At 38.2% G+C, this 142527-nt stretch overlaps 11 protein-coding genes and 1 long non-coding RNA gene across 29 annotated transcripts in view; 11 read left to right on the forward strand and 1 right to left on the reverse strand.

Moving 5' to 3' along the window:
- The first annotated feature begins 2124 nt into the window (after positions 1-2124).
- On the forward strand, positions 2125-13316 carry ptdss1a (phosphatidylserine synthase 1a). Of its 2 annotated transcripts, none has more exons than XM_028471379.1 (13): positions 2125-2688; positions 4321-4412; positions 5129-5173; positions 5261-5385; positions 5470-5628; positions 5807-5958; positions 6897-7038; positions 9136-9248; positions 9351-9416; positions 9730-9829; positions 9939-10007; positions 11615-11681; positions 11820-13316. In XM_028471379.1, exons 1-13 carry the CDS (start codon positions 2507-2509, stop codon positions 11909-11911), a joined length of 1404 nt encoding a protein of 467 aa, XP_028327180.1. In that variant the 5' UTR covers positions 2125-2506; the 3' UTR covers positions 11912-13316. The 2 variants fall into 2 exon arrangements, with proteins under 2 accessions (XP_028327180.1, XP_028327181.1); XM_028471380.1 differs by having other exon boundaries at positions 2507-2688; positions 11823-11952.
- A 751-nt stretch (positions 13317-14067) lies between these two features.
- Positions 14068-15897, forward strand: LOC114478333 (E3 ubiquitin-protein ligase NHLRC1-like). Its single transcript, XM_028471332.1, has one exon. The coding sequence runs from the start codon at positions 14068-14070 to the stop codon at positions 15268-15270; it is 1203 nt and encodes a 400-aa protein (XP_028327133.1). The 3' UTR covers positions 15271-15897.
- A 2349-nt stretch (positions 15898-18246) lies between these two features.
- kif13a (kinesin family member 13A) lies at positions 18247-63389 on the forward strand. 10 transcript variants are annotated; one of them, XM_028470229.1, is made up of 40 exons: positions 18247-18598; positions 18761-18851; positions 29867-29879; positions 32780-32840; positions 34484-34576; positions 35401-35581; positions 37678-37765; positions 38254-38388; positions 39842-39954; positions 40048-40159; positions 40315-40527; positions 40639-40749; positions 40823-40957; positions 42187-42317; positions 42497-42583; positions 42657-42832; positions 45016-45232; positions 45372-45534; positions 45643-45786; positions 45870-46019; positions 46967-47131; positions 47226-47399; positions 48152-48303; positions 48374-48506; positions 48596-48742; positions 50436-50468; positions 51111-51210; positions 52218-52344; positions 52413-52468; positions 52549-52673; positions 54168-54344; positions 54984-55076; positions 55195-55347; positions 55701-55778; positions 55853-55903; positions 56855-56942; positions 57055-57206; positions 58617-58775; positions 59657-60827; positions 61945-63389. In XM_028470229.1, exons 1-40 carry the CDS (start codon positions 18544-18546, stop codon positions 62076-62078), a joined length of 5937 nt encoding a protein of 1978 aa, XP_028326030.1. In that variant the 5' UTR covers positions 18247-18543; the 3' UTR covers positions 62079-63389. The 10 variants fall into 10 exon arrangements, with proteins under 10 accessions (XP_028326030.1, XP_028326033.1, XP_028326034.1 ...); XM_028470232.1 differs by having other exon boundaries at positions 55701-55769; XM_028470231.1 differs by having other exon boundaries at positions 18248-18598; positions 59660-60827.
- A 1130-nt stretch (positions 63390-64519) lies between these two features.
- On the forward strand, positions 64520-72411 carry rbm24b (RNA binding motif protein 24b). 2 transcript variants are annotated; one of them, XM_028470718.1, is made up of 4 exons: positions 64520-64929; positions 65801-65924; positions 66124-66178; positions 71232-72411. In XM_028470718.1, the coding sequence occupies exons 1-4, from the start codon at positions 64759-64761 to the stop codon at positions 71629-71631; spliced, it is 750 nt and encodes a 249-aa protein (XP_028326519.1). In that variant the 5' UTR covers positions 64520-64758; the 3' UTR covers positions 71632-72411. The 2 variants fall into 2 exon arrangements, with proteins under 2 accessions (XP_028326519.1, XP_028326517.1); XM_028470716.1 differs by having other exon boundaries at positions 64526-64929; positions 71271-72411.
- A 2232-nt stretch (positions 72412-74643) lies between these two features.
- On the forward strand, positions 74644-82196 carry grinab (glutamate receptor, ionotropic, N-methyl D-aspartate-associated protein 1b (glutamate binding)). Its single transcript, XM_028471654.1, has 7 exons — positions 74644-74753; positions 76921-77265; positions 77360-77463; positions 79270-79470; positions 80006-80134; positions 80219-80362; positions 81460-82196. Exons 2-7 carry the CDS (start codon positions 76977-76979, stop codon positions 81610-81612), a joined length of 1020 nt encoding a protein of 339 aa, XP_028327455.1. The 5' UTR covers positions 74644-74753; positions 76921-76976; the 3' UTR covers positions 81613-82196.
- Positions 82197-84326: 2130 nt separating this feature from the next.
- LOC114478443 (speriolin-like protein) lies at positions 84327-88691 on the forward strand. Of its 2 annotated transcripts, none has more exons than XM_028471537.1 (5): positions 84327-84449; positions 85960-86136; positions 87760-87963; positions 88065-88189; positions 88332-88691. In XM_028471537.1, the coding sequence occupies exons 2-5, from the start codon at positions 85977-85979 to the stop codon at positions 88659-88661; spliced, it is 819 nt and encodes a 272-aa protein (XP_028327338.1). In that variant the 5' UTR covers positions 84327-84449; positions 85960-85976; the 3' UTR covers positions 88662-88691. The 2 variants fall into 2 exon arrangements, with proteins under 2 accessions (XP_028327338.1, XP_028327336.1); XM_028471535.1 differs by having other exon boundaries at positions 84332-84449; positions 85976-86136.
- A 7318-nt stretch (positions 88692-96009) lies between these two features.
- Positions 96010-101117, forward strand: LOC114478216 (uncharacterized). Its single transcript, XR_003675827.1, has 3 exons — positions 96010-100376; positions 100474-100882; positions 100987-101117. It is a non-coding gene; the product is annotated as an uncharacterized LOC114478216 (long non-coding RNA).
- A 5051-nt stretch (positions 101118-106168) lies between these two features.
- Positions 106169-110692, forward strand: smpd5 (sphingomyelin phosphodiesterase 5). The gene is made up of 8 exons (XM_028470691.1): positions 106169-106367; positions 107383-108576; positions 109525-109600; positions 109704-109844; positions 109963-110052; positions 110129-110192; positions 110302-110461; positions 110575-110692. The coding sequence occupies exons 2-8, from the start codon at positions 107476-107478 to the stop codon at positions 110680-110682; spliced, it is 1740 nt and encodes a 579-aa protein (XP_028326492.1). The 5' UTR covers positions 106169-106367; positions 107383-107475; the 3' UTR covers positions 110683-110692.
- A 1646-nt stretch (positions 110693-112338) lies between these two features.
- On the forward strand, positions 112339-115049 carry malsu1 (mitochondrial assembly of ribosomal large subunit 1). The gene is made up of 4 exons (XM_028471179.1): positions 112339-112632; positions 113902-114077; positions 114170-114251; positions 114335-115049. Exons 1-4 carry the CDS (start codon positions 112401-112403, stop codon positions 114487-114489), a joined length of 645 nt encoding a protein of 214 aa, XP_028326980.1. The 5' UTR covers positions 112339-112400; the 3' UTR covers positions 114490-115049.
- A 510-nt stretch (positions 115050-115559) lies between these two features.
- LOC114477846 (peptide YY-like) lies at positions 115560-118732 on the forward strand. The gene is made up of 5 exons (XM_028470483.1): positions 115560-115563; positions 117703-117835; positions 117989-118171; positions 118273-118353; positions 118616-118732. The coding sequence occupies exons 1-5, from the start codon at positions 115560-115562 to the stop codon at positions 118638-118640; spliced, it is 426 nt and encodes a 141-aa protein (XP_028326284.1). The 3' UTR covers positions 118641-118732.
- A 2087-nt stretch (positions 118733-120819) lies between these two features.
- On the forward strand, positions 120820-134591 carry pals2a (protein associated with LIN7 2, MAGUK p55 family member a). 6 transcript variants are annotated; one of them, XM_028470760.1, is made up of 14 exons: positions 120820-121072; positions 123886-123939; positions 124343-124531; positions 124775-124893; positions 126707-126859; positions 127344-127493; positions 127707-127934; positions 129976-130107; positions 130199-130301; positions 130571-130642; positions 130717-130878; positions 130964-131166; positions 132871-132999; positions 133657-134591. In XM_028470760.1, the coding sequence occupies exons 3-14, from the start codon at positions 124501-124503 to the stop codon at positions 133831-133833; spliced, it is 1659 nt and encodes a 552-aa protein (XP_028326561.1). In that variant the 5' UTR covers positions 120820-121072; positions 123886-123939; positions 124343-124500; the 3' UTR covers positions 133834-134591. The 6 variants fall into 6 exon arrangements, with proteins under 6 accessions (XP_028326561.1, XP_028326560.1, XP_028326562.1 ...); XM_028470759.1 differs by having other exon boundaries at positions 124406-124531; XM_028470761.1 differs by lacking the exon at positions 124343-124531.
- Positions 134592-134811: 220 nt separating this feature from the next.
- Positions 134812-142527, reverse strand: part of gsdmeb (gasdermin Eb) — an 11626-nt gene continuing 3910 nt past the window's right edge. Inside the window, exons 3-9 of the mRNA XM_028470792.1 lie at positions 141166-141340; positions 139987-140107; positions 139801-139905; positions 138726-138853; positions 138498-138654; positions 135960-136033; positions 134812-135876 (exon numbers count right to left, since the gene is read on the reverse strand). Of these exons, the coding sequence (XP_028326593.1) occupies positions 135658-135876; positions 135960-136033; positions 138498-138654; positions 138726-138853; positions 139801-139905; positions 139987-140107; positions 141166-141340 (979 nt within the window). The 3' untranslated portion in view covers positions 134812-135657. The remainder of the gene's footprint in view (positions 135877-135959; positions 136034-138497; positions 138655-138725; positions 138854-139800; positions 139906-139986; positions 140108-141165; positions 141341-142527) is intronic.

Genomic DNA, 142527 nt, shown 5'->3' on the forward strand with positions numbered 1-142527 from the left:
CATATTTTCAACATTCATTTCAGTATTTACAAAAATGAACAATTTGATCATTATTTCCAAAGATTACACAGGTTTTTTTTGTGTGTGTGTGTGTATTTTTAGAGTCATTTTGTTGCTGTCTTTTGCATGTATTTATTTATTATTTTTTTTGTCATTAGGGGCCAGGCAGCATAAGTTGCCAGGAAATCATGATCACCCGTTATCCTACGTGTTCTTTCTTTTTTTTCTTTGAAAATTCACAACAAATCAACCATATGTTCTCCAGATTCACAACTTCCAGCTAAATGTAGCCCCGATACTAAAGAAAGTTTTGTACATTTAAACCTATTGCGAATCATGAAGTCCATTACTGTTTTTTTTCCCTCCAAACCTCTAAAACTGGCAGTATCTACTCCCACAATGTTTGCTCAATTGACACCAAAATTGCCACAGCCTCTTCAGACTGTCCTACACAAAACAACCCACACAGATTTTTGATTTATTAAAATTTTGCCTACTCTGCATCAAAATGCTTGGCTAAAACAGTAAGGTAAGCATATATATATATATATATTTTTTTTTTTTTTAATTTATTAAAATACTTTTTGTAGTCACGGTAGAATTTGATCGAAAAACCTAAATTCTTCAACAGCATTTTGAATTTTTCTCTCAGGTAAACAAGGAGTCAATGCAGAAAATCAGTTTTTCATTTATAAAGCCAACAAATAATTGTTATGAACAAATCTCCAACATCCCCATGCTGTCTCGGTAAAATAATGTGCATTTCTATTTTTTTTTGTCTTAATAACTGAATTTTTGACGGCTGAAATCTGCCTTTAAGCGCTAACAGACTTTCCATGATAAAATAGTTCTGGATGAATTAATGTTTGACATTTTTTATTTATTGACTAATCATTGCCGCAGTAGAATTCCTATAATGAGCGAAAAGAAGTCATAATCACATGCACCACAGAGAAATTGTGTCAGAAATTGAGATGTAAAATTAACATTAGAATGCCTTTTTTTTCACATTCCTACACTACAATGTGAACCATGGGCAACCTTAGCTCATTTATTAGAGGGGGTCATCTTCTGATTGAAAGGTTGTGGGTTCAATACTGCCTATGTGTCTTGGCATCTTTTGGCAATACATTTTTGACACTGATAACAAAACAAATGCAAAGTCTATATCCAGAAGTAATGTGCTCTGTCAATGTTTAGCTCAGGGGTCACCATCACCAATGTGAGGAGCACTATATAGTCACCAAAGATAAACACAGATGACAGGTGTAGTCATATGGAGAGAGATTTGTTTCAAAAATATGTCCACAATTTTCACATGTATTTTTCAGATTTTCACATGTTTTTCAAACCCACAAACACATCAACAATTTTCACATGTATTTTTTAGACTTTCACATGTTTATTTATTTTATTTTTTTTTAGATCTTTACAATGTGTGTGTATGTGTTTTTTTTTTTTTAGATCCACAAATACATCAGCGATTTTCACGTGTTTTTCAGATCCACAAATATATCTACATATTCAAGATGTTAAAATAATAATAATTTAAAATGAAATTTTTAAAAAAAAAAAAAAACAGACAATGCAACAAATGTTTTTAAGTGAATCAGATTTGGTGTATGGGTTGTGATTTAAAAAAAAAAGCACACATGGATTTTTGCAAAATATTACATAATTATTAAATTGTACTAATGTTGCATTAGTTAAAAGTCATACAGTATATTATTGGCGAGTAAAATAGGAACATGACTATTTCCAAAAGAGTGAATATGAAACAAATGCATACATTCGGAGAAATAAAGTGTTGCATGTTGAGGCTTAAAACAGTCCTACCTTTTTGAAGTTACTGCTAGTCTTCCTTATTATCTTACCCTCTAATTCAAGTCAAGCCCTGAATATGTAGTATTTAAGAAGTGCTTTTTCAAACTGGATTACTCAGTACCTTTGATATGAAGTACCCCTGTAGTTTCACAAAGGTTAGTGACCCCAGCTTTAAAATGAGAAGTGTATGCGCTCAGATTGAAATCCATGTGAAACCATGTTCAACCACAAGGGGGAGACAAATACTATAAAAGTGAGAAAGAGGAAATCAATCTGAGAAAAAAGACGAATACCGCAGATATTCAGGAAATACTCTTTCATATATTATTAGTGAGTGTGTGCACTACATTTAGTTTAATGAGTACTCCACACAGGGTTTAGATAGATATTTTAGGAGCCTAACTGTCCTTGTTGTGAATAGTCAACAGGACGTGGTGACCGGGGTCCATAAACATGAATTCTTCCGCACTGGGACACTCCTCACACACACACCAACCAATCAGAGGGTGTAGTGGACACCGGACAGGGTGCCTCATACTGTCCCCTGTCTTCATCCTGCTCTGCCTCATCATGGAGCACAATCCATTAGTTTAAAGTGATCCCAGTGCTGTGGGTGGTGTAGGTGGATCACGTTCTCATGCCTCAGTGAGAGCTAGAGCTGCTGCTGCTGCTGCGTCCAGCCATGGCGTCCGTGTATAGCGGATCCCACACCTTAAGCAAGGATGATGTCAACTACAGGATGCATTTCCGAATGATTAACGAGCAGCAGGTGGAGGATATCACCATCGAGTTCTTCTACAGGCCGCACACCATCACTTTGCTGACGTGCACGGTGCTCAGTCTGATGTACTTCGCCTTTACGAGGTAAAGTGAGCCTCGCTAGCTAGCTCAGCTAGCCTAGCAGTGCTAGCAGTGATGCTGTGAGCCAGAGGCAGCTCAGCTAGCATTAGCATCACCACCCTAGTGTTCCTCACACTGTGACTAACCACATAAATAAAGGCTTTTAAACAGAGCTGTGTTGGTATTTGAATAGTTTAGCGCTTCTTGTGTTGACCAAGTGTCAACAACCCCAAACCTGAATTTCACGGTAAAATATCTTCACTCATAGTTTTGTGTAATTTCACAGTAACATAAATTCACATTGGATTTAATCATACATAAGTGCTGCTGTGGAGAACATATAATGATGTACAGTTAAACATGCTTCACAACACCCACTGTTTAAAAAAATGATGCATTTCAACCTCTGTGTGTTAGGGGGCGCTGTGGTTCACAACTTAACCAGGCTCTTATTATTTTTATAATTTACTGTAACTTTTTTTGCAAATTTTATTATTTATATTGCCTTTTCCTTGGATAGCATAACTTTTAAATTACCATCCACAAGTTTGGTTATGCAGAAGTAATGATTTGCTAGTTCTTTGAATTTCAGCGAGTAGTATTCAGCTGCAGCCCATATGTGGAAGCCCCTGAAGAGACACAAGCCTCTGGCTGGACGGAAGTGACGTAGAATACCAGCAACCCTATCCACTGTTCTGGCAAATTTGGAACTTAATTGCAATACTTACCTTTCTGTTTTACCAACCTTAACCCTAGCTGCTACCGCCTCCACTTCCTGGCGAAATTCGAGGTTTGTCGCATTGAAAAATGGCCGTGGCTATGGATACGTTAAACGTATCTATAGCCACAGCCACTTTATGCATATGCAGTGCCCCTCATTGGCCAGTTTAGATCACGTGATAGGTGCACCACGTGACTTAAAGTTGTTGTATTTTAGCTCTATCCCTAACCCTGAAATGTTTATTTTTGCTGGATATGTATGTTTAAAGATGGAATTTGCCGTGTTAAACATGTTAAAATGAAAAAATGTATATGTCAAAAGTGAGATTCGAACACACATTAGCGGAAGGAAGAAACCTTCAGTGCGGCGCCTTAGACCACTCGGCCATCCTGACACGGTGAAAACCCAGGCACATTACACTTATGTAGAAAAGGTCCGGAAACGTACCCATAGGGGGGTTATGGGTACGTTTAACGTATCTATAGAGTTTTTCTTGAAAAATATCTTCTGCTGTCATGCCAGGGGCACATTCGTTCAGCCAGAGGCTTGTGTCTTGTCAGGGGCTTCCGCTCCGGGGCTGCAGCTAGATACTATTGGTAGCAGCAGTTCGCAATCCTGTTCAGAAACACTTTGGTCTTTCAACAGATGCGCGTTCATTCTTGTGTGGGTGTAGCTTTTTTATGGATCCCTGGTGGAATATACTGGAGGGGGTGGAGCTTAGAAGAGGTCTCGCTGGCTCAAATCATGCTAGCTTTTCAAAACTGGAGACTGCATCTTTAAGTAAAATCCAAAGACATAGTCTATAACTTATGTTCAACTATATCAGTCCCAAAAACACACAGTAAGCTAATGGCCTTACATTACAAACGCAGGGTTTTCCTTTCACTGTAATTAGTGTTGCTGTTGACCTTAACTTGAGTCTTTCCTGTCTGTAGGGATGATGGAAATCCTGACAATAATCTCTGGGTGGGGCTTATTCTGGTCATCTCCTTCTTCCTGATCATCAGTGTTTTGGCGTTTCCCAATGGTAAGACAAAACTGGATGACTGCATTCATGAGACTTAAGCTTTTTTTCCTTATCTTCATTCATCCAGAAGATTTTATTCCATCTGGAAGCATATGGTTCCCAGTTTTGCTTTATAGTTTGCAAAACTGTTTGCTTTATAGTATAATTTACAGTTTTCTATCAAAAACAACATTCTAATAAATATTAAGCATGCTAAATTAGGGATGTACCCATATTGAGCGTGAACTTGTGCTCTGTGCCTATTGATTGCATAATTGTTTCCCTTTTTCAGCTGCTAGCATAAGAATTACTTTTCTTTTTCAAACTACAAATTATGGAGATTTTATTTTATGGTTTCTGCAACTGGGTTTGGAGAAACGTTATGTGGTAAAAAGTCCTTATTTCTCACTGCAAATCGACTACAATAAGCATTTTTCCTAGTACTTATATACAGTATTAGTTTAAGATAAAAAAATAAAAAATACTTTAAAACTTTCCTAATAGAGGATTTTAGCTTCATATAAGCTCTAATGAAGGTCTCGATGTCAGAGGAAGTTAAGGAACTGAGCTTTCAGAAGCTGAAAAGTTATGTCATAAAAAGTATTTTAGGCAAGACAACAAAAGACGACAGACCAGAGTTAAGTAGTGTGGTTGTATCGATGTAATGAGAAGATAAACCAATAGCTTTTATGTGATATATCTGACCTGTTAATATTATATTCATGCTTTTTCTTTAGGTCCTTTTACCAGACCTCATCCAGCGATCTGGCGGATAGTGTTTGGTTAGTGTTTTCTCATCATATGTGAAGAGAGAGAGTCTTTGTAAATGATCTGATGTTTGATTAATTTTGTGTCCTTCTGCTTTTTAGGTCTCAGTGTTCTCTACTTCCTGTTCTTAGTTTTCATCATCTTCCTCAACTGGCATCAGGTGAAGCAGCTCATGTACTGGTTGGATCCAAACCTGCGCTACGCTAAAAGAGAAGCAGACATTATGGTACGTAATGCAGGCTTACAGTAAAAAAAAAATGCTCACTGTCAGGAGGTAATCACTCATTGTAACGAGTCTCCTCTGCTGCAGGAGTACGCTGTGAACTGCCACGTCATCACCTGGGAGAGAATCCTCAGTCATTTTGACATATTTGCATTCAGCCACTTCTGGGGCTGGGGCATGAAGGCCCTCCTCATCCGTAGCTATGGCCTGTGCTGGACCATCAGTATTACCTGGGAACTGACTGAGGTAAAGAGGCTGATAGACTTCTGCCAGCATCTTTTTCCCTTTTATTCTTTCCAATAAATACAGTAAGATGTAGACGACTGATTCTTTGATTGTTCTGCCTGAAATGTTCATTGTTTTGATTTAAAAACTTTATTAAGCCAGATCATACAGATGCTGTGTTGTTTACCTTTACCTGCAGCTTTTCTTCATGCATCTGCTTCCTAACTTTGCTGAGTGTTGGTGGGACCAAGTGATTCTTGACATTCTACTGTGTAACGGAGGTGGGATCTGGCTTGGCATGACAGTCTGCCGCTTTTTGGAGATGAGGACCTACCATTGGGCCAGTATTAAGTATGACTATGTATTTATTTATTTATTGTACATCTCTAAGTATCTTTTAGCATGTTTATGTATGTCTTTTTAAGGTTTTTTTTGTCCTTTATGAAAAATGTTAAATGTAAACCCTTAAGGTCCACCTAGATTTCAGAAAAACGCCTGTCTAAGACATTCCCAAATTGGAATAACTGTGTTTGGTGCACATGCATGGTGATGATCTCTTTTGAAAGCTAACATTCTGAAGTTTCTCTCGAAGAATTTTGAACACTATAGGTATTAGTACAACTGAGTTATTGTAGTATCAACATGAGAGTGAAAGTAGTAAGTATGTCTAAGTATTTATTTATTTATTGTATGTTTAAGTATGTCTTTTTTTTGTCCTTTAGAAAAAATGCTAAATGTAATATGCCCACCATTCATAAATTAAATGATCTCAAGTAATAGGTGGAGTGACTTCATGTTTATTAAGCAGATCAGTCCCAATTTAGTCATGTATTGTATCTGTGTTTAGCACTGGCAGTACAATATCAGTCATTTCAAACATTAATTGTAAACTTTTGTTGTGACATCACATGCTAAGAAATGCTCTGTTTTATTATCTAGTTCCTTCAAGGAGCCTTTCATTCTGCAGGTTAAAGCACAATGTTACACAACTTTTATGATGTTGTATTTCTAGAGATACTAAACTAAAAGTAAATGAAATAACTATGGAATATTTAGCATTTCAGGTAATGTTTACTGTAATTGCTGTTTTTGAGAAGTAAGACCCGTTGAATGCCACCTGATCAATGAAGAAAATTCCTCCCAAACTTATCAAGGAGTAGTGGACCTAAATATTTAAGTGGGAGCGATGCGTTCGTCTGTTTAGCTTTGTGCCCTCAACCAACCCACTGGCTGTTGTAAATCTATCTGCAAGGCTTTGTAATCCTCCTTTTTAACACGTCCCAACCCAGAGACATCCACACCACAACGGGGAAGATCAAACGAGCCGCGCTGCAGTTCACGCCTGCAAGCTGGACGTACGTTCGCTGGCTGGACCCGAAGTCTTCCCTGCAGCGGGTGATGGGCGTCTATCTGTTCATGATCATATGGCAGGTGAGTCAGGCAGGAATCCTCTCACCACAGCTCAGGGTGACAAACCACTGACCCGTGGGGATCATCCTATGAGCTAAGTCTCATTTAATCCAATTTAGACCCGTTTTACACAGATCTGTATAATGCGCCTTGCTGTCTTTATATGATCAGTTAATCCTGTATAAGTGAACTTTCATGGATTACTTTAGTAAAGTAGCCTGAGAAGCTCTGGAAGAGTGAATCTGTATCATAAATGTTCAAGAAGCTTTTGTTTGATTCATTTTGTTGAGTGATAAAATTAGGCCCCTCCTCCTTTCTTCTGGTACTTTAGCAGCTTCCCTTCCCGGCCTTTAATGATCATTGCTCATTCATGAGTAATGAGTTGAAGAGTAGGACGAACAGTTCAACCACTCGGACTGATGCAGAAACAAGTTCTCCCTCACAGTGGGCGGCTGTTTGTGTTGCCAAGATGTTTATCCATGTCTGACTAACACTGTAGATAACACAGTTTTACTGGTGTTGAACTCTGCTAGTTTTGAAATAAATCACATTAAACATATTTTTGCCATTTCTTAAATGTCTTAATCCTCCCAAAACAGTTTGACTGTTTCTTTTATAAACCACAATGGACTAAAAAATAGAGCAAATAGGATTTAAATAGCCAGCAAGGATTATCCAGATTTTAGTATATTTGGTGGTAACTAACAACTATATCTATTTCACTGAAATAACTTGACATAAAGTGCTTTGAATAAATGTTCCATCCATCTATTTTCCAACCCGTCTTCAGCTGTCATTGGGCGCTAGGTGAGGGCACACCCTGAACAGGGCGCCGGTCCATCACACTGAATAAATATTATATCTTAATTATGCTGTGATGGATTTTAATCCCGTGAAACAAAGGCAGACCAGTATGAGAAGAGCAATAAAATGTTCTCCTTTTTAAATCCACAAGTACAGTAAATATAGTAGATATTTGAATTTGCGCATCGGTCACAACACTGGATACTACTTACCTGACAATGTTTACACTTCCTTTTCATTGCCAAAGCCAACCCTGACTTGTATGCACAGGGCTCTAAGGGTGTGCCGTGGTATCTGGTCTTAAAAGATCAAAGTACATTATATCAGTACTGTCAATTGTACAGATGGACCTCCATGGATCAAAGGTCTTTGTCCAGCAAATCCCTAAGATGCTTGATCTAAGGCTAAGGAGTGTCAAGGCCATGTTTGCACCAAACAGTGCATCATGAATCATCTTTACCTAATGTAGGAGTCCTGTTTCTATGGAGGGATGTAAGAGCTTTGTACAGTACAATACGTGGCTTATTACACTAACCTACACATGGATGGTGTGGAAAATGTTGTCCAAAGTATCGAACTGCCCCTATATTTTTACCCAAGTAGAGCCGAGCAATATGGGGTTTTTAGGGCCAATACCGATATTGGGGGTTCTACAAAGCAGAGAACCGTTATATCGACCAATAAATGAACTAATTGATATATACTGTAAATGAACACAAATTCTTATAATACCCAAAATACGATGCAAGGCAGATTTATTTGTATAGCGCATTTCATACACAAGGCAATTCAATGTGCTTCACATGATCAAAAAGTGCAACAGAAAACATTCAACAGCCTAAAAAGCAATAATAACATTAAAATCATCAGTAAAAACATTTAAAACCAGCAATAAAAGCATTAAATCAACAATAACATGATTAAAAATCTCCCTCTGTCATACACAGTAGAGAAAAAATGTAAGACAAAGAAGCAAAACACGTAACTGTCACCATGTAAGGACTGTAAAGCTTCTGATAAGATAAGAAAATAAGAAAAGGCAAACATGTGCAAAATGTATTTCTGGAATTCAATGTAAATAAAAAAAAAATACTCAAAAACAAAGTTGCAGTCAGTCAGTCTTTCAGCTGAGCTGTTTTTTGTCATTAAAGACAGACTTTCAATAACTGCCTTATACAGATGCCGTCATTGTTATTTGCTTGAACTGTCAAGTGAACGTTGTGACTCAGAATACAGAGAGCTGATGGTGGACTTTTATGTTCTACTTTACATACATATTCATTGAACATCTTTTGTGTTTTCTTTTTTTCACAGCTAACAGAGTTGAACACCTTCTTCCTCAAACACATCTTTGTGTTTCCTGCGAGCCACGCTCTGAGTTGGTGTCGAATTCTGTTTGTGGGCATCATCACTGCTCCTACAGTGAGGTACACAGTCATCTGCTCTGACTGGCTGGTGCATGTGAGAAACTGGACATGCTGTAGATGTGGGTCGTATAGTGTTGCTAACCTGTGTTGTCTCTGTTGCAGGCAGTATTATGCGTACCTTACGGACACACAGTGCAAAAGAGTTGGGACGCAGTGCTGGGTCTTTGGGTACGTAAAGCTGTATAAATACTCCGATACATGCTCAGGTAGAAGGTTGTGTTTTAGAACTCACTAAAACATGTTGTATGTAAACAACATGAGAGGCACGGGCAGTGTTGTCAGATAAGAGGTGATGTTTACTATAACCACTGTTCACAGATCTTCATGGTGGCTTTGCTGTTTGTTTCAGTTGAGATGTTCCAAATCACAGTTTGCAGATGAAAACTACAATCAGACTTGTGACGGTTATCAGACAGGCTGCAGCGAGTGTTTAAAAAGTTTCAGCTGCGTGCGTCTGTTCTTCTTCTCTCCTCATTGATAGGGCAATAGCATTCCTGGAGGCCTTGGCGTGCATTAAGTTCGGACAGGACTTGTTCTCAAAAACACAGATCCTCTACGTGATTCTCTGGCTGTTGTGTTTGGTAAGGATAAACCCATAACTTTTAACAAATATACATTAACCATTGTGTTGATTTGTGCTCATTTTTAAAATGAAACATTAGGCAGACTAATTCCTTTGTTCTTCTATAGGCCTTCATTACGTTCCTGTGCCTCTATTGGATGGTGTGGTATGCAGAGACATATGGTCCAAGGGGAAAGGTATGTTTATAGCTTTAGCTATTATAAGTGCTTTTCCATGAACCCACTGCAGACTTACGACGACTGTCCTTTCAAACAGTTATTTATCATCATAAACAGCCTCTTTGAAAGGAATGTTCATGATGAATTAAATGTTCACATTTTTCTTTAATTTTATTCTTTACTGTCTATTTGTATTTTTGTTGAGGTATTTTTCTCTGCATTGAAGTGCATATTATTTAATTCCTCTGTGTGGGGGGGAGAACCTCAAGGATGCAGAAAGTTTACCTCCTCTCAGTCTTCTCTTTCACTTCCATCCCATGTTACCCATGGTTCCACTGCTCTGTGGAGCACTGAGTAAAATTCATTCAGATCTCCAGGTTAAATAGAAGGCAGTTGGACTGGCTGCCTGTTTTCTACCCTCAATGAGCTACGATAGGCTTGACCCTTTTAATGCTGAAGAAACAAAAAGTAGTTCCTCTGTAAAGAGTTCAGGCTGATGGGGAAAATATGTCCATTGAGACAAAAACACACTGTTGTCTGTTGTCGTCTATTGATGGAGTTAAAAACTCATTTGGAAAGATGTAAACTGATGCATAAAGAAAAACTGAATTGTTACTAGTTTATTTACAACAAAAGATTTTAAAAAATAAAGTTGTTACCCCCAATAATTTTTTTATTAGATAAAATCATAGTGCACGCCTCGAAGATTAATGAATCAAACATCATTCACTCCAAAAAGAAGGAAAAAGGTTGAAATTCCCACTTTAAAATTTGTTTTTATCTGCACCCTAAACACTTAGCACATTGCATTATGGGATGTGGAGTCGCGGAGACGGGTGCATAGAAGTATTTTTACTTGGTTCTCGTATCACAGGGAATACTGAGAACAAACGACAGACAAAATGGTGTCAAGCTAATCACTGTCCTTGTCTGTTTAAAAACCCAAGAAGTAGAAACATATTGTTGATTACAAGAACCCACATCCCACAATACATTGCGTGGAAAAATGATGAGAAATGGAGTATTTAAGGGGGAAATGAAAACAAACTTTCAAGCAGACATTTTGACCTTTTTTGGGAGTAAATGATAATTGATATATTGATCTATGAGGCGTACGCTACACTGTGATTTCATCTAATAAAGAAATTGTTGGGGGCAGCAGCTTTAAACCTTGGGAATACAAAACCATTAATTGGTAACTGGACAAATTACTAATTATTGTCTAATTATAAGTACATTACTATATTAGTATTGGGGAGAAAGTTAATTTTACTGTCCTGGGGTCAGGAAGTCCTTTAAATACAAAAAAACAGGTTTAAAATCTACTTCATTAAGAGGTGATTTTAAGATATCTATTGTCATATTTAATAATATGAATACATATAACTGACATTTACAAACAGCCAGGTTAGATCTAAATGTAGCGATAATAAAGAAGTGTTTTGTCTGTTTATTTAAGCCACACCTGCAGACCAATGAACCAGGCCGTTACCTGACACTGTGGGTTCTCGCTTATGATTAACTTTCAGGGTTTTCTCCTGTTAAAGACACTTTATCAGTCAGTGGGCTGTAAATGTAGCTCAGGGGTGTGTGCCATGTGCTCTAACCTCTCTCTCCTTCACCAGAGCTATTCCGAATGTGAGGACAATAATTACACAGAGTTTGTTGACCATGTGTCAGAAGGATTTAAAGGTACAGTAACCCTTCTGCTATCCATCAACTGCATGCCTGTAAAGAGATACAGATAAATCTCAGACTACTTCTTGGGAAGGGAATGACCTCTGCTGTAAATATGCAGACAACTCTTATTTTGAAACATTTGATCTCCAGCAGAAAATGACACGGATGGTGACAGCCCGACTATCAGACGAAGAGGAAAAGGCTTGGATATTAAGTCCAGCAATGGTCTTGACAGCCAGTAAGAAGTGGAGCCATTGGCTGCAGCGGGATCCTAAACTCACTCCAAAAAGGAGCGTAAAAACACACAAACCACTTCTCTGTGTGATAGACGCCCTGAAAGCCGTTACCTGCCTGCAGTGGGAGTGAAGCCAGCGGAAACTAAGTGGTTAAACAGGTCCATGCAGTGTTATTGGGAGTGCATGTAAAGCGTGTGTTAAAAACTCCTAAACTACTGAACCAAGGTTTTTGAGAGTGTTTCTCTGTGTGCAGTCGTATATACGCGCATGCATGCAGCAGAGTTTAAGAGATCGCTGTGGCAACAAAAAAAACTGCCTATTCTAGATGTGTGTGCATGACCATAGCCGATGAACTGTTATGTACAAACATTTATTCTGTGATACAGTATCCTTGATGTGCATTTGACTGATAAACTCCAACCTGAACTCCAGTATGTTGGTACAACACATTTCAATGTTAAGTCATTATTTAGAAATCTCACTTTATTTGAAGACTTGATGTATATAGCACAGAAGTGCTGAAGTTCTGTGTTGTTTCTTTAATAGACTAATCTCTTTTATCGTCTCTGAAGACAGATGATGACTGCCTGTCATTGACACGTTTTAACTTGAATGTGGACAGAATCTCAAAGCAAGGAGATTATCTGCCCAGACTGAAGTTTTCCACCTGTATAAAAGCAAAGCACACTGTTTACGCACTTTGCAGAGAAAATACTTTACATTTTTTGTAACCTCTAAATGTTGTTTGGAAAAGTGTGACCTTGAGTGGTTTTATTCTCCCTGTCCATTTCTGGCTGCTATTTTTTTTCTCTTCTTCATTGTTTAAAAACGGTTTGTACTGACTTTAAAGAGGGCCATTGTAAAACCTTCATGTCGTCAGGGTCTGCCTGCCTGTTTAGAACCGGTGGCTTTATTCCACAGCAGACCACTTTGTTGTGGCAGATGTTGTGTTTGCATGGCTGTGTTAAACTAGAAGTGTTTTCGACAAGATGTTACAACAGCTGTATAGCAGTTTTTGTTTGACACCATCCTGCAAGACACCAGTGTTGTTACGGTTATTGTCTTTCACTGTCACTGTAACGCACCTCGTCGCCCACTGTGCCTGTGTGCATGTTTTTTTTTAATGTTTTATTATCATTTGTCAGTTTGTATCAATACTCAGCGTTAAGTGCTTTACTCAAATTTTTTCTTCCCACCTAATCAGCCAGAATCATTGAAGTACAAGTCTTTTACCCTTCAGACATTGTCTTCATCTCTACATTAGCGCCACAGTTCACATAGTAAATGGTACATTGTCATTGGATTTGAATGTCCTTTGCCAAAAAACAATTAAACTGAAAATAACTTTTGCAGTCATTTTGCACCGTGAAATAATCAAACCTATTAAAATGTGTTACTGTTTCTCTCTAAACTGTGTGTTTTTTGTGTTTTTTTTAATTACAAATGCAAAGGTTTGCCTGTTTTGTGATAATTTGATATTAGGCCACCACACTCTTAAAAAAAAATACACTTATAGTAAATGCATTAGAACAACATGCTAAGCTCCAATACATTTTAAATGACCTTCACCTTGTACTCTAGTGCTGGATTGGCTGACAGCAGCACTGCCTATCTCATATCAGATTTCTGTCTGCACTGCATGAGGCTCAGACTGAAATAGATGCCTCATGGTGAACTATGACGAGATTCATTTGAAGGTAGTAGTTGCTCCATTGATAAGTTACAGTAATACAAGCTACAGTGTGACCATGAACAGAGGAAGCTGCAGTCTAAACCCCGTCAACAGTCACCAATAGGTGTGAGTATTGCACATTGACACTTTGTGCTCTTTAATTCATGCAAACAGGAAGGTTTTTTTTTCTTTCTTATAGTTGCGTCAGTTGCCAAACACATTGAGTAAAAGAGCTGCATCTGGACATGAGCAGCTTGTATGTGAGCTGATTTCCAAAGGATGGCAGCAGAGTCTCTTACTGGAGGATGGGGCTGGTCACGTGTTGGATTGAGGCCTAGATGCACAGGATTACTGCAAACACCAAATGCCTCCATGTTTCTCTATGGCTTCTTCTCTCTATAATTTCCTCTCACTTTGGCTTTCTGGACGTTGCATATAGAATTTATTGAAAAGAATATTTTGCTTTCAAAGATATTTAGATATTTCCGTCATGGCTAAGAGTCTTCCACATCCTGGGTGTCTGAGTCCTGATGGAATACTGCAAGAGATCCAGATCAACTTGCTGGAGTGTAAAGTCTGCTTTGAGAGGTTTGGCGCTCAGCAGAGAACACACAGACCGCAGAACCTCTCCTGTGGTCATGTACTCTGCCTGGAATGCATCACAGCTTTGTCCCACCCTCTCCTAAGGAAGCTGGAGTGCCCGTTCTGTCGACAGCTGTGCAGTGTTGACAACATCTCTCAATGTCAGGTCCTGAGTGACCTGCAGGAGCTCCTGTTGTATCGGAATCCCACATCCACTAACCAATCCAAAGGAAAACCTTTAGTCCCTGGAGGTCTCGCATGCAAACCTCTGCATCTCCATTCTGCGTTTGGTGGATGGGGAACTCTCATTAATCCCACTGGACTAGCTGTTTTGGGAACTGCAGGGACAATTGTGGTGGTGCATGATGGAGAGAAGAGGGTGGTGGTGTTCAGTCCTCAAGGAAAGAAGCTGCGTAGTTTTGGAAAGAGAGGGGATGCCGCTGAGGAGATTCGGTACCCGGTTGACGTGGCAGTGACTCCTAGTGGGTACGTTGTGGTGACAGATGCAGGTGATCACGCTGTAAAGATCTTCACCTCCAGAGGAAACCATGTGCTGACCGTCAGAGATACTTTTCAGCTACCCTGGGCTGTGAACGTAGACAGATGTGGACGTATTCTGGTCTCAGATGTCCAGGCTGGCACACTGAGCCAGGTACAGGTGGACTATGGTCATGGTGTCACTCTAGAGAATCGGACAGTCATATCTGACCTTCAGCAGCCTAAAGCCATGGCTGTCTGTGAATCAACTGGGAACATTGCAGTGATAGAGCATTCAACTACAACACAAGGATCCCAGAACAGTCGTCTAACGGTGTTATCCCCAGATTTCCATCCCCTTCATCAGATTGACAGCTTCAGCCTTAGCCTGCAGTTCACTTTGAGACTGAACACATCAGGTGTGGCCTTCGACAAAGATGGAGGTGTGATCGTCTGCGACTCTGATCAGGGAATGATCTGTAGTTTGGGGAAGCTACAGAATGGTCCAGTCCTAACACCTTTAGCGGGAGACCACCTTGTGCGTCCTGTTGGATTGGTCTCACTAAACAACAAACTCATTGTTGTGGATGGTGACCATACAGTGAAGATTTATTCTACTGAACCAGATCTATAGTCTGTGGAAGAACAGACGTATGGTAGCTAGCTGAGGAGAACAGATCAACGTTGAAGGTCAAGTGTATTTGTTTGTCAGGTCTGAAGTGCAACCCAATATTTGTAGAACTTTTCAAGTGAACCTTTGTTGAAAAATGGATTGACCAAAGGCCATTTTTTAGTGTGTCATTTGCACATATACAACACATATATATGGATAGATAGACGGATGGATGACAGACAAATAGATATACTATAATATGTATTCTAAATTAAAAAAAATAATATATATGTTAGAGGTGTGAATCTATCCCCCCCGACCCTGAAAAAAGAGCCAAGTCCATCAGAAGATAGATTGATAGCTGTAAGTGTGAAATTATTAATATTAAAAACATTAAAAACAACTTTAATTGTGATTAAATAAATCTTGTGAATTTGTAAACAACACACTGAATTAGCACGTTATTGCACAGAATTTGTGTTTATCCTGATTAATTATTTTTTTCTTTGTTTTTGCAAAGAAAAACAGTGAAAAATGTCGTATATGGAACAGTTATGCCTTTGTTTACCAAAATGATTAACTTAAAAGGTCCAGTATGATGCTATTTCTCACCCATCTCCATTTGTTCTAAGAACCCCAACAACATAGTATTTAAGGTTTATTTTCCCAAACTCGCCAGTTCTCCAGAGTTTTAGCCCTCTGAAAAGTGACTTTCTGAGCAGTTCTAAAAACAGGCTGTTTTGGGGCCTACTTATGCATATTCATGAGTAGGCGTGTCTGTAGACGCCGACTCCACACAACAGCCGATCACTGGCGATTTTCTTTTGCTATCCACACACTTGTTATTGGTTTTAGCCAAAAAAAACTGCACATTACAGTAAAATACATGGTTATTTAAGTGGCTATTGGGATTGTGAGTCTGACAAACACTGTTTCAGGGTGTGTGTGCGGCAGCAGTTGCAGAGTCAATCATCTGAGTCAGCTGCTTCAAACACTCACCAGAGCTGCTAAGTCACTTTCTTCTCCTCCTCTCCACTACTCATTAGTCCACTGTTTTGTCCAAACGCTGCATTGTACTGGGTCAAAAACACGTCAGATCATCTCAAAGGCGATACGAGTCGGTATAACGGATACTAAAAATGGAACTGATTGTAACTGCTCCCTGGGCCTACACCGTGGCTGCCCACTGCTTCTCAGGGAGAGGTTAAATACAGAGAACACATTTTGTGTATGTAGCTTTACATATCTGATATCTGTTTGTTTTAGCTGTAGGCATTTTGAGAGGGAGGAGCTCACATTCTTCTATAGGGTAGGAGGAGCCATGATTGTCAGGAGGAGGAGTTACTGCTAAGTGGCGTCAAGCAGCGAGAAAAATCCAACTCGCCTGTTTGGAGCTGACTTTTTACAAAATGTGGAATACCAAGGGAGGGGGGAAACAAAAGTGTTTCAACTGTGACCCTCTGAATGAGGCTAAAGGGAAAATTCCAGTGTCAATATGAGATATTCACTGTCATTCAATTGTTCTTTAAAAATTAAAAGAGATCGATAATTTAACACATGCATTTAGGCAAAAAATTAATGCCAAAATATTTACAGGCCGTACAGTTTATTTGTTTGATTTTCAAAAATGTGTTAATCAAAATAAAGTAAAATGTGCTGAATGTCTCACTAGTGTTACGAAATGATTGACATTACACACACACACGCGCACACACACACACACACACACACACACACACACACACACATGCAAACACACACACACACACACACATACACGCACACACACACACACACACACGCAAACACACACACTGCATTTAGTGTTTACTCTCTCGCATAAATACATAGGGATTTGGATGGATGGATGGATGGATAAATTGATGGATGGATGGATAGATTGGTGGATGAATTGATAGATGGATGGATTAACGGATAGATGCATGGGTGGGTGGATGGATGGATAGATAGATGAACTGATAGATGGATGGGTGGATAGATGAATGGTTACATGGATGGATAGCTGAATTGATGTATAGGTGAATGAATAGATAGATAGATGAATGGATGGATATATGGGTGGATGCATTAATGGATAGATGAATGGATGGATAGATGAATGGATGGATAAATAGATGGATGGATGGATAGATGAATGGATGGATAAATAGATGGATGGATGGATAGATGAATGGATGGATAAATAGATGGATGGATAGATGAATGGATGGATAAATAGATGGATGGATGGATAGATGAATGGATGGATAAATAGTTGGATGGATGGATAGATGAATGGATGGATAAATAGATGGATGGATGGATAGATCAATGGATGGATAACTAGATGGATGGATGGATAGATGAATGGATGGATAAATAGATGGATGGATGGATGGATAAATAGATGGATGGATGAATGGATGGATAAATAGATGGATGGATGGATGGATGAATGGATGGATAAATAGATGGATGGATGAATGGATGGATAAATAGATGGATGGATGGATGGATGAATGGATGGATAAATAGATGGATGGATGAATGGATGGATAAATAGATGGATGGATGGATAGATGAATGGATGGATAAATAGATGGATGGATGGATAGATGAATGGATGGTGGATTGGTAAAACTATCACTGACTAATTCTTCTGTTAACAGTTTTCTAGAGTAAAATAATAACTGAACGTAATGTAATTAATTCTACATTTACTGATGACTATTGTCACATTGTATAACAGTATATTATGAATTAACATGAACATTTCCTTTTTTGTGGAACAAAAGAACTTCTTTAATTTGAAAAGTCAACAGTAAACGTATTTCAATGTTGGTTTTAATTGACTGTGTTTAGTAGAAAACACACACAGAGAAAGAGAGATGTATATATAAAGTGGTGTAGGTGTGAGGCTAATGGGTGAACCCTTCCCACGCCTCCTCCACCGTCACAGCCTGGGTTCGAACCCCTGCTCCCTCAGCGCGGTGCTCCAGCCCTGTCCTCCACTGTGGCCCAGCCTCTCCAGCCTGAGGATCGCAGTCGTGCTCCCGGCGGAAGATGGCGGTGGGGATGCTGTCTGGAGCTGGAGCCGTGTGTCGGATTAGGACGGACTGTGTCCTCGGATGGATCTACGGAGCAGAAATGATCGTGTTTCTTCTTCTTCTTCTTGTTTTCGGGCTGTGGACTTTGTAGGGTCTGCTTTGTCCAGACCTGTGGTAGAGATATAGTGAGTTTACACACTGAGCTCCGCACACACGCAGCAGGCTGGGGCACAAAAGTGGACAAAAAATGTCGGATTCAAAGGTAAAAGTTGCGGTGAGAGTCCGGCCCATGAACCGCAGGGGTGAGTAATGTCTTCCCTTTGGCTTCTATTCCCTCATGCTTTGATATGTTGAAGTTTGCTTTCTTCGCCTCAGTCTTGACTAAAGTCGACTCAGGCTTGATGTGGAAGTTTCAGATCAGCTCATATAAAGGTTTTTCTGTCCAAATGATCTGATATCTGCAGAAATTGAACTCAATACAAAATGCGTCGTGGATATGGAGGACAACCAAACAGTCCTGCACCCACCACCCTCAAATGGAAAGGGAGAGAACAGGTAAACAAGGCTGAGAATATGACAGGAGTGTATCTGTGTCCAATAAGATGTTTTCTGTTAAAAAAAATAAGGTCTTAGGGCTGGGCGATATGGACCAAAATACATATCTCTATATTTTTTCTTCTCAAAATGGTATGTACCAGTGTTTCTCAAATGGGGGTACGTGTGACACTACAGGGGTTACTTGAGAGTGTAATAAAACTAATTAATAAATAAAAGCATTAAAAATATGGGGATTTTAAAATGTGTGTTTTTGGTCAAAAATGATGTATCACGAAATGAATCATAATTATGATGATGAAAATGATCTTGATTAGAACGTGAACATATTAAAATACAAGGGTCAGTCTGGGTCACACATCAGGTGAGAGATAATCAGAAATGTTAAAAAAGCACTAAATATTATTTCACTCCACATATTTACAACGTTCAATTCTTTGAAATGACTGTTAACACTCATTCATTCCATCATTACCCTCTATAGTTTTTTTTTTTTTTTTTTTTTTGTAGTATTCTGAGTAAACTGTATCTGGAAAAAGGGGGTACTTGGATTCATAAATAGACAACAGGGGTACTTGAACCAAAAAAGTTCGAGAACCACTGGTATATACCATATAAATCTCAGTATTTTTAATATGAATTAAGTCAGACCAGAAAAAAACTATTTCGAGTTAAATTTGCTGATGCAAAATGCCACACAGGTTCATTTATTAACAAACAGCTGGACAATATTTGCCAATTTTTTCACTATAAGGGACAGCACGTGTGAGTGAGTTCTGTAGTGTGGCTTGTTTAGGGGAAGTTCTGGGTTAGGACGCACTCAGCAATCCATCTAGCTGTGCTTTTCATGCTGTTCTGAGAAATAGTGAAAGTAGCGACTCCTACAATGAGTATTTTAATACAAAATGAGCTATAAATATATGTATATTGATATAGGCGATATTGTAATTTTTTATATCACCAAAGTAGAAAACAAATCTGTGTTGCACAGCAACACAGCAGTAAACATGCTTGAATTTCTGGTGCGATTTCGCGATATGTCGCCATTTTTTGGATGCCAATTTTAAATAATTTTTTTATTTAAAAAAATTATTTTTCTAAATTAAGAAAAAAAACATATATATATATATATATATATATATATATATATATATATATATATATATATATATTTTTTAAAAAAAAAAATTATTTCACTGGTTACAATGCTTTCAATGTGTTGCAATGGTTACTTGATGCACTTGATTTTATGATGGCAGTGTGTAATGCCTGCAATATTTATGTATGCACAGACATTTTATTTTCATAGAATCTGTTCAGATCAGTGTTTAAACTTTTTGTGCATTATCAGTAACTCAGGGTGATTTATCCTTAATGTTCTCACTTACAGTTGTTACAATGCCGTCATTATGTTGTCATGGTTACTTTGAGACTTCTACACTGTAGTTTCAGTGAAAAGAAACTTGTTGCACTTTATTTTATGATGGCAGTGTGTAACACTGCATTTTTTTTTTTTCAGTGAAAATGTGCAAAAACACTAATAATAAATAATAAATAGGATGTTTTGAAGCAAATAGTTTTGACTCAATTTGTCCTCTGAATTATCTTCTTCTTCTGATGCACATACTGTATACAGCAACTTCATTTTTCATCTCTACGTTTAATTTTGATATTAACTGGGTAGAATATCGTGATATCGTAATAATATCGTATTGTGACCCAAGTATCGTGACACGTATCGTATTGCAACATCCTTGCCAATACTCACTCCTATAATTGACCCTGAAAGCTGTAATAATAATAATAATAATAATAATAATAATAATAATAATGCTTCAAGTTCAAAGTTGTATGTCTTGCTGCAGAGGTTCGCACTGCAGCAGCAGCAGCAGCTGTAGAGGACATAGAGTCTGTCACCCACCTGCTTGCAACATGATATTATCTTATGCAATTAGTGTGAACTTTCCAATACCGATCACCAACAACAGCACTGTAATGCTTTGCAGAGCTGATGTTGAATTTCAGGAGCAGGAGAAGAAGGTCAACGCCGTCATTTGACATGAAGATGTATATTAAAGTAGGCAGATTAATGATGGGCCTGAGGCAGTCAGAGCTAATTTGTGTTGTGTTGCTGTCAGTGTGGGGTTAGACCACACTGCTGGCTTTTTATAGGAACCGCAGGTGCTGTGGATGCTGTAGTGTTGAAGTGTAGTGTGCATAAATGTGCTGTTTTGTACTTAAAGAGGCTTCTGTAGTTACACATCATTCAAACCAATGACAAAAGCTTGTTGGCTGGAGAGTTTAAAGCTATTTAAAGCAGTCAAAGATTTTTATTCCATTCTGTGCATAGTTGTGTCTTCTGCATGGAGTGTCACACGTTACCGGAGAACTGACGAGATTTACACGCATATGATGTAGGCCATGTAATCAAATATTTTAGACGAATACACAAGGATGAGTTTCCCATTCTGACCTGTGAATCTGTTACACTTTAATAACAAGGCATTAAAGCTGCTACGCACAACATTTTTTTAAATTAAATAAAACCATAGTTTATGTCAATCAATCGATCAATCAAACAAAAAACTCCAAAAAGAAAGAAAGAAAAGGTTAAAATTGCGGCTTGAAAGTTTGTTTTCATCGCCACTGTAAACAATCAGTTTGATGACATTTTCACACATTGCATTGTGGGATTTGGAGTCCAGTGTTTTTTCTTCTTTCTCACTGTGACTTGCGAGCGACATTTTCAACCAATCTTTTTTCGAGCAAATGATCCTCGATTTATTGATCAATGAGGCCGACACTGCACATCAGTGCAAACTAAATGCAATTCACTCATCCAGTCAATCATCCGTTCACAAGTCAGATGTGTAGTAACTGTGTTGTGTTCATTTGTATTTGTCTACAAGCACTACAAGTTACAAGTTTTATTTTGCCATAAATGATCTTTAAGTGACAAAAACACTTTATTTGTTCATATGTATGCATGGACCTTATGTCATGTTTACTTTTGGTTCATCTCGGGTTGTTTTAACAGCCGAACCAGCTTTCCAACTCTGACCTTTGTGTCTCTTTGGCTGTGTTTCATCTAGAGGTCTAGCCTGCTGCTGTGCAGGACCACGATTTAGAAGTTTCACTTTATATACTGCATGTCTGGCCTTCAGTGCCTCATAGCCTTATGATTATTTGTTAACAATGTGAGTATAATGGCTGTTTGTGTGTGGGTCCTTTGGGTCTCTGTGTTTAGACTGCCATGGTTTACTTGAACCATACAATTTTCTTTTCAAGCTGCACGCGGAGCCACACGGGGAGATACTCTAATCACTAAGACTCTGCTTTGTTGTGCAGACACCTGTCCTTGTGTGCTGTAAATGTGTCCGATTTAGTGGGTATTAACATGCCAAATATGGCTGCAGGCAGGGCCAGGATCTTAGGAAATATTTCTCTCCCATGGGAACTCACAGGCATTAGAAAGAGAGCAGCAATAGTAGAAAACTGCATGGAGACATTACAAAGAGAATTAAACGCATGTTAATCCCTTCAGGATACCATTAGTCTGATACCAAATGTTCCCACTGTGGGACGATTAAAAGGTCTATCGTATCTGATTAAACACAGATAATGAGTCTGTAGTCGTGTGAATCTATTCTGCAAGTTATGTTGGTTCATTAGCAAGAAATTTGAAAGACAGCAGGCAGTTTTAAATCAGCGCTGCACCATTAAACAGGGCCGACATGAAGAATTTTATGGAATTAAAGAGATTTTCTTAAGCCTATTCTTTGCACTTCAGAGCATTATGGCTGCACTGACCGTACCGTACCGTACCCTCCCACCGCTCTCCTGTTTCTCTGAGAAATGTGCAAAAGAATGATACTTGCATTGTGACCCCAGGGGTAGAGGTTAAATTACCTTTGTTTAATCTGTCTTTAAATCTGACACAAATGGGAATATTGGACATAGGAATGTGGGAGAAGTGGTTTTTGTTTCCAAAAGCTAGTCTGCTCGCCTTTGGCGTGCAGGTACAATGGTGATGGGTGGGGGGGGGAGGGGCAGGGAAATACCTGCGGCAGCTGTCTGCACAGGAGATGAGTGGTTGAGCATCGTGACAAGAAAAAGCCCTTGGACTCCCAAAGTAGGGCCATCTTACATCTATCATGTCCCAGCATGTCTGTCAGCACGCAGTAAATGAATTCAGGGGCTGGAAACTTTCTTTTTTTTTTACCATGTATTTACATTTAGATACACAAAGAAGATGGAAAAGACTGATAATGACAACTGCAAACTTTAAAATATTTAAGAGGAAGTCACCAACGTGTTTTATTAACAATTTGATTTCTCATTTGAAATGTTTCTTTGTCTTTCCAGTCTTTGTACTACTGCAGCTTGGCAGTCTTTTAATTCCAGGCCATCAGTGGAAGTGCGTATTTATCTGATATCTGTAGTCAGCCATGTAATTTACCCTCTAATCTCCTCTTATCGCTGATGGTTAGGAGAGCCCAATTGGGTTTATCTCCCCCAGACTGTGTTTTTTTACTGCCTTTTTGGATAGCGTAATCTCCATGGTGTCGAAAGGGATCTGTAATTAGGACTTCCACTTAGGGGATGTTGGTGTTTGGTTTTCTTCTTTTTACACTGTAAAAGAAAAAAAGTGAATTTTTTATGGTTCATATTAAAAAGGTTCATGTCATAACTGTATTAAAACGGATGGTGGATTTGTAACAATATACTGTATCTCTATTCTCTCCTTTTGCCGGTGTAGGTTCAAAAACCACTGCTTCTACAGATAATTTGTTTCTCAGAGTTGTCTTTGTATTTAGTGAATGTTTTTTTATAAAAGGTAGTGTAGCATGTGTTTACATGTTTTATCATTGTCCTTACTATATCCTTGCATTTGTTAGGATTAGGGGTAACTCTCAGTCTGTTTAGATGGAGTCTCTATCTCCTAACTAATCAACACAAGGCAGAAAGCACTTCAGCATTATAACACATCGCCAATATTGAGGGGCTGTGAAATCATCTGTTAGCTGATTATTAGCTAGTTAGCTTAAATAGGAACGCCTTTCACTCCCTCACATTGTAATATCACCATTTTGACTTATTACGACAGTTACCCAGTAACTAGCATTGAACATTACAATGCTACAAACTGTGTTTATTAAACTGTTAAAGATGTAGCCAGACCCACAGTCTCTAGATATTATGTCATGCTAGGCTAGGCTAACTCGCTGCTAGCTCATTAGAGGTTCAAAGGAATCTCTTGACCTGGAATCTTTAATTTTTCCAAAATGCTTTATAGTCTTTTGGAATCAAACAGTGCAGGTAATGTCAATGCGTTTAAGTTTTGCTCACACTATATCTAACTTTGTGGATGTCTACCGAGCTTCATTTTTTCAAAACAAGGCCGTACTAAAAGACGATTCAGGCGTGTTGGCTGACTACGCTCAGGAATGTCCCCTTTGTTCATGTTGACCTTATTTTTATGCTATTAGGAGAAAGTGCTGTGGGTGTGCTGATGAATCAACTTTATTCCCTTGGAAATGGTTTGGTGTTTGTTCAGAGGGCGGGACATTGTTTGTGTCTTCTAGATTTTGGGAGAAGAAGGTGGTGAGCTCCTCCTTAAGTCACTGCTGAACTTCATTATTCTCAGACGCGGCTTTTAACTCTGCAACATTCGTGAAAGCACAAATGCTGATATTTATTAATTTTGATGTTGTGCCTTGGTTTGTTGATCAGAAAAAGTTCTATTCTGGACTGACAATCAGCATAATTCAAATATAAATCGTTCAGCTGAACAAAACCTTTGCTCTTGTATTAGATAAGATTCTATTCTAGTAAAACTGTGAATTAGATTATTCATGACATTTGAGGTTTTCTCTGCATTATCATTCCTACGTGTTTCCTCATGGAGCAGGCAGGCAGGGACACATTGGGTTAGTCCTGGTAGTATGTTTCTTTAAGTCCTAACATATTGAGCCAATTGATGAGCTTGGCTTCTCTCGGGTTGTAAAGCACACAGATTGTAGACTTTGCAGCAGATGTGGTTACAGTCCTTCTCTCTGTGTGTTTGTATATTCACACACTTGACCCACAGCCGGCCAACCCAGCCCAGTCACACTGGTGTCAGAAATACCGGAGAAGATTAAATTAGACCCGGCCTGCCTCATATGTTGTGTAGTGAACATTTGTTATGGAGACTTCTGGGTCACATGCAGAACTTAGTGTGAGCCCCATTAGTGCTGTTGATAACAGTATAGCCTTCATTGCATTGTTGAACTCCATTATGAACCTTCCTTTATGCCCATTAGAAACTTTGCTCATAATTCAGATATTGTGTATTGTAAATGTAACTCAGCTCTACAAACTGCGCTTCTGCCTTTGTCACACCCAGATATCCCGCCCTAAATCACAATACTGCCTCATGATTGGTTTGAACCGCTTCAGTTTGGATTTGAAAGGCAAAGGCGGGAACAGCACAAGATGGATTCTGGTGTTTGTGAACACCAGGAGAATCCATCTTGCAGGCAAGGTTATAGCATTTACTTACTATTGAAGTAATCACATTAAAGTATTTTTATTTTAATTCCACTCATTTTTTGAATTGGTAGATTTGGCCTTAGGAAACCAATGTTGGAGATACAATTAGGGGCTTAGGAGAGCCCGCTGTTCCACAAATGAAAAAGCATATGAAATTATTGAGAGAGTACTAATGATATGAAGACGGGGTACACATGATTTGACAAAAATCCGAAAAGGGTACACAGGACGAAAAAGATTTGGAACCACCACTCTAGAACAGTAATGGGATGAAACCATCAGAATTAACGTTTTAGTTGTATTTTCCTTGTTTTCCATTTAAAAACTACTCAATAATATTTTCATTGGTGACAGATGCCTTTATTCCTCATACAGTATGTCACTTTGAAGAGGAGCTACAAACAAAGACAATTAGTTTCAGCAGGTTTGGCCATTTATTGAACCTCCATTGGATATTATTCATGTAATTAATGTTGGTTGTCTCTTGACTTTAATGTCTGTTTGTGTCATTAGCTGAGGAGCTTCCTCCTGTACCGTCAGGGAGACATTTCTGGAAATTCACAGTGTAAACCCTTTGGCTTTGGCCTCTCGTTTTGCTTACGTTGGGATCACTCGTGCTTATAAAATTGGCAGCCTGGTCTTTTTTCATGGGGCTCTGTGCATTGCTAGGACCCGTCTCCACCAGTGTAGTTGGTTATGTGAAGGATCCACCCCTTCCTCCACTGTAGAAGGATGACCTCTGCTCTGAGTGGGCAGAGGCGGTTCCGTTCTAAACATACTGTAAGAAGGCTATTTGAAATGTTAGCTTGAGGCCACCGTAACCCAATACTGTAGCGCACACACACACACACACACACACACACACACACACACACACACACACACACACACACACACACACACACACACGTGCACATAGAGATGGCTGAACATTGTTTTTTCGTCTGTGTCTCATGGCTAAGCAGGAAAAAGATCATTTATGATTAAGTGAAAGGGGGGAGGAGAAGCAGCTTAAATGACAGATGACGGGGGTGGGCTTCAAAAGTGAAATGAGGACCGAGAACAACAATAATGGATCCATGAGTGTGCACTGTACTGTATGTGTGTTTTACTGACAGATGGACGTGTGGAAGCAGCTACTTCTCCTCTGTGGAAAGATGGGGTCATAAGAATGGCAGAATGTCTTACATATATTTGAAGATACAGATTGTCCATGCAGTGTAATTTGATTTAGTATTTAGATACCCCAGTGGGTGATACAGTGGTTTAATCTGGTGCATTGCCTACTGGGCTAGAAGAGCAGTTTTTGGTGGCATAATAACTCAGTGGCCTTAATCCTTCTTTATAACCTCGGGCTATTCCTCTGTGGATTTTTAAACCTTCATTTATGGTGAAAATAAACAGTGTTGAATTTAGGCGCTGACATTAATGTATTTGAATGACCAGAGCTGTAAAAGTAGTAAAAGTCTAAGATGCACACACTAAATCAAGGCAGTCTAGTGTCTCTAATAATCAGCATACACAGGAGTGTGAGAGGAGACCAGGTTGCAACCTTGACCACGTTGAAGCCAACCATGGCTGTCATGGCCTCAGGTAGCCTATGACACAAAAGCATGAGTTTGCCTTTGATGACACACACGACCAGTCCCCTGTGGGACTTTTCAGCCCATTGACACGCCTCGCTGAGTCTGCTGTGCCCGAGTGCATCTGTCTCATGGGGGGAAGACTCTTATGTTTTCTGGTACTTCTGTGCCATGTGTGCCACACATTTGTAAGTGTGCTTGTATCACAATGCTACAGTAAAACAATTTGAACCATAACTTTCTTTTAAACCATAATGTGGCCTGTAAACTGTGAAGGAATGCTCTTTTGAAACTCCAACAAATACCAGATTAGTTTATCATGCCCATCTCTCATTTTTTCTGGTTCCCTTAGTTCTCTGTATTTCTGGTCTGTCCTAAGCTAAATGTCATTATATTTGAGTATTTGTATTTTATTGTACTGTCAATGCTGTCTGATTTTAGACTGTGGCTAAATTAATACAAAAAAGACACTCTATAAAGAGAGCAATATCATAAACTGAAGCAATCACCAAATGAAAAATAAAAAGAAACATGTGGAGACTAATCCGCGTATCATCCGTTCATTTGTTTTTCATTATGTAACAAAAACATTAAAAACGAAAAAAAAAACACTCATTATTTGATATTTGTTTCCAAAACCAAAATGAAAAAAACAGAAAACACCTTGTTTTTCAAAATCAAGCTTTTTTGCTTCGGTACAGAAAACAAAAAACAGAAAACGAACACCTTTATTCGTTTCCTCAAATAATTTCGTTTTCCATGTTTTTGTTACATATTGAAAAACGAATGAACGAATGATACGCTGATTGAGACTGATGTCTGGAGAGAAGAGTGGTATAACTGACATATTGGTTGATTTTAACTTTGCATCAAGAATTCTTCCAGTAAGACTTTTTCTTTTCTCCATCAAATGAAAGTTATGAGCGTTTACAGGGATGTAATTGCTGTAGGAATTCCTAAAAATAGCCAGGGTGAGACTGTTCCCTCCATTGTCTTGCAGAGCATTCCCAGCATACCAGATCTGGATGCATTAACAGTGTGCAGGCAGGGTGGATGATAGTAAGCAGAATGTTGGACTGTCCTTTCTTTATATCTTCCTTTTACTGTAACTCTTCTTTGTTATGTAGCATAGAGGAGAAACCCAGCAGATACTGACAAGTTACAGTCTTAGTGAGTCTACAAACATGTAAATATAACCCTTAGTTGTGTTTTATGGGTCTTTTTTTATTGTTGCACAGCCTTGTTTGCTTGCTGTGATTGAGCGCAGTGTGGGAACTGCACATTTTTGGTCGTTATGAAGAAATAACATGCACGGTGAAATTGGAACTCTCACCTTTGGCTCTAACATTACACTAGTCTAAGTTCTGATGAGGGACAGGACATAGACACGTGTGAGAGAATCATTGTGACGTGTTCTGTGGCGGTACAATAATCAGTTGCAGCTGTAGCAAATGTTGACAGACTGTTGTTCTTTTATGATGAGCTTCTTTTTTTCTTCTGTGAATTCATATACATTAATATATATATATATATATATATATATATATATATATATATATATACAGCACCCTTTTGTCCCGTGGTTTCGGCAGCTTCCCCAAACTGGCCTCAGTGTTAAGTCCACAGGAATAAGGGGTTATTTGCTCTACAGAGTCAGTGGGACATTGAAGACTAAATCTCTTCCCCTCCTCACGCTCCGCTGGCCCAATTATGAACTAAAACCCAGCAGCACCTACTACTAAGAGAGGTTACCATGTGGGAGTGAACGAATGAGTGACAAAACAAAGGAAGGAGTGAAAAAGGATGTAACAGAAGTAAGCTGACATTCAAGATATATCAATATTTCTATTTTGACGATGTAGAAAATTACAATATCACCTCTAACGCCTCTAATTTCATAGCTAATTTTGTATTAAAATACTAATTTTAGCATTTCTGAGTGCGTCCTAACCCAGTCCTTCCCTGAAACAAGCCAAACTACAGAACTCACTCACACGTACTGTCCCTTAGACCGGTGTTCCCCAACCTTTTTTGTCTCATGTACCCCAGAGGCCTCTCTTCAGATTAGGAGAATCTGAAGAGAGGGTTAGGGTTAGGGTTAGGGTTCCTCACTCCAGTTAATGAACTTTTCTTGTTTTATTTACATGTTGTTAATAGCTTGAAAATGTCAAACTGTACATTTAACACACACTAAATATCAATTTTGTGCATTACAATTATTGTGTAGCAGAGAATATTTTTACTTCAATTTTTAGTAATGTGCAGAAAATGTTAGTAGCAATTAGTAGGATATTAAGGCCACAATTGTGTTTATTTCATTAATGCAGTTTATTGTCAACGGGTGGAAAAGCTGTTGGATGAGCATGTACAGTGTCTGAAATAGGCTTAAAAATGACTCAGCATGTTAGAAATATGTTCATCAATGTTTCCAAGTACCACCTACAAAGTGTTCAAGTGCCCATAGAGGTACATGTACCCCTGGTTGGGAACCACTGCCTTAGAGAAGAAAAAGCCAAATGTGGCACATATTGTGCAACTGTTTGTTCATAAATGTGCCTGCATCAGCAGATTTAACCCAGAATTGTTTTTTTTCTGGTGATACTTTATTAGGTTAAAAATATCTAGATTTATATTGAATATCGCCATTTTGACAAAAAAAGTTTTGGTCCATATCGTCCAGCCCTAAATGGAAAGTTTTAAAGAGTTTCTAGTGTCAAACATAGTGTGCACAAAAGTTATACTCCAAAATATGGCTGAAAAATTGTTCAAGTGCTAACTATTTTCCCTCCTCTGTTTGTGTGTGTGTGTGTGTGTGTGTGTGTCTGTGTGTGTGTGTGTGTGTTTACTCGGTCATCCTTTGGCTTCTTCTGCATTGATGCGTTGTTCCTGATTGAAAAGAAAACAAGCCAAGGTATGTGGATCTAACCGTTCTTCCCTGTTGTGGAGCTAACTACTGTATTTTCCTCATTCGTTTAGTATCACACACACTGAAATCATACAGTTGCAGGACACAGGATGGGAAACAATGTACGGTAACTGTTTCCCCAAGAGACATCATCAACAGTCAATGTACTGTTGCGACATTGTTTCTAGGGACGTGATTGAGAGCGTTTTAGTAGTTTGGTCAGTCAGCAGGAGCCGGATAGATGTCCGTGTGAATGTGTCAGTGCTCTAAGATCTCGTGAACAGCCACAAAGGCTCGACAATGAGAGAGGGATGAGCGCGGACACTGGGGCAGTGTGTGCACACATTGAAAGCTGCATTGTTGGAGCGCACCCCCATCTCCCCCCTTGACAACACGCTGGTGACTAACTCAGATGTTTCACACACCAGGGACACGCTTTATGCTCAGTGTACTCAGCACCGGGCCGGTCCGAGGGAAACACTTAGTCTGGGGCATGTGAACCTGAGCTCTGCTGTAATACCCTTCAGTGAGACGAGCACGTGGCCGTCTGCAGAGAAACCCACGTCCGTTTGTTTTCCACTCAGGGTGAAGGCATGTTATGGTTCAGTCCAGTTTATCCAACATTCTTTCAATAAACCATTCACAATCATCATGTTGAGTTCTGCTGATTAAGCGTAATTGTCTAATCAAGAGCAATTTGTTCATTAGTTACGCCCTCAGACTGGAAACGAACCGAGCACGGGACACTAAAGGCCCAGTAACCAAATCAGCCCTAGTTGAGAATGATGGCACTTTTTCTTCTTTTGAATGGCGTCCACTCACTCATCTAAAGTCACCAGAGAAGATGTTGCTTTCAAAGCATTCAGTGATCTCAGTGCTTCCCATGCTGACTGCACAGTCACTGCTTATCCAGCCATTAGCTTTGATTATGACAAACAGGGACATCTTTCATTTGGGGGAGTTTGTGTTGATAAAAGTGTTTTTGCATTTTGTTCGAGGACTACGACGGCGTATTAGGGCCACATTAAAATAAAATAAAAAATCTAGGCACTACAAGATTAAAGGTGTAATAATTTGAGAATAAAGTTGTAATTTCATGAAAATAGATCTTAAATTTATGAGAATAAGAATAAGGTCATATCTTTATAAAATATATGATATATATACAGTATATATATATATATATATATATATATATATATATATAATACTTCAAGATTAAAGTCTTAATATTTCAAGATTAGTCTCAATATTTTGAGATTAAAGTCTTAATATTTTGAGATTAAAGTCATAATATTTCAAGATTAATGTCCTAATGTTTCGACATTAAGGTCTTAATATTTCAAGATTAAAGTTGTAATGTTTCAAGATTAAAGTCTTAATATTTCAAGATTAAAATCTTAATATTTCAAGATTAAAGTTTTATTATTTCAAGATTAAAATCTTAATATTTCACGATTAAAATTGTAATTTTATGAGAATAAAGTCACATCTTGATAAAATCTTAATTTTATGAGATGGAAATCATAATATTTCAAGATTCATGTTGTAATATTTTGAGAATAAAGTTGTAATATTTTGAGAATAAAGTTGTAATATTTTGAGAATAAAGTTGTAATATTTTGAGAATAAAGTTGTAATATTTTGAGAATGAAGTAGTAATTTTATGAGAATAGAATTGAAATACGAACAGGATCTTGTGGTCGCTCGTGTGTTATGAAGGATGTGGAGCATTTAGTGAGATTATGCTTCTCTTTAGGTTTCACACATGGTGAAATACTGAGCCTTTTGGCCCATCATCACCACACTATTATCAGTTTAAGGACTTTAAAGCCACTTTGCAGATGTTTGTGTTTGTTCCGACAAAAGAACCGGACTGATTTGGTGAAAATAGCCTCTTTTGTGGAGGAGGAACTGGTTGGAGGTGGTCGACTTCAGAGCTATCGGTGTTAAGTTGCGTTCACTTCAGCAGGGAATTCTGAGTGCCGTACCATTACGAGTTTTTCAAGATATGGCTTTATTGTCAAAAAATTATGATTCTATTTTCAAAACGACTTTAATCTCAAAATATAGCGACTTTAACCTAGTAAAATTACAAGTTTACTTGCATAAAATTACAACTTTAACCTCGTAGTGCTTAGATTTATCTTTATTTTAATGTGACATTCATACGCCGTAGTAGACGAGCACTGAAAGCCGTTACTGATGAGATAAGTAGCAGTGCTATGCTTACACATTGCAAAGTGACATGTCAGGAGCAACTAGTGGAGAATCCTGAGTAAACATAGATAGTACAACACATGCTGAAATAAATCTAATGTACGTTTTTGATGTCCAAGTTTAAAAAGAAACCCAGTGACCGTTATGTCTGTGAGGCGTTTCAAACAGCCACTGCTCGTCCCTCGACAGCTTCCTCTCTGCGTGCCGTCATCCCAGAGCTCATGCAGGTGCCGTGGGGGACACAGGGGCTTTCTGCTGTGTCGTGAGACCAAACACTGAGCGCTAAGAGCCAGCCATGGCGCCGTTTCCTTGGAGACAAGGGTCACCAAATGCTGGAATTTCTTCTGAGGAGCACTGACCCTGATTTATGAATTAATTTAGGTCCAGCCACTATGACAAAACAAGAGGCAGCCAACAGTGGATTTGTACAGACAGTGGTGGTGCTGTCTTCTTAACCAGCATTAACTCAGACAAAGCCCAGTTATGCTGCGTATTATCTAGGCCAACAAGCTCACTCCTGCTGATTTACACCAAGGTAGAATGGTTCTGCACAATAACTCTGTTTTTGTACCTTGGATGTGGAGCCCTGGTTAGAAGGAAGACGTTATGTACTGTATAGTGTTGTGCATGCTCAGACAGGTGATGAAAGAAGTTTGAGTTTGATTGTTGTTGTTCTTTTTCTGCAGGTGTTTGCCTTCGACCACTGTTTCTGGTCCATTGACGAGTCGAACGCTCCTAAATACGCAGGTGAGTTAAACGACTGAGGGTTGAAACTGATCTCTCACTCATCTGAAGCAGTGTTTCTCATATGGGGGTACATGTACCCCCTAGGGCAGTGTTTTTCAACCTTGGTGTCGCCTGAAATGTCTAGTAATAGTAAAATATAAAACATTACTGATTAAGATTCCATTTTTTATATTATAAATTTATAAAAATGTGTTTTTTATTATTATTATTATTATTATTATTATTATTATTATTATTATTATTATTATTATTTTGCACAGTTAAAAAACAATACACAATTCTTGGATTTTTCATTGTCATTGTGTGCATGAACAGGTACGTAACGAAATAATGTCCCCAATTTCCCCGTTAAGCCCTTAAAGAATAGAGTAAAAGAATAAAAATAGGAAAAAACAAATATAAATAGAAAAACACCAGTAATATAAATAGAATATTATACAAAACAATACAGATATACAATGATATACAAAGCAATAGTGACACGAATATCACAGAAATAGATATACAGTGAAGGAAGAGGCAGGAAGCTCAAGGAGCTTGTTTTTAGCTAAAAAAAAAGATAATCATAATAGTGATGATGAAATGATCTAAATTAGTGCATTAACTAAAATTACAAGGGTCAGTCTTGGTCCCACGCCAGGTGGGAGATGACAGGAAATGATAAAAATTAATCTAATCAGGAGGCACTAAACAATGTTTAATTCTGCTGATCGTATTTACAAATTAGATTCTTCAAAATGTGCATTAATGCTCATTCATTCGATTGATATGCTCTGTTGTTGTTTTTTTCAGTTTTAATATTTTGAGCAAGATGTAATATTCTGAACAAAGGAGGTACTTGGATTCAGAAATAAGAGAACGGGGGTACTTGAGCCAAACACGGTTGAGAACTGATGATCTAAAGGACTCAAATAATGCAGAGTATAAAGAGCTGCTTGGTGTTGTGTTACCAGTGAACGTGTACGTGCATCATTCGAGTCCCAGCATGGTTAGCGCTTCTGTGTTGATTTGCATGCACACTGGACGAATGTAGATATTTAAATAAGAAGGTAAGTGTGCTGTCGCTCAATAAATGTCCTCACCTGCATTTCTAGATGTGCTCCTGCAATCCAACAACCTACTAGTGTCACCTTTTAATGCCTTTAATGCGACGCTGCTAACACACTTTCTGCAGTTACCTATGAGTACGCAGACGAGGGCTGTACACTGAGGGTTACAGCCACAGTTTTCACTGCAAATCGTGGATGCATTTGCATACACATTGTGGATATTTTGTTTGCATCACTCTCATTTTGTTATGGAAATGTAACGCTTTGTGCTGAAGAGACAAGACAATCTTTTCTGTGAAGGGTTGTCTCAAGAGCTCGAGCGACGGCTTTATTTAGCTCATTAAACAGCTGCTTCACTCAGACGGGCACAGCACTAACACATAAGATTGTCCGAGACTTTTCATTTTCCACATGAACAGACTGAACCCTGCACCGTTCATCTGTCCCTGTTATCATAATGTTGCCAGTTTATTTTACTTTTTAACACTTTACAGAAAACCACATGGCGGTAAAACTCCCTTCTCACCAAGTTGCAGATCTGTGTGCCGTCTGTTTACCGTTGTTACCATAGTGATAGAGTCTCTCTCTCTAAAGGTCAAGAGGTCGTGTTCAAGTGCCTTGGAGAAGGAATACTGGAAAATGCATTCCAGGGTTATAATGCCTGCATATTTGCCTATGGACAAACAGGTAAAGCTACATAAAACTCCTTCATTAAAAGTGTTTTCTTTTTTATCTTATTATCCCCAAATATCTGCAAGACGTGTTCATGATAACTTTCAAAATGTTATATTTCTGATAAACATGTCAGTGTAGAAAATGAATAAATGAAATGGACCTTTGGTTTATCCACTGAAGTGTGCTACGAGTGTGTTTTCAGACTGATTCTATTTATTTCAGAATCAGAATCAGAAATACTTTATTGATCCCAGGAGGAAATTCCTTTCGTACAGATGCTGCAGAAATATTTCGAATGAAAAGAAAAAATGTTAAAACATAGAAAAGAAAGAAAAGAAAACGTACATAATTGAATAAAAGACTGTTAATTGATAATATTTCCTATTAAAATGCTGCAGAAATGAGCTGAGAAAGTTGCTTTCCTATTGTTTTACAGTTTAGTTCACACTGTGTTGTAAGCCTCCCTATCCATATGAAATTATTGTGTGTGCGTGTGAAATCTTTTTTTTTTTTTCAATCAGTTTTCTATACGTCATTACTTTGCCCAAACAAGAAGCCTATTTGTGTGTGTAGAGATTTTTATTATATAATATTAAACACAATCATGTGACTTTGTTTAAATTGGTGAATTACATCTTTTTTTATTGCTTTCACATTTTTGCCCATAGAAGCAGATGTCCCAAAACATTTGGCAAAGTTGGCTTTCCTGACACAAACTTAATTTCCAGCTCTTTTTTTTCCACCATTTCCTATCTTAGATGTTTAGTGTGGGATGCACAATGTTAAAGTGGGCTGAATTATTGATGCTTTCATAACAGAGTCTGTCGTACATCCAGGTTCAGGCAAGTCCTTTTCCATGATGGGGAACGGGGAGCTGCCAGGTTTGATCCCACGGCTCTGCTGCTCGCTGTTTGAGAGAGTCCACATAGAGGCCAATGAGGCTCATTCTTTTAAAGTTGAGGTCTCCTTCATGGAGATCTACAATGAGAAGGTCCGTGACCTACTGGATCCCAAAGGGTGAGTCTGCTGGTTGTGTTTTTTTTTACACGTGACCTTTCAACCTTTATACAAATAGCTTTTTACAGACAATGGTCACAAGTTATTCTTGTAGCTAAAAAAAAACAAGAGCAAAATAAGCTAAACTGTATAATTTTCAATGATCAGCATATGACACATGCCGTTCAATGAGAGGAAACAGAAGCACCTAAGAAATGTCTGCTTGTCATGGTGTGGACTACTAAACTTATTCTGACTATTCACATCTAATCAAACTATCTGGTTAAACAAACTGTTGTGTACTCTTTATATGAAGTTGAAAGTCACTCCTGCTTGGCTCCAGTGGCCTGTCAGTCAGCACTTGGTTGCTTAGCATTTCTGTTTCTGTTGTAGCTGATGTGGTGTGAATGGAAACGCTGACGGAGATGATGTGAATAAGTGTGAAGCCATTTCCTGTTGTAACAAAGCAAGCCTCAGTTATTTAGTGGGAGTGCACCCAATGGCAGATTAGGTTCATTTTCTGTAATGTTATTCTCTATGACGCACCAGAAAACAATAGAAACATATGTTCCTGTAGAGCAGGTGTAACAAATGATGTTGTTAAAACAAGTGAATGTAATTTCTGTCCCGCCTTGGTGACGCTAACACACAAATGCAATGTGTATGCAGTGTGCACACATTCAGTTAAGTGTTTTCACTCATCACCAACCCTACAGGTGCAAATAACCTTCAGTTTATGGCAGTGGTCCATAACCTGTTTTGGTTCGTCATCCCCTTTTAATATCACAAATTTCTGGTGACCCCTGTCACGGCAAATTTACGGTTGACCTCATTTGGAGACATGATTTATTGCTCTGGTTGAGTGATGGAGTCCAGACGAGGCATTGATGATTTTATAAAAAAGGTTTATTATAAAATCAAAAAAAAGTGTACAAAGATGGACAAAATTAGTGACCGCCTGGGCGGACGTCCGATGATCAAGTGACACACAGTTCTAACTCATCACGTATATTCCCCCTCAGTCCCCCTCCCTCCTCCCCCCAGGAGATAAAGAGGACAGGGTGGAGGTGATAGAAGAGGGAGAAAAGAGACAGTTTTTTCTTTGGGTCCAAACAACCAGTTCTCTGGTATCTCCTGATTGTCGTGAGTGTTGGAGGTGTGTGCGTATATGGTGTTTGTGTGTATGAATGGATGTGTATGGGGTGTGTATGTGTGACTATGTGAGTGTGTGTACGCATGTGAGTGTGTGATGCCTCCGTGTCTGAGAGATAAGATGTGTTTTGGGAAGCTGACCTCGAGAAGAGAGCAGAAAACATGGGACAGCAGAAATGAAAAGTCTCAACTTAAAGCCTTAAAAAGAATAAGGTCTATGAGTAAATATGTTAATAAACATAACTAACAATTTCTGCCCCGACACCCCGAAGACTTTTTTTTCTAGAATTAGTTTTGGATCCTTAATGTTGGACGGGATTACGGCACAAAATGACAAAATGCGCCAGCTCAGATATTTTTATACTGTATTTATTTTCCTTTTTTCTCTTTTTATTATTTAAACATCATTATATTTGAACTAAATTTACATTTCAGAAAGTGAAAGTATAGAATACAGTTGTTTAAACAACCCCAAAAACATTTGAGATTTATTTTCTCAAATTCGCCTGTTTTCCAGAGTTTTAGCCCTCGGAAAAGTGACTTGTGGCTGTTTACGAGCCTTCATGCATATTCATGAGTAAGCGTGTCTGTAGACGCTGACTTCATACATCGCTCTTGCGAGGGAGATCAGTGATCACCAAAGTGATTTTCTTTTTGCCATCCACGCACTGTTGTTATTGTTTTCAGCCAAAAAACTGCACATTACAGTAAAACACGTGGCTATTGTGATTGTGAGTCCATCTCAGCGCTTCAGGCTGTGTGTTTATCACAGCAGCAGTAGAGTTATTCAGCTGTTTTAATTTGAAAAAAGAATAATAATTTTAAATTTAGAGGTGAATTTAGAGAACTCTTTTAGAAATCAAATTAAATTCAGATAGATGAGAGAACTAACCTAAAAACAAGTTACACCTTTGGCTTTTATGATTGTGGTATCCATACATATTGTGTTTTTTTCCTTCTTTAAGGAGCCGACAGTCATTAAAAGTTCGGGAACACAAAGTCCTTGGTCCCTACGTGGATGGTCTTTCTCTGCTGGCTGTTACCAGCTTTGAGGTATGTGTTCTACTTTTCACCACTACTGGGATCAGAGACAAAGCTGATCATAATAGGACGTTCACAGTCACACACACACACACACGAGATGACTGTTTTTATCAGATCAGTTGAACTGTTGATTGTGTTTCACCATAATACTCATTTTGAGCAGAGAACCTTCCAAGTGCAGAAACGAATGACACATATTTCAATGTGGTTCATAGTCATGCTGTTTATATGCCAAGTCTTGGCAGGTCTTCCCTAATTATGTTTAAACATCTCCACCCTTTTCCTCTGTATTCAACTCCGCCTGATATTGGTCCAGTGAATTTCCCACAGTCTTGGCTCTCAGCCTGTATTGAACTGGTGGTGGGAAACAAAAACCCACAGTCATATGTGGATGTTATCTACCTTTCATGTAACCGTAAAAAATCAATTTGCAAGTTTTCCCAGAAACATACTGCCATACCAGCATACCATACTGGTGCATTTTTTCTGCTTTGCAGGACATTGAGGTGCTGATGTCAGAGGGGAACAAATCACGCACAGTTGCAGCCACGAATATGAATGAGGAGAGCAGCCGATCACATGCTGTCTTCAGTATTATCGTCACGCAGACACTGTATGATCTGCAGTCTGGAGTAGGTCATCCTTGGAGTTATGTACACATGAAAGGGTACCTGTAGTGGATGCAACAATGTTCGTTGGTTTACAGTGTTTCTGAACAATGGTGGAGTCAATGGTTGCTATAACAACAAGGGAAAAACCAACAGAAACCTGGGTTTCTGCTCTAAGTCAGAGTTAGCCAGACGATTGTTTCATAATATGGGTACGGGATATGCTCTTACAACGTTTCCATTTGGACGAAATTTGGTGACATACGAGGACTGCTCCAAGCCAAACTGCTATGAGGCATCTGTGGGCAGTACGGTGTTTGCACATGTGCAGTGTGAGGTAAGCTAGTCCGTGGCACTGCTTCAATAGTGTGATACCCTGAGGAGGAGTGACCAGGATTTCAAACATGTTTGATTTCCTTACAACCATAATTGCTGATCGGGAGCTGGTCGTCAGGTGTTAATCGCTTCTCGTGACCCCATGTATGCTACACAATGCACGACACATGATTTAGCTGAGACTCGGCTCGATCCTAAAAATAAACACACGATTCAAAAATCAGCTCAAAATGGGCCGAAAATTGCACGGTGTACGCCTGCCTTAAGCTAATGGGCACAAAGCCAAAGTTACATCTGAAATAAGGCTTGGTTGCGACAAAATTCCTTCGCAATGCAGCTTGTAAACGTACTTGTTCAGAGCACCACTAGGTTTCTGCTTGCAGGGGATACTATGCGTGGCTGTCGTCACTAACCACACCCCCAACCAGATTGTTCCCTTATTTCCTTGTGGCTAAATGATGAACTCTGTCAGGAGGACTTACCTGTTCGTACTGGCGCACCATCCCTTCAATGAACAGATATCCTTTCACGCAGTTTTTATCGCAGCTAGCCATATTTCTGCACTTCCAACACCTAACTACTCATCAGCCATGGCTCGTTTCTGCTGGTAATAACAGCTCTGTTCATTAGGCTAATTCTGCATGCTGAGTGGGTGCAGGAAGGCATACAAGAAGCAGGTAGTCACTATTTAATCCTCTCCTAACATACAACCCGGATACTGCACTGTTATCACTTTGCGCCAAGAGCAAACAGTAAAACTACACTTCCCACAATGTAAACAGACCCGTTACGCCTCTCCCACAATGCACCATTTTTTTTAAAGCGACAGGCGAGGCCGATCAACGAAAGTGCGTCATATCCTGTCCAAATTGGCGGCTTCCCATAGTTTATGTTCCAAGGTATAAAATTGTTCTAAAAAATAATTTTAATGTGTTTTTTAAAAAAACAATTTAAAAAAAGCTGTACATATTTTTGTTTATTGGTAATATATTAAACACATTTTTTTTAATATACATTTTCCACTACAGGTACCCTTTAATAACAGATTTTTATACATGAATGTACGACTTTGCTGAGTTTCTAAGTGTATCTATGGAAACTTTTTTTTAATATTGGGAGTGACCATATGGGTTTTTAACAGAACTCAGGAGAGAAAGTGAGTAAGATGAGTCTGGTTGACCTGGCCGGTAGTGAACGAGTGTCCAAGACGGGAGCAGCAGGCGAGAGGCTGAAAGAGGGCAGCAACATAAACAAGTGGGTACATTTATTCAACAAAAAGACCTGTTATATAAATGTTTAGTTTTTATCATTTTGATGCATGATAATTGTATTGTTGTGTGCTTTTAGGTCTCTCACTACATTAGGGTGTGTGATTTCAGCTCTGGCTGATCAGTCAGCAGGAAAGGGGAAGGCAAAGTTTGTGCCTTACAGAGACTCAGTCCTCACCTGGCTGCTAAAGGTTGGACCTATAAAACACCCACAGATGCATCTAACTCCTGTCTGAGTGTCAGAATGATATGTGAGGGTTGGGGATGTGCTGAAATCTCAGCTTTCTTTTTTTAAAATTCCAGCTCAGCGGCATATCTTTCATCTTATTGATTTTCCTGACTTTAGGACAACCTTGGTGGAAACAGCAAAACCGCCATGATAGCCACTGTGAGTCCAGCTGCTGATAACTATGAGGAGACATTATCCACTCTACGTTACGCCGACAGGGCCAAAAGAATCGTCAACCACGCTGTGGTGAATGAGGACCCCAATGCTCGGATCATCAGGGAGCTCCGTGAGGAAGTGGAGAAGCTGAAAGTTCAGCTTTCTCAGGCCGAGGTGAGAAGACAAGAACACCACGAAGGATAGAAATGATATGAATGAAACTATTTCTGACTCATCATCACCAATAATATTAATTCTGTCTACTTCTACTTTGTTTCCCATCAGTCCATGAAGGCTCCAGAGCTGAAGGATAAACTCCAGGAGTCAGAAAAGCTGATTCAAGAGATGACCGTCACCTGGGAGGAGAAGCTAAGAAAAACAGAGGAGATAGCTACTGTACACACGACACTCAAAGAAACTCATTAGTTATACATGGATACAGCTACACTGTTGTCATTTATGTTTACAGGAGCGCCAGAAACAGTTGGAGAGTATGGGCATTTCTTTGGAAACCTCTGGGATTAAAGTGGGAGAAGACAAGTGTTTTCTAGTCAATCTAAATGCTGATCCTGCCTTAAACGAACTGCTCGTCTACTACCTTAAGGTAATATATATACAGTATATATGATTGTCCATTATAGGGATAATACTATATATAGATATATATTTGTTTGTTTTGAGACTCAGTTAACCTAACCGAGATGTTTTGGATCGTTGAAGGCACCTGAGTAGCTAAATTTATTCCAACATAAGTTGTTCCCAGGAGTAGAAAATGAACTAATGATCACCAAAGCTATCACTGGTGTCAAATGCATGCATTCATTCGATGCATAGATATTTCTCAGATTGCTCCCATTTCAGGCTGCACAGTGTTGACGTTATGTGGGATAGGGTACAACACGCTAAATAAGAGCTTAGTGACGTTTTTATGCTGCCATTGTCTTTCAGTGGAGGCGACAAAGGACTACACGTCATAGTGGTCGTCAGATCACTTTATATGTATATTTATATGTAGTTGGACCTGTAAGAGAAGAGGTATTTCAGTAAAACTATGTGTGCTGCTAACAAAACAACATTAACCAGGGGTCTGAAAGCTCCCTGGCATAGCAGTGTGGAATGTCTAAGGTAATGTGAAATAGATTACCGTTAGTCCGCTGCTGGTTCGCTGATCATCATCTTGATGCTGGATTTTTTTTTGTCCAACATCACCTCCGCTGCATATTTTTTGCGCTGCTGCGTTTTCATATTTCAGCGTGGGTTTGCTTTTTTGTTGACTTTTTAATCTGTTTGCAATACAATACAGCAAATGGGCTCAGTTACAATACGCACTATATAACATTAGTGACAGACTGCTTTGCACTGCCGTGCTTTATGAGTCAGACAGAACAGGCTCCATCTTAAGGAATCTGGATCAGGATAAGCAGGTATAGATCTCAGTTGGATCGATGGTTGTATCAGTGAGTTTAGAACGTTGTGTTTTGAAGGTAAGGAAAGATATAAAGAAATGATTTTCAAAAGATACAGTGAGGACAATCTTTAGCAGTACATTTCTATTTCTTTATTTATTGTTTCCTTAATGTTGTTAATTGTTATAATGAGAAGCTAGTTAATGAACAAAAAAGGGATTTATGGATGGGGGTGGGATTATATAAGTATGTACTTCTTCCCACTCCTTTTCAGAAATGTAAACTGAATTGGGAAATTGTGTTGAGAATTTTTATTTTTTTTTGTTTCTTATGATATTCTGTTTAAAAGGTTTGAAATAGATTAAAAAAAATCTAATAAAATCACTCATTTGTGACTAAATACTGTACGTCCACCTCCTGGTCTTAGGAGCACACGCGTGTTGGTGCAGACACGTCCCAGGACATCCAGCTCTTTGGCATCGGGATCCAACCGGAGCATTGTGTCCTGGAACTTTGCCCAGATGGTGATGTCACACTGATGCCCATACAGAATGCCAGGTGATCAAATGAACAACTGCCTTAAACATACACTCTACTTGTATGTCTATCTTCTTTGTATCTCCTGTTATCTGATGTCTGGATGTTAGAGTTTCACATTATCTCACTGTGAAAGAATGTAGGATGATATATGAATCCATAACGTCAAACATCATCAATAAAAGATCATTTCTGTTCAGAACCTGTGTGAATGGCACAACGATTGACTCGTTAGTGCATCTGTGGCATGGAGACCGCATCCTTTGGGGAAACAATCACTTCTTTAGGTATGAGTCCTATGTTGACTTTTAACACATTTAAACTTTCAGGTGACTTATTAAATGTCTGGTAACTTTACAGAATCAATCTTCCTATGAGAAAGCGGCGGGACCGTTTAAAGGAGCTGGAACGGGCGTCTCCCAGAGAGAGCTTTGTAGAGGCAGATGTGGAGACGGCCAGCGAGGCATCCTCAGAGCAGGACTACAGCTACGAGTTTGCCCAGATGGAGGTCATCATGAAAACTCTTGGCAACAATGGTATGAATTTATGTTTCTAAATCGATCACAGTTTATTTAACCTACATTGCCGTACTTAGATTTTGTGCCAAAAGATGTGTCGTGAGTACAAAGGTCATTGCCGATGTTAAAACTGTGAGAAAAAGAGAGACACTTGTTTTAAATGTATTTTAATGCACATTTCCTGAAAAAAGGTTGTCTGAATAAGTAAAACCTTAACATATTATTAAAAAAAGAAGACAAAATGAACTTTCTGGAGTTATTATAAGGAAGTTAAGAAAACATCAAAGCGTTCAGCAGATGCCTTTGAAGAAGACTGGCAGTTGACTGTCGAAACATGTCAGGAGATCAAAGTACATTTCCTGAAAAAAGTGATCTGAATAAATGAAATCTTTAAAATATGATTCAAAAAGAAGACAAAATGAACTTGCTGGAATTATTACGAAGAAGTCAAGTAAATATCAAAGCGATCCGCTGGCGCATCTGAGGAAGACTGGCAGTTGGCCGTCAAACACATGTCAGGAGATCAAAGTAAATTGAAACCTTAATTATTCAAAAACAAGACAAAAATAACTTGCTGGAATTATTTTAATGCTAAAGTTATTGCAGGTTATTGTAAGGCTGAGAGACAACCTGTGAGCCTCTCACTGTGAAAAACAACACATTTGATTTGAAGCCGTGGTAGAAGATCATTGTTAGGTTTAGGCATCTTTTGTCTTAAGACAACAGTTAATTTGCAATTTTAAGCAATGTATTAAGAAGAAGAAAAAAGTGTTTAAAATTGGTGAAACATTTAAGGATTTGTGGTTTTTATTGTTATTTTCCATACTTCGTTTCCCTGAAAAAATGTGGACTTTGATGTTTAAAGGGGACATATCATGCTAAATCCACTTTTTTACCCCTTAAATGCATTTTGTTGTGTATTTAGAGTGTTTAGAAGTACAGAAAAGTTCTAATTAGTCTCTTCAGGTGCTCCGTAGATATCTTTATATTCTGTTTTGGTCATATTTTTCAATCTGTTTCGATTTTTCAATTCTCTATTATGTTTTTTGAACAATAACGTCACAGTATTTGCAGCGGAACTGCCAAATTAGGACATCGACTCCAGGCCCAACACTTCGAGCAATCTGCCATTTTTATTTCTCGCTGCGATTTTGTAGTCCAAGCTCCAGGATGCAGAAGTTACGAGAGGATAAATCAAAATGTTCAGTTGTTGGATGTAGTAACCCACACGCTTCATTACACCGTCTCCCAGCATCAGAACCTTTTTCGAAGTGCCTGGTTGTTTTACTTTTCATGGAAATGTACCCACATCTGTGGGTAAGGTCATTTTTGTGTGTGCGATGCACTTCAAGGATAACTGCTTCAGCAACCTCCACCAGTATAAAGAAGGATTTGCCGAAAGACTTTGTCTGATTGAGGGTTCAATTCCTTCTATCTTTGGAGACAACGAACAGAGCACTTCGGTAAGCTGTAAATAACGCTAAAAAGTGTGATGATAAGACGTCCCTGTCATTGTTTTGTTAGCATTAGCAGTTGCACCGTCTTCATATGTTAGCGCTGTGTGTTCGTTTTAGATCCTTGATGATATGGCCTACGTGATTTAATTTAAGTCTAAAGTTTTCATTCGTCATTTCATTTTGCCATTTTTGTCTCCAAAAAGACTGTATTAAAATGCATTTCGTGACGTTAGCTTGGCGCTAGCGTTAGCTCGGCGCTTGTGTTAGCTCACTTGTTAACATCCATATGAAGACGTTGTTCTGCAGGTTCATCTTCATTTTCATCTCGCTCCGCCGGGTCTGACTCTGGCTCGAACATGTAAGGCTGGATGGACATGTCTTCTGTTGTTGACATTTTGTAAATAACGTGTGAATAAACCTTTTCTGTGCCGTTAGATGATTGTATCTCTTCTATCAAACTACAAAAATGGCCGAACAGGGTGGAGTTGAACCGAGTGTCACCTCTGCAACCTGGAGAGGGGGCTGGGTATGAGGTGTCTCATTTGCATTTAAAGAGACCACACCAAAACGAGTTGCTCTCAGAAGCACATCAGAAAAGGGGTAGAAAAGGGGCCTGTTGAGCTATAATAATGAGGAATTCATACACAAGCATTGCAGTTCTGCTTTATATAGACCACAACTGTATGATTTATATGTAAAAAGGAAGGATTTCAAGGCATGATATGTCTCCTTTAATGGGTGCAGATCCAATGCAGAATGTGGTCCATGTCCTGGAGAAGCAGTATCTGGAGGAAAAGCGGACAGCTTTGGAAGAGCAGAAGATGATGTATGAACGAGAGCTGGAGTCGCTACGACAACAGCTGTCTCCAGAGAAAGCATCGCAGCACCAACGCAGCAGCGACCGCCTTACGTTCCCCACGCACACGCCACACGGCAAGATGCGACTGTGGATGGAAGAGCGGTAAGTGGACTTTTTCAATTTTAAATAAGGAGTTAACATTTTTTTTTATTGCAAAGTTTACCTTTATTCAAACAAATTCAGCACAGGGAATGTGAGCAAATTTTCCCAGTTGAATGGTGTCAATGGTTTGTTTTTACAGCGATGAGCTATTTCGTCAGAGTCTGTCTCGACTCAGGGAGCAGGTCGTCAAAGCAAACACTTTGGTGCGAGAAGCAAACTTTCTGGCCGAGGAGATGAACAAGCTGACAGACTATCAGGTCACTCTTCAGATTCCTGCTGCTAACCTCAGCGCCAACCGCAAGGTCCGACCTCTGATGCCACTGCCGCAACACATTTTTGCTAAACTGTATAAACTGGAAGGGGTAAGATGTTTGGAACTTCATAAATATGAATCATTTTCTCTCATACAGCGTGGAGCTATAGTGAGTGAGCCAGCTATTCAGGTGCGAAGGAAAGGAAAAGGAACCCAAGTGTGGACGATTGAAAAGCTGGAGAACAAACTAGTGGACATGAGAGACTATTACAGAGACTGGAAGGAAGGCAGAGAGGAAACGGTGAGAAAAATAAACAAGCATTAGTAGAAAAGACAGATTAAACATGTGAATATGCTAAGTCTGCTTCATTTTTGCTTCTCCAGTCCAACAAAGCCAACAGTAAACACTGTGATCTGTTCTATGAAGCACAAGAGCACCACAACCTGATTGGAGTCGCCAATATTTTTCTCGAGTGCCTTTTTCATGATGTCAAGCTACAATATGCTGTTCCAATTATCAGCCAGCAGGGGGAGGTAAGAAAACTACGATCGCATGACACCATGTTTAGTGGGACCATACCTGTCCTCTTTTCACATTTTCACGTCTTGTACGGACCGTCCGGCCGGATTTTATAAATAGATGAAAATGTCCGGGTTTCCCAGGGACCCTGAACGCATCTCGGTTAATTAAAAAAACGTACTTCTGCTAATATTTGCTCTATTGCAGAAATTTCCCCAGTTTCTGAAAGCTAAAGAGTTGAGCCATTATGGTTCATTACAGTGATTTTACTCACACGTGATGGAATCATTGAAGATGCTGCTTTGTTTTGAAAAAATCATCACACGTGCAGCAGATAGAAGAGAAAAGACAGACAGAGACCAAATACTGGTGGATTTAATTAAAAAATGTCTGCAGGAAAACCCTCCTGGATGAAAAAACATCCATGGAGGTTCAGAGAAACTTATCCTATAGGAAGTTAAGGTTACAGTTATGTATTGAAGTGTATATTTAATGATTATTTCATGTTCTGTAAGCCTTGAGGGTTATTTTGGTTATAGTTTTAGTTTCTAGGAGGAGATGTTTCTCATTGTTTCAATGATAGAGAGATTTTAAGAAGGTTTATATTAGATTTCTCAAGGGCAGATTGTTGTAATCATAATAAAGGTGATTGACTTGAGTCACCACTGATTTCAGAGAATTTTTAAGTTTTTGTTATGAAGAGAAAAAACTATTTTTAAACCTTATGGACAACAACAACTTTTTTATCTACTGTAGTCTATTGTATTTTGCCATTACAAGGTGGATTCAAGAAAACGTCTAATACTGTCCAAAGTGTCCTCTTTGGAAATCAAAATACGGTCACCCTACTGTATTCATGTTAGTGCTAGAACAGTTCTGTGATATGCATGGTGACATACACTCCAATATATATGGATAAATTAAAGGTTGTACAGATGGGTTATGTTGCACTTGTGTACAGGTGGCGGGCAGGTTGCACATTGAGCTGACGCGAGTTAGCGGTGCTTTACCAGAACGCCACTCAGGAGGAGACGACTCATCAGAGAACTCCAGCGAGAATAGTTGCTACGAAGTCATGGACACCAATGGAGAAATTGTTCACATGGCCAAGAGGCTCACCTGTAGGGTACGAGTCCCTCATCAATAGATTCCACCCGATGTCGAAACACCCAGTAGCTCTGAGGACTAATCATTTCTCACTCTTTCTCTCTTTGCTTTAGGTGAGGATCAGGGAAGCCACAGGGCTGCCGCTCAATCTGTCCAACTTTGTCTTCTGCCAATACACATTCTGGGAACATGGTGAGCCCACTGTGGCTCCGCCCATGGTCAGCCCAGACAGACCCTCCCCTCGAAGCCCTGATGCTCAGTTCAGTGTCCAGTTTGATCACTGCAGGGTAAGAACAACAAGCAGCTTGTTTGGTTCAGTTTAATGCTGAGGACACCATGGAAAATAAATTCATTTACGATGAAAACAAAAGATAATCACATGCACTCTGATGAAGTTATATAATTCAGAGTAATTCATACATACAGAAAAACCTAAACTGTTCATTTAAATGAAATGAGATAAAGTATCAATATAAATTTTCACCAAACTATACCCTCTGGCCAAATTTAATGAAATTCCACTCTGGGGAAGGGCCCCCAGTAAAGTGGGAGTAAAATATAAATATTAATAATGAGAAGAATCCATACAGAAACAATATAATTATTCAACTATAACATTTCCTGAGCATTGACAGATGAATCCCTTAGGTGCCATGATTTTATAAAAAATTTTTAATGGATTAGTTTTATGTGCTTAGAAACTTTTACATTAAACCCCGGGTAAAGTTTTTGCCACTAGTCAGTGTGCTGAGGTATCATCAGTAAGAAATCCATCTACAATAAAACTCCAGTTTCACGTTGTGCAACAAAAGAGAAAAAAGACAGGCCAGCTTCACTCGTTAAATCATTTTTTAAAGGCAAAATTTTATTTTGAAATAGTTCATGTTTATAAATATGATCGTCCTCAGAGTTATTCAGAAAATAGAGAATATCCTTTGATTAAAAGCACCAACAGATGTGTCCGTGTATGTTTGTTACACGCAGGTAATAATGTAGTTAGTTAACAATCTCTGTCTTTTCATCTCTTGTCTGTGTCCAGGACTACACTGTTCTGGTAACAGATGAGTTTTTAGAGTTTATATCAGAGGGAGTGTTGGCCATAGAGGTGTGGGGTCACCGCTGTGCAGGAAACGGACGCTCGCTCTGGGAGCTCGATGCACTGGAGGTGAAAACCCAGACGCTCCGTGACAGGTAAGATGATTCCACCTTTGTACTGATATTCTTTTTACACATAACTTATTCTGGTTTTTGTGTGTTTAAGGTGGAGTGAAGTGTCTCGCAGGATCGAGCTTTGGGTCTCCATCCAGGAGCTCAATGAGCAAGGGGAGTATTCGTCTGTTGAGCTGCATCCTGGGAAAGACATCAGCACAGGAGGAGTCTTCCAACTCAGACAGGTCAATAAAACTCTTCAAGTTTCTCTCTAAGCTATGACTGCATAAGACACACTTTACACGATCGTCTGATTCTATAATTGTCCAATCAGGGTCATTCCAGGAGGCTGCAGGTGTGTGTGAAACCGGTCCAGAACTCTGGCACTCTGCCTCTGCTGGTGGAGGCTCTGCTGTCCGTCTCCATCGGTTGTGTGTCAGCACGCAATACTCAACTACAGAGGTCCCTCGACAGCTACCAGGTCTGCACACAACACAGCTCTGTTTTACAAAACCCTTGAATAGATAATGTTGACATCCCTGTGATGATGTGTATCTTTACAAACACTTTTTTAAACTCTACACGTGGGCTGCTTTGATGACGGAATTAAAACAATTGATTAAAAAAACAAATAAAGGATCCTTTGTGACTGTAAACACGGATCTGTATGTGTGCAGAATATTCACTTATATTTAGGTTTCAAGTCAGACTAGAAAGTAAGTAGCAATAATGTTTTACACACTGACACTACCTGGTTAAAGTGTCTACATCACTCATGTCAAACTCAAGGCCCAGGGGCCAAATCCGGCCCTTTAGAGCATCCAATTCTGCCCGCGGTACCAAGCAAAAAAATGTCAGAGAAACCATGAGTCAATTTGTCAATTACCTACGAATTCAGTTGTAGATATTCATTCATTCAAATTAATACACAAATTCATTGAAACTCCACAATATTAGCAGGGCTCGCTTATTTATGCTTAAATCACATAATCTCAAATTATTAAAATAACTAAATTTTTCCAAAATCCTGCCATTTTCTTCAAACTATTCCACAAAGTTTCCCCGAAATTACATAAAAATTGGCCACAAAATCAAATAACATTAAAGTGAAGATTTTGCAGGGACTGACATCTGCCACTTATTACTTTGATATTCCCAGTGCCATACATATTTTATAGTTTATTTATACGTGGAAGTGCAAACTACGGCACAAAAAAGATGAAATTATTCATTTTCCCACCTAAAATCTTTAGGATAAGATAAACTGCTCCATATTTGGCCCCTGAACAAAAATGTTTGACACCTCTGCTCTAGATGCTAATGATTTACTTGATGAAAAAGATGAAAATCAACAAATATTCATCCTCAATTAACTACGAAACGGCCCTTTGTTGTTATTGCCTCTGAAGTCTTCAGGAGAACATAGAAGTTTGTTCTCCTTTATGTTACTGACAACAATTCTCACAACAAACTACTTTGTGAAGATCAGAAATCAGCTTTTGGGATTGTTGAAATCAGGATATGCATTCCAGACATATATATATATATTTTATTTAAAAGTGTAATTTGACACATGAAGTCGAGATCCTTTAATAGTTCAGTGGAGAGGTGGTACTGTGGGTGTTGACTGGTGCTCTTCATATCTTCTGAGCTGTTCTGAAAGCTTGGCCTTTGTGTCCAAACGTGTACTATGGACAAATTATTGTGAATTCATGACCACCAGTTGAACTGCTTATCTCCAAAGCATTGCATCTTGGGACAAATATTCATTCCCACTGTCTTAAAACATGCTGTTCTCCTCTACTGTTAATGGCTGGAAATACTTTCCGTCTAATGTTGTCATTGTGTCCCTCACATTCTGTAACAAACAGATATTGGGAGTGTTTCATGTGTCAGCCAGAGATTACATTTGTTATTTCCATCTTGAAATACGAAGACACTTCTTTGATTTGAGTTTGTGGAGGCTTTTAACGTATCCGATTGTGCCCCAGTTTAGGATTTACTTCTTCGTTGTCTGAGAAATATATTTTAACATATGATTAAAAACATGTGCTTTGCTATGAAGTAAGAGGTTTTGTCACATTGCTGGGATTCTCATCAGCAGATGCTTTGCTCTCATCAGGATCCATTACGTTCACTTATTTAACTGGGTGTACTGTCCTCTCTCCTGCCAGTGTGAGGTGGAAGACGATATGGATAGTTACCAGGTACCCTCTCCTCCCGTTGCTGCCCCCACCCACCCCCCCCTTGCTGTAATTCCCCCTGCAGCATGAAGGAAACACACTGACAATCTGTGTTTGTGAGGCAGGAAGCAGAGGAGGAAAACAAAAAGCGTTTTTTATAACAGCAGCTGCTTGCGTGGCTGAACTCTGAAACTGTAAATATCAATCAGAGCTACTGCTGTATGGCAGCTATCAGTGCAAAATGAAGCCCCTCCCACAGCTGTGCTCCCAGCCAGTCAGAAGCATGCGTGCAAGGGGCGTGTCCCACTGTCTTGCCTTTCCCCACAGGTTTCCCACACTAATGCTACTGACACTGCTGAGGAATCGCAGAAATAATAAGCCTCACGTCATCATAAAAGCTTGCATGGCTGCATGAATGATAGCATTTAGCATGTTGAAAACGTACTGATACCAAAACTACAACATAGCCTGTTTTAATGTTTGTTTAAGACTGTTTATTATGTACTCAGTGATTGTTTTACAATGTGATCAGAAACAGAATATTTAGGGTCGACTGGTGCTGTTTTGGTGCATGTGAGTCGTGTGAAGTTTTAAGTGTGTTTTGTGTTTGTAGACACGCTGTTTAGGGATTCCGACATTAGATTATGACCCTGATCTCTGTTTCAGGAAGAAGATCTCAACTGTGTGAGGGAGCGCTGGTCAGACGCTCTGATCAAACGTCGAGAGTATCTTGATGAACAGATAAAGAAAATCATCAACAAACAGGGTGAGTCCTCACCCAGTCCAGCCAGTGGATATCACTGGTAATTTGTGGACAAAAAAAATATTGTCATAGTTTTCGACTATAACTAATTAAAAACTAGATGAAACACATCAAAATAGATTGATATCTTCGTTAACTATGGTGATTAAAAAATAAATTAAAAAATGACAATGTTCACATGGGACGAAATCTATTAAATCAAAACATTTTTTTGTTGCGTGGAAGATGGCTCATTTGCTCTTACACACTGATCACATCAAATCTATCTGTGTGCATTTATTTTAATAGCATCCTGTATCCGGTTGATAAATGGTCATCTTTATGTCATTTACTGTAGTTGACAAAAACTAGACTATAACTTTGTGGTTCCCAAACAGGGGTACGTGCACCCCAGAGGTACAGGAGCATATTGCAGGGGGTACTCGTAAAAATGGAACAATTAGTTTAAAAATAATCAGCAAATGTTCCTAGATCTATTTTTTGGACAAAGTCACCACAAACTAACAGTACTATTGCTCAATAAAATACTACATTTTCTATGCTTTTTATCACACTCATGACAATAGGAGACAATAATTAGCTACATTTTATAAAGAAGACTATATTTACTTACTATTGAAGTGATAAAAGTTGTAGTTTAACTAAACTCCACTTTAAATTCCACTTGAATTTGTAGAATAAGCCTTAGGGAACTAATGTTCGAGCACATTTAGGGGTTTAAAATGGCCCGCTGTTCCACAAATGAAAAAACATATGGCATTTTTGAGAGGGTACTTAAGATATGAAGAGGGGGTACACATGGTTTGACAAAAACATGAAGGGGGTACGTGGGACAAAAAAGATTGGGAGCCACTCCTATAACTGAAATAGTCCTGTTGACTACATTTTGACTGTGACTACTAAGTTGCGTTTTAGTAATATTTTGGTGTCCAAATCAACACTGCTGCACATGTACACTAATAATTATTTGTTCAGTTAGGTGTGATTAAATCTTCACTTTGCACAATCAGAAAAGTCAGAGGAGGACGTTGAGCGAGAAGCCCGGCTGGTGGAGCAGTGGGTGGGACTGACTGAAGAGAGAAATGCGGTTCTGGTTCCTGCACCTGGCAGTGGCATCCCAGGAGCTCCTGCAGACTGGTATTTAAAAACACATTTACCTTGTTTGCCACATTGTCCCTGCGTGAACTCAAGGTAATGTTTTTTAGGACTCCCCCTGCTGGGATGGAAGTCCACATTCCTGTACTCTTTTTGGATTTAAACGGTGAGTTAGCCACATATTTTATTTACCAGCTTCGCTTCGTCTCTGCTTTTGAAACTGCTAACAGATCTCTCTGCCACCAGCGGATAACCTGACAGCCAACGAGCAGCTGACAGGCCCACACGCTGCAGGGGTGAACTCGATCCTGCCCAAAGAGCACGGCAGCCAGTTTTTCTATCTGCCGATGATCAGGCAGAGCGATGAGAAGGTGAGGCTGACTTTGGCTTTACTGCCCTCCTTTGGCTGAAAGGACAAAGTGTTAAACACAAACAGGAAAAGTGTCTGTTTGTCATGTGCCAAAAATGTTGTTTTTGTAAGTGTAATATACTCAGTGACAGGTCTATGAGGCTCGAGCTATTGAATACATATTTAATTTCTTCAGTTAATATCCAAAAATAGATCATATTGCATTATTTATATTAGTATTATATACAATTTTCTCTAGTTTTAGGGAATTTGGGCCATTCATTTGAGCAGTAGGTAATATCTTCACCAAAGTTTATTTGTTTGGTTGTCTGTTAGCAGGATTATGTCAAAACCAACAGACTTTGAATACATTTGAGAGGAATCCTCCACTGTTTTAACAAATGTGGCCTAAAACCTTTGAAATGTACTTATTAGATCTATACCTAACAAAAAGCATGATTTTGAACCATATTCTTTTTTTTTTAACTTTGAAAAATGGCACTACTTTACCGTTTTAGAGTCTGTGTTCCACCTTCTTGAAATCATGTGATTGAAGATGTCACACAACCCCATTTGCCTGTTACACGCCATTGTTTCCTAGTGAAGTGAAACATTCAGCCTGCTTTTTAGATCATTTAGCAGCTTTTTCAAAATGCCAATTTGTGCTGCTTTTGGTTGCTCTAAATAATCAGGAAAAGTTAATGATGCCTACAGTATGTAGCCCTCTTTGGTTTACCGAAAGAGAATAAAAACTCTCCTAAGGGGCCTTAGTTCCCCCTTAAACAATGTGTGGCTCTGATGGCTGAAGTTAAGCGAGTAATCACAGACTGTTGAAGACACAAACCCTGAGAATAGAAGTTCTTTTGGGTGGGAGTCCTTTGGAGAGCTCTTCTTCTCTGCTTCTTATCTACTACAAAACCGCAGAGTGGGAGCGGTCGCCGCCTGCGGTCACAAATGTTTTTGGCTCACAACTTTTATCCTCTTTCGGTGAACAAAAGAGGGCTACATCGGCATCTTCAACTTTTCCTGATAATTCAGAGTAACCAAAAGCAGCACAAATTAGAATTTTGATCAAAAAAGCTGCTAAATGATCTGAAAAGCAGACTGAAACAATGGGATGCTTGCAGGCAAATGGGGCTGTGGAACATCATCAGTCATGTGATTTCAAGATGATAGTAGTTCCATTTTTTAAAAAAAAGTTGATAAAATGAATATATTTGCAAAATAATGCATGTTATTAGGCATAGATCTTCTAATAAGGACATTTAAAAAAAATTAGGCCACATTTGTAAAAACAGTGGAGGATCCCTTTAACCAAAAATAGACCTTACGCAATAAAAGATTCCATTCCATTCTAGCCCATCGTGAACTGCTGGGATAGGTTGCAGCTGCTCAATCGGTCGAAAAGTCCAGGTCTCCAACAATCTCAGCTCTTGCTGCTACAGTTTTTTCTATCACATATTTAGTGAAGAGGACAGTGAAACAACAATGAAACACTGCTCATCTATTTGACCAGGTGTTGGCTGTGTGCTCCTGGGACTCCTCCATCCACGACTCTGTGCACCTCAACCGGGTCACCTCACCGAACGAACGCATCTACCTGATCATCAAAGCCACGGTGCAGCTCAGCCACCCAGCCTCCATGGAGCTGGTGCTACGCAAAAGGATCGCTGTCAACATCTACAACAAACAGGTTTATTCACACATGATGATTATGATACAACTTAATGTAGAACTAAGTAACTTTTTCACCTTAATAAATCCTTCTCGTAGTCCCTGTGAGGGTAATACAAGTGTTTATGGGGTGATTGGGGGGTCTTTCATCTCCCCCTGCTGTCTCTGGTCAGAATACCGTATTTGTAACTTTCCCAGCCTCCGACTTGGTGGCAAGACGTACTGCTTTACGGCAGCCCAATACAAACTAATGTTAGATTATGGCACGGTTGTGTACAAATTCACGTTTCTCAAACTTACGCACACACACACACAACCCAGTGCTCCATCAGGCAGCACACACACAAATATCCATCCATCCACCCATCCATTTCCAGAGTCGCTTTGTCAGCAAACAAACGCATCACACACATTTCCACACTTCCTTCCGTAGCACCCTTAGTGTCACTGTTGTAATAGGATTTTTCAGTCTTGGGTGCGCAAAGGGGCATATGTAGCCGGGGCGTGCAGAGTTTTTACGACAGTGACATAACCAAAAGGAACCTTTAGGGGGCGCGCTAAGTGCAAGTTACTTAGTTCTGCTTTAATGAGGTAAGGTACAGATTCATGAGAATATATGCATTTTTATTAACAAACAGTTGATGGATATTTTTTCCAGAGTTTCACTCAGAGTCTGAAGAGAAAAATGTCCCTAAAGAACGCGCTCTACTCCTGTGGGGTGGCCTATGAGATCGTGTCCAACATACCAAAGGTAAAACTAATTGTGTCACAACAAAAATGATTTCAAGGAAAATGACTTTATAAAACTGTTGCTTTTGTTTGTAGTGCTTAATCAGCAGGTTGCTTATTGTGTTGTCTATCGCATCCAGGCCTCAGAGGAGCCAGAGGAAAGGGAAACCTTAGCGCTCATGGCTGCTCGTGGAGACAGCGAGGAGACTCAGGGTGGAGAGACCTACATTGAGAAATACACTCGGGGAGTTTTGGAAGTGGAGAACATCCTGGGATTGGAGAGGCTACGACAGGTCTTACGCACAGAAACACACATTGGGTGTGCCCAATGATGGACAGGCCACTCTTGTTTGTTTTACCTTCAGTATTACATTTTAAGGGTTTTTTGGTGAAATGCAAGAGCTAAAAAAATCCACTAAAAAATCAAATCTTTAAAAATGTAACCCAAGAAATGTATTTTATATTAGAATAGCATTGGTTTTGTATTCTTTGTTTTTTGTTTCCGGTTACTGTGGTTTGAGTGAGACCTCAGTGTTGTACATACTGTACATATTAAGGGTCAACAAAGGCTTTAGCCTGTGTTTTAGAAAATTTTCATTGTTGCTTGTATTCGTAAAACCTGAACTTTTCGTTTTTATGTGGGCAGGCTGTGACAGTAAAGGAGGCGTTCGCTGCCAAGGGGAGGCACCTTAAAAGAAGTGTCAGCACACCAAATGTACAACATGTAACTGCCACACTTTTTGCACTATTAATGTGCATTGCTTTTTAACCATAAACAAAACTGTCCCTCATTTCTAGTCTTCATGCAGCAAGTCAGACCTGACTGGTTGTGAGGATGAAGACTTTAAGGTATGTCCATAACAGCGTGAGCAATTCTTTAACCATTGACTTTTAAAGCAAGGTGTGAAAATACACAAAAAAAGACATGTTTTCTCACTCACTTTTTTTTTAATAAATTTGTATGATTATGATTGATTAAGGTTGCTCTGTCACTCCTTGTGCAGTTTGTAACTGCTCTTGAGCACATTATGACTCACCAAATACAATGGTGTAAGTTCCAGCAGAAGTCCTCATTGTGGCATTAGGCACAACAGTTACACGGCAAATCAAGCAGAAAAAGGCAGACCAAGGTGGAAAAGCTACATCTAAAGCAGGGGTGGGCAACTCCAGTCCTCGAGGGCCGGATTCCTGAGACTTTTAGATGTGCCCCTGCTCCATCACACCTGAATCAAATGAATGGCTCGTTATCATGCTTCTGCAAAGCTTGATGACAACACATCGGTTTCACAAAATGGCAGCTGGTATCAGTGCAGCCACCTCTGTGAGCTCTGACGAGCAGCCCCTGTTCAGGAACAGTAACTACAGAGTGATACGTGCATTCATGTCAGAGTCTCTAAAACACCAGAAAAAATCTCCAATAACACAAGATGAAGTCCTTACATTTGTCACTATGTCTCTATTGAGAAAAAAGTTGCTAAGAACGCTTACAAAGACACTGGTAAGGGAGGTTGAGTTTTGGTTTCAAAACGAAGCAAACAGAGAATTCTACAAACTGCAGCTTTAACCTCTTTTGATTTATCCTAAAAGTGTGGGAGCTGGCAGATGGAACCAAAACTCAGCTCTGTGCTTTTCTAAATTGATCCCCAGAATTGTTGACCCCAGTTGTATTAATTTAGGCTCAAGTTAATTATCCTTTTCCTCAGTCGGTAAAAAAAGTTCATGTTTCTGCTTTAAGGGTGCAGTTAATATTTAACTGAAACATTCTTTCAGTTTTTTCTTACACTGTTTATTATTGTCCAGAATCAATGTGATCAGGCGGACAACACTCACTGTAATCCCCAGGATGGCTCCCTATGCACCACACCTGTTAAAACTAAAGACAATCAAGGTAAATACCTAGGACAGGATCTGTGTAGGTGCTGCATCACCTTTACCTTTTGAGTGATAAAAGTATAGAGCAATCCCTTGTAAGTGGTTTAGCTTTATATGTTCCTTCACAGGTCTGGTACCAGAGAGTCCAACCTTTTTTATCTCCAGTCCCTTTAAAGCTCTCTCTCCTCAACCAACTAAGTTTCTCAAGTCCCTGCTGCCTGTCAAAGAGGAGAGCAAGGCAAAGAAAGTTCTAGAGGCTCGACCACTGTTGGGACAAGAGGTAAGGAGAGCAGAATGAAAACCACTTACTCGCATTTTTGTTTGTGCCATTGAACCATTATTTGTTCCTCGTCAATTGTTGCTTCATCAATTCATTATCAATGAATTTGTTCACACCTCAGACACAACAACTACACCGACAGCAACGAAGATGATCAATTATAGGAAATTGCATGATGATGTTACCATCTTATGTATGGGCAAAATATTCAATCTCACCGCATGACTCAAAAATAAAGCTTTACTGTCTGTGTCTGTTGTTTCTAAGCTAATGTTGTATTTAAAAATAAAATCAAATTGTGACTAGTAAACTAACATTACATTTTGGTGCATGTAAGCTGAATGAAGAGGGAGAAGTGCCACCAGAAAGTATTTAAACCCGTTCACCGATTCCACATTTAACTTTTGTTACGGAGTTATCCTAAACTGATTATCTTTTCAGAAATCTACCAAAAGAAAAGCCCATAATAATGAGGTGAAAACATCTTTTCAGATTTCTTTGTAAATTCATTTAAAAAAGAAAATCTAAACAATATAGCTAGCTACAGCTAAGTATTGACAGCTTTTTCTATGACCCTCAAGCTCAGGTGCATCTGATTTCCATTGAATATCATTGAGGTGCTTCTTCAACTTGAATGAGTCTACCTGTGGTCAATTCAGTTGATTGAATATGATTCAGAAAAACACACATTTGTCAGTGTAAGGTCTCACAGTCGATGGTGAATATCAGAACTAAAAACCAATCAACAAAGTCCAAGGAGCAGGTGAAGTTGGCCACTTCTTACTAAAGCAGCCTGCTTGGAGTTTTCCAAAAGGCACCTTAAAGATTCTCAGACCTGGAGAAACTAAATTCTCTGGTTTGATGAAACCAAAATAGAACTTTTTGGTCTAAACAAAGCATGGTGGTGGCAGCATCATGCTGTGGGGATGTTTTCCTGCTGCAGGGACTGTGTCACTACCCCATATAAAGATGACAGTCACCAAATGTTGAGATCCTTCATCAAAACTGGTACCATAGTGCTCTGGATCTCAGACTAGGGCATTGAATTTGAAAGAAAACAATACTCAATTCTGTTTAAGAATACCTCTGTAACATTACAAGATGTGAAACAAAACGAAAGGCTGTGTATTCTTCCTGTTGGGAATTATGTGTTTTTCAACCTCTACATACTAATAACTTATACCAGCCACATTATAATATTGTGGAAGTATGTGAAAACCAGGTTGAAGATACTTCAAATATATAAAACCCAATAATCAGTGAACCGTAACCTTTGGAAAGTTTAAGGCCTGTGTTTGTGAGAAACTTCACTGCATGGCATCAACTGTGTGACCTCCCAGGTTTGTGCATGTTGTGTTTAAGAGTGAAGTCTGTGTGTGTGTGTTTGCTTTTGTTCTGACCACTCTGCAGAGCATGCGCTCATGTGTGGACAGCCCTGCATTGCTCCCCTCTTCCTGCCCCTGGCAGCGACCCAGGGCAGGCAGCGAGGGCCACTGCATGCCTTCCACCTCCACCTCCACCTTCACCCCCACCAGCAGACATCTCAGCCACACACTGCCACGCACTGGTGTAAGTGCTGCACACACCTCGCCCAGGTTCCATTTACCTGATTTATACACTCACACTAACTGAGATGGCATTAGGAAATCATTGGCACCAATAACTGGTTAAGCTACACATGTAGGTGACACGTTTATATGTTACTGATAATTTGTATGTGTATAAAATAATAACTGTATTTAAAAAATAAACAAACGTTTTATACGATTACTTCAATAGTAAGTAAACATTATAAAAGTTCTTAATTAATTAAATTAATTACTTTAAATATTGCTCACTAATTATTGTCTCTTATTGTCAGAGGTGTAATTAAATGGTCTCTACTGCATAAATTAATCCTGTTTCAATAAATTGCAAGAAAAAACAGCATTTTTTTAAGCAATAGTACTGTTAATTTGTGGTAAATCTTTTTCCAAAACAAGCCTAAAAAGGAACTAAGACCATTTTTTTATTAATTTGAAATGTATTGATTAATGTTTCTGAGTAATCCCTGCAATGTGCTCCTGTACCCTTAGAGGTACGCGTACCCCTGGATGGGAATAACTTATTTACAGGGCCAACACACAAAAAACAGGCAGCCATTCATTCAGCTCCAATTAGCTTAACATAGTTTTGGATTGTGAGAAGATGCAGGAGAACCCAGGAGAACACGCAAACTCTACACAGGACGGTTCCCCACACAGCAGTCAAATCCAGGCCTTGTTTTGAAACGGGAGTGCTAACCACTTTGCTGCCTGTATATAACATTTATAAAGCTAAAACAGATGCTCATTTGCCTTCTCCATCTCCACATTTCACTTCCTCCTTTTGTTTGAAGTGTTCACAGAGACTAATGCAGCATTTAAATAGTCACCAAGGTTTGCTTTGTGTTCTGTCCCTTGTTTTATCAGCAGGATTCTGAAGATGAGGAGACCAATGTGAACATGACTCAGAATCTCAACCGAGGCACTCTGGACCAAAGCAGCTTTCCTGCTTACATCCCTGAAGATTTTGCAAACTTTGATATGTTTAATGCCACTCTGGAGAACCAAGAGTGTGGTCCTGACATGCAGGGGGGCCGGTGTGAGAGCAGGAGTGCGGAGAGGAACGTGTCGCGAAGCCCCACGGTCAGTAGCTGCACGAGCGGCTACTTTTCACACAGCGCTTCTAACGCCACGCTGTCGGACATGCCTTTAAACAGCAGTGAGAGCTCAGACCACATCAGCTGCAACTCCAGAGACTCCCATGATCCTCCTGGCTGTCCTGTTGGAAGAAGCTGCCCTCAAGCCAAAAGTGCCTCTGCAGGTGGAGTTCAGGACCTGCTGTTCCAATTATCCTCGACACCTGTCAGTATTACTAACTGCACAGATCAGGAGTCCTCTTTTATCTCAAACAACTGTGTTCTCAGCACCAGTCAGGAGTTCACTGACTTTAAAGGAGCGGACGACACCATTGGAGAGAGTGATTTTGTACATTTTACTAAGGGCTGGAAGCAGGATGTGGAAGATTTCAATCTAAAAACACCTGATGTCATGAAACTGAGTGACACTGACGCACAGAAAGTCTCTGATATTGCTGAGACTCTTCAGTCGACTAATTCTGAGAATACAAAAGGTTTAGGTTTAGGTTCAAACCATGAACAACCCATGTCCCCGCCTCACGCTGTAGCATGTTGCACTTCAGTCAGACCTCCAAACTCCACATCTGAGGTTGTTCAACCTCCCACCATAACGGTTCTTCATCCACCAGTCCTACGCCCATCATTTCCATCTTCAATTTTATCATTATCCACGACCTCTTCCTGCGGTCCACCTCCACGAGCAGGAGGAGAACCTCTAATCCAGGAACCAGCCCAGGGAGATCTCCCACATGGTAGTCCCTGTCCCAGTCCTAACCCAAGCAGTGCTGAGCCCTCTGGGGACTCCAGCGGGGACGAGAGCACCCCTGTCGCTCAGCTCCCTGACTGGATGGCACCAGGGGAGCAAGTGTGGGTGGGGAAGAGGAGAGGAACGGTTCACTATGTGGGAGGTGTGGAGTTTGCAAAGGGGATCTGGATTGGAGTAAAGCTCGACATGGCTGTGGGTGAGTCACTCATATGCATAATGAAATTTATATCTGTATGTTCTCTACAGGTTTATGTATGTGTTTATTTATTTTTAAATTAAGATGAACACTAAAGGTATTACTATTAATGTAATACTATTAATATCATTTTTCTTTGTATTCATTTACAATTACTAGTAGTAACTGCTTTTTTAAAATCATATTTAAAGAAACTAAATAATAAACAAGCGCACTCAAGATATTGGCAACCTCCGCCAAGCACCAAATACCATATTTGGCAGATAGTGAAAGTATCTGGATCAGTGATCCTGATCATGGTATGAAAATCAGTGGGTTAATTAAAGAAGCCACCTAACATAGCTGAGTCAATGTTCATAAAAATTAGTCAAATATAAACTGAGATATTCTTTTTTGAAATTTCTGTAATGATAAAGGTGTGTTCACACCGAATGCGAGTTCAGCTACTCTGGCGACGAAATCACATTCAAAATCAATGTAAATGACCCAACGTCAAGCAACTCAACTCTCGCGACACCAGCGACTCGATTGCGCAATCTGAGTCGTTGGAAGTTGCTCAAAGTTGAAAATTTTGAACTTTTAGTCACGCTGTGTCACGACATACAGTACAAACTGCAATTAGTTTCTCCCCACGTCATTACCCCGGTTGTCATGTCACTGGGGTAGATGAAGCGATGAATCGAGCAAAAAGCGCGACTATTCAAGCGAGTCCTCACAATTTAAGCAGCTATAGTCACTGAAGTCTCGTTCAGTGTGAAGTGAACGCAACTTCAGAGATACCGTTGATTGTCGATTTTTTTTTAACTGAATCAGACTCAGCATATTGATTTGGATCCACCCCAAAAAATTTACGGAATATTTCATGGCGTAAGGTCTATCTTTGGTTAAAATGCTATCAAAATCCATCTAGTACTTTTGACGAAATCCCGCTAACAGACAAACCAATAGCTGAACGCCTTTAAAAATATGTCCTTCTTGGTGGAGGTAATTAAAGTCTGTATTTGATGTGTGTGTTCTGCCTCCTATGAAAGACTCACACGTATGATGGTGAATCTTGGAAATAAATGATGTATAACAATGACGTTGATCATTTGTTTCACTCCTGCTGGTCCTTTAGGTAAACACAACGGGACCGTCCAGGGCAGAGTGTATTTCCGCTGTCCCCCTGGCCACGGTGTGTTTGTGAAGCCATCTCGTCTTAGCAGAGGACCACCCTCCATGGACATGGAGCCCCAGACTCTCATCAGATAGGACCCGTAGAAAGAAGAAATGGTGGAAAAGGGGGATGTCACTTCCATTGACTATAAACCACTGATGCTCTTGGACTCTGGTCGTCTACTGGGCTGTTTGCTCTCCTGTGCATTTATTGAAAGTATTTCTTGTACCGTTCACTGAAAAAGAAAACACTATGCATATATCAGTTTTCTCGAAGATGATATTTTGTACGCTTCTTTTAAATGAGAATCCTAAAGTATTGTCCATTTAATGTTTCTTACATTAGTACTGATTCTGAATATCATACAGTATTTAGTATTTTTGTAAGACAACACGCTCCCCCTCATAACGGAGTAATCAGTTAAAGAATGTACTACTGTTATTAAACATTGATATTTACATCAATACGCTATATCAGGGCTAACCAAAGAACTGAGGTTCCATATCTGCTGTTCAGATTAAGATGGTATTTTTTATAATGTACATATATTGACGTGCTCTCCAGGTTTGGTGCCATGTTTCTTGGAAAGAGGCCACACATCCTTAATATGGTACACATCTGCTAAACCTGAGTTGCTTTTCATTGTCATTTGGAAATGAATCTGTCGAAGGACTTTATCACTGTGGAGGAAATGATCCAACATGGACGCTTGCACTGGAATTGATTCTAGGAGGAAGGAGATTCACTGACCGTCTTCCATATTGGACTGATGAAGTGTTTGCGTGTGTGTGCGTGTATGCTTGTGCGTGTGTGTGTGTGTGTGTGTGTACCTGCAGATTTGCTAAACAAAGCAGCTAGTCTTTAGATAAACGGATGCCTTATTACCACATTTGCATAAACAGGGACACATAAATCACAGACAACTCCATGAGATGTTCAGGTAGTTGTGGACTAAACCATGTAAATGTGTCATGATGCCCAAAAGTATTTAAAATGCTGTGCTGAGATAATGGACAACAGTTAAACCCTAACATGTACCCTTAAAAGGTACAGAAAAATTACATTTCTTCCTGATTGAGCAATAATTTGTCTTGGCTAAAAATAGAAATCATGTAAAACTAGCATAAGCTAAACTTATTTGTCTTATTTGTACATGTACATTGAAGTCATAACAAGTGGTGAACTGTGGAAAACACTTCAAATAAATGGAATATTTAGGCTGATGAAACCCAAAACCTTACTTTAAAAAAAGAACAAAGCTGCTCTCCGTAAGGAGTTGTAAATATTCATGTATTTGAACATAGTATTTACAGTATTCTAATGTACAGAGTTGTATTTATAATGTATCTCGAACTGTTTTAATTGGTACATAATGTTCTAAAATTAAAACTTTTACAATCAGAAAATGTGTTGACTTGTCGTTTAACGCCTTCAAGCTGGTTTCTGTATATTGTATGTATATATTTACCTCCATCCTTGTAGTATTTTGTAGTAAGGCTTGTCTAAACCTACAGCGGGTAGAAGGGAATGCTCTGAAGATACAGATACATTCAGTTCTAAAGATGAAAATGTGTCAAATCAAGTTTGGAGACTCTTAACATACTTAACATACATTAACTAAACCAAAAACTTTTTTTTTTTTTTTAAAGTACTCTAGCAGCAACATTAAGACAGTCATAAAATATCTAATGTGGATGTAAGGCCTACCTTTGTACATTACTTTACCTGCTTCAGGATTACACTTACCAACATCGAACGCTTTAACAGGATTGTTTCACGCAGCAAAGACTGAAATAGGCCTCGATATTAAGGAAAACATACTGTACTGCTGATGTTACCTCGTTTATGAAATGTGTTGTGATAATTAAAAATAATAATAATATTGAAAAAGAGAATTTTTATCATTTACATGTACAAGTTATGGAAAATGTTTAATTTTTTAAAAATTTATATTATTCCCAGTATTAAGAATCTTTTGAGGCTACTCAAAAATGCGTTAATAGTTTATTACTTTTTTTTTTTCTTTTTAAACACAACTGTTTATTTTTCAAATATTTAGGGAACAAATAATAAATTACATGCTATAACTTTTTTTTATTCAAGACATAAATGTATGTATGTATTTATTTTTTAAATTTCCCTTGCTGTTAGCATTTAGCATTTCTGCTTGTTTTTTTTTAAAAAATATTAAGATTTTCTTTAAATATATATATATATTAAAAGTAAATCTACTATGCTCGTGGGTTTTAACACAAAAAGCTTAAACATTTGCTTGTTTAACTGTTAGCCTGTAAGCTAACTACAAGTACATTTACAGGAAGTGAAGGGTAAAAAAACAACTATATTTTATTTGTATATGTGTGGGGGAGGGGCTCTAATAACTCACTATAGTATATAGTGTGTTACAGGTGCATTATTAAAGTATATCAGAATGTTTCTAGGTATTTTACACAGTAGGCCAAAGTTTGCTCCACTAAGGACTGCGTGTCCTCCCCACAGTGCTAGCAGCTGTCCGACGGTAGGTATCTGATCGCGGTGTGGTGGTGGTGGTGGTCTGGATCTGGATCTGGATCTGGGTGGAGTCAAGTATCGCTGTGACACTCTGACAACTGTGATCCTTTCACAACAAACTAACAGGTGTTCCCTGCAGTCCTCCTCCTGATCCACACACACACACACACACACACACACGCTGCTGCTACTGCTCCACAGAGCTCTGCACTTTGCTTTTCTACCTCCAAACTTCTCCCTGGTGCCTCCAACTCTCTCCTACACATGATGCACTCTGCTCAGAAGGACACCACCTACACTAAGATCTTTGTGGGGGGGCTTCCTTATCACACCACCGACTCCAGCCTCAGGAAATACTTCGAGGTGTTTGGAGACATCGAGGAGGCTGTGGTGATCACTGATCGGCAGACTGGGAAGTCCAGAGGATATGGATTTGTAAGTAAAATAAATTTGTTTTTTGTTTTTGTTTTTGTTTTTTTTAATAGTTTTTCTGTCCAGTTTCTAGTTCAGAAATATTGCACAGTTGTGAGTTCATGATCTGTTTCTAACATCCACTGTTTAAAGCAGAGGTCACTAACCTTTCTGAAACTGGAGCTACTTCAAAGATCCTGAATAATACAAAGGGCTACCAGTTTCATACACACTCCTTAGACACTACATTTTAATATTATGATGTAAGATAAGCAGTAACTTTAAAAAAAAAAAAAAAAAGAAAAGGGGGGAATGTTTAAGTTTCATTTTTCTCCATTTATGCAATTCTTTCATTTTCATTACAACTTATAAAGAAACCATCCCTAGCCATCAACAACTTTTAACTCATCGTAAAACATACCACATGTTTGTGGAATTTAACAATTTTGTCATATTTTACAAACATCCACTTTGTGTTTTTTTAAAATAATGTTTTTTGTTTTGTTTTGGGTTTTTATTTTGTATCACAATCCAAAAACTAAATCTGACCTTTAAGAAAATCCCAATTGTTCCACTTTTGTCACAGTGTTTTTGTGTAAATAAACATTTAAAGATGATTCATTTAACAGATAAACATGTGACGTGCCACAGTATGTAACGGTAGTATCTACTACATCTGTCATCCGTATTTATCTTTGTGAGTTTGAAGCCTGAGAAGTAAATCATATGTTAGACGGAGCTCATTGGTGACTAGAGCTGCTGTTAGAACAAGCAGTGGTCTATAAGGACTACCTGGTGCCTGCGGACCTCGTGTTGGTGACCCCTGGGTTAAAATGTCTGTCCCCTAGTGCTAATATGTACCTAGGTGAAGTTTCTACCTCTTCTTCTTCTTCAGGTGACCATGGCAGACCGGTCCTCAGCTGACAGAGCCTGCAAGGACCCTAACCCGATTATAGATGGAAGGAAAGCTAACGTAAACCTGGCCTACCTGGGGGCCAAACCGAGGGTCATACAGCCAGGTGGGTCACTAACTAATTGGAGCCTAAACTTGAAACATGAGTTTTATGCAAACACCAACAGCTTCCTCACCTGCTCAAATCAGAATTGCAATGGTGTTTTTTTTTTCTTCTAGTAGATCTTTAAACACTAGTTTAAGTTTTTTCCTGTAAATGATCTCTCTTTCATCAGATTTTTAACACCAGTTTGTTTTATGTACAGGATTTGCATTTGGCATGCCTCAGATCCATCCAGCATTCATCCAAAGACCTTACGGGTATGTCACTATGCACTTTATCTCCTCTTCATAAATATGTCTGTATAAAATTGGAAATCAACTGCCTTTTTTGTGTCTATGATGATGTTTCTGTAACCTGTTTTAATTGTTTTAAACATGTATTCATTGTTGCCTCCACCTATTTCCCCCTGAATAAGGACATGTGAGTGTTTCATGTGTGCTCCTCTGCTGTTTGAGGGTTTGACTGTGAAGGAACTGAGCGCTTGTCCTCTGCCAATCCAGGATTTGACTTTGACGATGTTGTCTATCTCTCTCTGATCTGACAGGCTCGGTAACGGTTAAAATAGCTGATGAAGGGACATGATGATTTGAGGAATAGCATTGGGCAGAGCACTAAAGGGTTACCTGTAAACTGTGACATACACAAACGAGCTGAAATGGTGACTAGATGCATGGAAGTCTTCTGTTGTTGTTGTTGTTGTTTTTTCTCCCAAGTTTTTCTTAGTCCACAGACTGGTGTGTGTGCCTTGTTTTCAGTATGATGTGGTGTTGAGCTTAACTGTGTGCTTATTCCAACTTGCGGTGGGGGAGGTTGCGTGTACGGGACGTTTTCTGTGCAGACTTAAAGCTTTGTTAGGAAATGTTAACTCTGTAATGGGGCGTTTATTCTTTTCCTTTTTTTTTTAACGATTGTGCTTTAGATTGTGATTCTTTTTTTCCCCCTAGTTTTACGTTAACATTAGGTTGATTACGTTTTGTTGTCAAAGGGGGCTGATCAGCACACAGTGTTAATTTAAAAGAATCGATCCCCTGCAACAAAACAAACATTAGTTTGCATGTGGGGAGTTAATCTTTTGGTTTTTTTTTTTCTTACCCATGATGCTGTGTTTTTTTTTCTATTAACCTATTGCTTTCACTTGTAGCATATACAGTACATAGGGCTACACAATACATGGCCAGCCAGTTTGTATCAGCAACTCAAACCACAAACATTAGTCGAAACATTTCACTTGTGTTTCTCCTAGCTTAAAAACCATAAAGTTATTACTTAAAGCTGCTACCTAAGTTAATTATTTATTAGATAAAATCATAGAGTATTCCTCATAGATCAATAAATCAAACATTTACTCCCAAAAAGGTTGAAATTGCCACTAGAAAGTTCATTTGTTGACATTTTCACGCATTGCATTGTGGGATGTAGAGACGGATACATGGATGTGTTTTTACTTCATTCCGATATCATTGATAATACCAGGAACAAACTAGAACACAAATGGTGTCAAGCTAATCATTGCAATAGATCACGATAAGAAGGAAGTAAAAACACTTCTATGGATTTATTTATGGGACTACACATCCCACAATGCAATGCATGAAAATGTCAGCAAATGGAGTGTTTACAGTGGACATGAAAACAAACTTTCAAGCGACAATTCTGACCTTTTTCCTTTCTTATTGGAGTAAGTGATTGATCTATGAGGCAAACACTATGATTTTATCTAATAAAGACATTACAGGGGGTAGCAGCTTTAAGCGTGAAACCTATTCCATTAAATAGTTAATACAGTTCTGACATTAGCAAAAGCAGTGTCAAAATTGCTATAGTTGTGCATTTAATGACATTAAAGTGACTCTAATAGTCACTGCGCGTTGGGCTGGAGACAGTCAGGGTTCTTAGGCGGTCTCTAGGCAGCAGCTGTTGGCTACAGTGATCTGCACGGCCTCTCAAATTCAGATGGAAAATAGGAGTCACTCAGCAGTGGTGTTAATAATGTATGGTACAGACAGAGCCGCTCGACTGCGGACAACAGGTGGGCCGAGCCATGCGCTCATGAAGCCTTGTGGCTATGCACTGGGGATTACCCATGTGTCCTGGTGATTTACAAAGAACCTTTATTTAGCACATATCTTGCGGGATGACAAAATGTTCGACCATCTCCTTTTACATGAATGCTCTAGTCAGTTGTTGCTGTGATATCAAGGTTAAAGTTGTATATGTATAAAAGTAACGTCAAAAGAAAAATACTCTCCTTCTAGTGTCACTCGTTTTGTTTAAATTTGACTTAAGCACTCCGACATGAAGTTTATTCAGCGCACAGCCATAATCGAAAATTAGCTGGTTGTGTATATCTCACTGTAATCAGTGGAGAGTTGATAATAAAAGAGGCAAATTCACAGTAGTTGTTCAGTGGCAGCGACTAGTTTTCTGCCATGTGTTGCTGAAGGAGAAAATCAGCCTGTCCTTTGGAGATGACAAGAGGAGCAAAAATAGCATGCGTCCAGCCTCCCTTGTCTGTCAAGTTAGCGTGTGTGTGTGTGTGTGTGTGTGTGTGTGTGTGTGTGTGTGTGTGTGTGTGTGTGTGTGTGTGTGTGTGTGTGTGTGTGTGTGTGTGTGTGTGTGTGTGTGTGTGTGTGTGTGTGTGTGGGGGGGGGGGGGGGGGGGGGGGGGGGGGGGGGGGGGGGGGGGGTCACAGATAGATTTCACACCTGCTCCTTTGGCTATTTTATTAGGTCTTCTTGAACATGAGTTTAGAATAGGGTCAACTTTGCCCAGATATATGGGGCACCCATTGTAAAGTTACCGTACTTTTAACCACATCTACAGCAATAATATTTTTATTTCTTGTAAGAAATATGTCAATCTTAAATCTAAATCTAAATGTTACATTTTAAAATATTGTTAAATCTAAATGCTTAATGGTAAATCTAAATGGTAAATGTTAAATCTAAATGTAAATGTTAAATCTAAATCTAAAATGTAAATGTTAAATCTAAATGTAAATGTTAAATCTAAATCTAAAATGTAAATGTTAAATCTAAATCTAAATGTTAAATATACATTTTACATTTTAAATCTAAATGTTACATTTCAACATAAATGTTAAATCTAAATGCCAAATGTTACATCTAAATCTAAATGTTAAATTGAAATGCTAAATGTTACATCTATATTTAAATGTTAAATGATAAAAGTTCATGTTAAATGTTAAATTGCTAAATCTAAAAGGTAAATTTACATATTAGCCAAATATTTAGTTTCATTTAGATTTAAGATTTAGATTTAGATTTAACGTGTATATTTAAATGTAACATTTAGCATTTAGATTAAATATTTAGATTTAACATATTTTTACAAGAAAAAATATCCACAAATTTTACAAATATTGCTGTAAATCTGGTCAAAAGTAACACACAAAAGTTCACATACGTTTTCTAAACGTGGTTTGTTGCTAAATGTTGCTGTTTATTGTAGCATGCACAACTTTACAATCAGCGCCCCATACAGATACTAAAACTTGTATTCATGCATTCATCACACCCCGATGAGTGCACATAGAATAGATCGTTTTCAACCACGTGACCAAAGCAGCTTGCCTAACCACACGCTGCCATATTGGAGGAAATACACACAAACAAAACTACATCTGCTAACAGCGTGTCTACTAATGTGTTCACGTCATCGACATATTTCACCACTCTTGGTGCCATAATTCATTCAACAGCAAACAGTACTAAATAATATGACTTTGAAATATCATGATTTGTTGAATATGTATGTCTCCTTATGCAGAACAACTCAAATAACTTTAAACACATTAATGTGTGTACAGTTTTTTATTTCTTGTTCAATAGTTTGCAAAACAGAAAAATAAAAATGTATTACGGTAACCAGTTACATTACTAGATAATTTACATGACATTTACATGGTTGTTCACCCCACAATTGCAAAAACATAAATAATAATAATAAATGAAAACAAGCAAAGCCACAATTTTAATAACTTTTATTTTCAATATAGTGATCAAGTAAAAGAATAAGTACAACAGCCCAATCACACCTCACCGTGCGATGTCGAAGGTTTTTGTGTTTTTGACTCCTCTGCAGCAAGTTTCCGTCTTTTATTCTCTCTCTCTCGACATGTCTATAGCTTCGATCAAGTGACTTTGAGCTTTTCTTTACTTTGTCATGGCCAAGGTTTTGAGTTGGAGCCCAGTTTGACAAGCATTCATCATACAACGTAGCACGTTTCCCTCGCAAATGATAATTGAAATAAAGACTTCCAAATGTCAAGTTTTTTGCACAGTCAGATGAAAATGCTAGACCATCATGGTACTTACCACTGATAAAATGGTCACTGCAAACCCGTGTATATTTAGTTTTGTTTTCATTTAAGTCCGCTCTGTTTATATTTGACAGCCATAGACGTCTTGGGCGCTCCGACAATTCTCTTGTCTTTTCTCCTTGTTTTTTTTTTGACAGTTGCTGGTATTCTAAATAGTTTATAAACCCCTTTGTCTCGAATAGAATCATGTCCGCATCCAACAACAGCACAAAGTGTGGACATTTCGCTAAGAAACAAAGCGTAACAACTGAACCACACAAGCACAAAGCTCCACATCAGCTTGTGTATATCCTCCAACATCGCCGACTTCCGGTTGCCAATTGTTATGCAAATCGGCTATGATGTCACGTGAAAACCATCTATTGCTCTTCAAACGTAGATTTCCTCCACAGATTGATACGTCACGGCCCAAGCAGAACCTAATACAACTAAGCACCCAATCCAGGCCAGGAGAGGCCATGTGGTTACTGAAACGGTTACATCAGCGTTCTAATTTAATGCACTGCTTTTAAAGACAACCAGGGCCTTCTTCTGCCATTTGTTTGTGTTTAAAGACCTATTAACATGTTTGGGCATGCCCGTCCGTGTGGTGTTGGTGTGGCAGTATGTGGACAGAATAATGTCCATATCTCCTATTGATAAGTTTTGGTGTTGTGTATCAAGTTGGCATTTTGTCAAATCTGATTTTTCAGTCAAACACTGGGTGCAGAGCTTGGCTGTATCTCCTTTTAATGCCTCACTTCATCGCGGATTCGGGTGCTGTTTGAACATTAAAGCTGCGCTTGTGTTTCTTTTTGTGATTTGGTTTTTGCTGCTTTTTAACTTCTTATTCCTAGGTAGGGTTTTTCAGTTCTTAATGAATGCTTTTGCTGTGTTCTGAGGACTGGATTGACGTATTTGGCACCTTTGTTTTTGGTTTTGTTCAGTTTTCCACTATTTAATTTTAGCACTGGAAAGACAACCAACAGTGATATTGAGCTTAACTGTTGTATCTTTGTACCCTGCAGGATCCCTGCCCATTATGTCTACCCTCAAGCCTTTGTCCAACCCAGTGTAGTCATCCCCCACGTTCAATCCTCTGCTGCCACAGCAACAGCTGCTGCCGCTACTTCCCCGTACCTTGACTATACTGGGGCAGCTTACGCCCAGTACTCTGCAGCTGCTGCCACTGCTGCCGCCGCTGCAGCTGCCTATGAGCAGTATCCATACGCAGCCTCACCGGCACCAACCAGCTACATGACCGCAGCAGGTTATGGATACACGGTTCAGCAGCCGCTCGCCACCGCCGCCACCCCAGGAGCTGCTGCTGCTGCTGCAGCCTTCAGCCAGTACCAACCCCAGCAGCTCCAGACGGACCGCATGCAGTAACGCTCCCAAGGTTATTCTTAACGGGAAGTGAACCCCACCTATGAAGACGGTGGAGTTTTGTAGGGGCCCAAAGCACAGGCAGAGACATGGTCGACTCTCCTAAGTTGTCACGCTTTTCACCGAAGAGCCTAAAAAATGTGGAGGGAAATAAATAATTACCATATATTTAATTCTAGTATAAGATCAGTATTTTGTCACTATTGGATCTATTTAAATATTTAATATTTATTCAGCAGTTAAAATAGTCAAAGTTGTTTAAGTTGACTCTGAGAACCACAAGTAAACTAGCGCTGAATGCTGTGTATATACTTACATATACATAATGTTTCTTTGGAACGTATACACCTTATTTCTTGGGCCACTACTGATTAGAGGCGCAGCTTCCTGTGAGATATACAATTCAAAGGAAATACACTTTATATTTGCTAAAACAGATGGTCCAACTGTCTTTATTACTGTTGACAAAGGGAAGTGCTTCCTTTCCTAAACTTTCACAACAAAAGCCTTGGATATGTTAAAAATGTAATCTACAGATAACTCCATCTCCTGTTTACATCATTATTAACTATATAATTTCAGAAAGAACCCCTCGCTAACTGCTATTTCTCCCATTACACAGGAAGTGGTTCCAGTTACCATGTCTTCAGTGGTGCCCTCTGATATAAGGTGAACATTTTGGGAAAAAAAAAAAAATCTCAAGTTCATTTACGTCTTATGACCATATTTCTTCCACACCACTTTGAACACTAACCAAAAACCTACCAAACCAAAACGATGAATGAAACACCATCATTTCAGACAGTTAATATGTTTGGTAAGCTATGCAGTCATTAAAACAGAATACAGCGTTTTATTTAGTTTTTTTTTTTTTTTTTTCATTATTATTATAACTGTTTGGAGTGAGGTAGATTAGAAAAGCTCTAATTCTTTTTAAGTGTTATGTTCTCAGTACATTAGAAGAAACACTGGTGTCACAGCTGAAGCTGACTGAAGCACTAATGATCCTTCCTTTTACATTACACCTTATTTAAGCTCAGCTAAAAGGGAGGAAATGCTGTTGAATGTGAATCTTTCGTTTTAATAAAAAAATTTGAGTCAATGTGCATTTTAAAATATGCTATTTATATATTTATTGTCAAGCCTTCCAACAATAAACCTTTGCCTAGTTTCATCTGTTTGTTGGAAAACTTGTGTTGAACAAATCCATGTGTGGAGCTGCATTTTTTTTTTTTTCCAAGAACAAAACCATTATTTGGTATTCAAATGTGGCTGAACAAAAGCACTGCACTGAAGGACAATTCATACAAGAAAAGTATAGCAATATGTCCAGGTATTTTCCTTTCTCTTTATCTTTAATATTGCTGAGTTTAACAGTGTTGCTTTTTATACTTGAGCAGTTTGATTGAGGACAGTGTGACTGACTGCTGGTAACTTGTCAAAAATAGTCACATTTCTTGTCTTTGGGTGTTAATTGTTTTCTAATGCAAGAGCAGAACATTCTTAACCTGTAATGCATGACTCGATGATACACAGATGTTTAATTTAAGAAATAAATGTAATTTTACCCTCTAAATGTGCTTTTCTTTGTTTTTATTGTGTGCTTTAATGATAACTTTAACATTGGTCCCATTGTGATGTTGCAGTAGATCAGACACGTGCAAATGGCGGCTCGAGGACTGCGTGTAGCCCTCGGTCTAAATTTGTACAAAATGACTCCAAAAAACACATTCATTTACAGAAATACACACAAAGGACAACAGAAATGCACAAAATTAATGAACGGACAAAACAACTAAAAAATATACAACAAAATTACACAAAATGACCCCCAAAAACTAAAATGAATAGTAAAATACAAAATTACAAAATTACTCCAAAAACACACAAGATGACTGCAAGTATAACAGAAGAGTAAAGAAAAATTGCAACATAAATACAAAAAACAATTGGTCGATATTTTTGTGGATTCCGCTGATAAAAGTTGACCATCTCTGCAGTAAATAGACAACTAGGAAGTGGGTCTTTCTTGCATTGTTGTAAGTAAGTAATATTTATTTATATAGCACCTTTTACAGACAGAAGTCACAAAGTGCTTCACAATACATACAGTGCATACAATACAATACAAATTGCAGTTACAGTCACAAGAATATGATGGTCATTAAACTATATGACAAACCAAAAACAGCATTTTCTGTGCATCTCTATTCGACAAAGATTTTATTTGCTAACACCTGCTGGTTGATTATATTATAAACCAAAGATAGGCAACTTTTAGCACAGTGGAGGCAGCAAAAATGATTGATCAGAAGATTGCATTATTGTCAATGATGATTGCATTTAGAAAAATGATCAATCACAGCATTTATACAGGAAACAAAATTGTTCATTTTGTATATATTCCTCTTATTTTGTGTGTTTTGTATGTCGTTTTGTGTGTATTATTGTCATTGTATGTGTCTTTAGTTGTTATATTTTTGTTTGGTGTATTTTTATTGTCGTTTCGTGCATTTTTCTGCCAATTTGTGTGTTTTTGGAGTCAACTTGTGCATTCTCTTTTGGGGGCCGCACAAAATTGCACCAAGGGCCGCATAGGGCCCCCGGACCGCCAGTTTCCCACACCTGCTCGAAACCACCTTTTAGACGCCAACATTTCCAATAACTATTTTCAATTCTCCGTTTAAAAAATGTTCCTTTTCTGTAGTTCGAGTTTTAATTTCAAGCAGAACTAGTTTAGAAGAAACTGGGGATTTATCACAACAACAACAACAACAACAACAACAACAAAAATTGGTAATATTGTTTATTCAGGATTAAATCTAATCTAATCTATGTACAATTCACATGTTGGCAGTGACCTGGTTGGCATGGTGTGGGTGGATAAGGTTTAATGACCATCTTAGATAGAATAAAGAAGTACAAGTATTGTATTTCCTCTTACATTTTCACAAATGCTACACTAAAACGTCACTATTCTCATAACTGAACTACTATAATGTATTGATGACGTCACAGCCGGTGTTTTTCCTGTACTGGTAAAGACTATAATCATTCTCATCTCTCCCACCGTCATGTTGTTACGTAAACGCGTCACATTCCGCAGCGCAGGGGACGTCGTTCTGGTACGTGTTTTTCTTTCTCTGTGGGGATAAAATGAAAGGCTGAAAAAATCCCCCCAAAAAACGACTATATATATTTAGAAATGAACTTGAACATAAGCTATTGTCGTTAACAGTAATGTATATGTGTTGTGTCGGCTTAGTACATCACATTGTGGTGCTTTTCAGCGGCTCTTCGATGAACCTATCTCTGTTTTCTTCTTGCGTAAAAAGCATGGCCGTTGGTCGGCTATGCTGTGTGATATTATCGCTATGCATCTTTACTCATTCATGTCGCTGATTTTACGGATTTAGTCGCCATTACTGTGTGTTTCCATGTCGTTTATAAGCGAAAGTAAAACGCGGGGCCTGTTTTGTCGTCAGCCAGTCGAGGAAAAAAAAAAAAAGTCAGTTCTAATGTTAAATGTATAGTTAGTTAGTTTGTGTCTGGACAAACAGGCTCCTGTGGGTTAAAGCTCATGTAAACACACACAATGGAGATACAAGGACATGGATTGTTGAAATGATAAAAAAATAAATAAAATGTCACGGCTTTTAATTCCCACTTTTTACCGGAAGACCGCTGTACCACGTGACTTGCTCTGGTGTTCATCCTCATTTTATACAGTTTTAATTCAGATGGTGAAAGATACAGCATCACAGCTACGATTATATGTATTAAAAAATAAAAGAAAAAAAAAGGACAACAGAGAGAAAAACTCATCTTAAAGATGTACTTTTATTTATTTTTTTTTAAACTTCACACGAGGACAGGACAGTCATCTGTTATGATTAGTCAGACTTACTGTATTCTATGATCACTTCATGGCTGTGGATTATTTGAAACTTGGCCTGGGTTTTCTTGGATTATAGAAAAATATATAATATATATTTGTATTTATTATTACTTTCTACTTGCCACTTTTGGATATACATCTGCATTACATCTTTGAATCCTCAATGTGGTTTAAAAAAAAAAAAAAAAGTAGTGGCAGAATTGCATTTAGAGGTATTCTTATAGAAGAAGAATGAAACACACAAAAGAAGCGACGTGATTAAGCCATCGTTTTAAAAAAAAATGAAATAAGTGCAAGTTATAGACATTTGCAAGACTGGCACTTTATACTTGAAGACATAAAGGCCTAAAACATACATATATATATATATATATATATATATATATATATATATATATATATATATATATATATATAGAGAGAGAGAGAGAGAGAGAAAATACAACAGAAGGTGCTTCAGGTTGAAATAATAATAATAAAATGTCCAATTTATGATAATTACAATAATAATTATGAATGAGGAAATGAAAATATTAATATAGGATTGCAGTACTAACCCCAAATATGTAACATTTATTCTGAATGGAAATTTGCCTCAATTCCTTTGAATAAAGTGATGATGATGATATTTATTTGTTCTTGGCTGTCTTCAAAAATATACAATATACAAAGAATAAACAATCATTTTAACAACAAAAAATGGAATGGGCTGAAGCAGTAAATGCTTAGTGGAGCCCATTCCGAAACAGCATTATATAAAAAAAACACAACAGAAACAACTCAATAACAGCGCTATTTATCAGCTTATCAACTTATGTTTCATTTTTGTTTCTTAATCAATTTTTAGACATTCTGAACTTTAACCCCGTAAACAGAAATGCATCTTCTTTAAACATTTGTTCTAAATGTATTTTGTTCAAAAATGTAAAACCCTTCTTAAATCATTCTTTCATTGTCTTTGTTTAAAAAGGGATATAATACCCAAAGGAAGGCTTTTATTTCTTACTCAGAATAAAAGATTTTAACTTTACTAAATCCATAAGTTTTATTGTTCTCAATTTTTTTAAACATTCATTAGTAGATGCCCAGAAATCCACTTTATGTATTATTCTTAATGCTCTCTTTTTTAATTTGATTATTGGCTCTACATATGTATTACCCCAGCTTTCTGAAAGTGAGATCACTACATGGTTTAAAGTAAAAGACAAAAACAATGGACCAATATGAATAATAACAAATAACGCTTTTGTTATTTGTATGAAGGTAGCACTAATCAACAGATGAACAATGGTGTGTGTATATGGATATCTACAGTTTTAATAAAAAGCCGAGATATAAAGTTCATTCTGACATTGCAACCTGATAACACAGCCACTTGCTCTCTTTTATTCCAGAGTCCACCCTGTACATCAGCACCCAGGTTGGTGTCTGCTCCCAGGCCGAGGCAGAAATGACTTCTGAGAAGAGTGAATACACTCCTGTGGAGATGGGGTCCACCCAGCCCTCTGTCCCTGGGTTTCCACCATACCCTGTTGCTTTTGACCCAAATGTTCCAGGCCAGTCTATGCCTGGGATGCCAATGGCAGGAGGTCTCCCTTTCCCTCCACCCATTGGTTTTGCACCAGGTGTACCTGGAGGTTTTGGGATGTCCACCAACCCCAAGGAAGGCTCTGCCTTTACCAACCCTGCTGTGTTCCCCTACTCTCCACCAGGCCAGAACGCCAGTGACAACTTCCCTGGTGGGTTCTTTTTTCAATGCGAAATTGTTTTAGAGTGAGTTGGGTTTTTTTATCACTTTGTTTGGGTAACTTATTGAAGTTTTTGCTGCTGCAGATCATGTGTATCACAGTGAGGAAGAGCCTCCACCCTTTCATGAGAATCAAGATTTTGATTTTGGACTCGACAACAAAACCATAAGAAGAGCCTTCATTAGAAAGGTAACGCCCTAAAGATGCATTGATAGCCGTATATATATATATATATATATATATATATATATATACAGGTTCAATGCACATTAGGGTGGTTCACAAAATACAATTTTCACCAAATTTTGCCAGATTGCTATTTTCCTTATTCCAATTGACATTGTAAGCATCTGTACCAAAAATTGAGTCAAATGCTACACATTTTAGGGGAGGCATTTTCAGGAACTGTTTGAATGTTCTTACTTATCTTGTATAAATACAGAAAGAAACTATTAATGACCATACTTACCTTTTATATCGTTGTAGTATCTGATATCTGTGAAAGTTGTGCATTCTTCGGTTGAGCAATAAAAATAGTGCAAAAATGTGCCGTTATATCGGAAAAATACTTGGTACAGATGTTCAAAATGTCAATAGGAACAAGGAAAAATTCAATCTGGCAAAATTTCAGACTTTTACTAATAGCATCATATTGTGAACCACCTAATACACATAGTATCAATAAAATGTTAAAGACCAGAGTGCTTTGTCAGTTTAAAATACAGGACCCAAATTGTTATAATTATTTTTTTTAATAAAACCCAAAATGTAATAACTGGTTGTTAATGTAGCAAAAGTGCTGAGCCTGAAATTAAATTAAAACACTTAATAAAACCCAAAATATTACAACTGGTCAAAAATACGGTCAACAGCTCTACTTCCTCCCCTGCCTCTGTCAATCTACCAGAAGCTACACCTCTACGTCTGTGCACGCGCATTTCAAAACATAGCAAAGTCTTATTACTACAAAAACTACACATTTATTGTAAGAATGCCATAACTTTTGAATAAAACATGTTTATTACCTATCTATGAGAAATGTCACCAAATCCTGGCCCGTTCGGAATCCTTTTAAAAGCAATAAGTCCTTCCACCTTTGAAAAGCAGCTCCATGATCAATTCTGTTGCGGTCACGAAGATGTTTATAAACAAGCTTTGTACCCAGACTTTTCTTTTCTTTTTTAGTAGAAGCTTTATACGTGGGCAATCGTAGAATGGGTAACTTTGGAGTTTCGGAGCGCTCCTCTATGACGCGCTGCCTTGTTTCTGTGCACAGTTTACGCAGCATGCGCATTCATTTTGATTGACAGTTCTCACTCCAGGAAGTCGAAGCCTATTGGCTGGGCGCACTTGGCAATCGTTTCCACTTGTATAGGGGTCAATATGGCGAAGGAGGGATTTACATGCGTTAATGTATATGAATGACCACCAGCAGTAGATCATAGTAAAAAACAAGGCAAGGCAAGGCAAATTTATTTGTATAGCGCATTTCATACACAAGGCAACTCAATGTGCTTTACATGATAAAACATTCAATTGTTTAAAATCAATAAGAACATTTAAAAACATCAGTAAAATCAATTAAAATCATCAGTAAAATCAATTAAAATCATCAGTGAAATCAATTATCAGCAATTATCTTGAGTCTCGATCTTTAAAAAAAACAAGTTATGTATTTTTTTTGCATTTCAAAAGAATCATACATAACAGATTTCTCAGAAACTCCTGATATCAGCAGAGCAGTGGGCAGCAACAGAGTATTAGGGTTAAGGTTTGAACCAGCAACCCTTCAGTTGCAAGTCAACTTGTTTAGCCCCTAGGCTACCACTGCCTTAAACCGACACAGATTTGTTCGTACTGTGAAAGGAAGCCAGAGTCAGCTCAGGTAGAACATGTAAACTGGTAGAGATGGATGTAGAGCCCCGTGAATAAACAAAGGAAAGCCTCAAAATGTCTTCTTTTTGATCATAAGTGAAAATGAACTTTTCTCTGCAGGTTTTCTTGTTGCTGACTGCTCAGCTGATGGTGACGTTCGCCTTCGTGGCCGTGTTCACATTTGTGGAACAAGTGAAGGCGTTTGTCTTGGTGAACATGTGGACCTACCTTGTGTCCTACGCTGTGTTCTTCGTGTCAGTGTGTGTCATCAGCTGCTGTGGAAGTGTTCGTCGAAGACACCCGTGGAACCTGATTGCACTGGTAAGAGGAACAGTCTGTCGATTTGATTTCAGATTCAGGAAGTTGAATTCAGGAAGCTTTTTATCTATTTATCTGGATATTTGACTTACGAGTGATGAAAGCAACAACAAGCCCTACTGTTTGTCTTTTTTCACCTCAGTATGATTATATCAACTTTTCTGCTGATTTATCAGCGCTTTTTAGTGTTGTCATGGAAACACATACAGTATACAATGGCATCCATACATTCAGAAATGTAGTAAATTTTTTGTACACACTGATACATACCACAATGACCTGTGTATGTGTGTGTGTGTGTCATGACAGTGTGACTGTTGTAAACTGTTACTGCTGTTTATAGGCAGAAGCCCGCACTCGCAGAAACTCCTGGGTAATGCGTGAATAAAGCCGGTTCCTATAGGCACACAGTCCTCTGATTCCTACACAATACACACATTACAGTGACAACACAAACTTTTTATACCTATGTTGTAAAGCATTATAAAGTGTCTAAATATGAGCAGTGATGCTGATGAACTGTTGTCTTTGTTTTCAGTCGGTCCTGACTCTTAGTCTGTCCTACATGGTGGGAATGATCGCCAGCTTCCACGACACAGACTCTGTCATCATGGCAGTGGGCATCACAGCAGTTGTGTGCTTCACCGTGGTCATCTTCTCCCTGCAGGCATGCATCTCTGAACATGTTGGGTGTATGAACACAAAAGCATGATATTTACTTTAATTTCCCTGCCTGTGCTTCTGCCCACAGACCAAATACGACTTCACTTCCTGCCATGGCGTGCTCTTTGTTTGTTTGATGGTTCTGATCTTCTTCGGCATCCTTTGTATCTTCATCCGTAATGAGATTCTGCACATTGTGTATGCTGGTCTGGGAGCAATGCTCTTTACTTGTGTAAGTCCTATGGTGATCAGCAGCAGTAGAGTTGCTATTAGAGCAGTGGTTCTCAAACTTTTCAGCCCGCGACCCCCAAAATAAAGGTACCTGAGATCGGGGACCCCCACTGTACTGGAAGATGGTTGAACAAAGACATGAACATTGAAAAACAGTCAATGTACAGATACAGGGCCATCTATGAGGGGGGATAAATGGGAGAGCTTTTTGGGGCCCATCCATAAGGTCAGCAAAAATGATGGTCCATTGTTCTATGATTCTGTAATAACCATATTTATTTATCTGAATAATATCCACTGTTATCCAGAAAGTTTATTTATTATTAGTACCATAGTATATAGTCATCTTAAATATGTAAATACTTGTTTTAATCAGAAATAAAATGGGTTAAAAAGTGACCAAAAATTGTGAAAAGGGTAGTGAAATAGGATTTTAAAAACCACAGAAATTGGTTAAAAGTTGCAAATTTGAGTGGTCAAAAACGGACAGATAAAGTGGTAAAAAGGGTTTAAAGTGTCAATATTGGAACAATTAGTTTAAACTGGCAAATAATGGGGATGACAAATTGTGAATGTGGTTAAATTGGTGAAAAATCAGCATGAAATATGGTGAAAACAGGACAACATATGCAAATTTAGGTTGAAAGGGTTTATAAATTCTAAAAATGTCTTGAAAGTGGAAAAAATGGGCCATTGAAATTTGATAGAGAAGTGGCAGAAATGGGGGTATTGTAGCAAAAATGCATTAAAAGGAGCCAAAATATGGCAAGAAAAAGTGATGAAAATAGATTAAGATATGGCAAGTTTGGTGTAGATCTACAAAAATGGTAAAATAAATAAGCAAAAATGGGCTCAAATTGTTAAAAAAAAAAAAATCCTAGATCTTTGAAGGCATTTGGCGACCCCCTTCCAGTGTCTCATAACCCCAAATGGGGTCCTGACCCCAAGGTTGAGAACCCCATTTATAGGATATCTAGCAATTTGCAACATTACTTACCCAGTGCTCCCACGAATTAAACATGAAATTAATTTACAGTGCATTATATATGTGGTTGGCTGGCAAATGTTTAACCCATTTTAAACATGGCTCTGTTACAGTTTTTGGCAGTGGACACACAGCTGCTGCTCGGCAACAAAGAACTGGCCCTGAGTCCCGAGGAATACGTGTTTGCCGCCCTTCAGCTGTACACAGACATCATCAACATCTTCCTCTATATTCTTGCTATCATTGGAAGAGCAAGGGGAGGCTGAACAGGAGGAACGGCAGATTAAGATGCAGACACACAGTTGTATTCTTTTGTCATGTAGAAGTGACTTCCCATATGCGTTTGGTTGTTTGCGTTCATTGCATAGTTTGAGATTGCCACTGCTTTCTTCAATCGTATATGCTGAGTTTTGTTTTTTTAAATAGTCCAAAAGAGGCTTAGAGGCTGTTTCTCATTTCTTTCCCAAGGCGACTCATTTATCCACCACATTGAATTCAATTGAAAGCCACTCCTAAACTCTGTATTTGTCTACTAATGTTTAATCTAGATTTAAAACATGCAGGACAGTTGCTGTATTGGGCCAGGGTTTTTAGAAACTGCAAAGCATTGCACTTTAGAGGCTTTATTTTGTGTGTGTGTGTGTGTTTTGTGTATAAAAGAAACTGTATTATTGGTCAGTTAACTGTAAAATATGCGAGGCAAGATGATTGTCACAAGAGCCTGACAACAATTCAGCGAATGTCATTAACCCAGGGTTGCAAAAGCAAGCTATGTCTCCCTATTAGAGGGTGAACTCTCAGCGCTTTTTAAATTTTGCTTAACAATCATAGTAAAAGAAATGAATCCTTATCCTTCAGCAATCAACATTATTATTGATGCTTGTAATTAACTCATAAAATTACTACAGCTTGTAAACATTAAGCATTTTTTTAAACCAAAATACCAGATGTTACTGTTCTGTCACAGGCGTATAAGCTAAGATGACAATGATTTTCTAACTCCCAGAGGGTTTTTTTTTTTTTTTTCTTTTTCAAGGGCTCTCCACATAACACTCATAACAGAAATTACATTGGTCGTCATTGAAAAGTTTGTTGACATGAAGATTCAAGGATGACTTTCAGTTGTTACTAAAATACGTGTTCATGCCAGTGTTTGCTTCTTTACTGTAAATATGAGTTAATGTCAATGTAAAGAAAAATCATTCCTTCCTTGTCGAGCAGTGATATTCAGCGCTGCAATTTGTGCAGTGGAAGAAATCACAACATCTGACTTGAATATCAACTGATATGTTTCTATGACAACCAGCTGACATAATTCACTTTTAACACTCTTTAAAAAAAAAAACAACTTTTATCTAGATCTTGTCAATGGTTTTTACAAGATTTATTTCATTCTTATAGGTAATCTTTTTTAATCTTGAATGTTCTTTGTATGAATAAAACATTGCTGGGAAAAAAAACAACTTTACTCCAGTTTTTATTTATTTTATTTTTTTTTTTGGGGGGGGGTTATCATCAGTAGGCGATTAGTCATCCTGCCATCCCCTCTCTGTAGATGGACAAAAAAAAATAATAATTAACAGAACATACTTTTGTAAAGACTTAAAAAAATAAAAAAAGTTATATTGAATTCTGTCGATCGAAGTGTAAAAAATGCAGCTTTTTACAAAGGAAAAGAGACTATAATGTACATTATACTGTTGTCATGCTTGAACATCTTTACAAAATAAGAACTTAAAACTGAACATATAACTTCAGATAAACAAACTAGAAAAAGACCATTCAAGAATTAAATGCAATGCTTAATGATAAATTAAAAATAAACAGGTACACAAAAATACTAAATTATACTTGTGCACACAAGGCAAAAAATCCCCTGAAACTATTTACACATCTTAACTACAACTGTGAAATAGTTATTTCATCTTATATTTGCAGTCCATGTTTTCTTGAAGCCAGTGGTTTATGACATCAGTGTAGAAAATGTTCCAACCAACTTTTTTGCAATGAAAATACAACAACAAATCCAAAACCAATCTCTTTCCTTAAAAACAAAACACATGTATGTTAGATTTTATGAGGAATTTATTTTGGGGGTTTCAGTAAAAAAAAATTCAAATAAAGGACATTTCAGTTCCTAAGAATGATAATTTTCTGGCAATATTTTGTGTTTTCAGGCTTTAGGGGTTCAGATCGTTCTGAAATAAATACAGACTATTTGAACATTTTTATCCTTTATTTATTTAATAATTTTAGCTGAGATTCTCAACCAAAGTTTATCTCTAAATCTCACTGTACATTTTAACCAGCAGATGTCCCTAGTTGTGTGTCACAGTGACAGTTTTACTGTGGTATGGTTGTTTAGCATCATTTAAAAGTGTGTTTACAGTATGTCTTGTTTTGATGTTAGTTTTAACATGTAAAACGTCTTTTTCCGTTTTCTTGAAGCCATTATAGCATTATAAATGTATCAAACACTGCCCCACGCCTTAAGATGGATATTGTTGTCTTTATTATGGTAAATAATTAGTTATTTTAACATAAGCACCGCTTTTTGCCTCAGTAACACCCAGATTTGCCCGTCTTTTTTGCAATTTAAAAAAAAAAAAAAAAAAAAAATTATTAGTCTTGTCTACATTTATTCATCTCTAGCATCACCGCCCAATGACTGCAAACATATAATTTGGATCTGTGTATCTAATAATAATGTGTGCTTTATGATACGCATTTAGACGTTTAAATGCTGCTTTGCAGAACAGGTAGTCATGGTAACACGGGTTAAAAGGTGCGCAGAATCTACAGCAGTAACTGCACCAAGGACTGTCAGAAACGAATAAAGTATAGGTCAAATATCCTTACTTCATTTATCAACATTGGAACGTACAATAACAGGAAGCAGTTTGATGACATCATCACACATGCGAAAGTTCGTGGCGCAAGATGAAAGGAAAAAAGAACCAAACACAATAACTTCAGTATAGCTTCTATTAGTGCTAGTGACTGCGTTCAACACACTCTCTCACTGTTCTCAGGATTTAGAAGTTAAACAATTAATATTTGTGTATTTTAAAAACTTATATTCTGACGAGAAATACTGCTGCAGGTAAGAGACTGATGTTACAAATTATCATTTGAAAATGATTTTTACTCTGGTTTTTATATATTGAACATTTTATTCCTTGAAAAAAAAAAAATAGTTCAATATTTTAATGGCGATCATGATACTGTTTTGAACAGTTTGAGGGTCTTTCAGAGCCTATAGTATGTGTACATATAATACATAAAATCATTGACAGAATGGATGTGATATACAGTACCAGGTCAATACATAAATAAATAAATAAATAAATAAATAAATAAATAAAAACAAAACTAATCTGAGTCACAAATAGAACTAAACATAAATGCATGCCTTTTTTTCAGCCCGTTCAGCATCTGACACACTTTTGTACAACTTTGAGGCTGCACTAGTTGAAATATAAATTCACAAAAGAACCTAACTAGCTATAGTAAGGACGATGCACTTTTAGTTAACATTCTGAATTTCCTCAGGTAACGTTCACTCGTGAACTATAGAGCAAATGTACCAGGTGGGATAAGAACTTTCTGAGTTTTCATTAGTTGTCATGTTTCATTTGGGACTGGGGAGCCAATAGGAATCCTTGGTGCCTGTTCCTCCCACCTAATCATCATTTTTTTGTTTCTGTAACTAGTTAACTAGTGCTTACTTTCCGATACACTAGTAAGTTAGTATACACTTTCACTATCACTAGTTCACTAGTGCTGCTGCAATGGGGTTTAGCAGTCCACTACATCATTTCAGATGTATACACTAGTTCACTAGAGACCTTAACCAATGATTGATTAGTTAACATGTCAGAGTTGTTGCAGTTCACCAGTGAACTACTGTAGTTTGTGTTTCTGACATCTTGATATCGATTAGTTAATAGTCACTGAGCTTTCCATATGCTCCTACTTCACGTTCTGTAACTCTGCAAGCGCTCTCCTCTGATTGGTCGGATGTCGACTGCTGTCAATCATTGCAGAAAAATTTAAGTTGAGGCTAATTCTGCAGTTTGTCGGATCCAGAAAAAGTGCATTTGGTTATTTTATTTAGAGGGATGGTACTCGTCTCCTACGGATCCACAACATTAAAAAGTGTGGCTATAGTTGGTAGAGATGGATGGCTATTCAGTTTAAATGGAGCTATATTTTGATTTATCAACAGGCCTACAGTTGTACTTTACAATTTAAACTTTAAAGGTTTGTGTATTTCTAAGTTTTGTGACAAAAAACAAGTTCCATAAGTGATGTGGCGGTTTGGATGAATGAGATGGAGTCAAGCTTTAGGGTTGCTGGTCAGATGTGGACACAGTATTTATTATGTCAAAGGGTTTGTGTGAAAGGACCGTGATGGAATTCTGAGGTCATGTATGATACTGATAGTGGTAGTGAAAACAGGGCTGAGCTTCCTCAGGTAGACCTTGCTGTGTGCTATCAGTGTGCTGTGGTATCTAAGTCAGATACCCCCCCCCCCCCCCCGCTTGTTAAAAACCAAACAAACAAATGATCTACTGATTAACATATGAATCGTTTGTGAATAACCACTAAAGTGTTGCCTGCCTCCAGTATGGACGACGACATGCACAACTCTGAAGATTTGAGGATGAGGAACGAGCAGTTCAGGCAGGAGAACGAGTCTATAATGGAATTGCTAAATCTCTACAAGGAGAACGCTGACCTGAGAACCTGGGTGAGGAACCTGGACAGCACCCTAGCAGAAGTAACAGGTACTGTAAGATATTTTATAACTTAGAAAACTGATGTACATACAGATGTTTACATTTGTAACACAATAATGTGGAAATTTCATTGTATTCATTTACAGGATTTTGATTTTATTTATTTACTCATCTCAAACATAAAACAATATAAAGCAATCATTGCTCATTTAAAAGAGCCCCAGCAATGTTTGAGAAGGGGCAGAAGGAAGTTTAACGCTTATCTAGTCCCGCCCCTACTTCCAAGATATTTCACAAAGAAATAACTGACATTTGAGCAAATGAATACATACAGTATATATATATATATTTATATATATATACAACAAAATACACACAAATCTAAACAAAAACAAGCATTCATAGGCCTACCTAGACTTACATAACATCAACATCCACATGTCCACCTACTCATCAGATTCTAGTCCTTGTACTGACCTAATAAGTTATTCAATACATATTCTGCACAAGTATTATATATACAGTTTATACACTCACATCAAACATATATACATACGTACACACATATACATACATACACATGAACGTATATAACATGTCCATAATAATGATATTATACTATTTATAATTTATAAATAAAGATAATGTCCAAATGCAGCATCATTATGTCATTTCCACTTTCCCTTTAAAAAGCAATGGTAAACATGAAATGTGCGATAATCAGTTGCAATAATGCATGAATTCCTACAATCACTGCTAAAATCCTAAATTCTAAACTCTGGGTTCAGCTTCCGGTCTTCATACTTGACGTGTGCTTTGTATTTGTAAATGTAATTTAACTTTTAATTTATTTCTTTATTTAAGTAGGGACAGTACATATTAATGAACATTCAAAAAAATGTAAATATGCCAGATTATAGCCAACAGCTAAATAGAATCCTTTAATGCACGTGTCAAACTCAAGGCCCCGGGGGCCAAATTCGGCACTTTAGAGCAGGGGTTCTCAACTGGTCTCACCCTGGGTTTCTTCCAAAATAAAAGACAAGTCCAACATGAGAGACATTAAGTATTTATTTTTGACCAGCTGTCTGCGACCCACCCAGTACAGGTCCGCGACCCACCAGTTGAGGATAACTGCTTTAAAGCATCCAATTCAGCCCACAGGTGAAAGTAAAAATGACAGAAAAAACCTGTATCATTGTGTAAATGAAACTCAACAATATTTGCAGGCACTGACAGTTTTCCCGATGCTTATATCTTATATTTTTAATATTGAACTGTTAAAAAAAAAACAAAAAACAATAACTTATAGAATATTTCCCTTCATAAAATAAAAATTGGTCACAACATTTAAAGCGAAGATCATGTTGGGACCAATATCTATCACTTAAAGTTTGGATATTGTCAGTTTCTTACCTATTTTGTATTTTATGTACATATATAAACTAGGGCACAACAATGTTTAAACTATTTGTTTTCCAGGATAAAATCTGTGGCCCACTTGGGTTGAAATTGCTCGATATTTGGCCCCTGAAGTAAAATGAGTTTGAAACCCCATATTTAATGTATGCCCTTGTATATATGATGATAATCTTTATTAGTCACCCTATTGAAATAATTAGAATGTATTGGCTGGATTCTCACTTATTCTGTCTTTTTGTTCAACCTCAGGAAGGAAACCATTCAATCAGTGGCAGGAGACTTTTGTTGAGAGTCAGTTTCAAAAGGATCTGCAGCAACCCACAGTCAAACAAGTACAACGAACCTCCTCTCCCATCGACTTCCAATCATTTATCCAAAGGTCTGTGCACCCAGACGCCAAAGAGAGAGCCGCGCCTCAGAGCAGCCACACTGAAATCCTCCCTGACATCAAAGGTTACTGTGACATTATACAGTATGTGCCAGTCCTCATTGGATGAAAAGTTGCTCACATTTTAATGTGTTGTATTTTATTTATTTGATTTAAATAACTGTAGATCCTGAAAGGGTTTTTGGAGAAATTGCCTATCAGCTGGATAGGAGGATTCTTTCTCATGTCTTCCAAGGCCACAAGAGACTATATGGTTTCACACTGTTGAATGTACAAGACAAGATCAGAGAGGTAACATGACTTTTCTGTACATATCCAACACTTATCGAGCCCTACCTGTGTCACTTTTATTTTACTTTATCCCACCTATATTTAATTGCATGTTTAGACTAAGAATTTCTTTTTGAAAAAATGTCTTCTTCCTGTTTGACAGGTTAGCACACACCCACTGACAGGGAAGGTCGATGAATACTATCGCCTCCATCTCAAACAGAGGCATGCAGACCTCATGGCCACACTGCAGCAGCTCGGCTACAAAGCATCACTTCATCCTACTTTTTCAGAGTTTATTATCAACAACTTTGGGATTCTGAAGAAGAGACCTAAGCCAAATGGATCCCTGGATCAGTACTTTAACAATCCAAACTTCCTGAGGCAGCTGATCAATGCCAGGGCAACTCAAGCCCTTCAGAAGGACCTGCAGGTCTTGCTCACCTGCCTCTGCAAGATGACAGAAACAGACAGAAGGCCTTTCTTCCACTAGTCGTCAGAAATGTGTTCCAAACACCCAATATCTCACACCCTCAAATAAAAGGTCACATTGAATCAATGTTCATATGTTATTCAAATTTACAGAGCATGACAAAAAGTTGTTTTTTTCTGTTTATATCAGTGGTTAAAAAAATTAAAAAAAACTATGACAGAATAAAAGTAATTATCTTTAAGGTTTTACTAGGATGGTGTCTCATGTGCTCATAATTTATGCACATCTGCATTAAAACTACACTGGAAATAATTTACCATATTCAGAATCACATGGCTTTGATAATCACTGTACATTGTCTTTAAGTAAAAGCACAACTTATAGCACAGATCTAGTAAAAGTAGACCTCAAGAAATATAATTATTGCTATATATATATCAATAAATCTAATATTAACGACATCAGCAAAATATACAAAAATTTACATTTTGTTACAGTTGTGCATAGGCATACTGTTATTAACCTATTAAGTATACAATGCCAGATACAAATACAACACTAAAACTTACCTTGGCGAGCACGAACAGTAAATGTTACAATAATCCTTAAGGACAATTTTATCCCAAAAATGTATCAAACCAGTATTGTTTAAGTTATGTAATGTGGATAATAATTTGACACAAATAAGTGACAAGAAGGAATATTTAGTAATGTAAAAAAAAACTCCAAATGAAGTTATGTAAGAACACAAATAACAATATTAAACATATACAATGGGCTATAAACACAATGACACTTAAGACATCTGTTTTGTGTCTTTATTTAATGTCAATTCAACTTTATTTATAAAAAGCCAACTAAAAATTAATAAAACATTACCAAACACATAAAATAAAAATATAATCTGAACAGTTGGGAGATAAATAAATATGGCACAAAAAGTGTTTGCCATTCTGGAGGTGAAGCTTTGCTTGATCTGTATCACCTTCTGAGGGGATCAGAGAGGATGCTCTGAACTGGCTCTTCCAGGTCGGGCAAGGGGCAGCTGATGATCTTCTGGGTGGTGTTGATCACTCGCTGCAGAGCCTTCCTGTCTGCTGCTGTGCTCCCAGTGAACCACACAGTGATGCAGTAGGACGGCACTTTCAATGGTTGCCTGGTAGAAGACACCAGCAGGTTCTGCTCCAGTTTGTTTTTCCACAGGATCCTGAGGAAGTGCAGTCACTGCTGGACCTTCTTTACTGCAGCCAAGATGTTGGTGGTCCAGGAGAGCTCCTCCTGGATGTGAGCACCCAGAAACCAGAAGGACGATTCTTTCTCCACCCACCAGGTCACCATTGATGAGGAGCGCAGTCCACCGGGTTCCTCTTGAAGTCGATGATGGTGCTGTGTGTTTCATTTGGATATGTGTAGGGACATTTTTCCGGTACAAAATGATTATTACAGACAAAGAATAGAACAAGGACAAAAATAACTAATAGGAGCAATTTAAAAAAAAAAAAAAAAAAAAAAAAAAAAATCAGCATTGATATCAAATGCGCATTTACACAATAGGCTGTCTGCGTGCATGTGCATCAAAGTGCTTCTCCAACTTCTAAAGCTTAAATGACTTCAGTTTAGGACAAATGGAGCAGTGATAATGCTTGCAGCACGTTGTGTAGCAGCTCACCTCAGGTTTCAAGTTGGTGACAAAAAAATCGAAACATGCATCTGAAAAATAAAAACATTTAAAACATTAAGCATCAGTGAGTGAACTAGTAACTACTAATTTGGGAAAAGTTGCTTTAATTCTTTAATAACACATAAAGACAGAAAACTCAAAACCTTCTAATCTACATGTAAAACGCTTGATGTGTTAATTTACATTATGACAAACCATGCCATCCTTTTTTAACAGACAGAAAATACAACAATAAATCAAACTACAGATTTTTATATTTCCCAGGGTAAACTGTGAAACCTTTATTATAAAAACGCTCTCGATTACGACTGTTGTTACAATCTATTGGTATCAATATTAACCCTTGCGACTAATTTCAATGTCATGACAATTAATAGAAAGTTTTTTCATTTCATCTATTTGAAAGAGAAGACTAGACCATGTTAGCTTGGCCTTATAAAAACAAAAAAAATGCTTTGTGCAAATGTATTTATTTTATTTTACATCGACAGATCACTGAAGAAACTAATAGATAGTTTTATTGATCCACCATCATTGGAGCTCACATCAGATAAAGTGCAGTTAAAAAAAAAGACAGAAAAACCCCCAAAAACAAGTGCAATGACAATATATATATATATATATATATATATATATATATATATATATATATAATATAAAAGGAATAAAGAATACAGATTATATACATATTTACAGGCAGGGGCAAGGAGATATATTTACATATTTAGTACAATGCCCTAGACTGTTTTATTGTACAGTGGTAATGAAAGCCCTAAGGTCACTGCAGCCACAGTGTAGGACTGAGTAATAGTCTGAATACTGCAAGTGTCGAGGATCAATAATTTTATCGATCTATTCATGAAAAAACTCTTAACCTACCATGTTCTCAGAAATGTAGCAGATCCGACGATAGAAGAAGAGTAGCTTCTTTGGTTGTTAGCGGCAGTTAGCACCTGAAATGTTGCGTTACTGTCACTTTTAGGAGAAGCCCTGCTGTGCAGGAGCCCATATGGAGGATTAGCTTCTGGAGTTTAGGAAGCAGGAGCTGCGCCAAGAGATCTGCAGTTGGACCTGTCTGAGTTTATCTGGATACTGCTGCACTCATAGCCCCTCCCCAGACCCCTCCCCAGGCCCCACCCCTTTCCTCGTGCTCACGTGCCACAGGTGAAACTGATTACCTTAATGAGGCCTCGTTATTTAAGCTACGGCAGCTCCAGTCTCTCTGTTTCAGTCTTTCTCTTTCAGCTCCAACAGCCGTTACTCGGCGGATTACTCAGCGTATCGACTCCTCGACACATCGGACTTCTCAGCGCGTCGAATCGTCTCTTCACGTTGGACTACACTAAGTGGCTCTTTATTATATAATCAGAGGTGTCAAACTGATTTATACACACAGTGTAGCTTGGACACATGAAATAATCTTAAATAAATAGAACTCTAAATGTTCATTTTAATTAATTTTTTTAATTTAATGCGAACAACTTAATTGAACTTTCCTTTACAACATATAAAGAAAACCTAAATACATATTTATGTTTTCAGATGTTTGACACGCCTGGTTTAGCTTTTTTCCATCTACATATGTTTAAGTTAAATTCACACACCATAGTTTAGCCATACAATGTTGTGTGTTGAGTCATGGTTTGAGCACTACAGCCTGCCTGAGTGTTAATTTCTAATTAATTTGTGTTGCTGTGCTGACTAATGGTGTAATCACCACAGTCTACCTTAGTGATACAAAGTCATGGTTTTACTACTACAGCATTTCTCAAAATTGTTGTAAAGTCATGCTTTGTGTTTAAACTGTGACTCTTCTACGTGACCCAACCATATGCTGTTTGTGGTTGAAACACCACAGCCCGCCCGAGAGTTTAGTTTAAGGGCTCTATTGTTGCAGTGTAATAGTTTAAGGATTGTGTTGTTGCTTTTGTCATAGTTTAATCAGCTATATAGCTTCTTTGCTATAGTTTAATCGGCTATATAGCTGCGTTGCCATAGTTTAATCGGCTATATAGCTGCTTTGTCATAGTTTAATCGGCTATATAGCTGCTTTGCCATAGTTTAATCGGCTATATAGCGGCTTTGCCATAGTTTATTCAGCTATATAGCGGCTTTGTCATAGTTTAATTGCTTTGTCATAGTTTTGTGATCTATAAAGTTGCCATAGTTACACATACCACATCACACATTTTTTTGCCCAACCCCCTTGTATTTTTGCATAGTCATTGTTTATAATGCTGACGAATTTTACCAATCAAAACCTACCTAATTAACTACCTGCACAATTTTTGGATTCCTGCTAAACCGGTATTGATTAAATTAAATAAATAACATGGTGACGTGATAACGTCTCAATAAATAAATTAATTAATAAATTAAAAACATCCATGAGGATGGATTCTAAACGTAAGCGTGCACTTCAAGACCCGTAAAACGTTTAAATTCGACAGTAATTCTTTAAATTTCCTTCAATGTAAATAAAACAAATAACTTTTTTTTTATTGTAAATAAAACAATTACCTTTTTTATTATAATTCATTTTCTATGATGCAGCAGGGAAGTTAATAAAATTAATTTTAAAAAAACACATTTGCTTTGATGCAGCAGTGATGCCTCCAGCACGGTAAGTCTAACTTATATGGAGGGCAGTTAAATAATAAAACTGACCCACCATCAATACTACTGTTCATCAGTAAATGTGAATAGGTAAATTTAATACAAATAAAAAAGCCGAATAACTTAAACGCCCGATATTGCGCAAAACAAACAGTTTTGGTCCAGAAGTACTGCAAGAATTAAAAAGAAACATTTCTACTGAAGAAGAAGAAACATTTCTATTGAAGAACTGTTGGTAATGAAGATATGGATCGGTCGTACTTGAAGTTTCTGGATCTGCCTCCACCCAAACCCAGACTGGACCTTTTTGGTAGGTGCACTTTGTTCTATTAAGGTTATTTTACCACAGTAGTGGCTTACTGGCTAATTAATAAGATTTTAACTTGATGGTTACTGGCCCATCGCTGTTGGACCTTGAGCAAGCTCCTCAAGAATGGGTTAAAACCAGAGAACTTATTTATTTTATACCTGTAAATATTAAAGATATATAACTTTTATCCTTAAGGTTAATATACACACAAGTCCCATTTGCTAAGATTATTATTTATATAGTCCTGTGTGCTAAGATTATATACACACATCTCATGTGCTAAAGCAAGTCTTGTGTACAAAGATTATATATGTACATCCAAGTCTTGAGTGCTCAGATTATATACACTCACACATAAATCTTGTGTGCTAAGATTATTATTACAAGCACACACTTAATACATGTCTGCTAAGATTATACGCACACGTAAATCTTGTGTGCTAAGATTATTATACGCACACGTCTCGTGTGCAAAGATGATTATACACACAGACATAAGTCAAAATTATTATATACACACGTAAGCCTCATGTGCTAAAATTATTATTACACGTAAACCTTGTGTGCTAAGATCGATACGTGTACACATGCATCACGTGTGCTAAGATTATACGCACATGTATAAATCAAGATTATTATATACGCACACATGCAAATTTTGTGTGCTAAGATTATATGCACACATGTAAATCTTGTCTGATAAGATTATTATGTACGCACACACAATTTGATTGTGCCATAGTTGACATTCACAAATGCACAAGTCTATTGTGCACTGGTTGAAATATACGCGCACACAACGCACAACTCTTGTGCCAAGGTTGGAAAAATCAAATCCAAAAGATCCAAGACCACTAAGGACATTTAACAAAAAAAGATGGAAAAATAATTCAGTAGTTTTCAAAATTCCAAGCTTGAACCCACAATAGAGATTATATAAAAATAATAGAATAACTAATTAAACTTTAAATTAATGTGTTTTCTTAACACAGTGCACTCTCAGTTGGAGAAATGTAGGTTCCCCTGCAGGACTGTTCATCTTTCACAAGGACCTCCTGTATCAGGGTGGTACCTAAAGCAATTTGCAACAGCAAATATAAGTCCTGGTGGCAACTGTAGCTAGGACTCCAAACAAAGTAAAATAAAAACAATAAAACTAACAAAGTAAAATAAACTCCAAGCTCAGACCCTGATAAACCACTTTAACTTGTGCTAAGATTATTGTACGTGCACATGCAAGTGTCGTGTGCTAAAATGATTATTACAAGTATTTCTTGTGTGCTAAGATTAGTATAAATCAAAATTATTATATACGGACACATGTAAGTTTTGTGTGCTAAGATTATTATGCGCACACACATGCGTCTCGTGTGCTAAAATTATTATATGCACACATAAATCAACATTATGTACACACATGTACATTTTGTGTGCTAAGATTATTATATACGCACTCGAGTCTTGTGTGCTAAAATTATATTTGCACACACGTCTCTTGTGCTTAGATTATCATACAAACACGCACGCCTCTCGTGCTTAGATAATCGTACAAACACGCACGCCTCTCTTGCTTAGATAATCGTACAAACACGCACGCCTCACGTGCTTAGATAATCGTACAAACACGCACGCCTCACGTGCTTAGATAATCGTACAAACACGCACGCCTCACGTGCTTAGATAATCGTACAAACACGCACGCCTCACGTGCTTAGATAATCGTACAAACACGCACGCCTCACGTGCTTAGATAATCGTACAAACACGCACGCCTCACGTGCTTAGATAATCGTACAAACACGCACGCCTCACGTGCTTAGATAATCGTACAAACACGCACGCCTCACGTGCTTAGATAATCGTACAAACACGCACGCCTCACGTGCTTAGATTATCGTACAAACACGCACGCCTCACGTGCTTAGATTATCGTACAAACACGCACGCCTCACGTGCTTAGATAATCGTACAAACACGCACGCCTCACGTGCTTAGATAATCGTACAAACACGCACGCCTCACGTGGTTAGATAATCGTACAAACACGCACGCCTCACGTGGTTAGATAATCGTACAAACACGCACGCCTCACGTGCTAAGATAATCGTACAAACACGCACGCCTCACGTGCTAAGATAATCGTACAAACACGCACGCCTCACGTGCTAAGATAATCGTACAAACACGCACGCCTCACGTGCTAAGATAATCGTACAAACACGCACGCCTCACGTGCTAAGATAATCGTACAAACACGCACGCCTCACGTGCTAAGATAATCGTACAAACACGCACGCCTCACGTGCTAAGATAATCGTACAAACACGCACGCCTCACGTGCTAAGATAATCGTACAAACACGCACGCCTCACGTGCTTTGATTATCATACAAACACGCACGCCTCACGTGCTTTGATTATCATACAAACACGCACGCCTCACGTGCTTTGATTATCATACAAACATGCACGTCTCAAGCTACGGGCAGCTGGTCGTCTTCGGCGGTGGTAGCAGGCATGACGCTTTCCGAAGCACTGAGACCTCATCACCCTCATCACCTTCAGTCTCAAGTTGAGGAAGTACCACACCCAGGTATGTGGCTAAGGTCCTAAAAAAAACACTCACACAAATGCACAAGTCTATTGTGCAAAGGTTGACATACACAAACTCACAAGTCGATTGTGCTAAGGTTGAAATATACATGTGCACAAGTCAATTGTGCCACATTTGACATTCACAAATGCACAAGTCTGTTGTGCCATGGTTGAAATATACACATTCACAGATGCACAAGTCTATTGTGCCAAGGTTGACATTCACAAATGCACAAGTCTATTGTGCCAAGGTTGAAATATACACATGCACAAATGTACAAGTTGATTGTGCCACGGTTGAAATATACAAATACACAAATCGATTGTGACACGGTTGACATTCACAAACGCACAAGTCTGTTGTGCCATGGTTAAAATATACACATGCACAAGTTGATTGCATGATTGACATTCACAAACGCACAAATCGATTGTGCAACGGTTGACATTCATAAACACAAGTCAATTGTGCCACGGTTGACACACAAACGCACAAGTTGATTGTGCCATGGTTGAAAAATATGCACACACAACCCACAAATCTTGTACCAAGGTTGGAAAAATCTAATTGAAAAGATCCAAGACCACAAGGGATGTAGAACAAAATAAGATGGAAAAATAATTCAGTAATTAAGAGATCTCCAAGCTTGGACCCAATATAACTGAGTCAAAACTTGAATGAATACATTTTATTTGGTTGTGCATTTGATGCACTACATTCACCAAATACATCTCAACCAAAAAGGGATTGAGCTGAAGCAGCTTGATGGAATGAGCCCATTCCAGACATTACAAATGAACAATTTAAACTATTTAAAAACAATTCTTAATTCTCAAAACTTACCACAATAGAGATTATATAAAAAAGATAAAATAGCTAATTAAACTTTAAATTAATGTGCGGTGCACTCTCTGATGGAGGAATGTAGGTTCACCTGTAGGACTGTTGTCTTTCACAAGGACCTCCTGTATCATTGTGGTACCTAAAGCAATTTGCAACTGCAAATTTAAGTCCTGGTGGCTCCAAACAAAGTGGGGAAAAAAAAAAAACTAAGTAAACCAAACTCCATGCTAGGATCCAATGTAACTCATACAATCAAAACCTGGGCTAGCCCTCGACATCTTGTGGCCGTACGCAGGATACATTTTGGGGGCCCCACACTGCCATCTATAGACAGTTAAGGAACACAAAAACAGATACGCACACATGTAAGTCTCATGTGCTAAGATTTTATACACACACCAACATTATTATACACACATGTAAGTCTTGTGTACTAAGATTCTTATGCGCGCACATGCACCTCGTGTGCTAAAATTATATGCACACGCATAAATCAAAATTATTATATACGCAAACACAAGTCTCACGTGCTAAGATTATTATATTTGCACACAAGTCTCACGTGCTAAGATTATTATACGCAGACACCTAACTCTAGTGTGCTAAGATTATCATACAAACACCCACGCCTCATGTGCTTGGATTATCATATAAACACGCACGTCTCAAGTTACGGGCAGCTGATCGGCTTCGGCGGTGGTAGCAGGCATGACGCTCTCCGAAGCACTGAGACCTCATCACCCTCATCACCTTCAGGCTCAAGTTGAGGAAGTACCACACCCAGGTATGTGACTTAAGTTCTGAAACAAACACTCACACAAATGCACAAGTCTATTGTGCAAAGGTTGACATACACAAACGCACAAGTCGATTGTGCTAAGGTTGAAATATACACATGCACAAATGCACAAGTGGATTGTGCCACAGTTGAAATATACAAATGCAGAAGTTGATTTTGCCACAGTTGACGTTCACAAACGCACAAGTCTGCTGTGCCAAGGTTGAAATATACACATGCGCAAACGCACAAGTCAATTGTGCCATGGTTGACATTCACAAATGCACAAATCTATTGTGCCAAGTTTGAAATATACAAATGCACAAGTTGATTGTGCCACGGTTGACATTTACAAATGCACAAGTCTGTTGTGCCACTGTTGACATTAACAAACGCACAAGTCAGTTGTGCCAAGGTTGAAATATACACATGCACAAGTTGATTTTGCCACGGTTGATATTCACAAACACACAAGTCAATTGTAAATCTGGGTATGGATGGGGTAAAGTTATACCACAGGAACACGTACAGCTCTGGCAAAGATGGATGATGGAACTGTTGAATCAGTTAAGTGGGTTTCAAGTAGCAAGATACTTAAAGTGTGGGGATTTTGTTACAGTAAGCTACCTAAGAAACGTCACCAAAGTAACACAAATGGATTGGATCAGATTTAACCTACTTGACCGATGGCCCATCTGTAATGAAATAAAATCTACAACCAGAGATTTCATACATTTATATTCAACAGAAAGATTCAGAGTGATTCATGACCTCTTCCGCAAGCCAATGGAATTCAAAAGTAAGTCCACCCTACAAGGCATAATGTGGAACTAAGATGGATGGATGCTCCTGAATAACATTGGAAGAGGGAAAAGGACAAAATTAACTGTCTGAGGAGGAGAATTTAAAAACGAATAACCCCGGAGAGACCGTTAACCGTGTGAACTGGAAACCAACATCCAATAGACACAGTGATCAAATATCACCCATCATGGAACTGACTTCTGAGATTTGAAAGTCCTCCTGGAGACTTGATCATATTTGGCAACATGACGGCAAGAAACTCCTTTCAAGATGCCAAAAGCCTAAAAACGAAGTGTTTCGGTTCAAACTTACCAATGTGGCCCAGCAGCCAATAGATTTGCCATCTAATGGAAGGGGATGATGAACAAGACCTCTTTTGGTTCTACAGTTTCACTCTAAGGAGACAAACTGTTTTTTGTTTTTTTTTTCAAACTTTTTTCAATGTTTTGCTCCTTAATACTTTATAGAAATGTTGTTATATGTGTTATGCTCTGTTGTTGTATGTTTGTGTATATTCGTTGGGTTGCGTTTTTGTTTCTGCGCGTCTTAAAGGCTCTCTCCGCGTCTAGAGAGCTTGCCGGTTATTCCCTCTCGACCTTGCGTGTCCTTCATGCATTTTTTATTTCTGCTCGAGCGGATGACCCCTGTCCCTTCGTCTTGGCATTACCTCCATTTCTTTACAGGTGCACCACTTGAAACCTTGCCACTCCCACAGGGTTTTGTAGCTGAACTTGAGCTTACTTAAACTCACAGATCTGACTTGACTGAGACTCCCTTGCTAAACCTGATCTTATTGGTATATGTTGCTGAAACATTTCCTGGACATGTTGGTTTTGCTATTAACTCTTCCTCTGATTGTTTTTGCATTGGGCTGATGTATAACAAATTTCCTTTTCCCCCAAATGTTTAAATCAAATATATTTGTTCTAATGTATAATCCAAGTATTTTTCTTCCATTGTCCTGACATATAACCTATATTCTTTTTTTCCCCTTTGTTGCATTGTTTTTTGCAGGTTTTTTTTAGATCATGATCTTGACTTGATCCTCTGTGAAGATGCTGTTACCCTACAGTCAGAGTGCATTCTGTTAGCTGGTATTTGCTAACAGGTTAAGACCTTCCTAAGTGGTATTAACCCAGGTGGCTTTGTCGATTTAAAAAAAATGACTTTAAGAGGAGTTTTTGGGGTACTGAGCCCTGGCTTTTACCCTACCACATGCTCCTGGTAGGATCATTGTTTCATTGTTTAACCAAAGTCCTTTTACCCCCAATTGTTTAGCTGTTTAACCCAAGTCTTTTTCCCCATTATTCTGATATTTAACCCTGGTCCTCTTTGCATTGTTCTAATGTTTGACCAAAGTATTTTTCTTCCATTGCTCTGATGTATAACCAAAATCTTTTTCTTCTATTGTCCTTTTTGAGATTATGCTCTTGACTTGATCCAATGTGAAAATGCTGTTACCCTACAGTCTGCGTGCATTCTGTTAGCTGGTATTTGCTAACAGGTTAAGGCCTTCATACATGGTATTAACCCAGGTGGCTTCGTCGAGAAAAATAATTTTAGGAGGAAGTTTTGGGGTCCTGAGCCCTGGCTTGGACCTTACCACGTGCTCCTGGTAGGAGCATTGTTCTATTGTTTGACCAAAATCCTTTCCCCCCAATTGTTTTGCCATTTAACCCAAGTCTTTTTCCCCCATTATTCTGATATTTAACCCTGGTCCTTTTGGCATTGTTCCAATATTTAACCAAAGTAAATTTTCCCTATTGTTTTGCTGTTTAACTTAAGTCTTTTTCCCCATTATTCTGATATTTAACCCTGGTTCTTTTTGCATTGTTCTAATGTTTGACCAAAGTAATTTTCTTCCATTGCTCTGACGTATAACCAAAATATTTTTCTTCCATTGTACTTTTTGAGATTATGCTCTTGACATAATTCACTGTGAATATTCTGTTACCCTACAGTCTGCGTGCATTCTGTTAGCTGGTATTTGCTAACAGGTTAAGACCTTCCTACATGGTATTATACCAGGTGGCTTCGTCAACAAAAAATACCTTTAGGAGGAAGTATTGGGGTCCTGAGCCCTGGCTTAGACCCTGCCACTGCTGGAAGATCCCTGGTCTGACGCTCAACTCATCGTTAACACACATGGTAGGTAAATGATGTTCTGTCTCACTCTGAAATAACACAGAAAGATCTAGACACAACAGAAGGAAATGTCTAACTTTCCTATGTTGGTATCTTGCAGTACGCTGATGTGCAACTGTCCCACGTTTGAACCTGACTCTAGAACCCTTCTAGCAACTGTCCCACATTGGAACCCGGCGCTAGAACCCTCCTGGCAACTGTTCCATGTTGGAACCCTCCTGGCAACTGTCCTACGTTAGAACCCGGTGCTAGAACCCTCCTGGCAACTGTCCCACGTTGGAACCCTCCTGGCAACTGTCCTACATTAGAACCCGGTGCTAGAACCCGCCTGGCAACTGTCCCACGTTGGAACCCTCCTGGCAACTGTCCTACATTAGAACCCGGTGCTAGAACCCGCCTGGCAACTGTACCACGTTGGAACCCTCCTGGCAACTGTCCTATGTTAGAACCCGGCGCTAGAACCCTCCTGGCAACTGTCCCACGTTGGAACCCGGTGCAAGAACCTTCTGGTAACTAACTCAAACCCAGCTACACCTTAATATTCACCATGTTTTTTTTTCTAACTGCTGAGATTTTTTTTTTTTTTAACCCATGTCTGCCTCTGTTTTCTTAGGTGGACCCGACGACACATGTGGAATGTATTTCTTCCTAAAATAGCTTGATTGTTTGGCATTGTGACCACAGCCATGTATTTGTATCTGTTAATATGGAAAATAAAGTGTTGGACAATATCTGATATCTGCGAAAATCTATTATCAAACATATCTATTATGTTTGGTAAATAAAGATTCAGTTAAATGTAGAAAACTGTCCTGCTTGGGTTTTATTACATTTTTATTTGTCTTTTGAAAGTTCTCATTTAGTTTGTATGTTACACGATTTGACAGCTTGTATTTTCTAAATTGTTGGAGTTTTAAGCAGCTTTGGTCAAAGACACATTATGCAAAATACTACCAGTTAAGAGCTTTGGTTAAAAATGTTTTTATTTGATTGATTCATCTTGTTTATATCTTAATCTGTTGATTTAAATTGAACAATTTACAAGGCTGCTCCAACTTTGAGTAATTTATAGTTCATGTGATTAAGATTAACAGTTGTTCATAACCTACAATAGGCTGTATTATTCTATTTCCAGGTATGTGACTAATTCATAGTGCCTTTGAAGATGTAAATTGTTATAAATACATTCTTTTAAATAAATGAAGTAAAAGATCTTGCCGTCTGTCATTTTGAATGCACATGTGTATTGCTGAGGCTGAGAATAGTTGTAATTGCAGTTATTTTATTACAATTTTATAAGAGTTTTAAAAAAGTTTTTAGTAATTGTCAACTTCTTAAAGTAGCTGAAATTACCTAAGAGTTGGTGAGTGTGTGATGTGTAGCAGGAATATATAAAAACAAGTATGATGTAGAGAAACCACAATATGGCGCAAGGAGAACGTGCAAACTCAACACAGGTTTCCAATCTTTCTTAGATTTGCTGAGAATTAAATCTTGCACCAATTAATCTGAATGTCAACTACAACCTTGTACTAGACTAAACTGTTTTTCTGCTAGTTTCTAAATTAGAGACATTTATACATGACTTTTGAATTAATATATTTAGAGAAGTCGTGTCTTAAATTAGGGTTTCTTAGTAGGTTTTTATTGCGGGTTAAGGTTTATTTTATGTCCTTAATTGTAACGTCACGCATCACAGTGGGAGGGTTTAAACCATCCACCTCAGATCTAATAAATAGTTATACATTATATACATGAGAAATGACCAGGCTTTTGTGTTCTCATGGTCTTTGTTTCAATGTGAAATTCAATGCTAAACATCACAGACGTCACGAGAAACAAACATTCTGATATATTTATCTCATTACAAATAACATCACAAATCCATATACCAGATTCTGTGAAAGCACTGTAAGCACAGAAAAACTGAAACTAAAAGTTTTTCAAAATAAAAGTACCATAACATGAAAAAAAAAAAAAAAAAAACCCTTTAAATTTCAACTTTATTCTTTCTTTTGTTTGAACACACACTAGTCAGTTGACACTTTAAAGAACATGATATAAATATTTCAATGATTTACATTGTAAACACAGTGATGTGTTCATATACAGTACGTAGATTTACATTTTTATAGTGCAGTTTTAACGCAGATAGAGTTTAAAAAGGACAGAACAAAAACAACACCTCAGTTTTTGGGAGAATGCCTGGACTTGAACCTTCAAAAAAACATCAGGAACAAGTGGAACTCACTTACACGTGCTGTCCCTTTAAGAAAAAGTATAAAGTGCAGCAATATATTGTGCAGCTAGCTGCTAATAAAAGTGCCTGTGTGACTCTTTTTTTATTTATTTTTTTTTATAGCAATGACTTTGACACAGAATAGTTATTCTAATAACAGATGTTTTTGGGCCAACATATGGTCTAGTTCTAGCAAAACAATTGCACACATGTAACAAACTTTCTCCACTCACCAAGTCTTTTCAAAATAAAGTGTCAGAGAAATTTAAGTGTTTACATTATTTTTTTGATAACCAGAATATTTTCCACATTGTGTGGACAGTAAATTGGAAGGTTTTTCTTTTCATTGGTATGTGTGGAATACATTAAAGCAGTAGTTTTCAAAATAAAGGTTCCAGAGACCGGGGACCCCACTGGGAGAACTTTTTGGGGCCCATCCATAAACATAGTGCTCACAGCATGATGACCACATTTATTTATTTATGAATAATATCCACTGTTATCCAGGAAATGTATTTGATCCCATAGTATATGGTCATCATAAAGATGTAAATCCTTGTTTTAATCAGAAATAAAATGCTTTAAAAGTGACCAAAAATGGTTGAAAAGGTAGTGAAATGGGATTTTACAGACACAAAAAGTGGTAAATAGGATTCAAACTGTCAATATTAGCTTAAAAGTGGCAGAAAAAAGTAGAAACAACTGGTTTAACCTGGCAAATAATAAGCATGACAAATTGTAAATAAGAGGTCAACATTGACAATAGGTGAACATATGCGACATTAGGTGGGAAAAGGGTTTATAAGTGATAAACATTTCTTGAAAGTGGATACAATTTGCAGAAAAGGACAGAAAAAGTGGTAAAAAAAAAGGGTTCAAAGTGTCAATATTGGCTTAAGTGGCAGAAATGGGGAGAGAATGGGTAATGTAATTTAAAAAGTAGAAACAATTAGTTTAAACTGGCAAATAATGGGCAAGACAAATTGTTAATGTAGTTAAATTAGCAAAAATAAGCATAAACATGGAGACAAAAATGGGTCAACATATGCAACATTAGGTTGCAAAAGTGGTGGAAAGGCGTTATAAGTGCTGAAAATGTCTTGGAAGTGGGAAAAATATGTTAAAGGCATTGAAATTTGATAATGAAGTGGCAGAAATGGGAGTAATGTAGCAAAAATGCATTAAAAGGAGCAAAAATATGGCAAAAAAAAGTGATGAAAATAAGTTAAAATATGGAAAGTTTGGTAAAGAATAATCAAAAACGGGGTCATATTAAGTTAAAAATAAATAGTCTGTTTCTTGAAGGCATCTGGCGACCTCCTCCCAGTGTCTCCCGACCCCAAGGTTGAGAACCCCTGCATTAAAAGGTGATTAACATCTAAAACCAGTGATCTTACAGGTAGGGATACTGGTTTGGTTTTCTCTGGTAAGCAGCACTGGAGTGATGGAAAGGAGGGGCTCTCAGTGACTGGTTTACGTACTGTCCCACTGGGCAGCCCCCCAGGACCAGGCTATTCTTCTCCAGCAGGACCAGGGAGGGGTACGCGCTGCCTCCCCCTGCATCTGAACCACGGCCGGGGACACTGAGGCCAGGGCGGCCGATGCTGGGTAAGTGCCCAGCTCCGCCCCCCAGTGCCCAGCTCCGCCCCCAGTGGAGAGGCTGGGGGCGGAGCTTAAGAAGGTGCTGTCATTGAGGAGATAGGAGGAGGAGGAGACGGGGGTAGGGGGGCTGCTTCTTGAAGGAAGCTCCGCCCACTGTCGGATCATGGCTGGATGTTGTCAGTGTATGAAATAATCTTTAAAACATTTCATACACTGCACTCACTAAGCAGAAACAAGTATAAAGAAGATACCACAGCACACCTTCAAATGTCTAATGATGGCCATTTCTCAACCAGTGTGGGTTAAATTTAGCAGCAAAAAGGGAATTAAAAGATAATAGTGGTCGTAATGTAATGGGACAAAATACATGAATCTAAGATAAATGTAGAAATGAAAGTGTAATGTGACGGGTAGAATAAACACAAACGTATATGGTCTTTCTCAATTAAAAATATGTTTTTAAATGTTAAAATAACATTTTCTTATCTTTATGTCTCACCAAATAGTGCTGACACTCCTGTTGGTTTAGATTTACAGATTTAAAATACTAAAATCAATAAAATTATATATTACATCACATTTTAAAAAAAAAAGTTTAGACAGTTAATCTAAAGTGGTGGCCTAGTGGTTAAGGACGCTGGGCTTGTAATCGGAGGGTTGCCGGTTTAAGCCTCACCTGGGCTGTCACTGTGGGATGTTGATCAAGTCCCTTAACCCCAAACTGCTCCCCAGGCGCCGCAAAATGGCTGCCCACTGCTCCTCAGGGATGCTTTAAATGCAGAGGACAAATACCATTAATGTAATAACATTACATGGCCAATTAAAGGCGAAAACCCTGATTTAATCTTAATAAACTGAGGTTGAGAGGCTCAGGTTTGCTGGAGACGCTGCAGTGATGACGATCTGAGGTCATTTCTCCAAATTCACCCTAACACTGAAACACAGACTTCTTCTTTTCAACATCTGAACAGGAAGTGCTTTTGTTAGTATTTTGTGTGTTCTTGTCATTTTGTTTTTGATTTGTCCATTTTTTCAAATTCAATTTTTTTGTCATTTAACGTAATCTTGTGCTTCTTTGGAGTCCTTTTGTACAGTATGTGTTCTTGTGTGTTTAAGTGGTTGTTTAATGTGTCTTTGTTGTGATTTTGTATGTTTCATGAGTCATTTTCTGTATCTTTTATATCTTTGTGCGTTTTTGGAGTTATCTTCTGTACTTTCTTGTTGATTTGCGAATTTTTTGGTCATTTTGTGCATCTTTGTTTGTGTTTTTCTAGTTATTTTGTGTATTTATGTGATTGTTTTATGTGTTTTTGTTGTCATTTTGTGTATCTTTAAAATATTTTTGTGTTTTTTGTTATTTTCTGTACTTTATTGACATGTTTCTGTCCTTTTGTGTTTTTAGAGTTATTTTTGTGTATTTTTGTTGCCAAATAGTGTGTTTTTGAAACAATTTTGTATTTCTTGTCATTTTTCTGTCAATTGGGGACTATTTGTTGGTACTTTCGAGTCATTGCGTGTTGTTGGTGCATCATTGAAAACTTTTTTTTTTTTTTTTTTTTTTGTTATTTTGTGTACTTTTGTAGACATTTTTCATGTTGCTATTTTCTGTTACTAGTGCAGTAATCGTAGGAAGTATGTATTGCTGTAGAAAAGTGGGATGTTAAGTAGCTTTTTTATGGATGGCCAAATGAGACATGCGTTTAATCTGAGTGCACAATATATACATTAATTAAGAAGGTTTGTAGTGAAATGTGTAACTACAGTATTAAACCCAAATAAAGGAAATGTTCAACAGACAACGCAACACCAACAAATATATAAATAACTGCTAATAAGAAGTTCAGAAGCACTTTAGGACTTTGTTTTGCAGATGCTGCGTGCTCGTGCTGAGGTGGCGCCAGGTAAGATCACGTGACGCGCAGCTCTGGCACCATGACAACGCCAGCAGGTTGTGGGCGTGGCCTAAAGGAGCAGCTCAGTCTGACTGACTATACGGGACAGTTCCACTGAACCCGGTTATCCAGTCCGTACAGGGCGGGCTATTATTGAGTCAGTCACCGCCCGGTAGCTAAACACCATTTAAAAAAAAGAAGATTACACTTTTGTTTGTTGAGCGACTCCATTGGCGGACTGTCTAAATGTTCGTGTTAAAGGTAAGACATCCACGTTAGCTGCATGTTTTAAGCTAGCTGTGCCACCAAACAGGTGGACGCTTTGATTTGTAACACATAGAATGTGTTTAGACAACTGAACAATCCCTTTTTATTCATGCCTCCTGAGGAAATAATGCACAATGGCACAGAACCTATGTTGTTTTTATACATATATATGTTAGCTTGAGGTTACCTGAGCACCGTTACCTTTGATCCCTAATCTATCTGCCTGTATAAGTATTATTTCACCCTAAATACAGTATAAACAGAACAGTTTATACCAATATGGCCTACATTTGACTGATGCAGCAGGAATAAACACATGGAGGTAACACGGACATGTTCATGGATACAATCAGTGGTGTGTTGACATAATTCCATAACCTTTTTCCTCATATCTAGGAAGTACACGTATCTAATTCATTGATGCCATTGTGTCGCTTTGTGTGAGTGCTGTATCTGATTTTCACACAAAAATGCAGCTGTGCAAGTGTTGAGAAAGGTGTAGGGCTGGGCAATATGGACCAAAACTCATATCTCAATATTTTATCCTCAAAATGGCAATATACGAAATAAATCTTGATTAATTAAATTTGAATAAAATCTTAATGGATAATAATAATAATAATATATATATATTATTTTGTTTATTTTTTGATATAGGCGATACTGTAATTTTCTATATTGCCAAAATGGAAAACGCCATGTATCTTGATATGTTGCCCAGCTCTAGAAAGGTACACAACCACTGACTTCTGGTGTATCCTGCCATAGTTTCGGGGTAATATCTTACTTTTGTTGTTAGTAGTAATACTAGGCAGATGGTGACAGATGGATTACAGTATTTTTCTTTTTTTTTTTTTGCTTGTGGAGAAAAAGTCATAATACACTGTGACTGTAGGAATGCAGAAAGGCAGTCATATTTTTCCACAATTACATGTACAGACATGTCGTCAGAAAGCCGATCTGCAAAGTCTAAGTCCCTGTTGTGATCCAACATCCACTTGTGTTTCAGCGCCTGATGGAGTCCACGAAGGAGAGATTTTGCCGAGTCGTGAGGGCACATGTTGAAGTTCCCAAATCATTCACCCTGACTGTTTAGTGAGTCATGGCCCTGCAGACGTCTCCCTTTCCTAATGGGTGTGTCGCAGGTATCCATGCCTTGGGATGGGCCCTAATCCTGCCTTGTTTTTGGTTTCTTGATCGCCTCATTGCGGTCTGCAAGTCTACCACCTTGGAGCGAATCCAAAGAAATGAGGAAGAATGTTATCTTCATCCACTGAAGGTTGTCTTTGGATCCATTACATTTTTTATTCTGTTTCTTATCGCAGCCCCATTTGCTTTCCTCGGCTTCCTGCTATGGGCCCCTTCCCAGGGCTGCCGCCGCCCATTTTCCTATCACAGAGAACCAGGGTCCTCACTGGAAAAGGAGGCACTGAGGGGCTTTGAACTCACTGGAAAAGCATCATTTGGCTTTGGTACTGCCAACCTCTGTCTGCTTCCTGACAGCTTGGCCCGTTTTAACAACCTAGGACACACTCAGCGCAGGGCCGCTGATATTGGACAGCGCATCGTGCAGGGCGTTTGTCGACCCCACATCCGCATCTTTGTTGACTCACCCACTAGCGTTGCCGCTCTCAGCCCTTCCAACAGCAACATTCCCACAAATTCATCCACTTATAGTCCTACAGACCAACAGGCACAAATCCCAGTAAGTCAACACCCTGACCAAGCTGTGGAAAATGTCTCTAGATCTAGCAGTCGTGTGGTTTGTGTGTCCTGTGATGATAGCGAACAGCCTATTAGTGAGTCACACAATTCTAATCAGAACTCCAACCAGCAGGGACAAACGGGTCAGCGCAGTGCTCCTCGAGCTTTGCTCTCTCAGGGTCTCCGCCAGAAAGATGACGTACCCTGGGAGGTCTCGTCTCTGTTTCCTTCCAACATTGACGTACTTTGCTTAGAAGAAGTTTTCGACAAGAGGGCAGCACAGAAGCTCGCCAAAGAACTGAAGCCAGTGTTTGGACACATTTTGTATGACGTTGGTGTGTATGCCTGCCAGCCTCCTTGTGGTTGCTCTACTTTTAAGTTTTTTAATAGTGGCCTCTTCCTGGCCAGCCGATATCCAGTGCTGGAAGCTGAGTACCACTGGTTTCCCAACAGTCGTGGAGAAGACGCGCTGGCTGCCAAGGGTCTCCTTTCTACCAAGGTGATTATGATATTCAGTAAGGATGTTGAAAAAAAAATATATTCGGCGATATATTGCAATATTACCCCGCGACCCTGATAAACGGGAATTAGCGGGTTTGAAGATGGATGGATGGACATTGCAATATTGCGTCGTGCGATTCTCGGATCGATTTTCAAATGCATCCATATCAATTTTTTTTGTTATTTAAAAATGAAAAAATTGTTATTTTTTTGTACTTTTATTTAACCAGCAAAGTATTTTCCACTGCAGGAGACATTGTAACTGCACAAAGAAGTGCTCTGAAACCTGGGCATGTTGACCAGCTTGTAATAAAATCTAAAAAGAAAATACTAACTTTCTGCATTTATTTGTTGTTCTAGGCTTTTACCTCAGTTAAGTTGCACTAAAGTCAAAGTTGGTTTTAAAAGCCATAGGCAGAGTGTAAGTTATTGGCACATGGCATGTTAAAGCCAATGTTTTGAGTGTAAAATATGCCAATAAAATATGTTTAATACATAATTTTTTCATGAAGGTGTACAAATTTACAAATTAGTTGTTTCTTAAGTCATATTTTTTGAAAAATCGCAATAATTGTCACCTTATACTTTAATATCCGGATATATCGTATTGTATCGTATCGTGACCTATGTATTGGGATACGAATCGTATCGCCAGATGCCAGGCAATACACACCCCTAATATTCAGGTATATGGCTGTCGATGATGGAAAACCGTGAGAATTTTAGTTTTTCTAAAAAAAATTTAATTGTGAAATTGATTTGGCGTAAGTGAACCTTTTAGAAAATTGGCTTTAATTCAAGCTGAAGAACTGTTTATCCCGTAAAAGCATTCCAGATATTCTGCAGTTAAAATTCATTAAAAAAAAAACACAGATTTTTTTGTTTGTTGGTGAAACAGCAAAAAAAAAAATTGTCTGTAAATGTATTTATTTTTTTAAATCCTCAGCTGTTAATTGGACCCAATCAGAAACAGAAAAAAGTGGTTGGCTATTTTAACTGCACACATCTTCATGCACCAGAGGGCAAGTTTTTATCATTTTTTCTCTTAATAAAATCACAAACAGTAGTATTTCTTTGAAATTGCAAGTATAAATTAATGATGTTTTCCCTATGTTCTGTTGCCAGGGGAAGGGAAAGTTCGCTGTGAGCAGTTGAACATGGTAACCAAGTGGATCGGAGATTTCCAAGCCGCTACCAGGCAACCTGATGAGGAGGTTGTTTTTGATGTGCTCTGTGGTGATTTCAACTTTGACAACTGCTCACCTGGTGAGAATACTTTGCCATATAAACCCGGATTCGTCTGCCGGTTATGCATTTTAAAACTTATGTTGATGCTGTTGAATATATTTAAAAGTATTTCACCATATATTTCTGTTATGTACAGATGACACTCTGGAGCAGAATCACTGCCTGTTTAATGAATACAGAGACCCGTGCAGAGCAGGACCTGGAAAAGAAAAGCCATGGGTTATCGGTTTGTAACACCATATTTTCACAGAATACATCAAAAGTTCACATGTTTTTAGACAAGCTGTGGTTTGCTCTTTAAGGCACTCTGCTGGAGCAGCCCACTTTATATGACGATGAAGTTAACACCCCCGAAAATCTCCAAAGGTACACTCTGTAATCAAACAATTGCAGCAGAACATGGTGGACTTTAATTCTTCACTTAAAGTGATTTGACAGTTTACAGTGTCTCTTGTGTCTGTGTGTGTGTTTGTAGGAGTTTAGAAAGTGAGGAGCTAAGAAAGCAGTACATTGCCCCTCCTGTTCCTGCACCAGGCACAGCTTTGGTTTACCCAGATGACGACCAGCCGTGGATCGGACGCCGAATCGACTACATCCTCTACCGTGAAAGCTCCATTTCAAACAACTACAGAACAGTAAATGTCTTCGTCTTACTTCTTTTCTTTTTAATCTTTTTTTTTTTCAAAAGTTTTAGGGTGCTAAGGAAACCTCTGATGCATTCTAAACTGATTGTATTTCTTTCTTCCAGGAAATTGAAGAGATGACCTTCATCACACAACTGGCTGGCCTCACAGACCATATACCCGTGGGTTTGAGATTAAATGTGATGATGGAATCACAAACGAATGAGGGCTAAAAATGCAAAAGAACCACATCAAACTAATGTGTGCAGATTTACAATATTTTTCATACCTACTTGGATTTATAAATCAATGTACTGTACTGACAAAATTATCTCAGGGGACCACTCGGGCTACATTGTTGATTACATTAAAGAAATGTTGACCCTAAAAGTGTTATTGTTTTCTTCTGAAATCAACATTTGTCTGCAAAAGTAAAGGTTGTAATGTTATTGCACAAATATAGATAATGACATTAATATTAAGTGCACTGTGCAATGTACATTATAATGACACAAGAGGCAGGATTTACAGCAACAATTGTATTATTGGTTATTTCCCCTTTTTTATTAACATGTTGAAACATACTTGCTGCTTTAGGAACCACATGGCAAGAAACGATGTAAATAGGATCATTTGATATTTTAAAGATGACTTTCAGTTCAATTTCAGCCATCAGAGCCTAGAAAGCTACTGGTTTTATATCCATTCATGTTTAACAACTGTAGTTTTTAAAACCAAATTTCCAGAAAGTGTTAGCCGATAATATCTCGCCGGCTAACTCCTACCATCATAGTAAGAGTCAACTTCACTGAACTAGTTGATGCATTAAAATAAGAATTTATCAATACGTCTGTAAACACTCATTGTTCTCCAGGTTCACCGTTTTAATTAGAAAAATGTGCTGATTAATCTGCAACATCTAGCTCTAAATTTATTAATTCATTTAAATTATGTTTTAACGCTAACAAAAGTTACAAAAAAATCTATGAAATTGTAGATGTTATTAAGTACAAAAAACAATTATTATTCTTCTTTTCATTTTGGCTGTTACCTGATGAAAAACTGTTACATGACTTTTGACACAATGTTGCCACTGTTGCACAACTTTTGCCACAAATTTTCTTATTTGCAGATCCATGCACAAATGGCCTGTTTTCATTTTTTTGTTTTTGTAATTGAAGATACAATTCTTTGTATCTGTAAAACATTTGTGAGTGGGATGACAACTTGACACCCATTGTTGGAGTAGGCCAAACTCTCTGGCATTGACTATAACTACATATATTGATGATTAAAAAAAACAAAAAAAAAAAACAACTATATTATATTAATAATAATTAAAAGGATATTCATGTAACCAAATACATGTTTATAAGGAAACCCATACATGGAAATCTGGTTAATGGGTGAACAAATTCAATTTATCTTAATCCAGTGTTTTTCAATTTGGGGTCAGGACCCCATGTGTTGTCTCCTGGAATTAAAACAAAAATCTTCGTTAAAAATGGATTAAATTTGTATTTGAATATATATAGTTTTTTAAAATACACATGACACACTAAATATTTAATAACTGTATTCAATACTTAAACTTTGTCAAATCTAAATCTAGTTTGGTGGCACACTTGTCACTTTGTGCACTAATCCTGGCTATTCTGTAATTGTAACACACTTATAAACATGATCAAAAATTAATTCTATAAGAACATTTGAGATAACAAAATAGGGTCAAGACCCGAGCCTCTGTTTTAATCCGTCAAGAGGGTTAGGAGTGGCCATAATGTTATGGAGGACTGATTTATTCAGTGTTGTGATGCCCTTTATGGCCAATAGGTGGCGCTACTCATCTGTGTGTGCAGAGTACACGCTCACTACTGACCAATCAGGAATCAAGGTCGATGATCACTTCCGGTTTCCTGGCAGACTCGTGTTTGTGTGTTTACACTGTTCTATGGTAGTAATGTTATTTAGAGTGATGAACACAGTGAGTCGTTCTAACACACTGCTGTGGTGTGCGTTCAGAGGAGGGTCCGTGTTAAATCAGACATGTTTTATTAGAGCTGTTCATAGGCTGAACCCGTTGTCAGCAGCTCCTGTAAACTTCACCCAGTTTGATCACAGGAGGAGTTTGTGTGAGAGCAGCCATGGCTCAGCACATCTACTGAGCACAGGACACAGTCACAGTGAGTAACAGACTGGAAACACACACAAGCTGCTCAAATGTCCGTCATTTACAAGATAATACGTTCCTAGTCGCACACAATGGGAGGAAATGATGTCATTACAGCAGCAATAAATACTCAGAAATAAGAGAAGAGGAACTATAAAATGAACAAAAAGCTAGAAAATCAACATTAGCAAGGTTTTTAATAACAATGATGGATCTTTGAGTTTAGATAAAGATTTTTTTTTTTTTAACAAAATTGCGAGGGAACGCATTAAAATACCTCTGTTCCTGTTATAATTATTTAATTTAATTTTGATTTAGTAGGATTTTATTCCTGTTCCATTTTTTTTTTTACGTGTCTTACACCATTCCAAGCTACAACACATTTTGTTTTATGACTTTGTACAATGACAATAAAAATCTATCGATCTATCTTACAGGGGTGTCCCGATCCAATATTAGCCAAAAAACGAATATCGGATTTTAATCGGAATATATCTAAAATCTCCGATATATAACATATTTTTTCAAATGTAGAATATTGTAGATAAAATGTTGATGGTTAAAATGTATGTAACCAATTGGGTAATAATAAGGCCGTGGCTTTTCGTACGGAAACTTAGCAATTGACTCCCCCTCTATCCGTACGGAAGTCTATTGGTGATCGTTTCCATTTGTATAGAGGTCTATAGAATGAAGGAGGCTTATAACGTAATACATTACTGTATATGAATGACCACCGCAGTAGACCATAGTAAAAAACTAGTTAGGTATTTTTTCGCATTTCAAAAGAAATATACATAAATATAGATTTCTTAGAAACTCCGGATATCAGCTTTAAAGTTCCGTCAGTTTTATTTTAGCTCATATTTCTTTTTAGCTACTCTGCTAAACATTTTATTTTAGCACTAGCCCTAACCCTGTGCCTAACCCTATTCCTATCACTAACCCAGAAAATACCCTAAAATGTTTATTTTTTTTCGTATATGTATTTTTAAAGGTGGAATGTATATGACAAAAGCGGGATTCAAACTCACTTCAGCGGAAGGAAGAATTCATGAGTCAGGCGCCTTAGACCACTTGGCCACCCTGACATGGTGAAAAAATCATAGGCACACTATGCTTACCTAGAAAAGGTCCAGAAAATGTCTTCCTATTATTAACACTGGCTGGTCAATGCGTTAAAATAATGTGTTATTCTACTGTGCGTATGTCCCATCTTATCTTTTAAATTTTAACTATATACTAGTATTGATTTCTTGTTGCTGCTGTTTCTTTCCTCCAGAGCCAGCAGAGACTTTTAACATCGACGTGCTGGTGTCTCTGCTCCGTCAGGAAAATGCTGTAGACCTGTGTGTGATCAAAGTACCAGAACACATCAAATATGCCCAGTACTTCATTGTTGCCAGTGGCGTGTCACCCAGGCACCTCCGAGCAATGGCACTTTATGCCATTAAAGTGGTAAAAAATAAAAAATCTATTTGCTACATGTCTGTGTGTGTGTGACCTGAAATTGTTTGTAAAATTTATACAAAATTTTTCTCCTCCTCCAGTACAAGTTTTTAAAGACCAAAGCAGATCCAAATGCCACAATTGAAGGAAAAGATGCAGAGGATTGGCTGTGTATTGATTTTGGTATGTAACTTCCTGATTTTTACTAGTGGGTAAAATATTCCATTTATCCTGGTGTATCTTGGTCACATGTCTGGTATTCACAGGTACCATGGTGATGCACCTCATGCTGCCGCAGACCAGAGAAACGTATGAACTGGATAAATTGTGGACTCTCAGTATTTATGACGAGCAGCTGAAGAAGATTCCCGCTGAGACTATACCTGAAGATTTTGTGTTAGATCTGGAATTCACAAAATGATACCATTCACACATTGAATGCTGACTTCATGACATAGAAGGTTGTGTGTTTGTGTTTGGGGGTGTGGTCTGCTTAATTTCCGTGCAGTGGTTTTTCTGTGTAGGTTTTACTTTTTTCTCCTTTTTCTGTGCTTGTGAAGGTCCAAAGAAAGCCTCTCATACGGTTTAAAAGCATTGATTTGGCCTCATGTGTGCATGTAATTCCCTCATTCTCAGTTCTATGATGTATCATGTGTTCTTACTGTAAATATGAGAAGGTAAACAACCTACTCTGGGCAAAGTGGGTGAAAATTGATTAATGAAGAATGTATTTTTCTTTCATTCTGTGTTATTGTTTGGCAGATGAATTTAAATGATGATATTATACTATCTATTCACACAGCAGAGCCTGCATTGATACATATTGTAGCCATGTTTGTATACAGTAGATGTTGTTCTACTTGTTACAATTAAACACCAAAAAAAAAAGTAATTGTTCAATTTCCTTCACATCCTGTGACTATTTTTTTAAAATTGTTATCATAATTCTATAACAATTATTTCCTGGCGTTTGGATTTGCAATATTTATTCATTCCACCACAACATTTAAAAAAATTTTAATTAATGAAAAAAATGTGTTCAGTATTCATGAAAATAGTTCAGACATTGAACACAGTCTCTTGCTTCGTATGTACTGAAAATACAAAAATGTGGAATATTATTTTTAATGAGTGCATGTGATCATCTTTGGGGTTCAGTGAATGCCTGATGAAATGAATTATTTGAAAGGAAAACCTAATCAGTTTATCACTGTTACACTTTATGTCTACAGATTATTAAATATCTGAAAAGTTGAGTTTATGATGGTCTTATTTACTGTTTGTAAAAGGCGGTGGTAGACCAACAACAATAAATAAAATGTATTTAATTATACGATAGAGTATTAAAAAAAAACGTTAAGTTTTGCTTTTTAAATAAATAAATGCCAGAAATTACCATTTTTCTTTAAGTCAATCAACTTGACAGGTGAAAAATCAGAGCTATATGTTCTTGTACAGAAAATGACATCTAATAGATCACATAGTAGTTGGATGGGTAGGGTAGCTCTAGCACATCATCTGAATTTGTTATGACACTTCTGAGACTGTCTTTTCTACCTCACCATAGATTGTTTATAAGGTACCCGTGGGACCGTCAATCAGCTGTTTTATTACAGAGGCCTCAAAAACTATCATGATTCATGCATGATTTCTGGTTGTACTAATGATTTGTTTTCATTTAAACACACTGACTAAAATATGTAGGTAATCCTAACTTTTGCATCATAGAGACCATGGGGGGGGGGGGGTATTGCCTGGCATCTGGCGATACAGTTCGTGTCACGATACGATACATCCCGATAAGTATAAGGCGATTGTTGTGATTTTTCTTTCAATATATGACTTAATAAACAACTAATCTGTAAATGTGTACACCTTCATGAGAACATTATGTATGAAATATATTTTATTCGGTATGGATGCATTTTGAATCGATCCGAGAATCGCACAACGTAATATCGCGATATATTGCTGAATCAATTGTTTTTTCAACACCCCTAGAGACCATAGTAGTATCAGTGATAGAAGAATTAAGACTGAAGGCTCTTATAGGTTTTTATCAGATTTTTATAGAGAAAAAGCAGGATAAGTTTTGTTTTTAATATTTATTTGAATAATAAAAATTCAGAATGTGTTTCAATGTTTTGCTTTCTGTAAAAGTGAAGTCATTTTAACTGCTGGGAGCTGATGTACAATAAAGAGTAAGTGATACGTTGCATAAACTGAACACAGACGTGTGTTTTTTTTGTACTCTTCCTGTTCGGACCACAATGTTGCTCCAAAATTGGGTTCTCGTGACTGTAATTTAACAGAGCATCGCTTTCAGTTCAGCTCTTCAAAGAAAACACTTCCCATTGTGGCTGTCAGATCATTTAGATCATTTCAGGAGATGAAAACTTTCTTTGCCCTGTATTGGCTGAAATTTATAGTTAAGAGGTTTGTTTGATTGGAGAAATTGCTGCAACTTGGAGGCATACTTGTTGGTTTGGTCAAAGTTAGTATTGTTTGGGGGTGGGTGTTAAAGTGGAGGCGTTGTCCCCCCACTTTTTTTAATTAGTGAATAAGATGGATCATCAAATGATGAATTTATCCTGTAGAAACCCAGTGTGACAATAATTCGATTGGTAGACTATATTTCTGTTGAACTACCACGTCTTTGCTTTATTACAACCTGACATCTTGTTTATTCCCTCATGTCAAAAGTTTCCTCAGGAAAAAAATCAATGCATCATATAAATGCGTGACAAGAAATATTAATTTTGATCAAATGTAGTTTATTTTTCTTCATTTTCATTGTCAGTCATTAAGACAAGCAGGTAAGTGCAAACAAAACACAACAAGACAAACTGTGTTTCCCAAAGAAAATGCAAGTGAGGATAAATAAACCGAAGTCCTCTGAGTTAGTATAACCCCTCAGAGTCAGTATAACCCAGTGGTTTTCCTTTTCCAACCTTGGGGTCATGACCCCATGTGGGCTTGCCTGGAATTCAAATGTGGTCACCTGAAATGTCTAGTAATAATTCTTCTTTTATTACTAATTAAAAACCTAGTTTTTTTTTAAACGTTGTATTATTCTTACTCAATTTAACACCACACACAATCTTGAACAACTGTATTCTACGCTTTCACCGTCTCAAATACAAATTTAGTTCAAATAAAATGCAGTGTAGAAATATCTGAGCTGGTACATCTTGACACTAATTCTGGCTACTCTGTGTTTTGTGCACTGTAAACAAACATTATCAAAAGTAAATTCTATAAAAAAAAAAAAAAAAAGTATATGGGGTCACCAGGAATTTGTGATTATAAAACCCCTTGGAGTCAGAATTACCCCTCGGAGTCAGTATACCACCAACAGGTTTGAGTTGGAAATTTTAGATATATCATAAGGTGAAAATAATGTGATTTTATAGTAAATATGCATGTTGAATGATTACATTGTGGATAGTTTAGCTCTTTTTTTGTTACCAATGTTACCAATTTCATACTTGAAATAAAACCCATTCCCATCGTAATAACATCTCAATTAATCAGAGAAGCTGATTACTAGTTTGACTGCAGTATATATTTCAGTTCCTCAGTGATTTGCCACCGAGGGTTCAACTAAAATAATGAGGCAACAGATATTTCACAGGAGAAGCCCCCACCCCCCCACCCCCACCCACACACCCACACACACAAAGCACACTGTATAAAACAGTCAATGTTGGAAATCCAACAAAGGTACAGAGAACGAGAAAACCATCCAGAGCTGGACACCACGAGCAGTAAGCAACAGACATTTATTTATTTCTCAACTTTTATTTAAAGCATGAATAGTTTGAAAGTGGGTGGAGAAGTGTAAGATTGTGGGTTTATATCATGATGCTTGTGTGTGACTTTTAATGCTATATTGACTATTTTTCCCCTCTGATTATTAGGTTCGGCTTCAACTTTGTGATGATGCTCTCTGTTCTGGCTCTCTGCCTGCTGCTTTCTATTCAAACTGGCATCAATGCATACCCACCAAAGCCCTCCAGTCCCCAGGAAGGAGCAGCACCCGAGGAGCTCGCTAAATATTACACCGCACTCAGGCACTACATCAACCTCATCACAAGACAGAGGTTAGTCTACTATCTGACACTCAGTTATTTAAAAAAAAAAGATGAAAAATGGGCCATGTGTACAGTTTTCATGTTTTTTTTTTACTTTTTATTTAATATAGGTATGGAAAGAGGGACACTCCAGTTATTTTTGATCTGTTACTGAAAGAAAATGCAGAGAAAATTCCTGTGCCCAACATCAGGTATGTTTTATCCATCAAACATACTGTATGTCATTATTTGATCAAATTTATTATAAAGTCTACTCCAAAAATTCTGTAATTGTAAAATAAGAGTGTACAGAGGTGTGAAAATCATGTGTGATTACAATGCTTTACAGCAGCATGTTTAATGTCATTTTCAGGATGGTTTTGTGGAAGTTTTGTTTAGAAATGACAAGAAAACACAAGCATGGTTTACTGATATCAGAATTGTTTAACTCAAACTATAATTTGGCTCCTGTAGGGATGATGAGCTGCCGTTATGGTGACGTCCATGAAGGCTGTTCAGGTCACTATAAGCTGCTACCCTATCACAATAAATCTCTGTTGCATGCAATAAAACATGTTTAAGAAAAACAACCTCAGAAATGTCTGCGTCATCTTTAATCTTATCAAATGTATTTTTATTTTTAATAAGAAAAGGTTCCTGTGGCCTAACTCTGGATTAGCTGCTTCAGCTCTGAGCATCTGCAACATCAGAAGATAATAAGATAATATTGCATTTGAATGATGTATTGCTGTGAGGCAAATAGTGTCATTTGATACCTTTAAAGGTGTTAATCTAATAGTGTAAAATTAAATAAAGTTAAATTACCTAGATGAGATGCCAGGTGGTTTCCTGTTCACTCTTATAAAAATGTGTATAAGAAGAAGAGTATATTATATTTACTTTTCAGAGGTCTGTCGTACACTATTGGTAGGTTAACATAGAGTAACAGCACTCTCTCCTGGTGAACAGAAATCTCTATGTTTTACGATTACTACATAAAGTATTAGCATTATTAAACATGTAGTATAAGCTGAAAATAAATACATCATGCTGTTACATTCCATTGGTGGTAGATCATGCCAACTGGGGTTTTAAGACGTCTATAAATGGAACAGCAGTTGAATCCTATCAAGTGACCTCGATGCATCCAGGTCAGTATCAGAGAGCACTGCCAGGAAATCTGCTTCTTGATTCTACTTGATATAATTCCAATTCACTCAGATTTCCTACGAGAGGGGAGGCCCATTTACATGGAAAGTGTGAAAAGGGACTAAAATATTGCGATTGCGTTATTTCTGTTATCATACCTGGATGACTGTAATTCTTTAGTTACTTACTTATCCACTCGGAGGGGCATTTGGCTGCAACAAACTCTCCACTTTTCTCCAACTCTCCACCGTTCTACACCATGTGGTTTTTGGTCTGCGCCTTTTTCCTTTTGCCAGATGTTACAGATGTTACAGAAACTGAAACAACACATACAGAAAATAGGAGGACTGTATTACTGGAGATAAAATGGTACACATTTTTGTCACAATTCAGGACCAGAACCTCTGACTTTACAAACTGTGGATGCAGCTTTCAAGCACATACACTAGACCCTAGGTTCCCAAAGTGGGGTACGGGTACCTCCAGGGGTACGCAAATTGTCGTGAGGGATACGTGAAATGTTTTTTAAATCAGCGTGGCAACACTGGAAACTAGAATATGAATAGACCAGTAGTCAGAAGCCTCCATGCATCGCCACAAATTATGTATTGGCCTTGACAAACATAAAAACTAAATATAGAACAAGACTTTGCATGGTGGACGATTTAGGACTCAAGACTCTCAAATTCAGCCAAACATTAAAAACTTATGTGCATCCTCAGTCTCAACCTCACGCTTCTTATTAAAGTTGTAACATTCTTACAAAATCCTTCAATTTTCCTCAAATTATGATGTAATATTATATTTCCCTTAATTAAATCGCAATTGGTCACAAAATCTAGGAAATTCAAAGTGAAAATCCTGTTGGGACTGATATCTATCACTAACTGCTTTAATATGGTCGGTTTCTTACATATTTTGTATTTTATGTATACTTAGAAGTGTAAACTATGGCACAATAATGTTGAAATGACTCGTTTTCAAGTGAAAAACCTGTAGCTTACTAGAGATCAAACTGCTCTGTCTTTGGCCCCAGAACTAAAATGAGTTTGACACCCTTCAACAACAATTACAAACAAAACTAGAATCCAGTTGTGTTATATTAACTCGTTGATAGGCCAATGCAGTCATGACGGGACACAGTTTTCTCTATGGTCAGGGTCAAGTGTTGGAGTTCTGACCGCTTTATGAATATTCAGCCCCATCGTTCTATTACGCATGGTGTATTTCTTTAAACATTCTCTGTTAGAAATTAAATAAACTTGCCATTTATCAAATTAAAGTTGGTCTGCTCATTCACAATTCAGCAGTTATTTATTTTTCTTGCTAACAAAACACCAGCTTCATAAGCACAATGTTACTTTTCTGACAGGTGCCATTATAGTGACAATAATGGACTTTTTTTTTAATTACTTTACCTGTTAGTGGTCATAATCTTATGGCTGCTCTGTGTGTTTGCCTTTAAAACCATAATATTTCATCTCTTTCCACTCTCTCTCTCTGTCTGTCAGACACAGATGTCTATTTGTTGGTATCATTTTACGTGTGAAGCTGAGAGTCAGAGGTCAGGCTGGGGCTGAGTAGGATTTCATCTTCTTGCTCATGGAGCTACATTTAACCTGGGCGCCACTGGATAGTCCTCCACAGTCCACAGACAGGCTGAGGAGAGGCGGGGAGGGACAGGACAGGACAGGCGAGAACAAGTCACGGTTGCGCAAGTAAAGATGAAAACTGTGAAATAAAGGAACACGTGTCAGCGTGACTGGACACCGAGTGCACGAGGTAAGGTTTAATTCATTGATTTATTCATTCATTCAATTGATTGGTGAGCAGCGCCCCTACCAATGGGGAACCCCTTGTTTCCAGGATTTCAGTGACTCTTGTTAGGGAGGGTGTTGCGGGTCTACTGGTGTAGCCGTCAATAGGTGACCGTCTTCCGGCTCTTTAAACGGCTGTTTAGTTACAGCAGAGGCGTTTGAGTCGTTTATTCCTCCCTTTAAATGTTGTTTAATCTCATGGACAATCTTAATTTCAATATCTGATTCGTCCGTTTAATTTATGTGAATATGATCATTGTTCGTGCTGTGAACATGATCATTGTTCGTGCTGTGTGGGTTAATGAAATTATCTTTAATATAAAGCTTCCAGGTTACATCCTGATTATCTTGACTTGATTTTGTGAAACATTTGAACACATAATCACAAAAATATTTAATTCGCACAGTAAATATATTAAAAACTACAAGGCTCGGTCACTGGTTAATACGGTAACCAGTAGGTGCGTTACATCACACATTACATTAGCTAGCTAGTGGATGTTATAGCTAATTACAGTTTACTACTACAAGTGGGACTCACTACACAAAGTTAACCAGCACTCTAAGCTGGTTTGATAAAACTCAAGTATATGTTGCGTTGTGGAGAATTAAATATTTGTTAAACTTATCGCACACGCGCTTTTATTGCTGCTAACAAACACTTCCATTGCTAAATGTGTTGAACTACACCGGGTACGGGGCGATGACTAGTTTATAGAATAAAATCATAACGAGCTGTTGACAGTGGTTAGTTTCTGTAAAAACAACTTTATATGCTGCAATGCGTTGATATATTTGAATTAAAACCAGCTTTTATTGAAGCTAATCAGCGACTATGTGCTACTACTACTGTGCAAAGCTGTACCACATTGTAGTAAATGGGTACACGTGCGCGTGCTGCGTGACAGCAGAGTTACACGAGGGCTATGATTGAAAAGTATCTGCTAACTTTTACATGTTACAACATGAACAAAATACCTGCTGTCATATTTACCCATTGTGTGTTAACACTAAACAAGATAGAGAAGGGATGGGCAACGTTATTACTATTAGTGCGACATTATTATTATTATTATTATTATTATTATGGTGCTTTATTATCTATCTATAGCGATACCAATACGTTTAGTTAAAACGTTTGAAACTATATTTTCCACGTGACGTGACTCACTACTTCTTGTGTCTACAAACCTGTTTGTCCAGAATTCCTTATGAATCCTCCTTATTCCCAGTGGCGCTACTGTAAATATTAAAATGGCGCACAGCTTCCTGTGTGGTCGAAAAAGTAGTAGTTTGTCAGTGCAGAAATGGACACCAGTTTTTTTTTTTTTTTTTTTTTTAAAAAGTTTTATTGTGCTAAATATAATCTTGGCGCAGTTGTGAACCAATAAGGTACAACATGAAATTATACTTGTGCATGTAATCACATTTTTAAAAATGTTTTTCCCCATTGAGATTACATATTTTTGTGCCCATTAAAAAGTGTCTGTGTGCTTGAACTGAGCAATCACAGCAACTGAATTAGATTAGAATAGCATTGTAGGAACTAAGGGTGTGCAAAAATATCGATACGACGACATATCGCGAGGTTTCGTCTAGCGGTACGTTATCGATTCACTGGCGCCAAATATCAATTTTTTTTATTTATATATTCTCAAGCATTTCGGAAGTAAATTCAGCTTTGATTAGTTTCAAGTTAGGTATAGGATCCTATGAAATCCACGTTAACGGAATTGCGGATGGAATCAAATGGACAGATTCTGCATGAATTTTTTTTTCCGCACAATTGATTATCGATATCGTGCTATAGTATTGATTTTTTTTTTTTTTTTTTTTTAAATGTATTTATTTTTAAAACCTTTTCTGCTTTTTCACTAAAATGTGCAGGTAGGTCTTTTGTCACTGTTTGTTGAAGGAACCAGTATATTGTTTACTGTAATATTGCACTATAATGGTGTCACTGGTAAGAAAGACCCTATTTTTTGTTTACAGAAAGCACTATTGGAGATACATATTCGTTTACATTGGTATGTTGACACTTATTTACATAGATGTTGCACTAAACTAGTGTCACTGTTCATAGGACACTTTTTCAATTTATTGTCTTTCAGAGATATAAAATAAAAATTTTCTTTTTTCAAGTAATCTTTTTTTTTTCTTGTTATATCATAGATTATCATAGATTGATTTCTGACCAACATATCGATAATCGCAGCATCGTCGTATCGTGAGATAATCGTTATCGTGTATCGTATCGCGAGGTACCCAGAGGTTCCCACCCCTACAACTTATATCTACCTTCTAAATTGTTTCATACTTTATTTTTGACATATGTTTTTGTTTAATTATGTTTTTTTTTATTAGTATTTATTTTGTTTCCTCACAGGAGTTAAAAACTAATATTTTCTAAAAATAAATTTATTAATATTTCTTGAAAAAAACGGAATTTGAGAAAATGAATGTGGAAAACGCAGAATTTGGGAAAAAATGAAACTAAATTTGGAAAAAAAATAAAAAGAGATCTTAATAGGGCCCTAGTTATCATGGGCAAAATATGGCGAGGTACCTGGCGATCATCACAAGGCAAGACAAGACACTATTATTTGTATTGAGCATTTCATACACATACGCTTTACATGATTAAAAAGTGCAACAGAAAACATCCAACAATTCAAAAAAATCAATAAGAGCGTCAACATTAGCAGTGATCACACATAGTTAAGTAATAATTTGTCACGTTTTATCCCATTAAAGACCTTTTTTCATTGTGTCTCAAAGATATGTTGTTCTGAAAGTGGCGTCCCAGCTGGGCTGATGATTTGAACACTGTTGGTGAGTTTTTACTTTTAACTCCATAACGTTATTGTAACTGAGACACAGCATTGCTACCACACAGAAGATCTTTTTCCTCTTTTTGTTGACACCGTGCATTATGATGAGACTACCGCCATGCTCTGTTAATGCCCAAGAAGAGAGTCTTGCTTTTCTGGCCTCACTGTTTGCAGAGCATGTTTACACAGAACGTCCTCAGGAGGCCCTCTCAGCGTGTGGCTGGCACAACCTTTTGCCAGAAGGATGACGGGAGACTCATCCTTTATCAGTCAATTGCTCCCTTTGTCATTCCCTTAAGTGTCGTGCTCTCATTTGCATAAACAGCCAAGACCACAATTGTTGGTTTGTGTCTGCTAACCCTCTGCTCCATTTTCCTCTCCTGTAAAATGCTTTCATTTCATAGCATGGCTTTCTAACAGTTTGGTGACTACTTTTGTGACTTGAGTGGATCTCCTACACTCCTCAGCTCTCCAGTTGCGCTGGTATCTGTAAGCAGGCAGTTGGGTGGCTTTTTTCATCGTGTTTAAAGTTTCAACATCTTGGGCTGAGGATTAAAAAAACATGACTGTGGCCAATGCAAAGTCTGGCTCAGGTAAGAACTTAAAAGCTGCACTTTGCTCGAAAATATAACTTGTACCGTATTATAGAGACTTTTTCTTTAATGCATTCATTGAATCAGGTTTTAATGCTATTCTTCAGTGTAGATGTATTGTCCTACATGACCTACATTTACAAATAAGTTTTAAGGCTGAAAGTGGAGTGGTTTTAGTTTTTGTTTTTTTAAATCAAAATCATGAATGTACGTGTGATTATTGTGTATTATGTTCATCTTCAGCCATGCAGCAGATACTGGACAACCTGAAAGAAATGCCCTCTGGCAGTGGAGCTAAAGATATTGATCTCATCTTTCTCAAAGGAATTATGGAAAGTCCCATTGTTCAGTCGCTTGCCAAGGTGAGGCTAGTTTTAATATCCTGATACATTTATATTCAGATTTAATATCTGCTTCAGGAGATAAAGAAATATCAGTGAGTGCTGCTCCTGTGTGTGATAAATGTATTTTAAAGTAGAATCCCTGGAGAAAATGTGGGAATTGACCTATTCACAAGCTTTAATCGATACTCTATCAAGGAATTTATTAATTTGGTGGCTGATAAGATAAGATAATCCTTTATTGATCTCACAATGGAGAAATTTACTTGTTACATTTGGCATTCAGTAAGATCACTCAGGGTGTGCAGAATAGACAAGAAATGTGCAGACAGTTAAATAGTAAAACGAGGTATCTTATGTACAATAAGTAAAAGCAAACTCTACGAAAGCAGAAAAATGCTACTTTTTGTGACACGCTAATGCTGGTTTTCACACAACCATTTAAAAATCACACCTGAAAACATCCTCCAAGCAGGACTTTCTGCGCAAATCCAAACAGGCAGAAAACCTCTTACCAGTTTTGATCAAAAACAGACTTAAAGCATCACAAACTAATGGTTACCTAGTTAACTAACAGTTTCCCAGTTCAAAGACTATCTCTATATATAGATTTTTATAAACTAATAAACACAAAAGCTACAGTTTGACATTTTGTCCTGATTTTTATTAAAACAGAAGAAATTGTAATAATAGTTATCTTGGTAATAGTATAGTTTAATTTTCATATATTAAACTATTTAGACGCAATTGAATATTTAATTTGTCAATGACTATCAAAGTGGTTTGATTCAGAGGTTCAGGGATTTTTTTCGTGGTGTAGCAAATGTTTTTCATTTTTGTGTTTTACATGCAGAACGATCAGATAATGCTGACATGAAGGGTTAGAATAAAATTAATCAATAGAAATCCAAACATTGAGCTTCTTTTAAGATCTTTATTAAATGTAATCAGGATTGATATGAAATAACTGATGTATTTGAAAATAAAAAAAAATAATGGAACAAAAGTGAGTTAATTTGGTCTTTTTTTGGAAAGGCGATTTTTTATTTTTTTTTTTATTTTTTATTTTTTTTAAGGCAAAATCACCCAGCCCTAACACACAGCTATTTACAAATGGGTACAAGTTAAATTTACTTAAGCCTACAGGTGAACGTTCCCAACCTTTTTTCGGATCGTGACCCCATTTTGATATCAAGAATTTCTGGCGACCATAAAGATGTACTTTTTCTAGAATTTGTTTTTTTTTTTAATCATGTTTGTTATATTGTATTACAAATAGAGAGTTTCCAGTACTAGTAACAAGTTTTGCTAGCTTTGATATTTTTACACTACATTTTATCATTATTATTAACTAGATTTATATTTGACAAAGTGAAAGCGTAGATTACAGTTGTTTGAGATTATGTTTTGTTGTAACTTGTAAAATAATGGAATAGTGGTATGCCTGTGCTTCACTAAACCGACCCTGCATCATCATCATCGTCATCATCATCAGTGTCCATTCTAGGGCTGCATTCAGACAAATAAATTCAAAGTGTGACCTGGTATCTGTCAGCTGTTATAGTGCTGATCCTGAGCATCTCCGCCTTGATGTGCACTGGTTTTTTTGCTTGTGATGTACTTTTGATTGAACTTTCCTGGTTACTGAGATAATGAACAGTTCTAGAATCCTAAAGGTATCAGCAGAAGAGCTTTGAGGAAATCACAGCTTTATCCAACTGGCACTGTTACATTGTGCAACTCAAACCAAATCCACTCGGCGCTCTGTGCAAATATTTACATACACTGTTGTGACACGGTCCATTTTCTGTTCTAAACCTGTCCGTGTGCGCAGGCTCATGAGCGTCTGGAGGAAGTTCAACTACAAGCGGTGCGAGACAATAATGTCGAGCTGGTCTCAGAGATTTTGGATTCCCTAAACAATCTGCCAGAAAAAGATGCTGCGACCGCTGAGCTGACGAGAATCCTCCAGGAGCCTCATTTTAAGGTACTGCAGCTGTCAGTGATTACACACACAGATGTAACAGTGTGTGCGAGACGAGCCGGGGTCACATGATGTGTTCACGCATGTAGGGAAACATGTTTAGTGATGTGCCTCTGGCTGCTCGTCATATCCTCAAATCCAGGACAGGACAGGACAACACTAGTACAGGGGTGTGTTTAGTGAATGACTGAGTGAGTTACACAGGCTGAAGTCAGGGGAGAGTCTGTAGCTGGTACTCAGTGTTTCAGGTATTCTTGACATTTGCTGATGAAGTTTTGTCGTCTCGAGCTCTCTGTGAGTGGGTAAGAACAGAGTACGAGTTTGTTTATTCATCTATTGTTTGTGTAAGTTGTTGTGCCATTGTTCTTTCTTCTTATGATGGATTACTGTTTGTTCTCTTTTTTTCTGCATCTCTATCGAAGCTTCAAAGACTGAGCTGGGCTTTTTCTGTCTGGGTTTTCCTCTCCATCTCTCTTTTGTGTCTCAGTCTTTAATCGAGACCCATGACAAAGTGGCTGCAAAGTGCTATGAAATGCCCGATGCCACAGAGAACAGCAATTCCGTGTTGACAAGTTCTCTGATGCCCGCCGATGCCGTCAGGATGATTGGCATTCAGAAGAAAGCCGCTGAGCCTCTGGTAAGCTGGTCCACCATTGAAACCAGTGACAGAGGAAACTCATTTGTTAGGCTGTCAAGTGCTTCACATGCAGCGCTTTTTCAATGACCTCCTTTTAAACACACAGACACATAATAAGCCATTGTGGATGAGTGATTTTGACACCAACCAGAAACCTCCACACAGCCCTCTGTCATGATTTATGAAGTGTGAATATATGGTCCTCTTTTACAGGGGGTTACTTTCCGAGTGGTGCAGGGGGAAATGGTTATTGCGCGGATCCTGCACGGCAGCTCCATTGACAGACAGGGCATGCTGCACACAGGGGACATAATCCGTGAGGTGAACGGTCGCGAGGTCGGCAGCGATCCCAACGAACTCCAGGAACTGCTGAGGGAGTGCAGTGGGAGCATCACGCTGAAGGTCCTGCCGAGCTATAAAGATGCGCCTGCACCTCCACAGGTGAGGAAGAGATAGCTCAGGAACACGCTACAATGACGAGGCTACAATGACTTTAAATCAGGGGTTCTAAACCTGGGGGCCGGGACCACGTTTGGGGTCGCGAGACACTGGGAGGGGGTTGCCAGATGCTAAGAATATTTTTGTTTTACAATTTCAGCCCTCTGTAACTCCACCAAACCTGCCATATTTTAACCTATTTTCATCACTTATTCTTGACATATTTTTGCTCCTTTTCATGCATTTTTGCCACATTACTCCCATTTCTGGCTCTGTGCCATCAATTTTCAATGCCTTTTTTGCACTTTTTTCCCTACCTTTAACCAATTTTTGTGGTTTTAAAATCCTATTTCACCTTTTCCACCGTCTTTGGTCACTTTCAACCATTTTATTTCTGATCAAAACAAGGATTTACATCTTTCAGATAACTATATACTATGGCGCAAATAATCTTCATGGATAACAGTGGATATTATTGAGATAAACGACGATAAAAGACGGCCCTGTTGCCACATGGCTGTTCTTCAATGTTCATGTTTGTGTTCAATCACCTTCAGGTAGAGTGGGGGTCCCCGGTCTCTGGGACCTTTTATTTGGGGGTCGTGGGCTGAAAAGGTTGAGAAACACTGCTTTAAATCACTGGGAGTTGTTTGTGAGTCGTGTTTATGAGTGTGGTACTGTACCTGTCTGACCCGTCTGACCCGCCAGAACGCTTGGCTCTTGTAACTGAGCCCATGACCTGTCTATTAATAACACTTTACACACTGCTGTGTTTACTAGAGCTGCCTTTTCCATGCAAAGAAAGCAGCTCATACCGTGCAGCTGTATGTAAGGTCGTGACTCCGACCTACGTTCCCAAGAGGATCGAATAATCTCTTTCTGCTCTTTTGCTTGTTGTTTTTTCAGTTGTGTAACAATTATGTAAAAATGGTTGTGGTTGCTAACGCTCATTCAGTCAACATTCACTGTGTGGACTTTAAAGGGCACATAGCCCATCAGACATCACGCTGATGCTGTGATGACAGGATTTTTTTTGGTCCTCCTGGAAGTTTGCATCATTTGTCTTCCTTGGATTTGTGGAGCTGTCGCATAGGAAATGCTTCGATATCTTTATAGCTCAGCTTTACACAAGTCTGTTAAATTGAGGTTTCATTTATTCAGACAAGTTTTTTCAGGACATTTTTATCTCCTGACATCTTTCGGCTGTCAACTGCCTGTCTTCGTCAGAGGAGTTCTTTGAAGTTTCACTTGATTTCTGTGTAATAGTTGTAGCGAAAACAATTTTGTCTTTTTGAACAGTATGTTAAGTTGAGGTTTTGTTTATTCAGATAAGGTTTTTCAGGACATTTGCATCTCCAGCGAGAGACAAGTTAAGTGAGAATCACGCTGGAACTATTACACGAAAATCAATTGAAACTTCAAAGGAAACATCAAAGGCAATCAGCAACTCCTCTGACAAAGATTGGCAGTTGACAGTCGAAACATGTCAGGAGAGGAAATTTCCTGAAAATCCTTGTCTGAATAAACAAAACCTCAACTTAACATTCTATTAAAAAATAAAGCGAAATGAATCTCACTGGAACCTTTACACAAGTCTGTTTTTATTATTGAAAAATGTTAGCAAAGACACAAACACAGAACAACCACTCAATCTACATCTCAGCCACCCCTTTTCATCTCATTACATTTGTTACATACAGGTTTCAAAACTAGACTAACAATATATGTTTGGTTATTTCACATCATAAATGAATTCTTAGTTTGTATTAGTAACTAATAACTTTTTTGTTGTCATAAAATTAGGGCACGACAATCTTTTTTTTACTCACTAGCAACCCAGCATTTTTACCCACCAACATTGTGTTGTTTGTTTTTTTGTTTTTATTTAAAGTTTGACTGCTTGGAAAAAATGTACAGAAATGATGCAAATACAAAATTAACCTTTATTTATTTTCTTTGAAGTGCGATAAAAGCTTTTTAGTACTTTTTAACGATCCCTAATAATAATAATAATAATAATAATCTATTATTGTGTGTTTTACAGATTTACCTGAAATCGCATTTCAACTACAATCCCACCACAGACACGCTGATCCCCTGTAAAGAAGCCGGTTTGTCCTTCTCTAAAGGAGACATACTTCATGTTGTCAACAAAGAGGACCCCAACTGGTGGCAGGTTGGTATGACATGTTGCTCGAGATAATCTTCAATCTAAATGCTAAAAACAGTCTGAAAGCAGTATTTGCCTTCTTTTGATTTCCGTACAGGCTCGCAAAATAGTGGGCGGAGCCACTGGACTGATCCCCAGTCAGTTCTTAGAGGAGAGGAGGAAAGCGTTTGTGAAGAGAGACGAGGACATCTCTGATAATGGTCAGTGAGTGACGTCCATAAGATGTTTCACACACCATGATATGAAGTTCTGACCTCTTTTTCTCTATGTTGGTTAAATTGCTTTTAATTTTTTATTATCTTTTCATGATTTCCTACTGTTGTTTTAAATGATCTTGTGTTTTATTGTCCTTTTGTGTTGTTGCTGCTGTTGTTTTAGTTTCATTTGTGACGGTACAGCACTTTGTGATTTTATCTGTGAAAAGTGCTATATGAATAAAATGTACTTATTTACTTACTTACTTGGCCAGGGATACTTTGTGGATCTCTAACTGCGAAGAAAAAGAAGAAGAAAATGATGTACATCACTGCCAAGAATGCAGGTGTGTATCGTCCACACTGTTTTACACACACGAAAGCATTTAGTTTGATACTAAATCTGCTCGTATCATTTCAGAGTTTGACCGCTATGAGCTGCAGATCTATGAGGAAGTAGCCAAGATGCCGCCTTTCCAGAGGAAAACACTGATTCTGATCGGAGCACAGGGAGTTGGAAGGCGGAGCCTGAAGAATAGACTTATTGTAATGAATCCTCTGAGATATGGGACCACTGTCCCCTGTGAGTGTCTCACAGACTGAAGATCTGAGTTATTTTTGTGCAGGTTTTCATGGTTAAGATTGTTTCATGTCTTCATGTTTTTCAGTTACTTCACGCCGTCCCAGAGAAGAAGAGTTGGATGGACAGAACTATTGCTTTGTGCAGCGTGAAGAGATGGAGAAAGACATCAAAGACAGCCGTTACTTAGAGCACGGAGAGTACGACGGAAACCTTTACGGCACCAAGATCGACTCCATCCATGAAGTGGTGAACGCGGGACGCACCTGCATCCTGGATGTTAACCCTCAGGTCTGTCTATAACACTACTGTATGTGTAAAATATACAGTGGTATGCAAAAGTTTGGGCACCCTTGTAAATGTTCATGATTTTCCTTAATAAATAATTGGTTGTTTGGATAACAAATTCCAGTTAAATTTATCATATAGGAGACAAACACAGTGATGTTTGAGAAGTGAAATAAAGTTTATTCGATTTACAGAAAGTGTGCTAGAATTATTTAAACAGAATTAGGCATGTGCATAAGTTTAGGCACCCTTGCATCTTATTGATTTTAATACTCTTAGCACTAATTATTGGAACTCAAAATTGTTTTGGTAACCTCAGTGATCCTTGATCTTAGGGTCTGGATTCTGGTGGGAGGTATTTTGGACCATTCTTCTCTGCAGATCATCTCTAGTTCAGTCAGGTTTGATGGTTTCCGAGCATGGACCGCCCGTTTTAAAGCACACCATACATTTTCAATAATATTCAGGTCTGGGGACTGAGACGGCCATTCCAGGATGTTGTACTTGTTCCTCTGCATGAATGCCTTAGTAGATTTTGAGCAGTGTTTAGGATCATTGTCTTGTTGAAAGATCCAGCCCCAGCGCAACTTCAACTTTGTCACTGATTCCTGGACATTGTTCTCCAGAATCTGCTGATATTGAGAGGAATCCATGCGCCCCTCAACTTTAACAAGATTCCCAGTGCCTGCACTGGACACACAGCCCCACAGCATGATGGAACCACCACCAAACTTTACTGTAGGTAGCAAGTGCTTTTCTTGGAATGCTGTGTTCTTTTTCCGCCATGCATAACGCCCCTGGTTATGCCCAAATAACTCTATTTTAGTTTCATCAGTCCACAGCACCTTGTTCCAAAATGAAGCTGGCTTGTCCAAATGTGCTTTAGCATACCTCAAGCGACCCCGTTTGTGGCGTGTGCAGAGAAAAGGCTTTTTCCGCATTACTCTTCCATACAGCATCTCCTTGTGTAAAGTGCGCTGAATAGTCGAACGATGCACAGTGACACCATCTGCAGCAAGCTGATGTTGTAGGTCTTTGGAGCTGGTCTGCGGGTTGACTGTGACTGTTCTCACCATCCTGCGCCGCTGCCTTTCGGAGATCTTTCTTGGTCTTCCACTTCGGGCCTTAACTAGAACTGTACCTGTGGTCTTCCAATTCCTCACAATGTTCCTCACAGTTGAAACTGAAAGCTTAAATCGCTGGGATAACTTTTTGTATCCCTCCCCTAAACCATGATGTTGAATTATCTTTGTTTTCAGGTCATTTGAGAGGTGTTTTGAGGCTCCCATGTTGCCACTAATCAGAGAAGATGCAAAGAGGAAACCCCTAGAATTTTCCTACTTAAATACCCTGACTCATGATTGGATTCACCTGTGTATGGAGATCAAGGATCACTGAGGTTACCAAAACAATTTTGAGTTCCAATAATTAGTGCTAAGAGTATTAAAATCAATAAGATGCAAGGGTGCCTAAACTTATGCACATGCCTAATTCTGTTTAAATAATTCTAGCACACTTTCTGTAAATCGAATAAACTTTATTTCACTTCTCAAATATCACTGTGTTTGTCTCCTATATGATAAATTTAACTGGAATTTGTTATCCAAACAACCAATTATTTATTAAGGAAAATCATGAACATTTACAAGGGTGCCCAAACTTTTGCATACCACTGTATATCAGCCATGTAATGTTTTTATTCCACAGGCCCTTAAAGTATTGAAGACTGCTGAGTTCATGCCATATGTGGTGTTTATTGCTGCTCCAGAACTGGACACACTGAGAGCTATGCACAAAGCTGTGGTAGATGCTGGACTTACTACCAAACTACTCACGGTGAGTTCAAAGACCTGTGACTGTGATAAATGAGATAAATTACAGACATTATACACATCAGATATGGCAAGATTAAAAATCAAATGAGATCATAAAAAGGATTTAGAAACGAGCCACTGAAAAAGGTTTTGATAAAAGCAAGAAAACAGTGATGACAGAACAGATTGGGAGTCAAAACCTTTTCTTTACATGATTTTTATTAAGTGTAATGTGCATTTTTGGCTTAAAAATCTTAGAAAAGTTCACTCTTAAAACTCCTAATCAGGGCTGAGAACTTGACGGATGCTCGGGAAAAAAAATCAAAATCAGGGTTTGCATTGCTACGCGTATCAAAACGGTAAAGCTATTCTTCTAAAAAAGCAAAAAACCATTTGAAAAAAACATGCTTTTCCACTTGTTATTAATGTTTGCACAATGAGAGACAATAATGAACAACCCTCTGAATATTTAAACTCTGCCACTTAAAAAATACAAATACGTTTAAACTTGAGGCAAAAAAGTAACAAGTAGACATTTAATAAGCACAATGGGTCTGAATTTATTTTCTTTGATTTGGTGCAACAAATATTTTAGAACAAACACTCACAGCGTCCAGTGTTTGGTTTGTGTGTGTGTCTGTGTTTTTTTTTTTTTTTTCAAATTCCTTTTCCCAAATAGGAAAACGACTTAAAGAAAACTGTGGATGAGAGCGCTAGGATCCGGCGTGCATACAGCCACTTCTTTGACCTTACGATTGTCAACGATAATCTGGACAAAGCCTTCGACAAGCTGCAGGAGGACGTGGAGCGGCTATTCATAGAGCCACAGTGGGTTCCCATCAGCTGGGTTTACTGATGTTTTACCATTACTGTACAGACGCTGCAGAATGAGCTGCCAGGCTTTGGATGAGACAGGGAATTAACACTGTAACACACACACACACACACAAAGCGTGCAGAATCCCAGTGAGTACTGGGGACACTCACACAGCTCAACATTGATCTGAATTTCCGGATTTCTTTCTCGCACACTATGCAACCCACAAAACACAGAAAGTGTACTTATTTATTGGCAAATGTTTTTAAAGAATCTTTTCTGTCCAGACAAAAGGGAGGAAGGCACTAGCCCTCGTGTCTCATCGTTTCTAAAGCAAATCTTTAGTTTTTATATCTGTGTGTTGGGTTTGAACGTTGTATTTATTATGAGAGGGCTTATTAGAGAGGGGACAATACCTCAGTGTTACAGTTTACAGTGCACACACCCAGTACTTCCTCTGACTCTGTCTCTGCACATCTAGTGTCATGGGTATTGCTTTGAGTTTGTTCCTTCCTTTAAAGACACAACTGGTTCAATGGGAAGAGGTGACGGGAAACGTCTCTCAAAGATCTCACCCATCACTCATCTTTCCCTAACGCACATAGTTACATTACACGCACAGTTACATCATAACTACAAGCCTTCAGCTTACTGTGTCACACATGTATTGACCTTAATGTGGTGCTTAAATACTGCACCTCAGTGCTCCATCCCTTTGATGTGACATTACTGAAACATAACAGTTTTAAATAAAAGAAAAAACATATTTACTTGCTGAAAAAAAAAAAAAAAAAAACATTTTACAAGACTTCAGATAAAATGTATTTTTGGATGTCAAATAAAAAAAACTGGTGTTTTGTAATAACTTGCCTCAATTTCATTTCTGTATGTTGGGACTGGGACCTTTCTCCCTATACTTTTGTGTCCAGTACCATCCACACATGCATGCCAGGGACGTTAGTTATGGTATTTCCAAGGTTGCAGGTTTCCCAGTCACAGTGTTGATTGACAAATAAATCACTTTTACAATTTTACCTTTATTGTGAAAGTGTGTGTTGCTTGTTTCAAGAAGGATACACATTTTTAACAAAGTGTGCATTTCAAATCACCAACAAGTAAAATTGCAAGAAAATACAAAGTTCTTTTAAGTAAACCAAGCATCTTGTGCCCTTACAGTGTGTCTAACATCTAAGATTAAATCAGAAAAGTTCTGTTTTTACAGAACAAATATTATCGTTGACAGGCATCAGAATATTTTGGCACTTTAACAATAAAATAAGAATAAATCCTGTTTGTTTATATAGGAGACAAGTGAGGGCCTTTTGAAAGAAGTATACATTTAAAAAACATCTTAAAAGCTGTTTAGAAGAAGCAGAGAAATACATCCTAAGGAGGGGGATGATTATGGATAATGTCCTGCCATCACATTTGTTCTGGAAAATACTTTAATGTGCATTTAAAAAAAAAAATCAGAGGTCTGCTTTAAAAAATGTGTATGAATGATCTCCACTAAATTCATCCACCTTACATAGACATTAACCATTGCTAAAGGTTTGATCAGACCACTATACATTATTTACAATTTTTATATCCCGCAGTAAAACTGATAAAACGCGGTTGTGCTTTCATCAGCTGTTATGTATAATTTGTTCACAATAATAAAACATACACAGACACATTCAGGTGGATCAATGCATCAAGGTCTTGTTCTTTGGGTTTGTGATGACAATTAAGTCATAAAAACAAGCTGTTTTCAACATAAACCCAAGCATGAAGAGTAAAAGGGAGATAAAAATACTGCAGAATATTCCAACCACTGTATCTGAGTTCAGGAATGCTCACAAAGTTTAATGCATCCTGGATTTAAAGGCCGTGGGCCAAAGAAACCAAACATTTGACAGCGACACACAGCAGCAGAGGATGATGTCCAGGCTGAGGGTTTATTTCTGTCATAATCACATTCCTGTCCTTCTTCAGACACACATTGGAGCAGGCGAACAGATGCTCAGTTTTCTCCCACATGTCTTTGGTCAGATCGACTTTGCTCAGAGGCATCTGTCCACTGCCACAGACGCACTGCACCTGGAACAGGAAGGAGACGGAGCACAGATGAAATGAGGAGTTTTAGCCAAAGAGCAGAATGTGATGATGTGTAACAGTCTGACCAGTAGCTCCAACGTCTGTAATACTTTAGGGTCACAGCATCCTCTCAAATCAGCAAGACACGCAGTTTTCATTTCTGAAAGACAGAGAGACATAGAACTCTTTAAGTGGTGACTTCTTGTCAGAGTAAAAAGCAGTGGTGGCAAAAGTACTAGTCTTCAGTACTCAAGTAAAAGTAGATACTTGAATAAATGTAAAAGTATTGAAGTTGTTCCCTTACTTGAGTAAAAGTTAAAAAGTACATGCTACTAAATGTACTTAAGTAAAAAATAAAAAGTAAAACAAATGTCTCTTCAATAGGAAGACATGGTTTTTAAACCAGCAAATTCCTTATCTTTTATTTTTTTCAAGAACTTGTATAAAACTGGTACATGGAAATAAATTAAATCTGTTACCCTTTATGAACACCTGGAGAGTTTAGCACTCATTACAGATCAAATTTTTAAAACAACATTAACCAGAAAACTAAGGACCTGCCTGACAGGAAAAAAAAGCTCAAACTACCAACATTTTTCATTTAGGCTCAAGGGACTCATGTTCTCCAGGTTTCTGGAATGGAGACGTTTTTGGTCTGGAAATTAGTCGAAAATGTATAGTTCATGATACTCAAAAAAAAAAGCGGGAAACATTGTTACTGGGTTGGATTATTATTCTATCTTTCTCTCTTTCTTCTTTATTTCCTGGTGTCAGAACCAACTCACCTACTTTTCACCCACTGAACCATTAAGTAGAGTCTTAAAAATTCAAATAAAAGTCAATCACGTGGTTCTCTAATTTCTGGTTATTTCCAATTTTAAAAATGCAAAAATTTTGACGCCCCTGCACCCCCAAGTACGCCAAAAATGCATTATGAGATAGGAATTGCCAAAAAAATTTATGACAAGACAAGTTAAAAATATTACTAAAACCATGCCAAAAAACAGACAGGAAGTCCAGAATCTTGAATTGAAATTTGGAAAATTGCTATTTTTGCACACCTTGTATTTTAACGCATTTCTCCTATGCATTTCACTGACGGAGTTCAAAATCGCTGTAGCTCATCTAGAGAAGTGGGACACCGAAAGTTATCCATAGATTTTTGATAACTTTTACGGTGTTTGCAGGGGGGATTTTGACCAAAAATGACAAAATATTAAATTTTTGGAAAATGCTCCCATTTGCACATTCAAACTCCGATTTTCGTCAAATGTGACTCAGTTGTTAAACTCCCAGCCCTAAATCAGCTCAATGTGGAAAAACGGACATTTTTGCACAGGACGCAGGCTTTACACAGAAAATGTATTATTATTTAGACAACAGAAGACCAATAAGGAAGCGGCATGATCATTTTTCTTCAGTCTGACTCCTGCTTTGAATTATATTATTATTGTGGATCAATTACAAATTGGGGGAGAAAACCTTCCATCACACTGGAACTGATGACCTGGGCGGCGCGGTGCTGCTCTTTCTGCGTAATCGTCTCCCCCCCACAATCCCCGCCACACACACCCCTCATTGGAAACCACCCGGAGCCAATGCTGATCTGTTTGTATGCAAATAATGCAGACTTGCTCCTGAACTCGGGTGCATGTTTGTACAGAAAACTCAGTGTAACCGGATCCTATCCGTGTACGCTGTTTGTAGAGGCTTCAGTGTATTGGGTTTGGGCCGTACTGTAACAGAATTAAAAAAATAACGATTGAATGATTGTCTCAAGGCAAATGTCATCTTCTTCTTGAAGAAAATATGATAGGTATATGTTTAATGACTTCAATCAAAAATTATAAATATGTCTAAGTTCTCAATAGTACATTTCTGTCTAAACAAATCAATAATAAAGCATTGATAGTATAAAATTCACTGTTACAGTGTGGGGCAAAAAAGTATTTAGTCAGCCACCACAAAAGTTAATCTCAATACTTTGTAATGTACCCTTTGTTGGCAATGACAGAGGTCAAACATTTTCTGTTAGGTAAGGTTTTCACACACTGTTGCTGGTATTTTGGCCCATTCCTCCATGCGGGTCTACTTTTTCTTAAAAAAAAAAGGCTAAATTATTGTAATGCGGCCAATAAAACAGTACGCTTTATAGCCCGGCAATTACGGGATGTCTTTGTAGGTGGCACAGCGAAGAAGGCGCGGTGAAGGCGGCACAGCGAAGGTGGTGCAGATTGCTGAAGGTGGTGCAATTTGGTGAAGGCAACGCGGCAAAAGCAGCACAACAAAGATGGTGCGGCAAAGGCAGGGCAGCAAAGTGGCACGGCAAAGAGGCGCGGCGAAGGCGGAGCAACAAAAGCGGCCCGGTGAGGGCCGTTTATCGCCGGTTTGTGATTATAATCGTGATTACATTATTGATCAAATGAATCGTGATTATCATTTTGACCATAATCGTACAGCTCTAGTAGAAAGCAAAAAGTAAGGAGTAAAAGTAAAAAGTCCCCAAAAACATAAATACCAAAGTAAAGTACAGTAAACTACTTAAGCACAGTAACGACATATTTGTACTTAGTTACTTGTCACCATTAGTAATAATAGAGTACACAGAGCACTACTTCACTCACCCTCTAACACGCTGCTCATCAGCTGAACAGCTGCGAGGACTGAAGACGACTGGCCACTCTGACCCGTCTGCTCCAAAAGCTCCACGACTGCTCTAATGTTCTGCTGTCGAGCGTCAATCGCTGACTCGGGTTTGTAACCCTCCGACATGTGATTCAGCTGAGACGCACACATGCAAGTTAAGGTTCTATTAGCGTTGTTAAAACCTGTGCAATCATCTCTGTCCTCACCACATGCTGCAAAGCACCGACGGCTGCTCCGTCCTGCATCAGCTCAGTGATCTGCTGCAGCAGAGATGATCTGATGGAGGAGGGAAGAGAGGAGAGCTGCAGGAAGTGATCACTCAGGAGTTCCAGCTCTGAGGAGGAAAACATGGTGTTAGTCACTGCTGAGGGCAGAACATGCATTTACATACACATACTTAACCTTCTGCTTTTCTCTGCTGTGTAGGGCTGGGCAACATATCGAGATTTAAGAAATATCGAGTTTTCTATGTTGGCGATACAGAAAATTCTTAATATCGATATATTTTTATTTTATAGCTAATTGTGTATAAAAATACTCATTTTAGGAGTCGCTACCTTTGTTACTTCTCAGAACAGCATGAAACGCACAGTTAGATGGATTACTGAGTGTGTCCTAACCCAGAGCCTCCTCTAAAAAAAAAGCCACACTACAGAACTCACTCACATGTGCTGTCCCTTAGAGGAGAAAAAGCCAAAAGTGACACATATTGTGCAGCTGTTTAATAATAAATGGGCCCGTGTGGCATTTTGCATCAGCAAATTTAACCCAAATTGTCTTTGAATTAAAAATATCGAGATTTGTATTGTATATTGCCATTTTGAAAAAATAATATTGAGATAAACAGTTTTGGTCCAGAGGGCCCAGCCCTGTGTTATACTTGCTCCAGGTTTGTTTGGACCTGTTATTATTGTTTATCGTACCAGCAGAAAGTTGTCAACAGTTTTTAAGACACAGTAGTTCAGAAAAAAACTGACGGAAAAACAATACAAACCATGTCAACACAAAGCTGAGAAAATGACTGACTGAAGTTGAGTTTTGTTGGATTCAGTAACAAACTGGGGTTTGATTGGATTTGATTTTCTACGCAAAACGTATCAATTCAGCCTACAGCATGAATATAAGTGACTGAGCAGTAAACGTAAACGCTACGTGGGTGTTATCAGACTTTTTTATTATGGGTCAAGGGTAGTAAGTGTGTAAAACTGGGCCTCTGACCTCTGATACATCTTTACGAGCAGCGTAATAAATGAGCAAACATGTCATTTTAATGTGATGGACCTTTGTGAATGAGGCTGTTGTCACAGGAATACTCAGGAGCTCCCACTTCCCTCACAGGTCCATCAGTTTGAAACCCACCCGTAGTATCTGACATCAAACACAACTCTGTAGAAAACACAACAACACGTTAGAACTAAAGATCATCATCAGCTGTAGCTATTCCCAACGTAGTGAACGTGTTCTCACTGAAGTGTCCGTCCTGCTTCACTTCCAGCTCGATGAGTCCATAGGCTATGGTGGTATGAGTAGGAATCTCCATGGTAACGTTGCTGTCTTTACTTAAGCTCCCGTTCTCTTTCAGTAGAACCTTGAGAAACAAAAATCGGAACATAACCATTAACAAATGAATGCTTCACAGTGAAGGAACTGCTTCAGCTAAACTGGTTCAACATTTACCTCATCATGTGACTGACACATGTTGCTGATTTGCTCTGAATGGAAGAATTTATATATCCGCACTTTCTCCGTGAGAGTTTGTGATGAAAATAAAGTTTGACATGGAAAGCGTTAAAACTTTAAATACAGTGCTGTGAAAAAGTATTTCCCCCCCTTCCTTAATCCTGATTATTTTGCATATTCATCTACAAACGGTACATCTGAACCTACATGTGCACCATTTCCCCCCCAAATCTAACACACTAAGGAAATAAACATTCATTGCACTGTTGCACTATGTAACATTTGCACTGCTGTACCTTTGCACTGTATGTAGAAGATATTTATGTGCCCTTATTGATAAAGACTATATTCTTATTTTATTTTTTTAGTTGTCGTAGTAACACTGTTCCAAGCTGCTATAATTTTGCTGTATGTATGACTTGTCTTGTGCAATGAAAATAAAGGAAAAGTCTATCTATCTATATTCCAGATTATCAAACCAATTTTAATATCTGATAAAGCCAACCCAAGCAAATTTAAAATGCAGTTTCTAAAGTGATTTCTTGATTCAACAATCATAGAGGAAATCCAGCATGGGTGTGGCCAGTGAAACTGTACTCAGATTTACAAAGACAGTTGACTCTGATTTTAACAATGGGGGGCAATTACTTTTTTACATTTGTTCAGATGGGTTTGGATTTTTTTCCACACTTAATGAATAAAATCATTATTTAAATTGAAACAACATTTTATATTGACTTTGTCAGATCTGATGATCACAAACATTTAGGTGTGATAAATACGCAAAATATTCAGGAATCGGGAAGGAGGCAAATACTTAATGGGATGTGATTTATCACTTTCTTAATCTATCAGTTTGTTGTATCATTAGCACAACTAGTAAGCAAATAGAATAGTTTAAAACCATGAGAAATAATTAAATCCTGTACGTTTCAATGCTAACATAATAAAACCCATGTTGTAAACCTTGGAGTATTTTGGCCCACATGGTGCCAGGCTCCCTCCGCACTCTCCTCCCTGCTGCACGTCCTCTATCACTGAGCACGGCTGCGTGGTCACGATACGCTCCTTCACCACCCCAAACACACGCCGGTGCTTCTCCTTGGCCTGCAGGATGAGACAGTGGGACATGTCCAGGACCCTGACACAGGCAACACAAACACGCATCTTTGTTAAATATAAAAAATGGAACATTTGTAGATGATTGCCATGCTGTAACATACACATTAAGTAGGTGATGTGAGTTAATGTTAAACTGGGCCTCACAGTGAGGCTTTATGGCTGGACAAAGATCACTTCTAGTGTGTGTCTTACACCATGTATCATATCATATATATACTGTTGTGTTCAAAATTATTCCTTCAGACGTGAAACATAGCTAGAGACAAGTTTCTTGCAGCGATCTAAAGGTATCCAAGCCCATTCCTCATGGGCAAAGGTCTCCAGTTCATTGACATTCTTGGGCTTGCGTGCAGCAACTGCCTTCTTCAAGTTCCACCAGAGATTTTCAATGGGATTTAAGTCGGGCGATTGTGAAGGCCACTTCAAAATCTTCCAGCCCTTCGTTTGCAATCAAGCTCTGGTAGATTTGAAGGTATGCTTGGGATCGTTGTCCTGTTGGAAGATCCAACATCTCTCAAGCTTCAGCTTTGTTACTGACTGCATGACATTTAAACCCAAGATTTCCTGGTAGGCAATTGAATTCATGATACCTTGCACACGCTGGAGATTCCCTGTACCGGAAGAAGCGAAACAGCCCCAGAGCATGACCCCCCCCACCATGCTTCACAGTAGGCAACGTGTTCTTTTCTTTATAGGCCTCATTTTTCCTCCTCCAGACATATCGTTGATCCATAAGCCCAAATAGTTCCAATTTTGTCTCGCCGCTCCAGAGAACAGCATCCCAAAACCTTTGTGGCTTATCCACGTGGTTTTTGGCATACTGGAGCCGACTCTTCTTGTGCTTTGGAGTCAGCAGGGGGGTGCGCCTGGGAGTTCTGGCACAGAGGCCTTCAATTTGCAGTGTGCCTCTGACAAGTCCTATCGCAGTCCCTCAACTGTCACCTAGGGAATCAGAAACACCTTTCGCTTCAGGTACAGGACAGCAGTTGCCGACACCATCCTCTTTCTGCCGTGTCCAGGTAGTGTTTCCACTTTGTTGATCTCACAATGGAGAAATTCACTAACCATCCCTGGGGAACAGTTGGCAGCCATTTTGCAGCGCCTGGGGAGCTGTTCGGGGTTAAGGGACTTGCTCAACATCCCACAGTGATGGCCCAGGTGAGGCTTGAACCGGGAACCCTCTGATTACAAGGCCACCTTCCAATG

This window comes from Gouania willdenowi, chromosome 16 (assembly GCF_900634775.1).
Source record: "Gouania willdenowi chromosome 16, fGouWil2.1, whole genome shotgun sequence".
Classification (NCBI taxonomy): Eukaryota; Metazoa; Chordata; class Actinopteri; order Blenniiformes; family Gobiesocidae; genus Gouania; species Gouania willdenowi.

Bases quoted from the DNA above. Each gene is read 5' to 3' on its own strand.
- ptdss1a (XM_028471379.1), top strand. From the start codon at position 2,507: ATGGCGTCCGTGTATAGCGGATCCCACACCTTAAGCAAGGATGATGTC. The intron at 5,174-5,260 runs GTTAGTGTTTTC...TCTGCTTTTTAG, and splicing joins GATCTGGCGGATAGTGTTTG to GTCTCAGTGTTCTCTACTTC. The intron at 5,386-5,469 runs GTACGTAATGCA...CCTCTGCTGCAG, and splicing joins AAAGAGAAGCAGACATTATG to GAGTACGCTGTGAACTGCCA.
- LOC114478333 (XM_028471332.1), top strand. From the start codon at position 14,068: ATGGCTAAGAGTCTTCCACATCCTGGGTGTCTGAGTCCTGATGGAATA.
- kif13a (XM_028470229.1), top strand. From the start codon at position 18,544: ATGTCGGATTCAAAGGTAAAAGTTGCGGTGAGAGTCCGGCCCATGAAC. The intron at 55,779-55,852 runs GTAACTGCCACA...CCTCATTTCTAG, and splicing joins GCACACCAAATGTACAACAT to TCTTCATGCAGCAAGTCAGA. The intron at 56,943-57,054 runs GTAAATACCTAG...GTTCCTTCACAG, and splicing joins TAAAACTAAAGACAATCAAG to GTCTGGTACCAGAGAGTCCA.
- rbm24b (XM_028470718.1), top strand. From the start codon at position 64,759: ATGATGCACTCTGCTCAGAAGGACACCACCTACACTAAGATCTTTGTG. The intron at 64,930-65,800 runs GTAAGTAAAATA...CTTCTTCTTCAG, and splicing joins AGTCCAGAGGATATGGATTT to GTGACCATGGCAGACCGGTC. The intron at 66,179-71,231 runs GTATGTCACTAT...GACAACCAACAG, and splicing joins TTCATCCAAAGACCTTACGG to TGATATTGAGCTTAACTGTT.
- grinab (XM_028471654.1), top strand. From the start codon at position 76,977: ATGACTTCTGAGAAGAGTGAATACACTCCTGTGGAGATGGGGTCCACC. The intron at 77,464-79,269 runs GTAACGCCCTAA...TTTTCTCTGCAG, and splicing joins GAAGAGCCTTCATTAGAAAG to GTTTTCTTGTTGCTGACTGC. The intron at 80,135-80,218 runs GCATGCATCTCT...TTCTGCCCACAG, and splicing joins TGGTCATCTTCTCCCTGCAG to ACCAAATACGACTTCACTTC.
- LOC114478443 (XM_028471537.1), top strand. From the start codon at position 85,977: ATGGACGACGACATGCACAACTCTGAAGATTTGAGGATGAGGAACGAG. The intron at 87,964-88,064 runs GTTACTGTGACA...AAATAACTGTAG, and splicing joins AATCCTCCCTGACATCAAAG to ATCCTGAAAGGGTTTTTGGA. The intron at 88,190-88,331 runs GTAACATGACTT...CCTGTTTGACAG, and splicing joins TACAAGACAAGATCAGAGAG to GTTAGCACACACCCACTGAC.
- smpd5 (XM_028470691.1), top strand. From the start codon at position 107,476: ATGGCCCTGCAGACGTCTCCCTTTCCTAATGGGTGTGTCGCAGGTATC. The intron at 109,845-109,962 runs GTGAGAATACTT...TGTTATGTACAG, and splicing joins CTTTGACAACTGCTCACCTG to ATGACACTCTGGAGCAGAAT. The intron at 110,193-110,301 runs GTACACTCTGTA...GTGTGTTTGTAG, and splicing joins ACCCCCGAAAATCTCCAAAG to GAGTTTAGAAAGTGAGGAGC.
- malsu1 (XM_028471179.1), top strand. From the start codon at position 112,401: ATGGTAGTAATGTTATTTAGAGTGATGAACACAGTGAGTCGTTCTAAC. The intron at 112,633-113,901 runs GTGAGTAACAGA...TCTTTCCTCCAG, and splicing joins GAGCACAGGACACAGTCACA to AGCCAGCAGAGACTTTTAAC. The intron at 114,252-114,334 runs GTATGTAACTTC...TGGTATTCACAG, and splicing joins TTGGCTGTGTATTGATTTTG to GTACCATGGTGATGCACCTC.
- LOC114477846 (XM_028470483.1), top strand. The intron at 117,836-117,988 runs GTAAGCAACAGA...TCTGATTATTAG, and splicing joins AGAGCTGGACACCACGAGCA to GTTCGGCTTCAACTTTGTGA. The intron at 118,172-118,272 runs GTTAGTCTACTA...TATTTAATATAG, and splicing joins AACCTCATCACAAGACAGAG to GTATGGAAAGAGGGACACTC.
- pals2a (XM_028470760.1), top strand. From the start codon at position 124,501: ATGACTGTGGCCAATGCAAAGTCTGGCTCAG. The intron at 124,894-126,706 runs GTGAGGCTAGTT...CCGTGTGCGCAG, and splicing joins TTGTTCAGTCGCTTGCCAAG to GCTCATGAGCGTCTGGAGGA. The intron at 131,167-132,870 runs GTCTGTCTATAA...TTTATTCCACAG, and splicing joins TCCTGGATGTTAACCCTCAG to GCCCTTAAAGTATTGAAGAC.